Source organism: Mus musculus, chromosome 7 (assembly GCF_000001635.26).
Source record: "Mus musculus strain C57BL/6J chromosome 7, GRCm38.p6 C57BL/6J".
NCBI lineage: Eukaryota > Metazoa > Chordata > Mammalia > Rodentia > Muridae > Mus > Mus musculus.
The window spans coordinates 11,565,514-11,709,692 of NC_000073.6; the positions used below are offsets into that span (position 1 = coordinate 11,565,514).

The following is a 144,179-nucleotide window of genomic DNA, read 5'->3' on the forward strand; positions in this document are numbered from 1 at the left end:
TGAAGCTGAGGTGGCCTCCTTTTTACTGCAGGATCCAGCTGGTTGAAGAGAAGCTTGACCTTGCCTAGGAGCACCTTGCCACTGCTTTGCAGAAGCTGGAGGAAGCAGAGAAGGCTGCAGATGAGAGTGAGAAAGGTATGAAGGTGATTGAAAATAAGGGGTCTAAAAGACGAAGAAAAGATGGAACTCCAGGAATTCCAGCTAAAGGAAGCAACACACATTGTAGAAGAGGCTGATAGGAAGTATGAAGAGGTGGCTCATAAGTTGGTGATTATTGAAGGAGAATGGGAACGCACAGAGGAACGTGCTGAGCTGGCAGAGACCCGCTGGCAGAGGCCTGTTCCCGAGAGTTGGAAGAGCAGATCAGACTGATGGACCAGAACCTGAAGTGTCTGAGTGCTGCTGAAGAAAAGTACTCTCAAAAAGAAGACAAGTATGAAGAAGAAATAAAGATTCGTACTGATAAACTCAAGAAGCCAGAGACCTGTTCTGAGTTTGCTGAAAGATCGGTAACCAAACTGGAGAAGACCATTGATGACTTGGAAGATAAACTCAAGTGCCCCAAAGAGGAGCATTTCTGTACACAAAGGATGCTGGACCCTGCTGGACCTGAGCTAGAAGTAAACCTTCCCCATTCCTGCCCCGCGGCCACTCCTCCCTCTGACCTTGACTCTGCCAGAGGACAGCATCCCTGAAGCTGACTTTGAAACTGAGGGCTGATCTTTTTAACTGAAGGCTGCTTTCCCTCCTGCCACCCCCTCTACTCCTCTTGTCTTTTGCACAAACCTGCATCAGCCTCTTCCCAGATTTCCAGCGGGAGGGGCTGAACACCTTTTGGAACAATATTTAAGGGAATGTGAGCACAACACAGTGTCTTCAATGCAGTTGTGATATGCACATTGTGATTACTTTCAGTCTTAGCAACCATTTTTAACATTCTAAGCACTTCTGCTGCTTGGAGCAGCACATTTTAGCCTAATGGATACTGTCTCGCCATGGAGGAGAAACCCAGGATTGGGCCTGCCTTCCTGAGAGCCAGCAGAGCTCAGGCAGGCTCCTCTGTGGGAGAGCTCAGTGCTCTGCACCAAGTCTTAGCCAGACAACAGGGAGATTCTAGGAAGTCAGCCAAAAACAAAAAACTGTTCCGGGCTGTGAAGGTTTTCAGCTTTGGTTTCTTTGAACAACTTTACCCTTATTTTTATTTTGTACTTTTTCCATCAGATGTGACCAAATAAGACAGTGAGAAATCTGAGAAGCCCCACCTCCCATGGCCTCATGAATGTTAGGCAAACGTGCTACCATTTAGCACCAGCCCTGAGACCAAACTTGTCGCAGCTCTATCCCTTTCCTAACTGCTCAAAGATGGATCATACCGCCCCTTAGTGTTGTGCTGACCTCTTATAGTTCACCTGCCCCCACGGTAGACAGGGAAAGGAAAATTGTGTTTGTGTCACTGATTTAGCCACATGAACATCATCTCATCTCCCTTTCCTAAAGCTGAGGTCTCTAAAGTGCCATCTCATTGTGCTTTGTATCAGTCAGTGCTAGAGAAATCTTGAATAGATTATATGAAAAAAAAACTTTTAAAATTTTACATTATTTGATTTTTTTTTTTGTTTTGCTTTTTGGGGGTTGGGTTAGCTTGGCCAAGCCATTGGCAGTGAGAATTCTTTGCAGTCTGTGGGGTAGTGGTGTGCTGATCTTTAAAGTGTCCCCACCTGTAGTGGCTATTCCTGGTTGTCAACTTGACTATATTTGGAATGAACTACAATCCAGAATTGGAAGGCCCACCAGTGACCATTATCTAGAGGCTTGGAGATAGAAGTTTCTGATCTGCATCTTGGTATGGAGATCTTGAGGCATAGTGGCTATGAATTCCAGAAGATTAAATCTCTGACTTCAAGGTCATCTGGGATTAAAGGTGTGGTGGAACACGCCTTTAATCTGGGCTATACCTTCTGTTGGAGACAATATAAGGACATTGGAAGAAGGGAGTCTTGCTCTTATTCCTTAGCCTGCTTGCTGTGTGAGGCTGAGTAACTGCTAGATCCTTGGACTTTCATTCACAGCTACTACTGAATCTATCGTCATGGTATTCCACACAGTATTGCTTCTGACCAAGGAACTCATTTCACTGCCAGAGAAGTGGGACAGTGGGCCCAGGATCATGGAATTCATTGGTCTTACCATGTTACCCATCATCCTGAAGCAGCTGGTCTGATAGAAAGATGGAATGGCCTTTTGAAGATGCAGTTACAGTGCCAATTAGGTGGTAACAGCATGGAAGGCTGGGGCAGAGTTCTTCAGAAGGCAGTATATGCTTTGAATCAGTGTCTGATATATGGTACAGTTTCCCCCATAGCCAGGATCCATGGGTCCAAGAATCAAGGGGTGGAAAAGGGAATAGTTCCACTTACTATCACTCCTAGTGACCCTTTAGGAAAATTTTTGCTTCCTGTCCCCATAATTCTAGGTTCTGATGGCCTAGAAGTTTTGGCTCCAGACGGGGGAATGTTCCTACCAGGAGCTACAACAAACATTCTATTGAACTGGAAGCTCAGACTTCCCCCTGGTTATTTTGGGCTTCTAATGCCCTTAAACCAACAGGCTAAAAAAGGAATAACAGTGTTAGGAGGGGTGATAGATCCAGATTTCATGGGGAAATTGGATTACCTCTTCACAATGGAGGTAAGCAAGATTATGTCTGGAGTGTAGGAGATCCCTTAGGGTGTCTCTTAGTACTACCATGTCCTGTGATTAATGTCAACGGGAAACTACAACAGCCTAATCCAAGTAGGATGTCAAAGGACACAGACCCATCAGGAATGAAGGTATGGGTCAATCCTCCAGGAAGAGATCCAAGACCTGCTGAGGTGCTGGCTGAAGGTGAAGGAAATTCAGAATGGGTAGTAGAGGAACATCCCTCCATGGCCTCTGCATCAGCTCCTGCTTCCTGACCTGCTTGAGTTCCAGTTCTGACTTCCTTTGGTCATACAGCAGTATGGAAGTGTAAGCTGAATAAACCCTTTCCTCCCCAACTGCTTCTTGGTTATGATGTTTGTGCAGGAATAAAAACCCTGACTAAGACACCACCCAATTGCCACATTCAGCTGGTTTCTTCTCAGCCTGAGAGTTGGGCACCCTGCAGACTCCTGGCTAGTTTGTACTCTCCTCCAACCAAAGAAAGAGAACTCCGTTGTGCAACTGTTTTAATACTGAATATTGACAAGTGACAATTTGAAATAAAGAACCAGTCCCTACAAAAAAAAAAAAAAAAAAGAAAGAAAGAAAGAAAGAAAATCAAGTCTTTGATAAAAATAGAAATCAAGTCTCTTTAGCTCACTTCTGAGTCAAGGCTTTCCTGCACTCCCCTATACTGACCTCCCTGAGACACAGACACACAGACACACACACACACACACACACACACACACACACACACACACACAGTTTCCTTTCCTCTGTTCCCACTCTCTTCCTTAATTTACTAGGAAGGCCTCAAGGTTATAGACAGGTGTGAATCAGCACACTCAGTCAGTACTGATTTTCTGTAACCCACGGTAACTAAGGCTATGCTAGAACTATGCTGTTGAGTACTTTAACCCCTGGAAAGGACAGCACTTTGAAGAACTTTTTGTTCTCTCCTTGCCCATACACATGGGTCTGACCTAGAGTTAGCACTCTGGTTACTGTTAGTTTGTAAAGCTCTATAATTTTTAAAAAGATTTATTATTTTATTTTATGTATATGGCTGTCTTGTCTGAGTGTATGTCTGTGCCACTTTTGTGTGCCTGTTGCCCTCAGAGGCTACAAGAGGGCATCAGATCCCAGGGAACCAGAGCCACAGACGGATGTTGGCTTCCATCTTGGTATTAGGATTTGAACCTGGGTCTTCTGGAAGAACAGCCAATGCTTTTAACAACTAAGCCATCTCTCCAGCCTCCTAGGAAAATGGTAAGCAAGCCTGCCAGCCCTAAGCCTTCAATACCACCCTGCTGAGGAATAAGTTTCCAACACACAACCACTATCCAAATCAGAGGACCATGCATTTTCATTGGCCCAAGTGTTTGTTTAGATCCTAAGTAAAGTTTATCAGTGTCCTTGCAAGTCACAGTCTAAATGTGGATTCTATTCAGAATGTTCTCACAGCATCCCCAGGTCACCTCCTAACAATCATAGAGCATAGAGTTCGAAAACATAGAGTTCGAAAGAAGGCCTTAGCATAGACACTTAAGCTACCTAACCCTGACTGTGAATTTCTCAGCATCTAGACCCGTGAGAAGTAACTACCTATTAAAAAGAATTAGAAAAACTAGAAAACAAACTTCAGAGAGGCCAGGCTCATCGATGGCATTTGCTGCTCACAAGTTCCCCAGAGGGCCATGGAGATAGCTCAGCAAGTAGATAGACTGGCTCTACACGGTAGGCAGATAAAACAGACTCATATACACATGCCATAGCACAAATGCCACCCTCCTTGGCATAAAATATAAATATAATCATGTTTTTCCAAAAACAGTTTAAAAAAGAGAGAAAACCCCCACATAAGCCTCTTTAGAAAAACAAAAACTTGCAAAAAAAGCAGAGACCACTGACAGTAAGGACTGAATTCATTTTTACTACTACAAATATGATAAACAGAAAACAAACAAAATAAGATCTCAACTGAAAATGGCCTTCCATTCACAATCCTCCTCCCTCGGCCTCTCAAAGACTAATACAAAAGTATCACTACATCTGGCAAAAAAATAAATGTGGGGGATGGAGGAAAGTAAGGGCTTAGTAGTAAAAGCACTACTCGCTACAGGGGAGATGGCTCTGTGGTGAAGAGTATGGACTGCTCTTCCAAAGGACCTGAGTTGATCCTTAGCACCATGTCAGGAGGCTCACAACTTGCAACAATTTCAACTGTAGGGGATGTGGCACATCTGGCCTTCTCAATCACCTGTACTAACACACATACCGATGCATAGACACACTCACAGAAGTAGAAGATGGGAGATCCTCATGATCACAGGTAAGCCTTCAGGGAAACCAGGAATGTTAAACATGTAGGGTTAACTCTTCAGAGGAAGGGTTCCAGAACCTATTTTCTACTCAGAAGGCTGGGAGTGCAGCTGGTTAACAGGCAGGTGCCATTTGTATGGTCACACCTGACCCCCCCCCCAGACTCTGAGCATTTATCTCCCTCTATAGAGCCACCCTTGCCTAGACCCTTATAGTTAGCTGTTTGTGCTGAGCCTGCTTTCCCAATTAAGCTATAGAACTTATCTTTATGAAAGAGGTCACATGTACTTTATAGAGAGTTTCAGTGGAGTCATGCCTTAGGCTTTATTGTGCATACAGAATTAAGTATCACCAAAAATTTTTGTCTAAACTCTTCGGGCCATGGAGTTTGCACATAACCCTGCACACATAGACATGACTAAAAGAACAAAAATATATTGGGGGCAGGCTTGGGCAAAGGGGAAGACTAGCTAAAGAATCTGGAAATCTTACCTCTGAGTTCTACAAAACACCCTTCTTTCATGGTCGTCTTTACATTATCCTGGGAGCCTAAAGATAAATAACACAGGAAGAGACGAGTCTAGAAAGTAAATGAAGCTATGGGAAGAAAAGAAGATGAGCTCAGAGGACCTCTTAAGCATCAAGGCCTGGAGCCAGAGGGTGAAATGAGAGCAGCCAATGACCCATTCCCTGAACTGGGGAGCTAGCAAAACTATCCAGAGAGACCAGAAGCCCAAGAATTTCCAGTATCACCTCCCAGTACAGGGTCCCCTGAGATAGAGCAGGCTGCCAGGATTCCTCTTGGGTAAAAGCCACATCCTCAAAGATGAGAACCACCTGAAAAGTCATTAAATATATTAGCACTGGCCTCGTGTTTTGCCAAAAAATACAGAGATTAATGCCCAAACTACACAGCACATCCTGAAGGCTATGCTGTTTCATGGGCCACAAGGGAAGAGACAGGTTGTTTGGAGCATGTAATGGCTAGTTTTAATTGACAACTTGACACAATCCAGAATCACCTAGAAAGATAGTCCCGGTGAGGGACTACCTAGAACAGGTTGACCTGTGGGCACATCAGTGAGATTATGTTGATAATCTTGATTATGTTAAGGTGGAAGACCCAACCTAAAAGTAGTTGATACCATTCCTGGGTGTGAGTACTAGAATGTATAAAAAGGGAAAAGTGGAATCACTGAGTTGGCTCAAAGGGCAAAGGCACTTGGGACCAAGCTTTACAACTTGATCTTTACTAGGGGACCTTACCAAGGAAAAGGCAAGAACTCAACTCCCAAAGTTGTCTTTGGGACTCCAAATGCAAACCCATACTTACAGTCACTAGTTAGATGAATACATGAAACCTTAGAATGAATGAAAGTCCTGTGTGTGGCACCTAACACATTTAACCCCAGCACTTCCAGAAGCAGAGCTAGATGGGTCTCTGTGAGTTTCAGGCCTGAGAGGGCTACTTGGTGAGACCCTGCCTCAAACCAAACAAGCAAACAGAAAAAAAGGGGAGCATAAGCATGCATGCATGCAAGTATTGTTCTTGGTGGTTCTTACCCCAAACATGCTGTAACCAGCTCTCATGGCCTCCTGACACAATCACTTCCCTGCTGTGATGAATCTGGATTTGCGAGCCAAGCAAACCCCTTTTTCCCTCAATGCTTCTGTCAGGGAATCTTATCACATAGGAAACAAAGCTAAGGCAGGGCATAATATATCAGTGTGAAGGGCAGATGCCTCCTAAACAGGAGCTCTTAGAAAGTAACTAACAGCAAAGTCAAACCGTGGGCTGTGAGAGAGGGTCTGTCTCAAGTGTCACAGGCATGACAAAATAATGATGATGGGACCAAAACCAATAACCTTAAAAACATCATTTCTTGAGCTTCACTGGTCCAGTTAGTTTTCTGTCCTTGCTGAATGCTGCCAAACGCCTCAGTTCTGAATTCAAGAACCCTCCTGAAACTACCACTCAACAGCTGTGCAACATTAGGTACCTCACTTCATCTCTGAGCCTCCATTTCCAGAGAAACACAGTAATTCTCACGTCATGGGCAACAGCTATGAAGAAGGAAAACAAAACAAAACAAAACTAAACTAAACAAACAGAAAAAGGTAACCATGGGTATAAAAATACCCATGGAATAGAGATGAGCTTTCTGAAAGATAAATCATATCACATTTAACTTGTCTGGTTTCTGTTAATTAATACAGTCATTGGTAAATATGGCTGATACCTATGTACAGGTCAGTGACTTGAGGCTAGACGATGTCCGCAAGTTGCATATTTTTGAAAGGTCATAAGTAGTCCAAGCTGGTCTCAAACTTGCTATGTAGCCAGGGCTGACCTTGAACTCTGATCTTCCTGCCTCTGCCTCTCCAGTACTGGGATTACAGAAATAAATAAAAGGAGTGCTACTTGGGCAAGTGAGATCGTTCAAAGAGTAAAAGAACTTCCCTCAAGCCAGACCACCTGAGTTTCATCCCCAGAACCCATATGAAATTAGGAGAGGGGCGGTAGGTAAGACTCCTCTTCCAAAGGTCCTGAGTTCAAATCCCAGCAATCTCATGGTGACTCACAACCATCCGTAATGAGACATGATGCCCTTTTCTGGTGTGTCTAAAGACAGTTACAGTCTACTGACATATAATATAAATAAATCTTTAATAAGCAAACAAACAAAAAGTAGGACAAGACCAATTCCTGAAAGCTGTCTAACGAATTCCACACTTCAGCCATTGCTTGTGTGTGAATAGACCCACAAACACTTGAAACACATAAATTGTTAAGTTTTTAAAATTTGAAATGCTTTCATTTTATGTGCATTGGTGTGTTGTGTGCATGTGTGTCTGTGTGAGGGTGTCAGATCTCTTGAAACTGGAGTTCCAGTTGTCAGCTGCCCTATGGGTGTTGGGAATTGAAACTTGGGTCCACTGAAAGAGCACCCAGTGCTTCTGACCACTGAGCATCTCTCTAGCCCCAAACTTAAAAAAAGCTTTTTTTTTTCTTTCCATTTTTTATTAGGTATTTAGCTCATTTACATTTCCAATGCTATACCAAATGTCCCCCATACCCACCCACCCCCAACCCCCTACCCACCCCCTCCCCCTTTTTGGCCCTGGCATTCCCCTGTTCTGGGGCATATAAAGTTTGTGTGTCCAATGGGCCTCTGTTTCCGGTGATGGCCAACTAGGCCATCTTTTGATACATATGCAGTGTGAGGAGCTGCCCTCACATTTGCCATTATAAGATGGCGCTGACAGCTGTGTTCTAAGTGGTAAACATAATCTGCACACGTGCAGGGGCAGGTTTCCCGCCATGTGTTCTGCCTTTCCCGTGATGACAACTGGGCCGATGGGCTGCAGCCAATCAGGGAGTAATACGTCCTAGGTGGAGGATAATTCTCCTTAAAAGGGACGGGGTTTTGCCATGTTTTTTCTCTCTCTTGTTCTTGCTTTCTCTCTCTCTTGTTCTTGCTTTTTCTCTCTCTTGCTTTCTTGTTCTTTTTCTCTCTCTTGCTCTCTGGCTCTCTTGCTCTCTTGCTCCTGAAGATGTAAGCAATAAAGATTCCGCAGAAGATTCCGGTTTGCTGCGTCTTTCCTGGCCGGTCACGAGAGCGCGTGCAAGAGTTGGTGCCGAAACCCGGGACGGGACGAGAAAACCCGGGACGGGACGAGAAGACCTGGGACGAGAAAACCCGGGACGAGAAGACCTGGGACGAGAAGACCTGGGACGAGAAGACCTGGGACGAGAAAACCCGGGACAAGAAAACCTGGGACGGTTACCATCACCGCCGCAAGGAAGATCCCTCATTCCGGAACCAGAACTGCGGGTCATGGTAATGAAGTGTTCCCGTAAAACAGACTGTTGAGAAGGATTCAACTGCGTGAATTCAGAACTCTTCAGCTGGGGAACGGTGGTAATGAAGTGTTCCCGTAAAACAGACTGTTGAGAAGGATTCAACTGCGTGAATTCAGAACTCTTCAGCTGGGGAATGGTGGTAATGAAGTGTTCCCACAACACAGACTGTTGAGAAGGATTCAACTGCGTGAATTCAGAACTCTTCAGCTGGGGAACAGGGTACCCGTAAGTATAGCTTTACAAGGTAAGTCTGGTCTTGAACTTTCTAACGAAATTCAAGACAGTCTATCAGAAGTAAAGTGGGAAATAGCTTTACAAGGTATGTCTGGCCTTGAACTTTCTAACGAAATTCAAGACAGTCTATCAGAAGTAAAGTGGGAAATAGCTTTACAAGGTATGTTTGGCCTTGAACTTTCTCTAGTGTTAGAAGCCCTTTTGTTCCTTTTCACATGTTATCAAGTGGTTAAGGCAGGGCTGAAAATTCTGGATGAAATTCAGGGCAATCTATCAGAAGTAAAGCGGGGAGAGAGAGTAGGAGCAAAGAGGAAATATGGTACACAAAATAAGTATACAGGCCTTTCCACGGGTCTTGAACCTGAGGAAAAGTTTAGGTCAGGTAAGAATACCTGGGGAGAGATTAGAAGGAAGGAAAAGGAAAAAGAAAAGAAAAAAGATCAATTAGCAGAGGTCTCTAGGAGAAGGAGCCTATACTCATCACTAGGTGAGCTCAAGGAGCCAGTTCTTAATAGTTCTGAATCAGATGAAAAGGCTATTAGGGCCTGGAAGGCGCTCTCCAGAGCAGGTGAAGCCACTGGACAACTAACAAAGATCGTCCAGGGACCTCAGGAGTCATTCTCAGATTTTGTGGCCAGAATGACAGAGGCAGCAGAGTGTATTTTTGCAGATTCAGAGCAAGCCGCACCTCTGGTAGAATAGCTTATTTATGAGCAAGCCACGCAGGAATGCAGAGCGGCCATAGCCCCAAGAAAGAACAAAGGTTTACAAGACTGGCTTAGGGTTTGTCGGGAGCTTGGGGGACCTCTCATTATGCGTTACTTCCATTCAGTATGAGAAATTTACTAGGGCAGCTAATTTGTCAAAAAGTCTTTCTCAGTATATGTTACAGAATTGGACGGCTGAATTTGAACAGACCCTTCGGGAATTGAGAATTGCCATCATTCAGGTCAACTCCACTCGCTTGGACCTGTCCCTGATCAAAGGATTACCCAATTGGATCTCCTCTGCATTTTCCTTCTTTAAAGAATGCGTGGGATTGATATTATTTGGAGATATACTTTGCTGTGGATTAGTGTTGCTTCTCTGGTTGGTCTGTAAGCTTAAGGCCCAAACTAGGAGAGACAAGGTGGTTATTGCCCAGGCACTTGCAGTACTAGAACATGGTGCTTCCCCTGATATATCTATGCTTAAGCAATAGGTCGCTGGCCACTCAGCTCTTGCACCCCACGAGGCTAGTCTCATTGCACGGGATAGAGTGAGTGCGCTTCAGCAGCCCGAGAGAGTTGCACGGCTAAGCACTGCAGTAGAAGGGCTCTGCGGCATATATGAGCCTATTCTAGGGAGACATGTCATCTTTCATGAAGGTTCAGTGTCCTAGTTCCCTTCCCCCAGGAAAAACGACACGGGAGCAGGTCAGGGTTGCTCTGGGTAAAAGCCTGTGAGCCTAAGAGCTAATCCTGTACATGGCTCCTTTACCTGCACACTGGGGATTTGACCTCTATCTCCACTCTCATTAATATGGGTGGACTATTGCTCTTATTAAAAGAAAAGGGGGATCTGTGAGGAGCTGCCCTCACATTTGCCATTATAAGATGGCGCTGACAGCTGTGTTCTAAGTGGTAAACATAATCTGCACACGTGCAGGGGCAGGTTTCCCGCCATGTGTTCTGCCTTTCCCGTGATGACAACTGGGCCGATGGGCTGCAGCCAATCAGGGAGTAATACGTCCTAGGTGGAGGATAATTCTCCTTAAAAGGGATGGGGTTTTGCCATGTTTTTTCTCCCTCTTGTTCTTGCTTTCTCTCTCTCTTGTTCTTGCTTTTTCTCTCTCTTGCTTTCTTGTTCTTTTTCTCTCTCTTGCTCTCTGGCTCTCTGGCTGTCTGGCTCCTGAAAATGTAAGCAATAAAGTTTTGCCGCAGAAGATTCTGGTTTGCTGCATCTTTCCTGGCCGGTCACGAGAGCGCGTGCAAGAATGCAGCTAGAGTCAAGAGCTCCGGGGTACTGGTTAGTTCATAATGTTGTTCCACCTATAGGGTTGCAGATCCCTTTAGCTCCTTGGCTACTTTCTCTAGCTCCTCCATTGGGAGCCCTGTGATCCATCCATTAGCTGACTGTGAGCATCCACTTCTGTGTTTGCTAGGCCCCGGCATAGTCTCACAAGAGACAGCTACATCTGGGTCCTTTCGATAAAATCTTGCTAGTGTATGCAATGGTGTCAGCGATTGGATGCTGATTATGGGGTGGATCCCTGGATAAGGCAGTCTCTACATGGTCCATCCTTTCATCTCAGCTCCAAACTTTGTCTCTGTAACTCCTTCCAAGGGTGTTTTGTTCCCACTTCTAAGGAGGGGTATAGTGTCCACACTTCAGTCTTCATTTTTCTTGAGTTTCATGTGTTTAGGAAATTGTATCTTATACTTGGGTGTCCTAGGTTTTGGGCTAATATCCACTTATCAGTGAGTACATATTGTGTGAGTTCCTTTGTGAATGTGTTACCTCACTCAGGATGATGCCCTCCAGGTCCATCCATTTGGCTAGGAATTTCATAAATTCATACTTTTTAATAGCTGAGTAGTACTCCATTGTGTAGATGTACCACATTTTCTGTATCCATTCCTCTGTTGAGGGGCATCTGGGTTCTTTCCAGCTTCTGGCTATTATAAATAAGGCTGCTATGAACATAGTGGAGCATGTGTCCTTCTTACCAGTTGGGGCATCTTCTGGATATATGCCCAGGAGAGGTATTGCTGGATCCTCCGGTAGTACTATGTCCAATTTTCTGAGGAACCGCCAGACGGATTTCCAGAGTGGTTGTACAAGCCTGCAATCCCACCAACAATGGAGGAGTGTTCCTCTTTCTCCACATCCTCGCCAGCATCTGCTGTCACCTGAATTTTTGATCTTAGACATTCTGACTGGTGTGAGGTGGAATCTCAGGGTTGTTTTGATTTGCATTTCCCTGATGATTAAGGATGTTGAACAATTTTTCAGGTGCTTCTCTGCCATTCGGTATTCCTCAGTGTGAGAATTCTTTGTTCAGTTCTGAGCCCCATTTTTTAATGGGGTTATTTGATTTTCTGAAGTCCACCTTCTTGAGTTCTTTATATATGTTGGATATTAGTCCCCTATCTGATTTAGGATAGGTAAAGATCCTTTCCCAATCTGTTGGTGGTCTCTTTGTCTTATTGACGGTGTCTTTTGCCTTGCAGAAACTTTGGAGTTTCATTAGGTCCCATTTGTCAATTCTCGATCTTACAGCACAAGCCATTGCTGTTCTGTTCAGGAATTTTTCCCCTGTACCCATATCTTCAAGGCTTTTCCCCACTTTCTCCTCTATAAGTTTCAGTGTCTCTGGTTTTATGTGAAGTTCTTTGATCCATTTAGATTTGACCTTAGTACAAGGAGATAAGTATGGATTGATTCGCATTCTTCTACATGATAACAACCAGTTGTGCCAGCACCAATTGTTGAAAATGCTGTCTTTCTTCCACTGGATGGTTTTAGCTCCCTTGTCGAAGATCAAGTGACCATAGGTGTGTGGGTTCATTTCTGGGTCTTCAATTCTATTCTATTGGTCTACTTGTCTGTCTCTATACCAGTACCATGCAGTTTTTACCACAATTGCTCTGTAGTAAAGCTTTAGGTCAGGCATGGTGATTCCACCAGAGGTTCTTTTATCCTTGAGAAGAGTTTTTGCTATCCTAGGTTTTTTTGTTATTCCAGATGAATTTGCAAATTGCTCCTTCTAATTCGTTGAAGAATTGAGTTGGAATTTTGATGGGGATTGCATTGAATCTGTAGATTGCTTTTGGCAAGATAGCCATTTTTACAATGTTGATCCTGCCAATCCATGAGCATGGGAGATCTTTCCATCTTCTGAGATCTTCTTTAATTTCTTTCTTCAGAGACTTGAAGTTTTTATCATACAGATCTTTCACTTCCTTAGTTAGAGTCACTCCGAGATATTTTATATTATTTGTGACTATTGAGAAGGGTGTTGTTTCCCTAATTTCTTTCTCAGCCTGTTTATTCTTTGTGTAGAGAAAGGCCATTGACTTGTTTGAGTTAATTTTATATCCAGCTACTTCACCGAAGCTGTTTATCAGGTTTAGGAGTTCTCTGGTAGAATTTTTAGGGTCACTTATATATACTATCATATCATCTGCAAAAAGTGATATTTTGACTTCCTCCTTTCCAATTTGTATCCCCTTGATCTCCTTTTGTTGTCGAATTGCTCTGGCTAATACTTCAAGTACTATGTTGAAAAGGTAGGGAGAAAGTGGGCAGCCTTGTCTAGTCCCTGATTTTAGTGGGATTGCTTCCAGCTTCTCTCCATTTACTTTGATGTTGGCTCCTGGTTTGCTGTAGATTGCTTTTATCATGTTTAGGTATGGGCCATGAATTCCTGATCTTTCCAGAACTTTTATCATGAATGGGTGTTGGATCTTGTCAAATGCTTTTTCTGCATCTAACGAGATGATCATGTGGTTTTTGTCTTTGAGTTTGTTTATATAGTGGATTACATTGATGGATTTTCGTATGTTAAACCATCCCTGCATCCCTGGAATAAAACCTACTTGGTCAGGATGGATGATTGCTTTAATGTGTTCTTGGATTCGGTTAGCGAGAATTTTATTGAGGATTTTTGCATCGATATTCATAAGAGAATTTGGTCTGAAGTTCTCTATCTTTGTTGGATCTTTCTGTGGTTTAGTTATCAGAGTAATAGTGGCTTCATAAAATGAGTTGGGTAGAGTACTTTCTACTTCTATCTTGTGAAAAAGTTTGTGCAGAACTGGAATTAGATCTTCTTTGAAGGTCTGATAGAACTCTGCACTAAACCCGTCTGGTCCTGGGCTTTTTTTGGCTGGGAGACTATTTATAACTGCTTCTATTTCTTTAGGGGATATGGGACTGTTTAGAAGGTCAACTTGATCCTGATTCAACTTTGGTACCTGGTATCTTTCCAGAAATTTGTCCATTTCGTCCAGGTTTTCCAGTTTTGTTGAGTATAGCCTTTTGTAGAAGGATCTGATGGTGTTTTGGATTTCTTCAGGATCTGTTGTTATGTCTCCCTTTTCAGTTCTGATTTTGTTAATTAGGATTTTGTCTCTGTGCCCTCTAGTGAGTCTAGCTAAGGGTTTATCTATCTTGTTGATTTTCTCAAAGAACCAACTCCTCGTTTGGTTAATTCTTTGAATAGTTCTTCTTGTTTCCACTTGGTTGATTTCACCCCTGAGTTTGATTATTTCCTGCTGTCTACTCCTCTTGGGTGAATTTACTTCCTTTTTTACTAGAGCTTTTAGATGTGTTGTCAAGCTGCTAGTATGTGCTCTCTCCTGTTTCTTCATGGAGGCACTCAGAGCTATGAGTTTCCCTCTTAGAAATGCTTTCATTGTGTCCCAAAGGTTTGGGTATGTTGTGGCTTCATTTTCATTAAACTCTAAAAAGTCTTTAATTTCTTTCTTTATTCCTTCCTTGACCAAGGTATCATCGAGAAGAGTGTTGTTCAGTTTCCACGTGAATGTTGGCTTTCTGTTATTTTTTTTTTGTTATTGAAGATCAGCCTTAGTGCATGGTGATTTGATAGGATACATGGGACAATTTCAATATTTTTGAATCTGTTGAGGCCTGTTTTGTGACCTATTATGTGGTCAATTTTGGAGAAGGTACCATGAGGTGCTGAGAAGAAGGTATATCCTTTTGTTTTAGGATAAAATGTTCTGTAGATATCTGTCAGATCTATTTGTTTCATCACTTCTGTTAGTTTCAGTGTGTCCCTGTTTAGTTTCTGTTTCCATGATCTGTCCATTGGTGAAAGTGGTGTGTTGAAGTCTCCCACTATTATTGTGTGAGGTGCAATGTGTGCTTTGAGCTTTACTAAAGTTTCTTTAATGAATGTGGCTGCCCTTGTATTTGGAGCATAGATATTCAGAATTGAGAGTTCCTCTTGGAGGATTTTACCTTTGATGAGAACGAAGTGCCCCTCCTTGTCTTTTTTGACGACTTTGGGTTGGAAGTCAATCTTATCAGATATTAGGATGGCTACTCCAGCTTGTTTCTTCATACCATTTGCTTGGAAAATTGTTTTTCAGCCTTTTATTCTAAGGTAGTGTCTATCTTTTTCTCTGAGATGTGTCTCCTGTAAACAGCAAAATGTTGGGTCTTGTTTGTGTAGCCAGTTTGTTAGTCTATGTCTTTTTATTGGGGAATTGAGACCATTGATGTTAAGAGATATTAAGGAAAAGTAATTGTTGCTTCCTGTTATTTTTGTTGTTAAAGTTGGCAATCTGCTCTTGTGGCTGTCTTCTTTTAGGTTTGTTGAGGGATTACCTTCTTGTTTTTTCTAGGGCATTGTTCCCGTTCTTGTATTGGTTTTTTTCTGTTATTAACCTTTGAAGGGCTGGATTCGTGGAGAGATAATGTGTAAATTTGTTTTTGTCGTGGAATACTTTGGTTTCTCCATCTATGGTAATTGAGAGTTTGGCTGGGTATAGTAGCCTGGGCTGGAATTTGTGTTCTCTTAGTGTCTGTATAACATCTGTCCAGGCTCTTCTGGCTTTCATAGTCTCTGGTGAAAAATCTGGTGTAATTCTGATAGGCTTGCCTTTGTATGTTACTTGACCTTTTTCCCTTACTGCTTTTAATATTCTATCTTTATTTAGTGAATTTGTTGTTCTGATTATTATGTGTCAGGAGGAATTTCTTTTCTGGTCCAGTCTATTTGGAGTTCTGTAGGCTTCTTGTATGTTCATAGGTATCTCTTTCTTTATATTTGGGACGTTTTCTTCAATAATTTTGTTGAAGATGTTTGCTGGTCCTTTGAGTTGAAAATCTTCATTCTCATCCACTCCTATTATCCGTAGGTTTGGTCTTCTCATTGTGTCCTGGATTTCCTGGATATTTTGAGTTAGGATCTTTTTGCATTTTCCATTTTCTTTGATTGTTGTGCCGATGTTCTCTATGGAGTCTTCTGCACCTGAGATTCTCTCTTCCATCTCTTGTACTCTGTTGCTGATGCTCAAATCTATGGTTCCAGATTTCTTTCCTACGGTTTCTATCTCCAGTGTTGCCTCACTTTGAGTTTTCTTTATTGTTTCTACTTCCCTTTTTAGGTCTAGTATGGTTTTGTTAATTTCCATCACCTGTTTGTATGTTTTTATCTCTTTTTCTGTAAGGACTTCTACCTGTTTGATTGTGTTTTCCTGTTTTTCTTTAAGGACTTGTAACTCTTTAGCAGTGTTCTCCTGTATTTCTTTAAGTGATTTATTAAAGTCCTTCTTGATGTCCTCTACCATCATCATGAGATATGCTTTTAAATCTAGGTCTAGGTTTTCGGGTGTGTTGGGGTGCCCTGGACTGGGCGAAGTGGGAGTGCTGGGTTCTGATGATGGTGAGTGGTCTTGGTTCCTGTTAGTAGGATTCCTACGTTTACCTTTCGCCATCTGGTAATCTCTGGAGTTAGTAGTTATAGTTGACTCTGTTTAGAGATTGTTCTTCTGGTGATTCTGTTACCGTCTCTCAGCAGACCTGGGAGACAGATTCTCTCCTCTGAGTTTCAGTGCTCAGAGCACTCTCTGCTGGCAAGCTCTCTTACAGGGAAGGTGCGAAGATATCTTGTTTTTGGACCTCCTCCTGGTTGAAGAAGAAGGCCCAAAACAGGGCCTCTCTCAGAAGCTGTGTTGCTTTGGCAGTTCCCAGAAGCTGTCAGCTTCTGTGGTGCAGACTCTCATCTGTGCAGACTAAATTCCTACGTTCCAGGAAGTCCTGGAACCAAGATGGCGACCGCTGCTGCTGAGGCTGAGGCCGCCTCCCAAGCCAGGCGGACACCTGTCCTCTGGTCCGGATGGTGGCCGGCTGTCTGCGGCCCGCCAAGGGTGCTGCCTCAGCGGCTCTGTGCTTCCGCCCGTCCCAGAAGCTGTCCGGTTCTCTGGCGCACCCTCTAACCTGTTCAGACTAATTTCCTAGGTCCCGCGGAGTCCCGGAACCCAGGTGGCGACCGCTGCTGCTGAGGCTGAGGCCGCATCCCAAGCCAGGCGGACACCTGTCCTCTGGTCTGGACGGTGGCCGGCTGTCTGCGGCCCGCCAAGGGTGCTGCCTCAGCGGCTCTGTGCTTCTGCCCGTCCCAGAAGCTGTCCGGTTCTCTGGCGCACCCTCTAACCTGTTCAGACTAATTTCCTAGGTCCCACGGAGTCCCGGAACCCAGATGGCGACCCAAAAAAAGCAAAAAAAAGTGGCATTTGAGTAGAAATGTGACATAGATTGGTCTTGCAGAAATCTGAAGACTGAGGCCGAGTAAACCTCAAAGATAAAAGCTGGAAAAGCAAAGGAAATGTTGGGTCAGGTTGGTACACCCGAATAGCAGTGAGCCAGATGGGGAATCAAGATCCTAAGAAGTCAGCCAGGAAGAATTCGATACTTAACAGATCCTGTCTGATATGAATTGATGAAAGTCCTTAGCATGGATCTTCATTTCAGTCTTCAATCTCTTAAATACCTACCAGAGGCCTGACTTTCTGGCCTGAGGAAGCTGTAGGAGGGCTAACTAGCAGAACGGCAATGCTGGACAGTGAGGGCTATGTGAGACCTTTATTAGAAGCAGAAATGGCAACAAACAGGACCCAGCTATTAAACCAAATCCTAGACGATTGCTGCCCATTGTCACAGAAGTTATCTTCGGGCTTCTAGATTATTACTAGGAAAGAGTCATTTGGGTTCCTTTAGATCAACTTAGAGGACACAATTCCAAAATGTTAGTTATAGAAAAGGAGGCAGGTTGGTAAATATTAGGGAGTGGACATCTACTTTCTTAGGCATGGCCTCCAGTGCAAAAACAACCCTCTCAGGTACAAAGTGAAGGGGGAAAGTAAGAAATAAAGGGAAAGGACATGACTGCTTGTAGGTATGGTAGAAGAGAAAGTTTACCATAGATAAGTGGGAGAGCACAGCTAGAGACAGAAACACCTGGGAGAGTCCAGAGTGGACATGACCCTGAGCCATGTGAGAAGAGGAGCAGCAGAAGAGAGAGAGAGGAGGGGGAGGGGAAAGGTGCAGCAGCTAAGAGGCCCAAAAGAGCAGGGCTAACCAAACTTGTTAGATTGTAAAGGGAAGGACAGCTCGGGGCAGAGCAACCCAGCTCCAGAGCTGGGGGAGTTTAAGGTAGCGGGGGCTAAGTATGCCAGCCAAGAATTCTTGGTGACCTATATAAGGTTGCTAAAACGCCCTAGAAGTAGGTCTGCTTTGTTCTGTTTAGTAGACATTTAAGCGTTTTGTCCCAGCTTTAAAACCTAAGACTAAAACAAGGAATGAGCAGGGCATGGTGGCACATGCCTTTAATCCCAGCACTCCAGAGGCAGATGCAGGTGGATTTCTGAGTTCGAGGCCAGCCTGGTCTACAGAGTGAGTTCTAGGACAGCCAGGGCTACACAGAGAAACCCTGTCTTGAAAAACAAAACAAACAAACAAACAAACAAACAAAAAGACTCAGGATGAACTGGGCGGCCAAGGGGATCCACTTTTCCTAAGCAAACACAATTATAAAGACTAACCTAGAGGCGCTCTTGATTGACAGGCTCTCCAAAACTTAAGGAAGCATCAAAAGTCTCTGAAAACCCACAAGCCCGGTGCCCACTAGGGAGGACCCCATCCTGCTACCATGCAGGCAGCAGAGCCAGTAATCCCATGAAATTTTTAGAAACCAGTATCTCCTTGCCCAGGGCAGGTGACTTTGGCTGCTGGCTGTCATGCCCAGGTCACAGAGCACAGCTAGGTTCACTGCAGTGTTTAGGTTTTGCTTGTGCACCCTTCCTCCTCACTACAGGCTAAACAGGAGGGCAGCTAAGATTCCCACACTGGGTGTGAACTGAAGAGTAGCACAAGGATGACATCATGGCATGGAGCCAGTAGAGCTTCAGGCATTAGCATTTCACTTGCAGAGCAAGCCACAAGACTCTTGTGCTCTATACCTTCTGGGTAACATTGTTCTTTCTCTGCTTACAAATGGATCACTCCCTCCCCAAAGAGAAGAGGTTTTCTTACTCTTTATCTAAAATAAGGTCCCAGACCTAGCATCATGGCTTAGACACACCTATTACTATTTATTATTGTTGTTGTTATTTCTTTTTTCTTTTGTTTTATTGGATATTTTTTTTACATTTCAAATGTTATCCCCTTTCCTTATTTCTCCTCTGAAAACCATCTATCCTCTTCCCCCTCCCCCTGCTCACCAACCTACCCACTCCCACTTCCTGGCCTTGGTATTCCCCTACACTGGGGCATAGAGCCTTTCCAGGACCAAGGACCGCTCCTCCCACTGATGACCGACAAGGCCATCCTCTGCTACATATGCACCTGGAGCCATGAGTCCCACCATATGTATTCTTTGGTTGGTGGTTTACACCCTGGGAGCTCTGGGGTTCTGGTCGATTCATATTGTTGTTCCTCCTATGGGGCTGCAGACCTTGGAAACTTTCTCAAGCTCCTCCATTGGGGACCCTGTGCACAGTCCAATGGTTGGCTGAGAGCCTCCAGTTCTGTAGTTGTCAGGCACTGGTAGAGTCTCTCAGGAGACAGCTATAACAGGCTTCTGTCAGCAAGCACTTCTTGGCATCCACAATCGTGGCTGGGTTTATGGATCCCCAGGTTGGGCAGTCTCTGGTTGGTCATTCCTTCAGTCTCTGCTCCACACTTTGTAACTCCTCCCATGGGTATTTTCTTCCCCCTTCTAAGAAGGATGGAAGTATCCACACTTTGGCCTTCCTTCTTTTTTGAGTTTCATGTGGTTTGTGAATTGTACCTTGGGTATTCTGAGCTTCTGGGCTAATATCCACATATCAGTGAGTACATACCATGTGTGTTCTTTTCTGATTGGGTTACCTCACACAGAATACTTTCTACTTTTATCCATTTGCCTAAAATTCTCACAAGTTCATTATTTTTAATAGCTGATTAGTAGTGTGTACATGTACCATACTTTCTGTATCCATGCTTCCATTGAGGGACATCTGGGTTCTTTCCAGTTCCTGGATATTATAAATAAGGCTGCTATGAACATAGTGTAGCATGTGTCCTTATTATATGTTGGAGCATCTTCTGGGTATATGCTCAGGGGTGGTGTTGTTATTACTTGAAATTGCTTTAATTTGAGACAATCTCCCTAAATTGGCTGGGTTGGCCTTGAACTGAACTTCTCCTGTTTGAGCCTCCTGAATACTTAAGATTGTAGGCATGGGTGACCAGGCCTGGCTTCAGATCCATCGAATAACAATGCACACAGCACAGGAGGGTTCAGGACCTGGGTGAGACTGACATTCTTTCTGTATAGGATGTAGATTGCAGTGATGTATGTCTGGAACATTGGCCCAAAATCAGGGCAAATGTAAAGCTGGTAAACTGAGTGCTCTAGAGAGGACCCCCAGTTCTACACATACATCATCTCTCCTTATGTACCAACTTCCTTTCATTTAGTGGTTATTTTATGTGTGTGTAAGCATGGGTGTGCCTCTGTCCATGTGCAGAAGCACGGGGACTGAGTTTGATCCCCAGCACCCTGGGACAAGCTGGGCATACTTTAGTGCTTCTGTGATCTTGGCACTGGGGAGCTGGACATAGGAGGGTCACTGTGTTTTATTTACCAGCCAGTCAAGCCAACTTGGTGATTTCATTTTCAGATCAGAGATCTATCCTCTCAGAATATGAGATGCAGAGCACTAGAGGGAGCCACCTGATGTGGGCTTCTGGCCTCCACCTCTATCACTCATGTAAGACAAACTTTTCAATTCAATCTACACACTAACTCACTCAAGCAAGAAGATTAATGCTAAAGTAATCAGTTTTAATTAACATCAGTTCATAAAAGAGAAAACAAGCAAACCTCATGCACTAACAAAGAGAGCCCGGAGACCTTCTTGAAGAAATGCATAGGGATAGAGACAGACAGGGCTCAGGAAGCCCCCTGAACACAGGGAGGCAGCACCCGTCGAGAGTGTTCCCTGACTCAGGGGTGCTTCAGGACCTGGACCGGGCTCAGCCGCTCTGAAAGATGGTGACTAAGAAGCTTGGAGATCTAGTCCTGGGCTCCTGCAGGCACTGATGAAGGAAATTTGAAATCCACCTAATGAGCCAGGGGACGAAGAATAGAATCTAGTTATTCTCTTTGGGTAATCTTCTCCCTGTGCTATAAGTCTCCTCATGGCACCCTTTTGGCTACTAGCAGATAATCTTTTGTATAAACTCCAGTTTCCAAAGGCCCACCCAGGAGCCATCACTGTCTGGCTTCCTGGTGAATGTCATGCATGTGTGTGTGTGCGTGTGTATACACACGCATGCGCACACACCATAACTGGCAGATGCGTCTATATGTCTCACTGGAGGTGTTGCTCTCAAAGGGTGGCTTTCCCACCAGCAGCTCATAGCAGAGCACCCCAATGCACCACAGATCAACCATCTCATTGTAGGGTTTCTGCTCTATCATTCCAGGGGCAAGTAGTCCAGAGTCCCACAGATTGTCTTTCTCCTAGAACAGTACACAGAAGGTTGGGCTGTGCGTAGGCTCAGAAAAAGGGAAATCACACACACACACACACACACACACACACACACAAAAAAAAAAACAAAAAAAAACAAACAACAACAAATAATGGGCAGTGGTGGTCCACGCCTTTAATCCCAGTACTTGGGAGGCAGAGGCAGGCAGATTTCTGAGTTCAAGGCCAGCCTGGTCTACAAAGTTAGTTCCAGGACAGCCAGAGCTACACAGAGAATCCCTGTCTCAAAAAAAACAAAAACAAAAAACAGAAGAAGGGAAATCTTCCCTGTTCAGCTTCCAAGGAAATGGGAGACACAGGGACATCCTGAAAGGTTCACTCCTGTACATGCCTGAGGCAAGGAGAACTGTTCATAAACAACAAAACTTAATATGGTTCAAGATCCAGAGGGGCTATAGGAGGTGAGTCAGGGGGCAAAGCACTTGCAAGGGGAATTCCTGAGGACCTGAGTTCTATCCCCCAGAACCCACATAAAGCCGGGTCCATGACTATAGTCTGAGAACTTCTATAGTGAGATGAGAGGCAGAGAAGAATCATAGAAAGTCTTTAGACCAGCTAGGCAACTATGAAAGAGCAAACAAAAGACCTTGTCTCAAATAAAGTTAAGGGACTGTCTTGAAGGTGTCCTCTTACACACCCACCCTCCTCCCAGACACAACATGGCACATGTGTGCCTGCACGCACACATGAGAATAAACACAGGTTTTCTTTTTAACATTCAGGGAAAGCAGATGGATATAGTAATAGCTCACATCTCTTAATTCTGGCATTGGGAAGGTTGCAACAGGTAGAGCATTGTGTTTGACACTAGAATGAATTCAGAACCAGTCAGACAAGGCAGGGCTAGAGAGATGACTGATTGGTTAAGAGCACTGTCTGTTCTTTCTTCTAAAAGACTCTGGATAGATTTTGAAGCATCCATGTGGCTGCTTACAACCAACTGATGCCCTCTTCTGGCTTCCAAGAGAACAGGCATGAAAAACGGTGCAGGCGAAACATCCATATATAGAAGATAAAAATTAAAAAAAACTAAACCAACTCAGAAAAAGTAAATACTATAAGGGAAGATACTGTAATCTCATGTTTTAAAACATGGTATAGCATATTACCTGTAGCACAACATCACAGGATTGCTGTAAGTCTGAAGCCAGCCTGGTGGACTGCAGAGTCAGTGACTGAGGAAGATTTTTTTTCATATTTATTTTTTTAATTATATATTTTCTTCATTTACATTTCAAATGCTATGCCAAAAGTCCCCCATACACTCCCCCCTCTCCCCTTCCCCACTCCTACTTCTTGGCCTTGGCGGTCCCTTGTACTGAGGCATATAAATTTTGCAAGATCAAGGGGCCTCTCTTCCCAATAATGGCTGACTAAGCCATCTTCTAATACATATGCAGCTAGAGACACGAGCTCTGGAGGTACTGGTTAGTTCATATTGTTGTTCCACCTATAGGGTTGGAGACCCCTTTAGCTCCTTGGGTACTTTCTCTAGCTCCACCATTGGGGGCCCTGTGATCCATCCAACAGCTGACTGTGAGCCTCCACTTCTGTGTTTACCAGGCCCCGGAATAGCCTCACAAGAGACAGCGATATCAGGGTCCTTTCAGCAAAATCTTGCTGGCATATGCAATGGTGTCAGCATTTGGAGGCTGATTATGGGGTGGATCCGTGGGTATGGCAGTCTCTAGATGGTCTATCCTTTCGTCTGAGGAAGATTTATGATGTACATAATGATGGTGTGCGTCTCAAGAGGAACCAAGTATATGTAGCTCATTGACATGGAGAAATTTTTTTCCTGGGATGGTTGCTAATTTTACATGGAATCTTACTGGCAAAGGCAAACACTGATAAAGAGTAGGAAGCAAAGCTCTATTTGTGTTATGTGTGTGTGTGTCTGTGTGTGTACATGCCTACAGACACACACTAACAAAGAGAGAGCATGACATTCAGTGTCTTTATTAAGCTCCCCACTATATTCCTTTAAGGCAAGGTCTCTCATTGGACCTAACCCAATCATTTCTGCCAGTGTCTGGCCAGCTTTTAGGATCTGCCTGTCTCCATCACTCAAGGCAGGGGTTAAATTAATCCAGAGTCATGGCCAGGTATTTACAGGTTCTTTTCATTTAAAGTCAGGTTTCCTGATCACAAAGGAACTATTCTTATCTACTGAGTTCATCACCCCACCCACCCAATTCTTTCACTTTGCAAGTCATTTTAAAAGTGTATATTTGAAAAAGGTGCTTTTTAACCCCAAGGCCCAGTTTGTATCTGGGCCTTCCATGTGAGATGAATTCACTTGGGAAATGCCTCACTAGTGTGAGCATCCCACCCCATCCCATCCAACCTACCTGAGAGAGGGAGTATGCACAGACCACCCAAAGTCTGAGATCTTCACCTCACCTTTGAGGCCCAGCAGGAGATTCTCTGGCTTGATGTCCCTGTGAATCACCTTCTTCTCATGGCAGTAGGTCAGGGCATCTGACAACTCCTGTATTATCTGTGAGAACAAAAGCAGTCTGGTGGGGGGAAGACTTTCACAGCTTCCCTGTGAGGGAGAACAGTCATTACGAATTTTATCATTGCCATGGAATCTCATTTTTTCAACTATAATTCTATTGTCTCTTTGTGTGTGTACACACAGCAATGGGGAGCATAGAGGACAATCTTTAGAGTGGTGCATTACTATTGACCTTGTTTTTCTTGTTTTGGGGCAGGGTTTCTCTCTGTAGCTCTTACTACCTTGGAACTCTCTCTGTAGCTCAGGGAGTAAAGGCCTCAGTCACCACCACTTGCCTCTTTGTTCTTTTTAAAAGAAGGTCTTCACTGTCTGCCCAGGCCAGCCTTAAACTCATGAGATCTGCCTGTCCTTACATAGCACCATGGTTATTAACTAGCCAGGTCCCTCCCAACCCACCCCATCCCACTCCCACCACTGCCCACCCATAGACTTGGCAGAACTGGAGGTGCTGAGTGTAACCTCCCCCAGCCTTGAGTAGGCTGGCTCAGACCTTGCTGCCACTGTGAATGAGACCACCTGGAGTGGAGCCTTCCAACCCTGTAGCCCCCCTGAGGCCACACTAACTGAGTTCCTGAGTGGGAGGCCAGAGCTGTATAGGAGAGAACATGAAAGAAGTAAAGAGACCAAGACAGATTTCTGATCAAGGCCTAATGTTTACTAAGAGTCTGTGCTTATAAAGGGGGGTGGTCTATCCCCCCTGCCATGCCAGGCTTCTTGATGCTTTGTTCCTAAGTTGTAAACACTAGTCTGTCAGAGCTATTAGCATTAGGTTGCCAAGTTCACAGGTTGTAGGCTCTTTCAAGAAGACAGGTGCAGCCTTTAAGCTGTAAGTGCTTCTTGGAAAAGGGCAGTGCCAGGTGACAGAACAATACAGCCATCTAGGTGGGATGGCTCCACCCCAAGTGGTCTCATTCACAGTAGGAGCAAAGTCTGAGACAGCCTACTCAAGGCTGGGTGAGGCTACAGCTGAGCCAGTCAGAACATTCCCCCTAAAGGATCAGAGGGTAGGCTACAGGAGTCAGAGATTTTATTGTCCAGCAAAGCCAACTGATGCTGCAGGGATAGTGAGTGCTGGGGCCCTACAATTTCTAGGTACCTTTTTTTTCCCTTTTATGAGATAAGATTGCACTATGTAACCTTATGGCCTGAAACTTGATATGTAGACCAAGGTGACCTTGAACTCCTGAGCCTTCTGCCCCAGCCTTCAAAGTTTTGGAAACATAGGCCAGCAACATTATGCCTAGCTAGCTTTTCAATATATGTTTATGGTTTCATTTTCTATTTAATAGAGTTGGACTTTTTATATACTATTTTCATTGCATTTATTTGTTTTTCTGTGCCTATATATGTGAATAAGTGCATGGATAGGTACAAGGACAACCTTCTGTGTTTTATCTCTCCTTCGACTATGTGGGTCCCAGGATGCTGGTGTTCAGCCTGTAGAGCAAGCATCCTTACCCAATGAGCTGTTTCTCCATCCCCAGTTAGAATCTAATGCTTGATAAGAAAGACTCCAGGTGTGGTAGCCAGCACTAGGGAAGGAGAGGCAAGAGGATTTCTGTGAATTTGAGGCCAGCCTGTTTATATATATATATATTGTTCCAGGTCAGACAAGAAGTGAAGAACCTGTCTCAAAAAAAAAATCTTTCAATAATAATATTCTGTGGCTACACTGGCATCAACCCAAGGCCATAAACAAACTAGAGAAGAACTAGGCCATCAAGTTACATCTAAGCACACCTAAAAAGCAAAACATACATACAAACAAACAAAAAACCCTCATGTAAACAAACAGTCCAAAGCTGGGTGGCCTGTCATCCTAGGAGTTACAAGGCTGCAATTTCAAGGTTAACCTGGGCTATACACGAGTTCCAAGTCATTCTGAGCTGTTTAGAAAAGACTCTGCCTCAGGAAGGGAAATACAGCACCCTGAGCCAGGCATCATCCTGGAGATTTCAGGGAAGCCTGGGCTAGCCTGGGCTATCTAGCAAGATTTCCTGCAACTCAGAACAAAAGGAGATGACGGTTAGCAAGATGTCTCACTGGGTAAGAGAGCTTGCTGTACACTCCTGGTGACCTGAGTTTCATCCCTGGAAGCCACATAAAAGTGAAAGGAGAAAACAGACTCTTCCCCAAGTTGTCTCATGACTTCTATATGTGCCCACTATGGCCTGTATGCTCCCCCATCCCACATCCCACACTACTACATGAAAGAGTAAGTTAAAAAGAGTTGGGAAGGGGATATTGGCAGCTACAATCAGTCACTGTCATCACTGCATGCATCCTTGGTCCCAGAACTCCATCACCGTGGCTGTATGCTGCTGGGCCAACTTCTGATGTCTCTGAAGCTCCTTATAGAGCTCGCCTCCTGGAGCATACTCCAGAATTAAGTATATCCGAGTGTCATCATAGAAGTAGTTGTACAGACAAAGGATGTTCGGGTGTCTGAAGGTGGAAGGAGGGAAGAGTCAAGGCAGGCAAGATAGCACAGCAAACAGAGACATTTGTTGCCAAGTGTGCTAACCCGAGTACCACTCCCAGAATCTATATGTGGAAGAGAGGAAATAATTCCTGCAAGTTGTCCTCCACGTGTGTCCTGTGACTCACATGTAGCCCATGTGTCATTACTTCCTGTAACTTAAAATAAATAAATAAATGAATAAATAAATAAATACATAAATTGCTGAGCAGTGCAAGACTTTAATCTCAGCACTCCAAAGGTAGATGCAGGCAAATCTGGGAGTTCAAGAGCAGCCTACTAGATCTACAGAGCAAATTCCAAGACAGCCATGGCTACACAGAGAAACCCTATCTCCAAATAACCAAAACCAAAACTAAAATAAACAAATAAGTAGGTATAAGATAAAACCAATTACTTTGGGGCAGAGTTTCACTGTGTAATCTGGATGACCTGGAACTCCCTGGGAACCATCAGGCTGGCCTCACTCCCAGTGATCCACATGCCTCTGCTTCTCAGGGGCTCTGGACAAAGGAATACCCTTTTAAAAAGATGTGCATCACCTGAGGAGCAACACTGGGGGTTGACCTCTGACCTACATATGTGTGTACACTTGAAACTAGTGTGTCCCATACCAGGAGAGAATTTTCCTAACCGGAATGAGTTACAGAGAAAAGTCTTCAGGTGGAAAACAAAATGCTTATTTGGGAGTCATGAAGACTGAGTTCAGAGGTCAAGGGCAGCAAGAGGGCAGCAGGCGCTGGAGAACTCCAGCTCTGGTTCCACATAGGTCAGGCTTACTGTAGGTGTGCCTGGATCTCCACTTCCCTGCGAAGTTGGTGCTCCAATCCCTCCTTCTCATTCTCTGACTTGAAGAGGACCTTCAGGGCCACGATGAAATGATTTACCTTGAGCAGAGCCAAGTACACATGCCCAAATTTCCCCCTGCCCAGAGGACACCCAATTTCAAAGTCATTGATGGGGAAATGCTTCCTGAATAGATGGAAGAGATGGCCTCGTCTCAGAGACTAGGAAGAGTTAGGGGTCCCCAACTGCTCCCCTTCCTCATTCACTGAACTCACAACTTCAGCAGTGGTCTTCCATAGAGAAAGTAGTATTTTACATCCATGAGCCAATGCTCCTTTTGCCCTGCCTACTAGTCACCTGAGTCCCATTTTCTTTCTTCTAGAAACTTTGGCAAAGCACTCACCTGGTTGAGGTGCTGGGCTCCATCTGGCCAGTAGCTAAGGAAAGAGAGAAGAAAAATGGGCCTGATGATGCTCAATAGCAACCCTAGTCTGTGGGAGGTAGACAAGGAGGCAGGAGTTCAAAGTCACCCTCCACTCCATAGCAACTTTGAGGCCCACTTAGTACACAAGAGAATCACCCTATCAGAGACTGGGGGAGGGTGGGAGGGGTAAGGGTATAGGAGAGGGGAAGGGGCATCAAGAAAGTTGTAGGCGAGGGCATGGAAGGGAAAAGAAAAAGGGAGAAGGAGAAAAAGAAGGACTGCAGGAGAAGGAGAGATGGAGAGTATGCCCAGGAAAGGAGGGGGAGAGGAAAGAGAGGGAGGAGAGGGGGAAAGGAGAGGGAGAGAGCAAGAGGGAGTGAGGGAGAGGGAGGGTGAGGCAGAGAGAGAAGGCTGAAGCCTTCACTGCCAATGCACACACACACATCCCGCACCCCTGGCAGCTGAACCCAGTGACCTCTAACTGTCCCCATCCTGCTGCCTCGTCCTCCTGCTTGCAGGGATCTTTCACTTATGTGCCACCACTTTGGAGTCGGTCTGGGTTCTCCTACCTCTTACTTGTGTGTCAAGCCCAGCCCAAAGGAGGTGGGTGACTCTTCCCTGAACTCTAAAGGCATGGGGGCAAGTTGAAGTCCTGCTAGTTGCTTAGATCCTGGAAAAGGTTAGGCGGGTAATGCTCTGACTCCAGCCTCCCCAACTGCCTAGAATGTCTCACCCACCCAGGGACACATGGGACATACACACTGGTAATCCACTAGCACTGCCACACTCAAGAGGTTTCCAGTACCCGCTTTGGCAGAGTCTAGTAGATCCCAGCTGATAACCATTGGTTATCTTTCTGAAGTCAAAGGCATGCCCAATAGGCATGCCTGAGAAGCCAGGCTGCTTGCTCTATAGGATGGTGGGGGCAGGTCCAGAAGGTGCCTAAAATCACTAGCAAGGAAAGTACCATTTGTGGAGGTCAGCAGGAGGGGGACTAGGTGTTTGTGTAGGTACAGAGGACTGGCAATCAACCTTGAGGACCCCGTAGTAAGAAACTGTAAATATGTGTCTCCTCTGTCAAACACGATGAAATTTATGTTTATTAGAAAAGGGAATTAAAATCTTTACAAATCCTGCACTTGCCTTTAATCCCAGCACTCAGGAGGCACGGGGCATCTCTGAGTTTGAGGCCAGCCTGTTCTAAAAGAGCAAGTTCCAGGACAGCCAAAGCTACACAGAGAAATCCTGTCTTGAAAAACAAAGTACTGGGGGCTGAAAATTCAAAACAACACAAGCAAAGCAAGATACAAAACAAGATATTGATTTAGGCAGCAGAAACTGACCAGTAGGGGATAGCAATACAGACTTGGGAGCTGACTGCTTCTTGGGACGTCCATCCACAAGTAGATGACAAAAGTCTATTGTACTCAGGCTGCTACTGATCAGGCCACAGAACTTGGGAGCTGAAAAGCAACTCCAAGCCAGAATATCACAGAAAAATTTAAGCCTGAAACAATCAACATCTGTGCCAAGTTACAGTTACATATTCCCACCCATCAGGACTTGCCAGATCCAGCATGACATGCATTGTTCCTGCCTCTGGGACAGGACTAGCAGGCATGGGCCTCCACAAGTGTCAGTAATGCTTGTTTGTATAACACTGTATATATTTTTACATTCCTATTTCGAGGAATGTCCTCCTCTTAATGTTAATGACTCCATGATAATCAGAGACAGAGTGAGTCCTGGAGGGGAGGAGAAGGTGTAGCTAATGTCTCAGCAAAATGGCAAACTTGTCTGAAGGTGGGCAACTGTCTGTCCTGCAGAATGTGTCCCCACCTGCAGGTCTGTTCCCACCCTGTGGTCTGAGAAATGTTAGCCTCTCCCTTCCAAGAGGAGCAAGTGTTCCAAGACCTTCCCAAAGTTCCTGACCTTTGCAGTACCCAGGGAGGTCTTTAGGAACTTAAACTTTATTTGACCCCTATTCAAAATGGAAGCTCTATTCAAAAGGCTTCAGTTTGGTTCCTTCTTACAAAACAAAATTTTAAAAACCCCAACTAATTTGTGAGACTTTTTTGCAAGTGTCCTTGTTTGTTTGTCATCCCTTGCCCTCTGCCACCTCCCCACCCCAAGGGGTTCCTTAATTAGCAATGGGTATTTTGATAATCCTTATGTTGACCAGGCTGACCTGGAATTCAAACAGATCTGTCTGCCTCTGGCTCCAGACAGCTGGGATCAAAGGCCTGTGTTTCCACAACACAAAGCCAATCCAAGTATTATAACCCTCCTTATGCAGTAAAGTTTTTCTTTCCACAAAGGCTCACTAATTTCTTTTCTTTTTTGTTTTGTTTTGTTTTGTTTTGTTTTGTTTTGTTTTGTTTTGTTTTGTTTTGTTTGGGAATGTTTTGTTTTGTTTTGTTTTTGTTTTTCGAGACAGCATTTCTCTGTGTAGGCCTGTGTAATTCTAGAACTCATTCTGTTCAAGCCCAGTCTGGCCTTGAACTCAGAAATCTGCCTGCCTCTGCCTCCCAAGTGCTGGGATTAAAGGCGGGAGCCACCAGTGCCCAGCTGGCTCACTGCTTTTAAAGGAAATTGACTGCCTGGAGCAGTGACCCTTTCCTGTTCTTTTCAGAGTAGGCAATGTGAGTAAAATTGTAAAGACCAACTCCAGCTAAGGGGAAAAAAACAAAGCACCACCTGAAAAACAAGGAAACACACTGGTGCCCCATTGTATTCTCTTCTGGATAGTTTTGAACTCACAGAGACACACTCCTCCCCTCCCTGCACTCCCAATATGCACACACCTCTGCCACCCAGGTGCTGTCATTATATGTGTGCCCTAAAGCCAGCTAGCTAAGAGATATATTTTAAGAGTAGTCACTATGCCAAAAACAAAAATCTATAGCCTTCTAGTTTTTGGTTTTATTGCTGTTGTTATTGTATTTGTTTGTTTGTTTGTTTGTTTTTTGAGACCCTGTTTCACTGTAGCCTAGGTTGGTCTGGAATTCACTATGAAGCCCATGTCTTGTCATGTACCCAATGGACACCCTGGGCTGTGCAAAGTAGACTGGCCTCAAGCAGTACATCTTTGTGGGATAGTTTTACATAATGTGCATTCAAATGCTGATTTCTGTGCAAGGACACCTAATTGCTATTGGATGTTGGCAGTGTCATAATTGTTGAAGCATCTCCTGTCTCAAGGTTGTGTAAAAATTGTTCTCCATCACCTCTGATTGGCTAAATGCGGAGAGCTTTTGAGGTTGCTTCTAGGAAGGTCAACCTGATCAACCCCTAGACAAGGTGAGAATTGGACTTTGTTTATTGCCTGTTTGATTACTTTGATTATTGTCTAGTTTGTTCCTTATTTATGCTTTGTTTTTTCCTTAACTATTTTGTTTATGCGGTAGGACTGGCCATATGCTTTGTGTGTACCTAGAATGGTATAAAAGCAGAATGGAAAAAATAAACAGGCCTTCAGCTTCAGAACTAGCTGGGGTCAGGTTACAGTGTTGTCTAATGGTCTTTTTCTTATCAGTCCTTGCTCCCTTCCTGAAGAACCCATTGACTGACTGAGCTGGCTGGGTCAGTTAATAAAGATCTAAATAGCCAATAGCTGGGCAGGAGAGATAAAATAGGATTTTCCATCCCAGTGACGGGGTCAAAGGTGGGGGGCAGAGATAAAGAAGGGGTCATGAGGGAGTATTCATGAGATGTTGGAGCAGGAGGAGCCAGGGAAAGACTAAGATGGCATGTAATAAGACATGGGACTGGAAAATAGGGCAGGCCATCATAGTCAGGTCAGAATAGATGAATTTCTGTCCAGCTGTAATTCTTGAAGCTTCTGTATAAATATAATCTCTGTGTCATTATGTGGGAGGACACAGAAGGAAGACCACAGTCACACTTTTACATGACACAGTCCTCCTGCCTCATCCACCTGTAGGCACACCCCACTACACTTGGTGGTTTCTTTTTCTTCTTCTTTTTCTCTGGTGAAAGGATTTCACTATGTAGCCCCAGCTGAACTCATAGCCGCACCTGTTTCTGTCCCCTGAGTGTTAGTAAAGGCTTGTACCACTATGCCCAGATATACATTTGGTTTCTTTTAGTAAATATTGTGTGTACTTGCATGTGTGTGAATGTTTTGACTGCATGTTTGTATGTATACTCCCTGCCCTCCAAGAGCCCAAAGAAGTCAGTTGCAAATGGTGTTATGGATGGCTGTATGCCACCATGTAGATGCTGGCAACCAGCCCCAGTACTCTGCAAGAGCAATCACTGCTCTCAATACTGTGCTACCTCAGCTATATGGTTATATAGAAAACTCTAGTCTTGTCTCAGAAAGGAGAAAAAAAAGAAAGAATGAAAATGATTTGTAGTAGAACCATATAGCTACACCTAGCAGAGCCATTATTCTCTACTTTAATAGGCTTGGAAAATATTAATTTTTTTAAATTGTATCTCTGTGTGTCTGTGCACACTGAAAAATGCCTGTGGCAGTTTGTGGTTAGAAGAGGGTATAGGATCCCATGAAGCTAGAATTACAGGCAATTGTTAACTGCTCGGCATGGGTGCAGGTAACTGAATTCAGGTCTTCTAGAAGAAGTTATGCTCTGTACCACTGAGTTATCCAATCAGAGTTTACCACCCCCACTGACTCTGAATTCTAATCTGAGGTGCCTGCTAAAGAAGGAGTCCACCACCCAGCTCCACTATATTTGTTTTTTAACCTGAAAAAAATTTGAAACAGCTGAAAACACAAGCTTTATTATTTTCACCCTACAAAGACAGGCAAAATTTTCAGCTGTATATTGTGAAGAAAGGTGTATATTTATATGATTAAAGAGGTGGAGAAATGGCTCAGCAGTTAAGAGAGTTTACACAGAGAGAGAGAGAGAGAGAGAGAGAGAGAGAGAGAGAGAGAGAGAGAGAGAGAGAAAGAGAGAGAGAGTGAGAGAGAGTGAGAGAGAAAGACATTGAGAGACAGAGAGACAGAGAGATACAGAGAGAAAGGTACATCTTGATAAAGGAAAACAAAAAGGCTGTTGGAATTTGCAAGAATACAGATACTTAGGAAAAATGTGGATCCTTATTGCCTTACATATGAAGTATTTCATGGCTCAAGTGTCCCTCGTTCATCACAAAGATTATTGGTCTCGAGAATAATATCTTAGGACACAAAAATATGCAATACATGTTTACAAGATTGGTCTCAGCTCAATCCCCAACACCATGTGAATGCACAAGGCACAGGAAAGGGCCAAAGGCTTCGACTACTAAAACACCCACCTCACTCCAATAAGCTGAGGAGCCGATATCACAGTGCCATAGGTTTGTCTGGGAGGTCTGAAGAGATCTGTGATTTTATTTTTGTCTGCATGTGCTTTGTAAAACAATCCCTGAGATAACATGACGTTGTAAATTTAGAGGGAGATGTGGCTGAAATTTTCCTGTATGAATTTAGAACAAGATCCCATCCCTATCACAACCCACCCCAAACCCTAGAGTTCTTCCTGGGTGAATTTTCAGAGGGGAAAAAAGGCTGGGTCTGATGCTGCTGTTGCTCTTCAGATGACAGGGTATTCTGTAATAGGAAGGGGTTTGCTTGTTTGTTTGTTTGTTTGCTTGTTTGTTTGTTTTATAGTCAAGACACTGGTGCAGCTTCCCTTTGGTGTAGATGATCAGATCCTGAAGAAGACGTTCCTTGTGACAAAACATCTTTCCCCAGAAGGAGTTCACCGAGGATAACTGAGAGCTGTGTGGCTGTGAATGGTCTTCCCTTCTCTGCCACATTGGTAGGGCTTCTGTCACTGCAGTGTTTGATGCTGATTGAGGGCTGAGCTGAGACTGATGACCTTCCCACGTTTAGTGCACTTACACGGCTTCTCCCCAGTGTGGATGATGGCATGGTCTTCCCACACTCAATACTTCAAATGCGTTCCCCACTATGAACTCACTGGTGCCTCATAAGACCTGACAGGCACGGAAAGGCCTTCCCACATGCCACACACTCATAGGGCTTCTCTCCAGTGTGGATGCTGAAGTGCTGGATGAGATCTTTCTGACTGGTGAAGGCTTTCCCACACTCTTTGCACTCAAAGGGCTTCTCCCCAGTGTGAATGCTCTGGTACCTCTTGAGGTACGACCAGTGGTTGAAGGTTTTGCCACACTGGAGGCACTGAAATGGCTTCTCCCCAGTGTGGACACATAGTGGTGGATCAGGGCAGCACTCTCAAGGAAGACCTTCCCACACTCACCGCACTCATAGGGCTTCTTTCCTGTGTGTGTCTGCTGGTGCCACAGGAGATATGACCTGTGTTGGAAGATCTGTCCACACTCAAAGCACTCGTATTGGGTTCTGCCTGCTGTAGATGATGTAGAGTCAGATGAAATCTGGCCTATCTTGAAAAGCTTTCCCACATTCTTTACAAACAAAAAGTTTTTCAAGAGTGTGACTCCTGTTATGTAAAATGAACATAGAGCAGTGGGTGAAAGCTGTGCTGCACTCCTCACATTTATAAGGCTTCTCCCCACTGTGGATCCCCTGGTGCTGGGTAAGGTGGTGTTTGCAGTTGAAGGCCTGCTCACACTCCATGTACTTGTATGGCTGGATCTGGTATCTCTGGTCTCCATGCAGTTCCAGGGAAGCCTGAGCCAACTTGTGAAATTCCAGGGGAACTCAGACTGCACTTTTCCACCCCTGGGGCAGGTTCCAGTGACTTCTCCTAGCCTGATGCCCACCCAAAGCAGGAGCCCTTGAGGGGAAAGCACAGTCAAGACTACCCAGTGCTCCCAGGGACTAAACCACCAATCAAAGAGTACACATGCAGGGACCCATGGCTCCAGCTTCATATGTAGCAGAGGGTGGCCTTGTTGGTCATCAATGTGAGGAGAGGCCCTTGGTCCTGTGAAGGATTAATGCCCCACTGTAGGGGAATGCCAGGACCAGAAAGAAGGAGTGAGTGGGATGGTGAACAGGGAGAGTGGGGAGGGGATAAGGGGCTTTTGAGGGGAAACCAGGAAAGGTGATAACATTTGAAATAGAAATAAATAATCAAGAAAACCAGAACAACAACAACAACAAAACTCCAGGATCCTACCTCACTGAGTAGCCCCAGCCCTGAGAGGACTCAGGATCCTGCCATTTAACCCACATAATACTATGTATACTAATTTAAAGCCCGGCGTGGTGGGCACGCCTTTAATCCCAGCACTCCGGAGGCAGAGCCCTGTGGATTTCTGATTTTGAGGCCAGCCTGTTCTACAAAGTGAGTTCCAGGACAGCCAGGGCTATACAGAGAAAACCTGTCTCGAAAAACCAAATATATATATATATATATATATATATATATATATATATATATAATTTAAAATTTAAAATACAAGCCAAAATTTTCTTAAAGACTATGGTTTTATAGTTAATTTTACTGTATATTCACTGTAGTTCTAACAGTCAGTGAAACTCACTCTAAATATTTGCCATTGTCAATGTTATTCTTGTCTTATCAGACCTGGAGTTTGAAACCAGAGTCTCATACATGAAAAATGAGTATTCTGCCTCTGAACTACATTATTTCATTTTTTTATGAATTATATATCATTTTGACAAACTGCAGGAGAATGATATGTGTAGCCATATTACTTTGTAACATACACACTGTCCTGCTATTCTGTGCATTGAAACATGTCATGTCTGTGTCCCTGATGTTTTACTTGAAGAATATGGCATACAAGTTCCTTCTTCTTTGCTTTATAGAATAGATTTTAAATTATAATAATTTCCTCTCTAAAAGTAATGTTTTTGTTAAGACCTATTAATTTGTTATAAATTTTGTTGGGATTACAAATACTTTTCTGAGAAAAGTTCGCATGTTGTACAAACTCTATTCATATAAAATACCTTTTCATACAAAAGAAGAATTGCTGTTTTATCCCCATTCTAACTCTTAGTATAAATAAAATAATGCAGTGAGTTGTTCTGATGCTGCTTATATTATCATGCTAAATATTGGCTTCTTAATCTGTGGTCGTCCACAAAGTACAGAGCCACACATCCACCAAATGATGTTATTTGAATATTGTCCCTAAATACAACTGGTCAAAAAAAAAAAAAAAAGCAACTTGCTATTGAAAGACTCCAAGAGGAGCCCCTCGCTCAGGCCTCAGGACAATAGCGGACACCCAAGAACTCACGACAGACCGAGCTTGTTGCAAACCACATGAGGCTTTATTCGGGGAAAGCCAGAGCTCTGGGGACGACTCATATCCCACACAGGGGTAGAGGAGTCGTCCTCAAGGGGAAAGAGTTCCCAGTTTTTATAGGCCCTCAGGGGGGAAAGGAGAAGGGGGAGAGTAGGAGATTTCCAGATCTAAACAATGTCTATTCTCAAGAAATGGGTATGGGAGGGGTACAAGGAAAGAGTCTAATGAAGGTGCAGCAATGGGCACACACCTGGTCAGAACATTGGCAGACACACAGGTTCAAGGAGTGGCCAGAGCACTGTGCACCTCTATTTTTCTAAATCAGTGAAGCTAGTTCTGCTAACACTGACGACTATCTTGCCAATTTCAGGGCTTCTGTGTCCTTTTACATTCTGCCAGGATCTTTCATTCCCCACTTCTTCTAGTTACTAGTTCTAATCTTAGAACTAAACTGCAACCTCTTTTTTAAGGTTCTGCAGAGACTGGTATTGTTGTCTTAATACTAACAGCTGGACAGCACCAATCCTCTCTCTAACAAAGGTCATTAGATTATTAAGAATTAGTGGGCCACACGTCAGCAGTAAGAGCAAAATTATTAGAGGGTCTATCAGAGTAGAAATGAGAGTGGTCAACCAAGGGGGTTTATTCTTCAGGAGCTCGCTTTACGTGAAAGGCATGAATAGATGCCTTTTTCTTTGACAGCAGTGGGGGTGGTCAGTAGCAGGATGCAAGAGCCTTTTTAACAAGGTTTCAGATTCTCAGCTCGATGTCGTCAGACGAGAACTGCATCTCCCACCTGGAACTGGTGTGGTATCATCAAGTCTCCTGGTTCGTAGGCCTCTTTGAGCTGCTCTCAGGCGGTGTTTCTGACCACTTCTAGGGCTTTTATGCATGTAAACAATGAAGGACCAGGATTAAATTTTAAAGGATCTAACACTCTCTTTACTTCAGTGAGCCGGGGAGCCCCCCCCCCCCACCATACAGGATTTCATATGGAGTAAGCTTAAATTTTCCTGGTGTGTTCCTAACATGGAACAAAGCAAAGGGAAGGAGGGCTGTCCAGTCATTCCCGCCAGTCTCTAAGATTAATTTAGTCAAGTTTTTTTTTTTCTACCTAGCCTGAACTCTGGGGTCTATAAACACAATGTAATTTTTAATCAATCCCCAGTTGGATGGCCAGTCCCTGACTTACCTGGGCAACAAAGGTGGGTTCATTGTCAGACCCTATTACCTTAGGTATTCCAAACCGAGGAAAAATTTCTTCTAGGATTTTCTTAAACACAACATTGGCAGTTTCTTTTTTGTTGTGTAGGCCTCCACCCATCCTGAAAAGGTATCTACAAAAACTTCCACTAGGAAACTGCTTCCGTCGGTGTACCAGTTTGGAACACCTGGCCACGGCTGGTCACGTAGATCACTTTGCAGGCAGGGTTGAGAATAGCAGGAGGAACAAACACGACCCATTCAGTCAGCAACAGACTCTGGTAGTGAGTCATCTAGGCATTTGTCATCCATCGGTCTGAGGGCTGACGGATAATGCTTTCAAGAGAATGGGGGGCTACCACAGTTATTTGCTGTCCCAGAGTTAATTTGTCAGCATCCTTAACGAGTAGGGCTACTGTAGCAACGGCCTTTAGACGTGTGGGCCATCCACTGGCCACTGGGTCCAGCTTCTTAGACAAATATGCCACCAGCCTCTCCCCCGGCCCTAGAGCCTGAGAAAGAACTCCTCTGGCCACCCCCGCCCTCTCATCAACATAGAGGATGAAGGGCTTGGTTAGATCTGGCAGTGCCAAGGCTGGCGCAGTCAGCAGGGCCTCCTTCTAAATTCTCCACTTTCCTTGGTCAGTACAGGGGGGGCAGCCAGTGTTGTAAACCCAGGTATCCAAAGTCTGCAGAACCCAGCAGTGCCCAAGAATTCTCTCACCTGTCTTGGAGTAGCCGGAGTTGGTATTTGAGTCACAGTCCTTTTTCTAGCCTCTGCCAGCCACTGTTTTCCATCCCGGAGGGTATATTCCAAGTAGACCACTTCCATCTGACATAGCTGGGCTTTTTAAGCAGAGGCCCGGTAACCCAACTCACCCAGTTCTTCTAGCAATCTCTTGGCTCCCTGCCAGCATTCTCTCTCCGTGGTTGCAGCAAGGAGCAAGTCATCAACATATTGAAGCAGAGTTACCTGGGAGTTTTCAGCTCGGAAGGAAGCTAAATCTCGATGTAGAGCCTCATCAAAAAGGGTGGGGGAGTTTTTGAACTCCTGGGGTTACCACATCCAGGTCAATTGTCCCGTTTGTCCAGTGTCAGGATCTCTCCACTCAAAGGCGAATATGGGCTGGCTGGAGGGATGTAACTTCAGGCAAAAGAAAGCATCTTTTAAATCAAGTACTGTATACCATTTTCGCTCCGGAGGGAGTGAGCTGAGGAGGTTATAGGGATTAGGAACAGTTGGGTGAATATCTTGGACCCTCTTATTGACCTCTCTCAGGTCTTGGACTGGTCAGTAGTCACTCGTGCCAGGTTTCTTTACCGACAGTAAAGGAGTATTCCAGGGTGACTGGCAAGGTACCAAAATACCTAATTGTAATAGTCTCTGAATATGTGGCCTGATTCCATCTCTTGCTTTACGGCTCATTGGATATTGTTGCACTCCTATAGGGGTTGCATCCATCTTCAGTCCCACAACCACAGGGGGAACTCTGACAGCCATTCCCATGCCTGCAGTCTCTGCCCATGCTCTAGGGAAAGCAGTCAACCAGTCTTTTAGGTCTGGCACCTCTGTTTGCTTTATGCCTTCATGCAATCGGTATTCTTCCTCAAGCTGCAGGGCTAAGACTACGGAGGTGGGAGATTCCCAAGTTACTCTCGGCCCTTCTTAGGTAAATCTGATCTGGGCCTTTAATTTAGTCAGATCTCTTCCTAGAAGCGGTGTGGGACACTCAGGAATGACCAAGAAGGAATGACTCACTTGGCCTTTCCCCAGATCTACAGTGCATGCAGTGGTCCAGGGGTATTGTTTCTGACCAGTGGCTCCAATCACTATGGTTCTTTTATTTTTTAATTTTCTCAGTGGATGTTTCAACACAGAATGTTCTGCCCCTGTGTCAATTAAAAAATCCATTCGAGTCTCTTTCACCATCAGGGTTACCCTAAGCTCGGGGAGGGGGCCTGAGCTCCGTCTCCCCTATTTATCATCTTTCAGAGTCAGGACCTTAGGGGCCCTTCCCTTTTTCTTTGGGCATTCTCATGCCCAATGTCTTTTTTCCTTGCAATAGGCACATTGGTCTTTCTCTAAAATCTTCTGGACAGATCTTCTTCTTTTAGGTCTGGGTTCCTTGTTGCCCAAGTACCCTGTCTGTTCTCTGGCCTGTTCCTTCCTTCACGTTCCCCTACTACTGTAGCCAAAATCCTGCTAATTCTTCTCTTGTATTCTCCCTCTGTTTCTCCCTTGGGATACACCTTCTGTGCCTCCTTAACTAAATCTTGTAAAGCCATGGCATGTAATCTTTAAAAGCCATAGCAACCGCGGCTTGTTAACCCTCAGAGGTCGGGTTAAAAGAAGTATAGTATCTATAAGCTTCTATCAATCTTTCTAAAAAAACAGATGGGGGTTCTGTAAGGCCCTGCATCACTTCTCTTACCTTAGACAAATTGGTGGGGCGTCTCATCGCTCCCTTTAGACTGGAGCCCGGCCAGTAAACTGTCAACCTCTCCTTACCTTGTGCCGTGTTGTAGTTCTAATCTGGCCAGTCCAGAGGGAACCCAGCGTTCTAATTGTACAGATCAGCCGATGAAAAAGGCCAATATTGGAGGGTCTGCAGAGACTGCCTGTCTGTGGGCAGGTTGCCCACAGCTCACAAAGGAAAAGGCAGAAGTGGTGTCAAGAGCTTCATCTGCTGGGGGACTCTGGGCTTGTCGGCTCCGGGTCCCAGCTGTAGGTCCTCGGTCCTCAGACTGTGCCTTTAGCAATCTCAGAGCCGGGTGCAGGGACTGCTTCTTAGGGCAGAAAGCGAGGGCCCTGGGCTGACCCACTCGAGTGCATGGGAGCAGCCAGGGGAGGGCTCTGAGAGGCGTGGGGGAACCCATGGTTTGATTTATGGCGGTGAATTCTGAATGAGGTAAGGCTGTTGATCCAGGTGGGACCCAGGTCCACTCTGAAAAACAATGGCTTTAACTTTAAAGATAAGAGTAAACCAAAAGTCCCTTCCAGTGACCATTTTACATTAAAAGTCGGCTACTCGGAGGCGCAGAAAGTCTGCCAAGGTCCCTTCTTAATTTCTACTAAAAGATTATGGGCCCTTGATCTAACTTCAGTCCAGTGGTCTAAAGTCAAACTTAGGGGGGTCGTTACAGTCCGTCCAGTACCACGGAAAACACAAAACAAACACAGAAAACACACATACACACACTGACAAATACCTGAAAACAGACACAAAAAACAAATACACACTGACAACTGCCTGAAAACAGACACAAAAAACAAACACACACTGACAGATGCCTGTTTTCCATCAAACAGACAAAACCAACTCAGAAATGCAGATGGTCGAGGGAGTACACTCCCCGCCTCAGACGGACTCCTAGAGTCCTTCCCCTCGCTCAGGGCTTCAGAAATACAGATGGTCAAGGGAGTACACTCCCCGCCTCAGATGGACTCCTAGAGTCCTTCCCCTCGCTCAGGGCTTCAGAAATACAGATGGTCGAGGGAGTACACTCCCCGCCTCAGATGGACTCCTAGAGTCCTTCCCCTCGCTCAGGGTGTCCCCCAGAGCGAGCAGCAGCCGGTGATTCCAGCACGTCTGCTGTTCACACTCAGTGCCTCATCCTGAGGCAAAGGTCTCTGTTTCTCACGAAACATCGCGGCTGCAAATTTCAGCACAGAACCTAGCCAGCTTACAGAAATATTTTTGGACAAAAAATTTCACCTCCAAGTGGGTCTTCGGAGACGTGGGTGGTCACGCTAATCCCGGGACGAGCCCCCAAATGAAAGACTCCGAGAGGAGCCCCTCGCTCAGGCCTCAGGACAATAGCGGACACCCAAGAACTCACGACAGACCGAGCTTGTTGCAAACCACATGAGGCTTTATTCGGGGAAAGCCAGAGCTCTGGGGACGACTCATATCCCACACAGGGGTAGAGGAGTCGTCCTCAAGGGGAAAGAGTTCCCAGTTTTTATAGGCCCTCAGGGGGGAAAGGAGAAGGGGGAGATTAGGGGATTTCCAGATCTAAACAATGTCTATTCTCAAGAAATGGGTATGGGAGGGGTACAAGGAAAGAGTCTAATGAAGGTGCAGCAATGGGCACACACCTGGTCAGAACATTGGCAGACACACAGGTTCAAGGAGTGGCCAGAGCACTGTGCACCTCTATTTTTCTAAATCAGTGAAGCTAGTTCTGCTAACACTGACGTCTATCTTGCCAATTTCAGGGCTTCTGTGTCCTTTTACATTCTGCCAGGATCTTTCACTATGACTGGTCATCTGAGGGAGAAAGGTGGGATTTGAGGATTGAGTGAAGTGTTTGCTGGTAGAGGAAGAGAAAGAAGAAAGAAGACTTAAGTGGAGTAGGCTGCCATGGGAAGAGATGAAATATAAATTCTTGGAACAGAGAAACAGCAAGTATAAGGGACTTGATCGTTGGGGAATAAGTTAGAATTGCTGTAAATCTGCCTTATTTAGGCTTGAGTTTGTAAATAAAATAGCTAGATTGTGTTTTTTTTTATATGGACAAGCTAGCATTATGGATCCCTTCCAACAGCAACAACCAAAAAATGATTTAAAAGCATGGCTTCTACCTTCCTAGTAGTAGCGGTTCCAGGACAACCTTACTTCTATCATCTTTTTCTTCTTCTTTTTCTTGATGCTTTTGAGCTTTTTTTTTTTTTTTTTTTGGTGATACCTTCTGTTCATGCAAGCCTGGCTATGTTTGAGCTCTATTTGAAATCCAGACTTGCCTCAAATGGATAGAGATGCTTCTGCATCTGTTTTCTGATCTAGGATTAAGTGTGTAGCAGGGATTAAAGGCACTAACCTCCTTCAAGTAATCTAATTGCTAAATTGAATTGTGCCCTTGAAATTCACATGCAGGAAGAAAATAGTGAACAACAGTAAAATGTTTATTGTTCTCATGAAAAAACACTTTCATCTGAATGTTTCTTCTTGTTAGTATTGCATTAATTCATTAATATACTGAACATCATCAATAGCAAAAAAAAAAAACCAAATGATACATTTTTACATGGTGAGTCAATCATTGTTTTAACAAATGGCTAATTCATTTGAAGAATTTGTAGTGCTTTCTTTGTCGTGTGGCATTTTTTTTTCCATAAAGTGAAGGGCAGCTTTAGGTTTAAGCATTCAAAATTTTTGGTTTTGTGAATGTAAAAGATTTTAGAAGTTGTAAATCACTGATTTTCCAGCCTATTTGGGGTAAGGGAAATTAAGGTTCTATGTTTTGGACTGAACTTCAGCACAATCTCAGTGTTTGAAGATAAAACATCAACATGTGAATTTAGGGGTCACAATTGAACCTATCAATTAGCATGATTGGACAAATCAATTCACAAAGGCAACCGCCTTTGAATCCACCACTCTGGAATTAATGGCAAGGATGTGTCAATTTCAGGTCAACCTGATCCACACAGTAGGGCTATTATATCTAGGCATTCATGGGAAAAAATAGTCTCTAGATGAAATAAAAGAAAACAGAGACAGAAAAAAAAAAGGATGTGTGAAGTAGTGAGGTCACTCTGGGATGTCAGCACTGAGGAGTTAAAAGTTATAGGATTGTAGTGCAAGATCATTCTGAACAAGTTAGTGAGATTGTGAGCAGACTAGGATACCATATAGACACTTGTAAAAAAACAAACAAAACAAAAAACAAATGAACAAACCAAACATGAGAGAGAGATGGAAAGATAGAGAAAACAAGAGAGAACAACAAAGACCACCACATTTTGCCACAAATTTTAATCTCTCCCTAGTATACAGTCCTCATATAATGTCCATGTTTTCCCAATAGGCAATGCACATTCCTCTCTACCAAAAGACATAAGTTCCCTTCAGCCTCCATCTTTACTATATTGTGCTACAGACACCTTCTGGATTCTTCTTGCCCTATCTGATCCCACTGGCAAGGATTCTACAGAGTTCACTGAAGCACTTAGGATCCAATCTCTCTGGAAACAGCAAATTGTAACAAGTTTCCATTGACTACTATGTGAGAACACAGGATCAGAGGTCATAGAAGATAAATGCCAATCTTGGAATTCCTCTTCAGTGTGGTACTATTTCCATTCACTACAGTGACTTACAACACTTGATTAGGAGATGATCTTCTTCCAAAGAAGAGTCAGTCATTGCATTAGAGATGCAAAACTAGAGCTGAGTTAGGATTCCTTATGTGATTCAATCAGCAGGAAAAGATGTCTTTCCCTATTTTGTTTGCTTGCTTGTATTTGATGCCCCCTTTTGGCATTATCTGTTCCCCTAGGTCAGACTGACCTTGGATCTCTGGGCCTAATAGGCAGTGCTGGGGACTACTGACTCTCCTGATTCAATTTTTATTACTTTGAGTACTATGGATAAAAAGGTAATCTGCCCCACCCAGGAAAAGGAGTTTTGATAGAATCACTGTGTGAATTTAATCGTCATCAGTAACTGACTAACGGAAGCCAGGCCCTATAAAAGGGAACCAATCCTAATAGAACCTCAGATGAAGCAGAGCCAAGGCAGGGACACACAGTGCCTCCCTGGGCTTCTTGGCATCACCCTAGAAGTTCACTGGAGAAAGAGGTGAGGTGGAGGAATAGGTAAACTTTCCTTCCTAGTGGTCTTGAATGTGTAAGTATATGTTTATTTATGTGTGTGTATGTGTGTTTATTTGTGGACTTGTGAGAAGATTCATCACAATTATGGGTAGATCTCAGTAGTTCAATATTGCCTTTTGGAAGCTTTCCTGATCAAGAGGTTGATTTTTCTAAACTCTAAAGAAAACTCTGAGTTGGTAACCATTCAGGTATGTGTGTGGATATTTGTTTGCCTCTCTGTGAATTTAATATTCCTGATTATTCATTTTAAATATTTTCTTATGAACGTATTATTCTCTGGTACTTTAGAATGAGACAGAGGGTGAAACTTAAAATTTGAGGAACAGCAAAATAACTCCCATCTTTTCCAAAGGGGGAACAGACAACATTGCTGTGTTCTTAAGATCTCATGACAGATCTAAGCACCCTAGATACAGGACTTTCTGGTTATTGAGTCAATTTATTTTCTACTTTTCAGTTGTTTTGCCCATTTTCAATTCCATTCAAGCAGATTGAAAGGACTATAGTGAAACATTTACTGTCAGGAACCAATAAAACCATCTGTGACACAAATCTCATTTGGGTTTGTGTGTGTTTTGTTAACATTAATTATGTGTTTCTTCCTTTTTTAAATTCACAGCTTTTACAGTACACTATCAGCTGTTAGCATTTTCCTAAAGTCACAAAACAGATACTAAACTGCTATAGTTGAATCTTTCACACCATTGTCACCACAATGGCTTCACAGCAGGCACCAGCAAAAGACCTTCAGACCAACAATTTAGAGTTTACTCCAACTGATAGTTCTGGTGTGCAGTGGGCAGAAGACATCTCTAACTCACCAAGTGCTCAGCTAAACTTTTCCCCAAGTAACAATGGCTGCTGGGCAACTCAGGAGCTGCAAAGTCTCTGGAAGATGTTCAACTCCTGGTTGCAGCCAGAAAAGCAGACTAAGGAGCAGATGATTTCTCAACTGGTCTTGGAGCAGTTTCTCCTCACTGGGCACTGCAAGGACAAGTATGCTTTGACAGAGAAGTGGAAAGCCAGTGGTAGCGATATGAGGAGATTCATGGAGAGTCTGACTGATGAGTGCTTGAAGCCTCCTGTCATGGTGAGTTCCTCCGGGGCTTACTAGAAGGAAAGGCAGAAACATTTGGGGTTTGGGAAAAGTAGGGGGTTTTGTATTGTTTTGTTTTTTGTTTTTTCTTTGATTGCTTGTCTATGTTGTATTTTACAAAGGAGATTATATTCTGTAACAAAAATATTTATACTGAAGAAAAATGATTGCCTCAAATTATCATGAATATAGCAGAAAGGAGCCTATCAATTAGGTTTGACATGCACAACTAAGTCTAGTTTATTTACATGTTAGTAGAGAGAATGAAGAATTGTCCTGGGGAGGGCTTTAAGGATGTAGAAGAGATAACTTGTGTGTGAGACCCAGCTTGTTCCTGGAGATGCTTACTGAGTATTCATGAGGACTATGTTAGATCCTGCCATGAACACTTATACACAGGGTTCACAGTGCTAGCCTGTGATCCGTGGAAGTGTGTGGCAAAAATTTGGGATTAAATTGACTAGATGGATTCTCAAATTGGCTATTACATATCATTGAATCTCTGTCTAGAAAACTGAGGTGTCAGAATGGTAAAGTTCTGATATTGAAATATGGTTGGTGCTGTATACAAAACAGCACCATACCCATAAAAATTTCTGTGATGCATAATGGTGCTTCAGTCCAAACATTCAAATTTGGATAGACCTAATAAATATTTAATTATGTTAGATGTTTTCTCAAAGCCGTGATTTGCAAAATTCTTAGTTATTTACAGAAATTGTGAAAAGTTGAAAATATTCTACCACCCCATACATGCATTCCTACATACCAATTAAAAATGCTTCCTATTTCAGATATTTTGTTTAGATTTTTATTGGTTTAGTTGTGTGGTTCATTTCCTGGTTGCTTGCTTGCTTGTATTTGTGATTTACAACATGGTTTGTTTGTTTTTTTGCTTGTTTGTTTATTTTTGGAGACAGGGTTTCTCTGTATAGCCCTGGCTGTCTTGGAACTCACTTTGTAGACCAGGCTGTCCTAGAACTCAGAAATCTGCCTGCCTCTGCCTCCTAAGTGCTGGGATTAAAGGCGTATGCCACCACTGCCCTGCTGCAGCATGGTTTCTTTATGTAGTCTTCCTTGGCCTTGTAAGCAGAGGAATTACCCTCCCTCTGCTTCTCAAGTGTTAGGTTAAATGGTTTTTGGGTTTTAGGTTTTGTTTTAGGGATTGTTTTTGTTTTGTTTTGTTTTGTTGAGACAGGATTTCTCTGTGGAGCCCTGGCTGTCCTGGAATTCACTCTGTAGATAGACCTGGCCTCAAACTCAGAAATCCTCTTTCTTCAGCCTTCCAAATTCTGGGATTAAAGGCACGTGCCACACAGCCCAGCTAAATTAAATCTTTTGACCACACCTTACAAGTTAAGAATTATACTGCATATACTCTTTGAGTTTTATTTTAAGTTTAAAATTTCATACTAAGTACACTGCTCCCCTAATATCTAGTCATGTTCCTGAGAACAGGCCTTGTGATTCTTTGAGACACTACATTCAAAACAAAGATCAGATAAAGTTAAGACAATCTGAAAACATGGGCTAGCCAGTTTAAGGAAGGCTTATCCTCCTTCAATGTGTTGACCAGTTAAAGAAACTATGGTTGGCAGAGCTCACAGGAACACAACTTTGTGTGTCTCTAGGGACAATGACTCGACATTTGGAAACACATTATCTATAGTGACTTTAGAAGTCAGAATTTGTGAGTGCCAGGAATGATCATTAGACTTAAGGCCTAGACAAATGAGCTAGTCAATATTCCAGTGTCCCTGTGCTATCAGGTTGAGGTTAGGTGTCTGCAATCCACGTGCTTGTGCATAAGAAGAACATGTCTTCCCTTATAGGTCCATGTCTCAATGCAAGGACAAGAAGCACTCTTTTCTGAAAACATGCCATTAAAAGAAGTCATCAAGCTTTTGAAACAACAGCAATATGCAACAAGGCCAACACCAGATAATGAGCAGATGCCAGTAGACACCACACAAGATAGATTATTGGCCACAGGTTAGTTGGTAACCTAAATAAAAGAGTCATGTTTTGAGGGGGTCCATTTTGGGTACATTTTTATACATTGTCTTCTTTCCAAAGGACAAGAAAACAGTGAAAATGAATGCAACAACTCTTGTAATGCTACTGAAGCAAATGTTGGTGAAAGCTGTAGTGGAAATGAAATGGACTCCCTTCTTATCATCCAGAAAGAACAGCACCCTGAGCATGAAGAGGGGAATGTTGTTCGTCAATTCCCTCATGGTGCCAGAAGAGCAAGTCAAGGCACCCCCAGTCATCATGTAGACATCCAGAGTCCTCCGACTACTGCCGATGTCACCATGGAGGAACAACCAAAGGATTTATCCAGAGAAAACATCTCTGAGGACAAGAACAATTGCTATAACACTTCCAGGAATGCAGCTACTCAAGTATATAGTGGTGATAATATTCCCAGGAACAAGTCAGACTCCCTTTTCATTAACAAGAGAATATATCATCCTGAGCCTGAGGTGGGAGATATTCCTTATGGATTTCCTCAGGATTCTACAAGAGCAAGTCAAGGAACATCTACATGCCTGCAAGAGTCACTTGGGGAATGTTTTTCTGAAAAAGACCCTAGGGAGGTACCAGGGTTGCAGTCTAGGCAAGAGCAGCTTATCTCTGATCCTGTCCTTCTTGGTAAGAATCATGAGGCAAACTTACCATGTAAAAGTCATCAAAAGAGATTCTGTAGAGATGCCAAACTATACAAGTGTGAAGAATGTTCTAGGATGTTCAAACATGCCAGGAGCCTTTCATCCCACCAGAAAACTCACCTCAATAAGAAGAGTGAATTGCTTTGTGTCACCTGTCAGAAAATGTTCAAACGAGTCTCTGACCGCCGAACCCATGAGATCATACACATGCCAGAAAAGCCTTTCAAGTGCAGCACATGTGAAAAGTCCTTCAGCCACAAGACCAACCTGAAGTCTCATGAGATGATTCACACAGGAGAAATGCCTTATGTCTGTTCCCTATGTAGCCGTCGCTTTCGCCAATCATCCACTTACCATCGTCACCTGAGGAATTACCACAGATCTGACTGAACTATCTAACATCCTCAGCAGAGACTGGTAGGGCTTCAGCCTCAGTATGTCATCTTCAAAGAGAGAAGAATGTTGCAAGTAAATTGTACTGTCCCAATAATGATATAACATGCTTGTGGATTGCCACTTTTATGTTTTGTTTTGTTTTGTTTTTTATTTTGTGTGTGTGTGTAATTTTTTGTCTGTATTTCCATAGTTCCACAGCATAAGTTATTAGAATACTTTGCTGTTAATTCTTGAGTTGCTTCTTGCTTTTAGACAGTGTCTTTCTGGTTGGCAGCTTTATAAACCTGTCTTTCTGGCACTAGAGTTTCCAAACATTTTCTGATCTCCACTTTTATTCTCTACAGTGTTCTTGACAGAAGCCTGGCATTCCCTCTGACATTTTTCTACATGTTGGGGTTTTCATCCCAAGTCTTAGGGTTGCAAGTTAAATGCATTGCCTCTTCAGACATCTCATATCATGTCTACTGCTTACAGTTCAAGAATCTTTCTCTAAATTACTAGAACGATGTTCAAAGTGGAATAATAAATAAATAAATAATCAACAATTGCTCAGAGTAGTTTGGAGGATCCTCCCCTACCTGTTCAATTATCATTCTCCCGACATTCTGCGTAGCTCTGGTTTCAGAACACCTATGCACTTGGTTCAAGGAGCAGGATTTATGGATACTTGTCTCACATGATGAAAAATAGCTGACAAAAGCAAGTCTTTTTCCATGAATAACTTTCAAAAAACTAATGTTAAGAATGTGAAGTGGCATAAGAGTCATGTTGAGAAACAGGATTCTGTGCAGAGTTGAAGACAACAGGCACAGGCTAATTGAGTTGTTGGGTTCTGTGTGTGTGTGCATGCAATTCCCATGAGTTATGTAAGTTTCCATATCAGGTAGAAACATTGAGGATGCATTATGACTTTGCCACAATGTTCCTGGTGATACCTTTCAGCAGGCAATCACAAGGCTTCAGTTTTAAAAGTACACAATGATCAGTACCCATAATCAGCTTCCAAACGCTGACACCACTGCATACACTAGCAAGATTTTGCTGAAAGGACCCAGATATAGCTGTCTCTTGTGAGACTATGCTGGGGCCTAGCAAACAGAGAAGTGGATGCTCACAGTCAACTAGTGGATGGATCACAGGGCTCCCAAGGGAGGAGCAAGAGAAAGGACCCAAGGAGCTAAAGGGACCTGCAACCCTATAGGTGGAAGAACATTATGAACTAACCAGTACCCCGGAGCTCTTGACTCTAGCTGCATATTTATTTAAAGATGGCTTAGTCGGCCATCACTGGAAAGAGAGGCCCATTGGACATGCAAACTTTATATGCCCCAGTACAGGGGAATGCCAGGGCCAAAAAAAAAGGGAATGGGTGGGTAGGGAAGTAGGGGGGGAGGGTATGGGGGACTTTTGGGATAGCAATGGAAATGTAGTTGAGGAAAATATGTCATAATAAATAAATATATATATATATATATATATATATATATATATATATATATATATATATAGTACACAATGGCCTTAGCTGACATGAATACCAACACAAGTTATACATTTCCCCACCTAGGATTTTATTGCTGGCATTGCTTGTTCTGGACCGAGTCACCAGCATTTGGTTCTCTAACCCTTTTGATTTTGGCTTGTTCTTTGATCTTTATTTTTCTAGTGAAGTTGGATACTTTTGTTCCTCATTGTTTCAACATTAACATTTAATGGATTTGAGTTTTTGGTTTAGTTTAGCTTTCTATATTTTGAGATTATAGCCTTTGCAGGATTTCAGAGTTTTGGATTAGCTTCAGTGCCATATTCAAATAAGGTTGCATCCTAAGGTTAGGGATTAAGCCTTGTACAGGTAAGCATCATAGGTAGAATTCAGATGATAATACTGTGCTATCCAGATATGGAGAATCCCTGCAATCCTTGTACCTGGCATCTGTCAGCAGGAACACTAGAATCCAATCATTCTCTGTTAAAAGACTCACAACATATCTTTCCTAAAAACAAAATGATAAAATAAATAAGTAGCCTACCATCACCACCACCTAAGCCAGGAAAAACAAACAAACAAACAACGCAAATACCAAAAACAAAAAACCCAAACAAACAAAAAAAGCCCTCAAAACACCATCTCACACAAACCTGAGAAAATGGAGTTGCAATACTTTAATTCCAGCAGTGTATAAAGGCAGAGGCAGGTACTTAGGCCTGGGCAGGGCAGGTGCCTATGCAGAGGCATAAGCAGGGGCAGTGGCATATCTCTGATTCTGTGGCCAACTTTCAATAACAGGTTTCATAACCTATGTGAGGAAACCTCATTGTGGCTAGATGACATGCTCATAAGGGTTAATGTCAGATATTTACATTACATTTCATAAAATTTGCACGATTATAGTTACCAAGTAGCAACAAACCTGTCTTTGCGGTTGGGATCCACCCCAGCATGAGGAACTGCATTACAGGGGTGCAGAATTTAAAATGTTGAGAACCACTCTTCAAGAAGTTGAGAAAGAAGGATCCAAATGGCTGAAATGTAAATAACTAAATAAAAAAATAAAATAATTAAAAAAAAAAGAATAACAAGTTTTAACCAGGCTGTGGTGATGAATGTCTTTAATCCCAGAAGAAGAGGGTGAGGCAGGCCGGTCTCTGAGCTGAGGACAGCATTATATAGAAAATTCCAGGACATGCAGAGCTACACATGGAAATCATGTCTTTTAGGGAAGGTGAAGGTTAAGAATACCAGGTTTTAAATATGAATATTTCCTTTTCTCTTTTGAAAAGATCCATGAAAGAAATCTCTTACATCAGACTCTTTGAATTTTTTCCTTCTATTTACCATGATGTCTGAAACTTTGGTAAAGAGAATGATACAGCTATTACATTTGTGATTGAGCATAACAGAGTCATTCATTCTCTACAGTTTGCTTAGTTTTATAACCCCTTCACAGCACAAACACATTTTTCTGATGAGTTGTTAGTGTCATTCCTATCTATGGGTATAGATGGAATAGTGTAAAGAGTGCTATTCCACTACTAAGCATATACCCCCAAAAAAAGATCAAACATATAACAAGGGCACATGCTCCACTATGTTCATAGTGGCCTTATTCATAATAGCCAGAAACTGGAAACAACTCATATGTCCCTCAACAGAAGGATGGATACAGAAATTGTGGGACATTTACACACTGGAGTACTACTCAGCTATTAAAAACAATGGCTTCATGAAATTCACAGGGAAATGGATGGAACTAGAATAAATCATCCTGAATGTTGTAACCCAGACACAAAAGAACACACATGGTATGTACTTACTGAGAAATAGACTTTAGCCCGAGAACTCAGAATAACCACATTACAACCTACATACCTTATGTAGATTAAGAAGAAAACTAAAGTGTAGATTCTTCAATCCTACATAGAAAGGAGAACACAGTAATCACAGTACCGAGAGGTAAGGAGGGACCTGGGGTGGAGAGAGAAGGGAGAGGGAAAAAGGGGGACAGGAACAGGTATTGGAAGGAACAGGAGAGAAGTACAGAGGATCAGGAAAGTAAATGGAAACTTGTAGGAGAGGGGCAAGGGGAACTGCAGGTAGCCACTAGAAAGTCCTAGACTCCAGGGATAAGAGAGGCTCCAAGAAGCCAGTTGTGGAAAGCCGCAATATACGTGCGGTCACTAGATGGTGCTAAACCTCCATTGTGCCAAACCGATCTCTTTGTCTAGATCGGGCTCTTGTGCGCAGGTCCAAAGAGAAAAGCCCGCCAAAAAGTCACCACCCATTTCCAAGGCACCAGTCCATCTCCCAGGGCACTAGCCCAACCCCTGGAGGCTTTAGCCTATCCCCAGGGAACATGAGAATCGTGGGTTAATCTACCAGTCCTAGTTAGACACATCACACCTAGGGTATTTAAGCCACACACATTTCTGAGCCTTCTTTGTCTACCTCATTATGTTGTGAAATAAAGTAATCATGGAAGGATCTTTTTGTCCATGCGTGTTTTTTGCTGGCGAAAGACAATAGCACTGGACAGCCAATGGCAATTATTTACCCAAAAACCCAAAAAAGGGGAGATACAACCTGTAGAGACAACCACCAGTATATAGGCACAACCCCTACAGAGAGATGGGGCCACCCAATCATCTAAATTTTTAACCCAGAAATGTTCATGTCCATAGGAAAGACAGGTGCTTCCTCCCTCTGAGGGCTCTGACATATTAAAACACCTTGCATGGGAAAAATGCCAATACTCTCTGCTCTAATTTTTGTTATTTTAAGGGAATACCCCCCAATGGGTTGCCTTCCTGTTAGTTATAGAACTTTTTTTTTTGAACCTCAAGATAGATCAATTCCAGATACAAAGCCCTCACATCTTAGAAAGTTAATGTGGAAGCTTTCTCTCTTTCTTTTTAAAATTACATAAATAATGTATTTGCTTTATTATTCTTTTATATAATTAGTTAATTTATTTTTTGCACTCCATTATTTCTTGGTCCCCTCCACCCTCCTACTCTTCCACATCCCATACCTCCTTCTCATGCCCCTGTCTCCACATGGATGTCTCCACTCTCCGCACCCCACCTGACCTCTTAACTCCCTGGGACCACCAGTCTCTTGAGGATTAGTTGCATCATCTCTGAATGAAAATAGACCCAGCAGTCCTCTACTGTTTGTGTGTTGGGGGCCTCATATCAACTGGAGTATGCTGCCTTGTTGGTGGTCCAGGGTTTGAGAGGTCTCAGGGGTCCACGCCAATTGAGAAATGTGGTTCTCCTACAGGGTCATGCTTCTCCTCGGCCTCTTTGGCCTTCCCTAATTCAACAACTAGGATCACCTGCTTCTGCCCATCGCTCTGGGTGCAAATATCAGCATCTGACCCTTCCAGCTGCTTGTTGGATTTTTCAGAGGGCAGTAATGATAGATCGCATTTTGTGAGCACTCCACCAGCCTCAGTAATAGTGCCAGGCCTTGGGACCTCCTATTGACCTGGATCCCACTTTGGACCTGTCACTGGACTTTCTTTTCCTCAGCCCCCTCTCCATTTCCATCCCTGTACTCCTATCAAACAGAAACAATTATAAATCAGAGTTGTGACTGTAGGATGGCTCTCCTATCCCTCATTTGAAGCCCTGTCTTCCTGCTGGAGGTAGGCTCTATAAGTTCCCTTTCACTGCTGATGGCATGTCATCTAAGGTCCCTTCCTTTGAGTCCTGAGAGACTGTTACCTCCTAGGCCTCTTGTGCATTTTGGAGGGTTTCCCCTGCCCCACCTCATATCTCCTGAGGTTACCTGTTTCCATTCTTTCTGCTGGCCCTCATGGCTTCCTTCAGTCTTTTCCCCTGAATCAGTACCAGATCAGGTTCTCCTCTCTTCCCTATTTCCTATCCCCCCCCCCCATACATTTTCTCTCAGATGTCTTCCTCCCTCCTAACTTGTGATTGCTTTCTTCTCCCTCTAAAGTGGGACTGAAGTGTCCTCATTTGGGCACTTCAGGTTGTTGATCTTTGTGAGGTCTGTGGAATGTACCTTGGGTGCTCTGTTATTTTGTTTGTTTGTTTGTTTATTTGTTTGTTCTGTTTTGCTTTCTCCTGCTGACATCTACTTATTAGTAAGTACATGCCATGCATGTCCTTTTGGGTCTGAGTTACCTCACTCAGGATGATATTTACTAGTTCCATCCATTTTCCTTCGAAACTTAGGATGTCTTCATTCTTAATAGCTGCTGAGTAGTATTCCATTGTATAAATGAACCACATTTTCTTTATCAATTTTTCTGTTGTGGGACATCTAGGTTGTTTCCAGCTTCTGGCTATCACAAATAAGGCTGCTATGAACATAGTGGAACACATGCCCCTATGGCATGGTGGACCATTCTTTGGGTATATTCCCAAAGGTAATATAGCTGAGACTTCAGGTAGATCTATTTTTTTTTCTTTTTTTAAAGAGATATTTATTATTATAAATAAGTTCACTGTAGCTGACTTCAGACACACCAGAAGAGGGCATCGGATCTCATTTTGGGTGGTTGTGAGGCTTGTGGTTGTTGGGATTTGAACTTAGGACCTTCAGAGGAGCAATCAGTGCCCTTACCCACAGAGCCTTCTCACCAGCTCTAGATTTTTTATAGAGTGGTTGGACCAGTTTGTGATCCTACCATCAATGGAGGACTGTTCCTCTTTCTCCATATCCTCTCCAACACGTGTTGTCATCTGTGGTTTTGATCTTAACCATTTGGATTGGTGTAAGGTGGAATCTCAGGGTTGTTTTAATTTGCATTTCTCTGACCACTAAGGACTTTGAACATGTCCTTAGGTGCCATTCGAGATTCCTCAATGTTTAAATCTCCATTTACTTCTTTACCCCATTTTTTGATTGGGTTGTTTGGTATTTTGGTGATTAGCTTCTTGAGTTCTTTATATATTTTATATATTAGCCCGCTAGAGAACTTCTCCAGCTGATAAACAACTTCAGCAAAGTGGCCAGATATAAAATTAACTCAAATACATCAATAGCCTTTCTTTATACAATGGATAAACAGGATGAGACAGGAATTAGGGAAACAACTCTCTTCACAATTGCCATAAATAATACAAAATATCTAGGGGTAAGTCTAATCAAACAAGTGAAAGACCTGTATGACAATAACTTCAAGTCTCTCAAGAACAAAATCAATGAAGGTATTAGAAAATGGAGAGATCCCCCATGATCATGGATTGGCAGAATTAGCAGAGTAAAATTGGTCTTCTTACCAAAGGTAATCTATAGATTCTATGCAATCCCCATCAAATTCCCAAAAGAATTCTTCAAAGACATAGAAAGAACAATTCTCAAATTCATCTGAAAAGGTGAAACAAAATAACAACAACAAAATAAAAAACCAAAAAAGTAAAAATCCAAAAAAAAAAAACCACACCAAAAAACCAAAAAACACCCACCACCACCACCAATTAAAAAACCAGAATAGTGAAAACTATTCTTAACAATAAAAGAATGGTTGCAGGAAACCATCATCTCTGACCTGAAGCTTTAGTACAGAGCAATAGTGATTAAAAAAAAAAAAAAAAAAAACAACTGCATAGTATTGGTACAGAAACATATACATTGATCAGTGGAATAGAATTGAAGACTGGAAAATAAAACCACACACTTATGGATAGTTGATCTCTGACAAAGAAGCCAAAAAGATAAAATGGAAAAAAGAAAGCATCTTCAATAAATGATGCTGGTCTAACTGGCTGTCTGTATCTAGAAGAATGAAAATAGACCCATATTTGTCACCTTGTACAAAGCTCAAGTACAAGTGGATTGAGGACCTCAACATGAAACAAGATACACTGAGTATAACAGAATAGAAAGTGAGAAAGAGCCTTGAACTCATTGGCACAGGGGGGAATTTCCTAAAGAGAACTCCAATGGCTCATGCTCTAAGATCAAGAATTGGCAAATGGGACCTCATAAAACTGGAAAACTTCTGTAAGGCAAAGAACATCGTCAGTAAGATAAATTGGCAACCTACAGATTGGGAAAAATGTGGGAGCTTTCAATAATGATGTCAGGGTATTATAATTGTAATGAAAGTTTTATGAGGCCAAAAGAGACTATGCCTCCAAAGAATGTCTATAAGAATATTGGGATAACGATAAATTGTGGGTATCCTTGCTTCAAGATGAAAGTTCAAGATGGCTTAATTGTGGATCTAGTTCTTGGGATTCAGTACAAGATCCTTGGAAAAACCAATAAATAATGTATAACTATTCTATAAGCTCACCATTTTATGATTATATAAAACATTTAAGCCAGGCAGTGGTTGATGCATACGTTTAATCCCAGCACTTGGGAGGTAGAGACAGGCAGATTTCAGAGTTCCAGGACAGCCTGGCCTACAGAGTAAGTTCCAGGACAGCCAGGGCTACATAGAGAAACCCCAGTCTTGAAAAAACAACAAAACAAAACAAAACAAAACAAAACAAAACAAAACAAAACAAAACAAAACAAAACACCAAAACAAAAACAAACAAACAAAAACAACCCACAAAAATGAAAACCAAAACCATTTAATCAATCAGTTATAGCTTTTTCATTGATATAGGCCCCATATATTTACAAATGAGTCTGTAAATAGATGATTTTCTGCAGGATGGGTGGAATCTGTTTATGCCAGTGACTCTCCTTTACATAATATTACTAATATTCTTCCAGGATTATTTAGACATTTTGCTGCAACTAACATGGTCCTTTTAAAAAGCCTAAGGAAGCTAAGAGCATTCCTTTGGCAATAGATCTTACCTAAGCTTTTGGTATACTAGCTGGACAATCCTCAGATTTAAACATTACTAAGGTAGAAGGATCTTATCAGGTAAGCTGTTCCAAATGTATTTTAATTAATTGTGTTGATTCTATATCAATTAAAAATTATTCAGCTATTTTGTTATTACAAATACCTACTTATATTATACTTCTTGTAGATTTAAAAGATAATGTTTGGTTTCACAAAGTAGCTTTACAAATGCTTAAAAGAGTTAATGCATTGATTAGACCAAAGCATTTTGTTGTGGCTCTGATTTTAGGCATTAGTGCTTTAATAGCCATCCTTACTTCACTTACAGACTCAACAGTCACCTTAGTCTCAGATATGAAGTCTGCACAGTTTGTTAATGATGTAAATAAAAATGTCTCTTTAACACTTGCAAGGCAATGAGTTACAGATAAAATATTACAAGTAAAAAGTGGTGCTGTAGAGGATGTAATTTTAACCCTAGGACAAGAAGTGGAAAATATTAAAGTTAGCTTTTACCAAGTGCCATGCCAGCTTTCAGTAATGTGTGTAGCGCCGTTACCTTATAATGAAAGTCATAATTGGAATTTTACTAAAAATTTGTTGAGAATTTGGAAAGACAATGATATTACTCATGACATGGCTCAATTACAAGCCCAGATCTCTGCTGTAAGCAAAGCACATGTTGAATCTATTAGCATAGATGATTTGACTCAGTCTATTAGCTCTGGTTTATGGTCATTAAACCCTGTTAGTTGGTTACATTGAATTATTCTTGTCATAGGAATAAGTCTTATTATTTTTTCCAGTCATCTTCTGTCTACAGCTCTACAGTCAAAAGAGATAGTTATGAGTTCCACAGACTGAGAATAAAACTTCAACAGAAGGAGGCCTTCTAGAACCTGTTGTGGAACTCTTGCCCAGAACAACATACTGAGCCATAGTTCTCATGGAAATGTATCTGTTTTGTTTCCTTTTATTTCTTTTCTTATTTATGACATGTTCCTGTTAGCCTAGTCCAAGATCTTAAGGGAGAATAATAGGTAAGAAACCATCTCTTGAGATGGGGTAACTAACATGACCTTATATCCAGGAAATCTAATGCTTTTCTTTATAAATCATTTACAAATTTATATAATTGTACTATGATAGATAAATCTTTTCCAACAATAAAATTTCATATGGCTACACATTTATCATCAGAAGTGGGCTTTGGTATATGCTTAAGAAAGACTAAAATAAAAAGAAGTAAAATAATTTAACTTTATACATTGAAGTTTTATAAAAAAAAATGTCAGGCACTAGATGTTAAAAAATAATTGACCATAAAGACATATTAATCTGCTCTTGGAAATATGCCACTAGCCTTGGATGACTGAATATTGCTTTCAGAGTTGTAACTCTTGGATGATTTCTATAAACAGTGAACAGGATCAACATTGTAAAAATGGTTATCTTGCCAAAAGCAATCTACAGATTCAGTGCAATCCCCATCAAAATTCCAACTCAATTCTTCAAGGAATTGGAACGAGCAATTCCTTCCCTTGTGGCAAGAACCTACCCAACTAAATTTAGATCAAAGCATGGTGGTACACATATTTAATCCCAGCAGACAAAGCCGAGCAGATCCCTGAAGACGGCCAGGCTGAGACAGAGCATGTTCTAGGTGGGGAGTAAAAAAAAAGCTTAAATCCAGGTGTGGTGACACACACTTTAATCCCAGAAGTTAGGCATTCTGATATCTAAATTCAAGGTCAATATACAGAGCATGATACAGGACAGCCAAGCTTAGGCAGTGAAGAAGTTAGAAAAGAGGAAACTAGTGATAATGTAATAAAACAAGAGGCCCATGTTCGAGATGTTGCAAGCAGCAGAACATAGAAGCTTGGGACATGTTTCTCAAACTTTATAGTTAAGAGGAGAGGAGACTACTGCTGGTTAGCTGAAGCTAAGGAATTAGTGGTGACCAGCATCATTGAGGTGAAAACTTCTGGGACGTGTTTACTGAGAGCACAAAATCATGGTCCAGAGATAGCTGAGGTTGTTTGTCATGCTGCAGCTATACTTGGTGTGTAAGAGTCACCCAGGTTGTATTGGTTTTGAATGCATGAAGGGGTCATGAATATCAGCTGAGGCTTAGCACTGTGAGAAGCCATGGAAGGCCACTGGTGAAGTTTTAGCTGCAGTTGCAGCTGATATCCCGGGACTGATGGGGTCATGCAAAGGATTTGAAGCTTGACATCATGAAGAGAGCCTATAAGAGGTTATTGGTGAAGCCTAGTTGCAGCTAAATACCCCAGCATACTGGAGAATCCAGTCCCATGGGATGCTCACCAAGAACAAAAACAGCAGTGGAGTGGATGAACCTGAGCTTGGAGTGATACAGAGGACAGAGCTGGAGACCTGACACCTGCCCTTAGGAGGAGCCCAGAAGATGATGGATGGATCCTGGTTTCAAAGAAGCTGTAACATCCAAGTTGCCTCAGAGACCCAAGAGTTTCAAGGTGCCAGAGCCAATGGATATCTCCTCAGTAATGCTGGTATCACAGAATGGAATCAGCTCAGGAAAAGGAGTTTGTTGCCATCAACAAAGATGCAAAAGGTGTTGCAGAACTGACAATTGCTTTGACATCAGACATGGAGATACAAAGTTTAGAGTTTGCACAGCTGGTTCCTGTCTTGATTTGGAGACTAAAGATAAGTTATTGGCTGGATCTCAGTAGAGACCTTGAACCTTGGAATTTTAAAATTGATACTGCTGTATACTATGTGGACATTAAAAGTTGGACTAAATGTACTTTTTCGTTTTATATGACTAGCTATGGCCTCCATAGACTCGTAGTTGAATAAGCCAACTGGAGTCACGTAGTGGAATGTCATGGTTTGAGTATGCTTGGTCCATGGAATAGCACTATTTGGAGGCTTACCCATGTTGGAATAGGTGTGTTGTTGTTGCCATGGGCTTCAAGAACCTCATTCTAACTGCCTGGAAGTCAGTCTTTCACTAGCATCCTTCAGATGAAGATGAAGAACTCCCTGTTCTGCCTGCACCATGCCTACCTAGAAGCTATCATGCTGCTACCTTGATGATAATGGACTCGCCCTCTAAACCTGTAAGCCAACCCCAATTAAACATTGTTTTTTTTATAAGACTTGCCATTGTCAGGGTGTTGGTTCACAGCAGTAAAACACAAAATAAGACAGTTACTCCCCTGAGACTGGATCCTATAGCCAGGCTAAAAATCAATATAGCCAACAAAGTAGCAGCTATGGGCAGCAGAGTTCATTTCAAAAGAACCACTCCAGTGGCATGGGTATTTATGGGCAGAAATATGGAGACTTTTCCTGACAAGGGGATAACCAGAGCTTAAGTGACCCTGATAATTTTGCCAGGAGAAGAGGGAGATTTGATTCTAGAAGCATTAGCAAAGGTGGGCAGGGAGGAGTGGAATGGGTAGTGCTGGAAATCAAGGTGTCTTCAATAAGCCTGCTGGACCCATGGATGAAGGACCAGATCTTGATCAAGGCTTTCCTATAGATCCCGATGAAGAATGACAACAGTGAAATTTATGTTCAAGGATTAAGTGACAATGTGACTTTAGATGATCTGAAAGGATTCTTTAATCAGTGTGGGACTGTCAAGGTGAACAAAAGAACTGGTCAAGCCATGATCAATATCTGCATGGATAAGGAAACAGGAAAGCCTAAATGTGATGCCACAATGTCCTACAAAGCTCCACCATGTACCAACAGTGCCATGGAATGGAGATGGAAAAGATTTTCAATGAAGCAAACATAAAGATTCTCTAGCCCGAAAGAAGCCTCTAATGAACAGGGTGCAGGGTGGCATGCAATCACGTGAGGGCAGAGGGATACCACCACTGTTTTGTGGAAGTTCTGGTTGCCCAGGATGTCCTGGAGGAACCTTGGTTTATATGCCAGGCCATGGAGGAGGTACCAGAAGCTTCTCCACAAGAGGGCCTCTGAGGCTCAAGAGGGAATCCCTTTGGAAGGCGAAATGTCCAGCAGCAAGCAGTGTCTGGCAGTGTGTCAATCTGGGCTGTGGAAACCAAATGTCACCTGGAGAACAGAATGCAACCAGTGTAAGGCCCCTAATGCTGAGGGTTCCTCCCTCCAACATTTCCACCTCAGGGTGGTAATCATAGCTGAGGCAGCCCTGGTGTCATGTGAGGAGGAATAGTTGGACTGATGGGCTGACTGCGATTATCGTGGCTGAATGTTCAGAGGTGGTAGAGGTGGAGACAGATAAGACTTCTGAGGAGGCCTCAGCATGGACCAGGTTGCTTTGGTACAGGAAGGCAAGGTAGTCCTAGTGGCCCTCCTGGACCTTTATTGGATCAGATTGAAGGAACAGGCAGACTTGGAGGTCCTGGGAAATTGGATAAAGGTGAGCACCATCAGGAACACAGAGACTGGCCCTATTAGAGACATGCAGAGCTGCATTGATGACCAGATTTATGTTTTAAAATAGAAAATGTTTTAATTGTATAATTCCATGTTTATAATGTTGGTGAGAATATTATGTTTATTCTTTGCCTGTACATTTTATTTTTATCATTTGTGAAGAAACATTAAAACAAGCTGAATAGTGAAAAAAAATCCACAGCCATATGTATTGTTAATTGTTACAGTGGTAGTTTTGCTACTGAGTAGAGTCTAAGTCTTTGATCCCAGCAGAAATCTATGCATTCCATTACTCATAAACCATCGATTAAGAATCATCACTATAGAGCAAGTCACAAATCCAACCAGAAAAATACTGTGTACCCCAATAAGAGTTATGCTAACAATGTGGCAATGGTAGTGTTACTAAAATGGACAGTGGTGAAGTTCACAGTGTAAAAAGCTCGGTAACTTTATTCCTCCAACATCTTGAATGCACTCAGGAGCTATAAAAAGTAACCCAACAGTTCTGAATTGTCTGGGTCAATATGAACCTGATTTCTCATGTCCCATCTCCAAAGTTTGTGATACATTCAGCAAGAAGGACTTGCTATTACATTCTGGTTGGTAGTCAGTTCAATGACAATTGTGTGAATTATTTTTGGTGTCCCCACATACTCAAAACAAATACATAAGAGAAGGTATTCCATCTACAACTCCTTTGTCAGTGACTTATGTTTTCTGAGACGAATGTAATAATGTTAAGGATAAGCTGAAAGAAAGACTCACACAGACAAGCATACAAATACTGTCACTTTTCACTTTTGATCATCCTAAGTGTTGTTCCCTTCTTTCCACCCTCATCTATTTTCCCAGTTTGTATAATGGAAAGTAGTTTTCTGAAATGATTAAAATATACCATGAGCATAAATATTTGAAAGATTGCATATACATATATGTATATATCCATATATGTAGATATGCACCTGTGTGTGTCTGAATGTACTTATGAGTATTATATATATATCATTATGTATTATGTGTTTGGAATTTTATATTAATATTGGTATATAAGAATTTATCTCCACATAACTTATTCATTTTGCATTAGAAACCTGAGCCATTTTGAACTTAAAATATATACTTTCACTGAAAAATTTATTTTTAAATCTTTTTTTTATTACTTTTATATTTTTACAGTCCAGTCAGTGCCCTCTCATTCCCTTACCCCATTCCTCCTCCATTGTCTACAAGAGGATATCTCCATCACCTCCTGCAAAGCCTTCTAAATCCCTGGGGCCTCAAATCTCTCAAGGGGTAGGCTCCTCTTCTCCCATTGGGACCAGACCAGTCAGTCCTCTGATGTATATGTGTCCAGAGCCTCAGAACAGCTCATGTATAAGCTGCCTGTTTGGTGGCTCAGTGTATGAGAGATTACATGGGTTAGTTGAGACTGCTGGTCTTTCTATGGGGTTGCCCTTGTTCTCAGCTTCTTCCAATCTTTCCCTAATTCAACAACAAGAATCCCTGATTTAAGCCCAGTGATTGAATGTAAATACCTGCATCTGTCTCAGTTAGCTGCTTGTTGGGCCCTTCAGAGGACAACAATGCTAGGCTCCTGTCTGTAAGCACACCATAGCATCAGAAATATTGTCAGGCTGTGGAGCCGCCCCTTGAGATGGATCCCACATTGGGCAGGTCACTGGACCATCTTCCCTCAGGCTTTTCTCCATTTTTGTTCCTGTGGCACTTTTAGACTGGAACAATCCTAGGTCAGAGTTTTTTCTGTGGATGGCAACCTCATCCCTCCACTCAATGCCCTGTCTTTCTAATGGAGGTAGACTCTACAAGTTCCCTCTCCCCACTGTTGGACATTTGATCTAAAGTCCCTCCCTTTGAGTCCTGAGAGTATCTCACTTTCCAGCTATCTGGTACATTCTAGAGGGTCCACCACATTTATCACCCCTAAGTTTGCATAGTTCTATTCGTTTTTTCAGGGCTTCTATCCTGTATCCCCCTGCCCCATACCTGATCATCTGCCTTTTTCCCCCTCCCTTCTCTCTCCCACAAGGTTCCTCCTTTCCTCTGTGTCCAGTGATTTCATTCTTCTCCCTCTCAAGTCCAACTAAAACATCCTCCCTTGCACCCTTCTGCTTGTTTACCTTCATGAGTTCTGTGGATTATATCCTATGTATTCTGTAATTCTTTGGCTAATATCCACTTCTTAGGAAGGACATACCATGCATTTCCTTTTGGATTTGAGTTAGCTCACTCAGGAGGATATTTTCTAGTTCCATCCATTTGCCTGCAAAACTCATGATGTCCTTATTCTTAATATCAGAGTAGTATTCCACTCTGTAAATGAAACACATTTTCGGTATCTATTGGTTGAGAGACATATGAGTTATTTCCATCTTCTTGCTATTATAAATACAGCCTTTATGAATATAGTTGAGCAAGTATCCTTGTGGTAGGATGGAATATTTTTCAGTATATGCCCATGGGTGGTATAAATGAGTCTTGAAGTACAGCTCTTTCTAATTTTCTGCATTATTTCATGAATTTCGCTTAAATAATGCTTTCATCACAACATTTGTAATTATGTAGCTCTCTTACTGAAAGAAAATTGTTTAAATGTGTTTTCCCTATAAATAAATTGTCATCTATCATTTCAATGGAATGGGGGAAATCGATATGTTTACTGAAGATTAATACTTTCTTTAGATGTGGTAGTAGGCATTTTTAATTTTAGTAATCAAAAGACAGAGACACATATATCTATGCATTCACTTTTACTCTGGTGTATGGAGGCAGTTTCATGAATTTGAGGCCTATACACAGACAAGCAACTATAAAAATCCAAAAAACAAGCTGGACATGGTGGCACATGCCTTTAATCCCAACACTTGGGAGGCAGAGGCAGACAGATTTCTGAGTTCAAGTTCAGACTGGTCTACAGAGTGAGTTCCAGGAAAGCCAAGGCTACACAGAAAATCCCTGACTCAATAAACCAGCCAACCAAACAAACAAACAAAAAAATCCAAAAACAAAAAATTGGATTTATATTTTTTTAATAAATTTAATGAATTGCATTCAATTTTCAAATACAGAATGATTAAAAGGTATCATTATCTGTAAAATACCATAAAACTTTTCAAACTAAATCAAGAGAAATGAAAGAAATGTTTGAAAGTCATAGTTCCAAGAGTGAAGAAAATCTAATTTATTTTAAGATTTATCCTATTTTTAATTAAGCATATGTTTTAGAGTTTACATATGAGCACTATTGCCAGAGGCCAGAGGCTTTTCATCTAGAGCTAGATTTGTAGACAGCGTTGAACAACGAGTGGGAGCTGGGAACTAACACAGATATAAAGTAATAGGAGTATTAATTCTTTTTTTATTAGATATTTTCTTCATTTACATTTCAAATGTTATCTCTTTTCCTAGTTTTCTCTCTGAAAGTCCCCTATACCCACCCTCTGCCTTGCTCCCAAACCCACCCACTCCGGCTTCTTGGCCCTGGCATTCCCCTGTACTGGGGCATATAATATTCACAAGACCAAGTGCCTCTCCTCCCACTGATGGCCTACTAGATCATCCTCTGCTACATATACAACTAGAAACACAAGCTCTGGGGGGATACTGGTTAATTCATATTGTTGGTCCTCCTATAGGGTTCCAGAGCCCTTTAGCTTCGTGGGTTATTTCTCTATCTGCAGAGTTCTATCAGACCTTCAAGGAAGACCTAATTCCAATTCTCCTCAAACAATTCCACAGAATAGAAACAGAAGTTATTCTACCCCGTTCATTCTATGAAGCACAATTACTCTGATACTTAAACCAAACAAAGACTCAAAAAAAAGAACTTTCAGACCAATTTCCCTTATGAATATCAATGCGAAAATACTCAATAAAATCCTTGCAAACCAAATCAAAGAAAACATCAAAATGATCATCCATCATGATAAAGTAGGCTTCATCCCAGGGATGCAGAGATGGTTTACTATATGGAAAAAAATCAACGTAATCCACTATATAAACAAACTGAAAGACAAAAACCACGTAATCATCTCATTAGATGCTGAGAAAGCATTTGACAAAATCCAACACCCATTCATGATAAAAGTCTTGAAAAGATCAAGAATTCAAGATCCATACCAAAACATAATAAAAGCAATATACAGCAAATCAGTAGCCAAAATCAAAGTAAATGGAGAGAAACTTGAAGCAATCCCACTAAAATGAGGGCCCACATTCTGCCTACCTATTCAAAATGGTACTTGAAGTCATAGCCAGAGAAATTAGACAACAAAAGGAAATCAGAGGTACACAAATTGGAAAGGAAGAAGTCAAAATATCACTATTTGCAGATGATATGATACTGTATATAAATGACCCTAAAAATTTCACCAGAGGACTCCTAAACCTGTTAAACAGCTTCAGTGCAGTAGCTGTATATAAAATTAACTCAAACAAATCAGTGGCCTTTCTCTACACAAAGGATAAACAGGATGAGAAAGAAATTAGGGAGACAACACCCTTCACAATAGTCACAAATAATATAAAATACCTTGGTGTGACTCTAACTAAGGAAGTAAAAGATCTGTATGAAAGAACTTTAAGTCTCTGAAGAGATAAATCGAAGAATATCTCAGAAGATGGAAAGATCTCCGATGTTCATGGATTGGCAGGATCAATATAGTCAAAATGGCTATCTCGCCAAAAGCAATCTACAGAATCAATGCAATCTCCATCAAAATTTCAACTTAGTTCTTCACAGAGTTAGAAAGGGCAATTTGCAAATTCATCTGGAATAACAAAAAACCTAGAATAGCAAAAACTATTCGCAACAATAAACGAACATTGGTGGAATCACCATGCCTGATCTCAAGCTGTACTACAGAGCAATGGTGATAAAAACTGCATGGTACTGGTACAGTGACAGAAAGGTAAATCAATGGACTAGAATTGAAGACACAGAAATGAACCCACACACCTATGGTCACTTGATTTTTGACAAGGGTGCTAATTACATCCAGTGGAAAAAAATACAGCATTTCAACAAATGGTGCTGGCCGAAAGGGTGGTTATCATGTAGAAGAATGTGAATTGATCCATTCTTATCTCCTTATACAAAGCTCAACTAAGTGGATCAAGGAACTCCATATAAAACCAGAGACACTGAAACTTATAAAAGAGAAAGAGGGAAAAGCCTCGAAGATATGGGCACAGGGAAAAAATTCCTGAACAGAACAGCAATGGCTTGTGCTGTAAGATCGAGAATCAACAAATGGGACTTCATAAAATTGCAAAGCTTCTGTAAGGCAAAAGACACTGTCAATAAGACAAAAAGGCCACCAACAGATTTGGAAACACTCTTTATCAATCCTAAATCAGATAGGAAACTAATATCCAATAAATACAAAGAATACAAAAAGGTGAACTTCAGAAAATCAAATAAAACTTTTAAAATATTGCCTACAGAGCTAAATAAAAAATTCTCAACTAAGGAATACCGAATGGCTGAGGACCACCTGAAAAAAATGTTCAGCATCCTTAATCATCAGGGGAATGCAAATCAAAACAACCGTGAGATTCCACCTCACACCAGTCAAAATGGCTAAAATCAAAACTTCAGGTGAAAGCAGATGCTGGTGAGGGTGTGGAGAAAGAGGACCACTCCTCCATTGCTGGTGCAATTGCAAGCTGGTACAACAACTCTGAACATCAGGCTGGCAGTTCATCAGAAAATTAAACATAGTTTGCTGAAAGATCCAGCAATTCCTCTCCTGAGCATATACCAAGAAGATGTCCCAATTTGTAATAGGACTCATGCTCCACTATGTTCCTAGCAGCCTTATTCATAATAGCCAGAAGCTGGAAAGAACCCAGATGTTCCTCAACAGAAGAATGGATATGGAAAAGGTGATACATTTACACAATGGAGTACTACTCAGCATTAAAAACAAGTAATTTATGAAATTCTTAGGCAAATGGATAGATCTGGCAGATATCATCTTCAGTGAGGAAACCCAATCACAAAAGAACTCATATGATATGCACTCACTGATAAGTGGATATTAGCCCAGAAACTTAGAATACCAAAGATACAATTTGCAAAACACATGAAACTAAAGAAGAAGGGAGACTAAAGTGTGGATACATTGTTCCTTCTTAGAATGGGAACAAAATACCCATGGAAGGAGTTAGAGATTCAAAGTTTGGAGCAGAGCCTGAAGGAAAGACTATCCAGAGACTGCCCCACTGGGGATCCACCCCTTAAACAACCAGCAAACCTGGACACTTGGCAAACGCCAAGAAGAACCTGCTGACAGGAACCTGATATGGCTGTCTCCTGCAAGGCTCTGCCAGTGACTGGCAAATACAGAACTGGATGCTCTGAGTATCCATTGAACAGATCACAAGATCCCCAATGGATGAGCCAGAGAAATATCCAGGGAGCTTATGGGGACTGAAACCCCATAGAAGGAACATCAATATGAACTAACCAGTACCCACAGAGCTCCTTGGACATATACCACCAATCAATGAAAACACATGGTGGAACTTGTGGCTCTAGCTATATATGTAGGAGAGGATGGCCTAGTTGGTCATAAATGGGAGCAGAGGCCCTTGGTCCTGTGAAGGCCTTATGCACCAGTATAGGGGAATGCCAGGAGCAAGAATGTGAGGGTGGTTTGGGGAACAGGGGGATGGGGGAGGGGATAGGGAATTTTTGGAGGAGAAACTATGAAAGTGGATAACATTTGAAATGTATATAAAGAAAATATCTAATAAAAAAAGAAAAAAGAAAAATATTTTCATATGTATGCTCCTAAATTATACTGAAACTGATATATTCTTTATGATCTTTGCCCATGAGATAAATATTTTCTTTAAAATAGCTACCTTAGGGGTAAATTTACCTCAGAATTCCTTAGCAGGTATTGCTTTCACAGAGGACAATGTTGAGTTTACAGGACTGACTCAGTAAATAATAGCTGTTCCAGATGACCCTACTTCATCTTCTGAACTCTAAGAGCACCAGGGGTGCAAGTGGCATCCAAATATGCGTTAAGGTAAAATATTCGCATTAATAAAAATAATTTTTTTCTTTTTTCTTTTATTGGATATTTTCTTTATTTACATTTCAAATGTTATCCCTTTTCTGTTTTCCATCCCTCCGGGAAAAACCCCATCATATCTTCCCTCTCCCTGCTTCTATGAGTGTATTCCTCCACCCACCTACTTTCACCTCCCTGCTTTCGACTCCCCTACACTGGGGCATCTATTGAGCCTTTATAGGACCAAAGACCTTTCCTTCCTTTGATGCATGACAAGGCTATCCTCTGCTACATATGCAGCTGGAGCCATGTGTACTCCTTTTTTGATGGCTTAGTCCCTGGGAGTCCTGGGGGGTCTGGTTGGTTGATATTGTTGTTCTTCTTATGAGGTTGCAAAACCCTTCAACTCCTTCAGTCCCTTCTCTAACTCCTCTATTAGGAACCCTGCACTCAGTCCAATGGTTGGTTGCTAACATCTACTTCTGTATTTGTAAAGCTCTGTCAGGGCCTCTCAGGAGACAGCCATACCAGGCTCCTTTCAGCATGCACTTCTTGGAATCCACAAGAGTCTCTGGGTTTCTTAACTGTATAAGGGATGAATCCCCAGGTGGAGAGTCTCAGGGTGACCTTTCTTTCAGTCTCTGCTCTACACTTTATCTCCATATTTGCTCCTGTGAGTATTTTGTTTTCCTTCTAAGAAAGAACAGAAGCCCCCACACTTTGGTCTTCCTTATTATTGAACTTCAAGTGGTCTGTGAATTGTATCCTAGTTATTTGGGGCTTTTGGACTAGTATCCACTTCTCAGTGAATGCATACCATGTGTGTTCTTTTGTGATTGGGTTACCTCACACAGGATTATATTTTCTAGTTCTATGATTTTGCCTAAGAATTTCATAAATTCATCATTTTTAATAGCTGAGTAGTACTCCATTGTGTAAATGCACCACATTTTCTGTATCCATTCCTCTGTTGAAGGACAGCTGGGTTCTTTCCAGCTCCTGGCTATTATAAATAAGGCTGCTATGAACATAGTGAAGCATATGTCCTTTTCACATGTTTGAGCATCTTCTGGGTATATGCCGAGGAGTGGTATAACTGGGTCCTCAGGTAATACTGTGCCCAATTTTCTGAGGAAATAACAAACTGATTTCCAGAGTTCTTGTACCAGCTTGCAATCCCACCAGCAATGTAGGAGTGTTCCTCTTTTTCTACATCCTTGCCATCATCTGCTGTCACCTGAGTTTTTTTAAACGTTCTGACTGGGGTGAGGTAGAATCTCAGAATTGTTTTGATTTGCATTTCCCTGGTGATTAAGGATGTTGAAATGTCTCTAGGTGCTTCTTGGCCATTCAATATTCCTCATTTGAAAATTCTTTGTTTAGGTCTGTACCCCATTTTTTAATGGGATTATTTGGTTCTCTGGAGTGTATCTTCTTGAGTTCTCTGTATATTTGAATATTAGCCCTCTATCAGATATAGGATTGGTAAAGATCTTTTCGAAATCTCTTGGCTGGTTTTTTTTTATTTGTTTTTTTTTTTGTTGTTGTTTTTTCCAATTGACAGACAGTGTCCTTTGCCATACAGAAGCTTCGAAATTTTATGAGGTCCCATTTGTTGATTAAAAAAAAAATTATTAGATATTTTCTTCACTTGCTTTTCAAATGCATTCCCAAATGTCCCCTATACCATTCCCCTGCCCTGCTCTGCAACCCACCCACTCCTGCTTCTTGGCCCTGGAATTCCCCTGTACTGGGGCTTATAATCTTCTCAAAACCAAGGGCCTCTCCTCTCATTGATGGCTGATTAGGCCATCCTCTGCTACATATTCAACTAGAGGCACAAGCTCAGGGGGGTACTGGTTAGTTCATATTGTTGTTCCACAAGCCATTGGTGCTCTGTTCAGGAAAATTTCCCCTGTGCCCATATGTTCGAGTCTCTTCCCCACTCTTTCTTCTGTAAGTTTCAGTGTATATGGTTTTCCGTGACAGTCTTTGATCCATTTGGACTTGGGATTTGTACAAGGAGATAAGAATGAGTTGATTTGTATTCTTCTCTAAGCTGACCAACAGTTAAACCTGCACCATTTGTTTAAAATATGGTCTTATTTCCACGGGATGGCTTCGAATCCATTGTCAAAGATCATGTGACCATATGTGTGCAGGTTCATTTCTGGGTCTTCAATTCTATTCTATTTTTCTTCCTGCCTGTCTTTCTACCAATACCATGCAGTTGTTTGTTTATTTGGTTGGTTTGTTGGTTGTTTTTGTTTTTGTTTTGTTTTGTTTTGTTTTTTTTTAATCACAATTGCTCTTTAATACAGCTTGATGTCAGGGATGGTGATTCCCCCAGAAGTTCTTCGATTGCTAAGAATAGATTTTGCTATCCTGGGTTTTTTGTTATTTGAAATGAATTTTCAAATTGCTCTTTCTAACTCTATGAAGAATTGATTTGGAATTTTGATGAGTGTATTAGTCAGGGTTCTCTAGAGTCACCAAACTTATTGGTAGACTTTATATAGGAAAGGAATTTGTTGACTTATATTCTGCAGTCCAACTCCGAACAATGGTCTGCAGCAGCTGTGAATGGAGGTCCAATGATGTAGCAGTTGCTCAGTCCCACAAGGCAAGCAGGCAAAGAAGAGAAAGTGTGTCAATCTTCCTACTTCCAATGTCCTCATGTAGGCCTCCAGCAGAAGATGTAGCCCAGATTAAAGGTGTGTGCCACCACACCTTTAATCCCAGATGACCTTGAACTCAGAGTTCTCCCTGTCTTAATTTTCTGGAATTCATAGCCACTATACCTCAAGATCTCCATGCCAAGATCCAGGTCAGAAACTTCTATTTCCCAGCCTCCAGATTCTGATCGCTTGTGAACCTTCCAATTCTGAATTGTGGTTCATTCCAGATATAGTCAAGTTGACAACCGAGAATAGCCACTACAATGCGTATTGCATTGAATCTGTAGATTGCTTTCGGAAAGATGGCCATTTTTACTATGTTAATCTTGCCAATCCATGAGCATGGGAGATCTTTCCATCTTCTGAGGTCTTCTTCAATTTCTTTAATCAGAGACTGGAAGTTTTTATCATATAGATCTTTCACTTTCTTAGTTAGAGTCAGACCAAGGTATGTAATATTACTTATGGCTATTGGAATGGTGTCTTTTCCCTAATTTCTTTGTTTTTTTTCTTTCTTTTTTCTTTTTACCTTTTTTTTTTTTTTGAGGGGGGGAGGGGTGCTCGAGACAGGGTTTCTCTGTGTAGTCTTGGCTGTCCTGGAACTCACTCTGTAGACCAGGCTGACCTCGAACTCAGAAATCCACCTGCCTCCCAAGTGCTGGGATTAAAGGCATGCACCACCACCGCCTGTCTTCTCTAATTTCTTTCTCAGCCTGTTTATCCTTTAAGTAGAGGAAGGCTACCAATTTGGTTGCGTTAATTTTATATCCAGTGAATTTACTTAAGTTGTTCTTTCTCCTTTACCTATGTTAGTATTGTTATTGCTTTAGCTTAAATTTCATGTTCTATATTGAGTAGATATGAAGAGAATGAATAGCCATATCTTGTTCCTCATTATTTTAAAATTTTTATTGTTTATTTTATTTATGTACATTTCAAATGTTATCCCCCATCTCAGTTTTCCCTCCACAAGCCCTCTATCCCACACCTCTCCTCCTGCTTCTATGAAGGTGCTCCCCACTTACCTACCCATTCTCCTCTCTGCTCTAGAATTCCCCTATGCTGGGGTAAATATCCTTCACAGGACCAAGGGCTTCCACTCTCATTGATGCCAAATAAGGCCATCCTCTGCTACATATGCAGCTGGAGCCATGAGTCCCTTCATGTGTACTCTTTGGTTGGTGGTTTAATCCCTGGGAGCACGGAGGATCTGCTTGGTTGATACTTTTGTTCATCCTATGATGTTATAAACCCCTTCAGCTCCTCCAGTTTTCCCCTAGCACCTCCACTGGTGTCCCTGTGCTCAGCCCAGCAGTTGGCTGCAAGATTTTGCATCTCTATTGGTAAGGATCTGGCAGAGCCTCTCAGCAAGGACTACTTGGCATCAGTGACTGGGTTTGGTGGCTGCATATGGGATGAATTTCCAGTCTCTAGATGGCCTTTCCTTCAGTCTCTGCTGCACTCTTTGTCCCTATATTTCTTTTAACTAGGAGCAATTCTGGGTTAAAATTTTTGAGAATGATTGGTGGCCCCATCTCTCAACTTGGGGGAGTGACTATCCCTTTCATATGGTTTCTACAGGTTCTCTTTCCCCTTTGTTGGGTATTTCAGCTAATGTCATCCCTGTTTGGTCCTGGCAACCTCTTGCATATCTGGCTTCTGGGACTTTCTGTTGGCTAACCGCATTTCCCATCCATCATTGCTACACATCTCTGTTCAATTTATTTACCTTCTCTATATCTCCCCAATATTCCACAATTAATCTTGCCCCCTCTTTTTCAATTCCCCCTATTCTTTTCCTTCCTCCTACCCTCTACCTCCTGTGATTATTTTGTTCCCCCTTCTAAGTAGGACTGAAGCATTGCCACTTTAGTCTTCCTTCTTCTTGAGCATCATGTTGTCTGTAAGTTGTATCATGAGTATTCTGAGCTTTTTTTCTAATATCCACTTATCAGTGACTATTTTAATGGTATCTCTTATATATGTCTCACCATTTAATTGGATGTTGGCTATTTCCTTGTTTTATATCACCTTAATTATATTTAGATTTGTCTGACATATCCCTGCTCTCTCCAAGAGTTTTATCATAAAGGGGTGTTGGGTTTTGTCAAAGGCTTTTTTAGATGATCCTGTATTTGTTTGTTTGTTTGTATTTTTCAGTTTGTATGCTGGAATGAATGCACAGATTTTTCTTCATTGATCTATTCCTGCATGTCTGAGATGAACCCTACTTAATAATGGTGTTTGGGACTTTTTATCTGTTCTTGGATTTGTTTAAGAATTTTTGCATCAGTGTTCATGAGGGAAAGTTGTCAGTAATTACCTTTCCTTGTTGAAACATTGTGTGGTTTGGATATCAGGTAAATGTAAGTAATAACATAAATTGGGCAATGTTCCTTATGTTTCTCAGCTTGGATTACTTTGAGAAGAATTGGTATTAATTCTTCTTTGAAAGACTTGTAGAATTCTCAGCTAAAACTCTTGACTCTGGCCTTTTTGTGGTTGGGAGATTTTAGTGATAATTTTATTTCTAAAAAGGTGACAAGTATATTTAAATTATTTATCCTATCTTCATCTAATTTTGCTAAGTAGTATCTTACAAGAAAATTGTCCATTTTCTTTAGAATGTCCAATTTTCTGAAGTACATGTTTTTGAAGTAAGACTTAATGATTCTTTTCTTTTCCTCCGTGTCTCTTATTATGGCTGTCTTTCTATTTCTGTTTTTGTTATTTTAATATTCTTTTTGTCATTTACCTAGTTTGGATAAAGTTTTGTCTACCTTTTTGTTTTCTAAAAGGACCAACTACTTGTTTCCTTGAGTCTTTATATTGTTCTCTTTCCATTTTTATTAGTTTCATCACAACTTATTATTTCTTGCCTTCTACTACTCTCGGGTATGTTTGATTCTTTTTGTTATCTAGCTTTATGTGCATTGTTAAATCCATAGTATGAGATCCTTCTAATTTCCTTACAAAAGCTCTTAGTGGCTATGATCCTTCCTCCTTATATCACTTCCTTTGTGTCCCTTAAGTTTGGGGTTGCTTTGCAGTAATTATTGTTATATTATAGAAAGTTTTTTAATTTCTTTCTTTATCACTTCCTTGATCCATTGTTCCTTTAGCAGAGAATTTTTCAGTTTCTATACGTTTTTAGGCTTTCTGTTGTTTCTGGTCTAATAACAAACAAGAGGTTAGTCCGTTTTCTTTTATCTCTTGATATCTGCTTTGTGACAGAGTAAATGATCAGTTTTAGAAACAGAACTATGAGGTACTGCGAAGAAGGTATATTTCTGTACCTTTGAATATATTGTTTCTTCTTTCTTTTTTCTTTTATTTTATTAGACATTTTCTTTATATACATTTCAAACGCTATCCTGTAGGTTCCCTATAGCCTACCCATGCCCTGCTCCCCTACTTACCCACTCCCACTTCTTGGCCCTGGCATTCCCCTCTACTGGGGCATATAAAGTTTGCAAGACCAAGGGGCCTCTCTTCCCAAAGATGGCTGACTAGGCCATTTTCTGCTACATATGCAGCTAGAGACACAAACTCTGGGGGTATTGGTTAGTTCATATTGTTGTTCCACCTATAGAGTTGGAGATCCCTTCAGCTCCTTGTGTTCCATCCAATAGATAACTGTGAGCATCTACTTCTGTATTTGCCAGGCACTGGCATAGCCTCAAAGGAGACTATTATCAGGGTCTTTTCAGCAAAATCTTGCTGGCATATGCAATAGTGTTTGCGTCTGGTGGCTGATTATGGGATAGACCCCCGGGTTGGGCAGTCTCTGAATGGTCCATCCTTTCATCTTAGCTACAAACTTTGTCTCTGTAACTCCTTTCATGGGTATTTTGCTCCCTATTCTAAGGAAGAATGAAGTATCCATACATTGGTCTTCCTTCTTCTTGATTTTCTTGTGTTTTGCAAATTGTTTCTTGGGTATTCTAAGTTTCTGGGCTAATATCCACTTATCAGTGAGTGCATATCTAGTGACTTCTTTTGTGATTGGGTTTCCTCACTCAGGATGATATCATGGGTACAGAAAATGTGGTACATTTACACAATGGACTACTACTCAACTATTAAAAACAGTGAATTTATGAAATTCTTGGGCAAATGGATGAATATATTGCTCTAGATATCTGTTATGTCGATTTGAGTGATAGCACATCTCAGGACCATTATTTCTCAGTTTAGTTTCTGTCTGGATGACTTGTCCACTGGTAACAGTGAGGCATTGTTGTTGCCCACTGACAATGTGTGGAGATCAATGTGCAAATTAAGATTGACTAATGATTCTTTTACAAGTGTGAGAGCTCTGGCATTTGGGTCATACCTCTTCAGACTTGAGAGGTCATGTTGGTGGAGTTTTCCTTTGATGTGAATCAAATATCTTCCCTGTCTTTTTTTTATAAATTGTGCCATTTTTGGTAGATCATAGAATTGCTTCATACCTTGTACTCTGCTCCATTTGCTTGGAATACCTTCTCCTAATTCTTTACTCTGAAGTAACGTCTCTTTTTGATGTTGAAGTGTGTTTCTTGTATGCTGCAGAAGGATGAACTCTGTTTTTCATCAATCTTTTAGCCTGTCCTTTTTAAAGGGGAATCAAATATATTGATTTTAAGAGATTTTTAATGACCAATGATTGTTAGTTCCTATTATTTTGATGATTGTGGTAGTGGTGGGAGTAATCTGTATGTCTGTTAGTGTGTGTGTGTGTGTGTCTACCTGCTTGCAATTTTCTTGTTTTGGGTTTTATAGTGAGGAATTATTAATTTTCTATGTTTTCTCAGATGCATTTATCCTCCTTATGTTCAAATTTTTAATCCAACTATCTTCACTTGGGTTGAATTTGGGTCAAAATACTGCTTAGGTTTGGTTTATCATGTAAAAATCTTATTTTATCTATGATGGATCAAAAATCTTGTGGCCTGTACTATTCTTGGCTGGCCATTGGAGTCTCTTAGACTCTTCATGACATCTGTCAAGGCCTTTCTTTCATTTAGAGACTTTGTTGAGAAATTGGGAATAATTCTAAGCAGTATAAATTTACATGTTACTTACACATTTCCCCTTGCAGCTATTAATTTTCTTTCTTCATTCTGTGAATTTATTGATTTGATTATTATTCATTGAGGTGAGAATGTGCTTTTTTTCTGACCAATATATTTGCTTTTCTGAAAGATTCATGTGTACATTCCTAAGCATCTATTACTTAGGGAAACTTTCTTCTATCATTTTGTAACAAATATTTATTGGGTATTTGATCCAAAAATTTTCCCCTTCTTCTTTCCCTATGATTATTAGACTGGGCTTTACATGGTGTAGCAGATTCCCCTGCTGTTTTGCATTAAGTACTTTTTTGATTTAACATTTTTGACTTACTTATCAATTTTTTGAATATATTTTTAACACCAGAGATTCTGTCTTCCATCACTTGCATTCTTGTGGTTGTGTGCTTGTATACTGTCCTTGTGTCTGTTGTTCCAGTTCACATACCTAGATTTTCCAGCTCCAGGATTTGCTCAGGTTGTGCTTTCCTCATTGCTTCCATTTCAATGTTTATGTTTTGAACAGTTTTTATTTATCTTCCTCATATTTTTCTTCTACTATTCCTGGATTTTAAAAAGAGATGTACTCATTACAACTTGAAGGATCATAATCATTCTTATAGGATTGGAATTATTACAATTTTCTTGTGCTTCCACTATGTTGGAATATCTAGGAATAGCTAGTGTAGGACAGCTGTTCTCTGCTGGTACCATATTCCCCTCACTCGTGTTGATTGTGTTCCTATGCTGGCCCTATGTGTTGTCTGGGTTTAGGGTCATTTTACGTATAGGTGCTGATTGCTGGGTCTATCTTAGGTGGATGCTTTCTGGGTGTTCCATGCTTGATTTTGGTTTTCTCTCAAGTCTTTTAACCTGAGTGGCCTGGAGTTTTGCTGACCAGCAAGTCTTCAGGTTCAGAAGGATGTCTTTGCTGGGGTTTTTGCAGCCTGTGTGATCTCTGGGGTTTTGGGTGCTAACACTGACTCTGAGTTTCCTGTTATGGCATGTCCTCCAGTAAAGCAGAAATCTTCTGCAAAGTGGTGGGCTAGATTTTGGATCCTATGGGAGGTGATACAATTATGGGCTATTGGGAGAGTCTGGGTGCCTGCAATGGCTCTGGTCTCCAGAAAAGAACCTGGGGGAGAGGAGGCTGGAATATCTATTGAAATGTTTTTAAAATGGAGTATTTTCATTAATTCTTTGAAAGTGTCAAATATATGCATAAAATGGCATTTGATCATGCTGATTCTTTTACTTGTCCTCTGAAGTTTTCTACATGTGCCTTCACATTAACAAATTCTCATAACTTCCTAAACACTCATTTTTATAACCCATACATGTCAATTTCTTCTGTTCATATACTCCTAGGTATGTGAATTATCTACTGGTGTTGGTCAATGTGATAACCACATTCACAGTACTCAAAAATATCTCTGATGAGTTCTGAGTGTAGCAATAATCTATGGCTATATATATATTAATTTAGAGGGTAGTGTGATACTCTGTCCATTTTGTAATTGTATCCAAGAGGCCTATGAAATCTCCTACCATGGGTTCCATCCCAACTTGAAGTGCTAGACTTTCTATAGAGCAGTGAATTTCAATATATACATCACGATTCTTGAAAAACACAGATTTTCTCTATACTTTAAAACACACAACCATGAGCATATTTTTGTTGCTGTTTTCTGACTGAAATTTTTCTAATGAATAGTCTTTCAGTTCCTAAGATCATGAGAAATATGAGTTTTCAAATAATGAGGGTCCACAGGTTGAAGACAGCTACTATGAAACAAGATCCAAATGCAACTAGAAAGTAATTTATTATACCAATAATAGTTGTGCTATCAATGAAGCAGTACTAGTATCTTACTAGGCCAGTCATTGTTGTAGTTTAAAGTACTCACAGCTGTGTAAGATATGAAGGACTTCCTTCATGCAACAAACTCTGTGCATCTCAGGTGCCATGGAAGGTAAGGTATCCAGCAGGGAAGTAACATATTGTTAAATATGAACATGATTTCATATGTACAGTCTCAAAGGTATATGGTGCCTTCACCATGGGAATCTACCTATAAGTTTCTGGTGTTTAACCAAGAGAAATGGCAATAGTTTTTGTTGTTTTGGGGCTTTCCAGACATTCAGACTAAAAACTCAAGTAGATACATCTCACAATTGGCCTTTTAGTGGGCACCCCATGGATTATTAGATTAACATAATACTATGTACAAGATAACCCTGAAGAAACACTTCCACAGACACACGTATATAGATTTTCCATTTGACTTTTTTCAAGCATCCATAATATTAGTTATTCACTCTGCCCCTCTACCCTCATCCATTTCCTCAGTAATATAGTTAAGAGCAGTTAGCTGAAATGATTAAATTATATCATGTTTGATGATTTATTTATATACATTTTTATTTATATGTATGTATATTATTTGTGTGTGTGTGTGTGTGTGTGTGTGTGTGTGTTACAGGTAACTTTTAGCCAATTCCACATTTTGAAAATGCTTTGACTAAACTTGTAGCAGTATTTCAGTATTTCAATGAAACAAAAAGTGGGATGTTTTAGCATTTCTGCTCATAGTTGGAGTTTTGAAAATCTTATGATGTGAAATCTTATTATGTGAAATAATTTCATGTTCATAGAAAATATGAAAAAGTTAAAAAAATAGCTTTCCCATCTACCTTTACTCACATTCCTTTGTTATTTATTACTGTATTCTGGGTGAGGAAAATCCAGTAGCAGAATGCTTGCCTAAAAGGTGCATTGCCCCTGAATCTGTATATTGACCCTGTTTACAGCATATGTCACACAGAACTTACTATATATTCTTGACCAGAAATATTTCAGCACATAACATCATTGGGATTGAAAACCCAGAGTATTTATACTGTGTAGAGACATTATTGCGTCCACTCGCACCCTTCACATTTACTAATAATCACAATGGTAAATTTGTGTCACAAAAAAACAAAGAGGCCTGTGAAAAATGTAAGCCAGGATGAAATGTAGCCTTTAACAAACTTTCTTCTCTGTAGCATGTAAATGGAAATGAGATCCTATAGTAATTCTAGAAAAAATACTGACCATAAGAAGGAAGAACCTGGCCAGACGTCATGGTACATGCCTTTAATCCCATTACTTGGGAGGCAGAGGCAGGCAAATTTCTGAGTTTGAGGCCAGCCTGGTCTACAGAGTGAGTTCCAGGACAGCCAGGGATACACAGAGAAACTATGACTTGAAAACACTAAAAATAAATAAATAAATAAATAAATAAGAGAGAAAGAAGAAAATGAGATAAAATATCTTTTCTTATGTTGGAGCTGGAGAACTAAATGATAATTCTGTATCATGCAAATAAAGCTCACAGATAATACATTATTAAAAAGGCTAAACATGCCTTCCGCTCGACTCGAGACTCGAGCCCCGGGCTACCTTGCCAGCAGAGTCTTGCCCAACACCCGCAAGGGTCCACACGGGACTCCCCACGGGACCCTAAGACCTCTGGTGAGTGGATCACAGTGCCTGCCCCAATCCAATCGCGCGGAACTTGAGACTGCGGTACATAGGGAAGCAGGCTACCCGGGCCTGATCTGGGGCACAAGTCCCTTCCGCTCGACTCGAGACTCGAGCCCCGGGCTACCTTGCCAGCAGAGTCTTGCCCAACACCCGCAAGGGTCCACACGGGACTCCCCACGGGACCCTAAGACCTCTGGTGAGTGGATCACAGCGCCTGCCCCAATCCAATCGCGCGGAACTTGAGACTGCGGTACATAGGGAAGCAGGCTACCCGGGCCTGATCTGGGGCACAAGTCCCTTCCGCTCAACTCGTGACTCGAGCCCCGGGCTACCCTGCCAGCAGAGTCTTGCCCAACACCCGCAAGGGTCCACACACGACTCCCCACGGGACCCTAAGACCTCTGGTGAGTGGATCACAGTGCCTGCCCCAATCCAATCGCGCGGAACTTGAGACTGCGGTACATAGGGAAGCAGGCTACCCGGGCCTGATCTGGGGCACAAGTCCCTTCCGCTCGACTCGAGACTCGAGCCCCGGGCTACCTTGCCAGCAGAGTCTTGCCCAACACCCGCAAGGGCCCACACGGGACTCCCCACGGGACCCTAAGACCTCTGGTGAGTGGAACACAGCGCCTACCCCAATCCAATCGCGTGGAACTTGAGACTGCGGTACATAGGGAAGCAGGCTACCCGGGCTTGATCTGGGGCACAAACCCCTTCCACTCCACTCGAGCCCCGGCTACCTTGCCAGCTGAGTCGCCTGACACCCGCAAGGGCCCACACAGGATTCCACACGTGATCCTAAGACCTCTAGTGAGTGGAACACAACTTCTGCCAGGAGTCTGGTTCGAACACCAGATATCTGGGTACCTGCCTTGCAAGAAGAGAGCTTGCCTGCAGAGAATACTCTGCCCACTGAAACTAAGGAGAGTGCTACCCTCCAGGTCTGCTCATAGAGGCTAACAGAGTCACCTGAAGAACAAGCTCTTAACAGTGACAACTAAAACAGCTAGCTTCAGAGATTACCAGATGGCGAAAGGCAAACGTAAGAATCCTACTAACAGAAATCAAGACCACTCACCATCATCAGAACGCAGCACTCCCACCCCACCTAGTACTGGGCACCCCAACACAACCGAAAATCTAGACCCAGATTTAAAAACATTTCTCATGATGATGATAGAGGACATCAAGAAGGACTTTCATAAGTCACTTAAAGATTTACAGGAGAGCACTGCTAAAGAGTTACAGGCTCTTAAAGAAAAGCAGGAAAACACAGCCAAACAGGTGATGGAAATGAACAAAACCATACTAGAACTAAAAGGGGAAGTAGACACAATAAAGAAAACCCAAAGCGAGGCAACGCTGGAGATAGAAACCCTAGGAAAGAGATCTGGAACCATAGATGCGAGCATCAGCAACAGAATACAAGAAATGGAAGAGAGAATCTCAGGTGCAGAAGATTCCATAGAGAACATCGACACAACAGTCAAAGAAAATACAAAATGCAAAAGGATCCTAACTCAAAACATCCAGGTAATCCAGGACACAATGAGAAGACCAAACCTACGGATAATAGGAATTGATGAGAATGAAGATTTTCAACTTAAAGGGCCAGCTAATATCTTCAACAAAATAATAGAAGAAAACTTCCCAAACATAAAAAAAGAGATGCCCATGATCATACAAGAAGCATACAGAACTCCAAATAGACTGGACCAGAAAAGAAATTCCTCCCGACACATAATAATCAGAACAACAAATGCACTAAATAAAGATAGAATATTAAAAGCAGTAAGGGAGAAAGGTCAAGTAACATATAAAGGAAGGCCTATCAGAATTACACCAGACTTTTCACCAGAGACTATGAAAGCCAGAAGAGCCTGGACAGATGTTATACAGACACTAAGAGAACACAAATGCCAGCCCAGGCTACTATACCCGGCCAAACTCTCAATTACCATAGATGGAGAAACCAAAGTATTCCACGACAAAACCAAGATCACACAATATCTTTCCACGAATCCAGCCCTTCAAAGGATAATAACAGAAAAGAAGCAATACAAGGACGGAAATCACGCCCTAGAACAACCAAGAAAGTAATCATTCAACAAACCAAAAAGAAGACAGCCACAAGAACAGAATGCCAACTCTAACAACAAAAATAAAAGGGAGCAACAATTACTTTTCCTTAATATCTCTTAATATCAATGGACTCAATTCCCCAATAAAAAGACATAGACTAACAGACTGGCTACACAAACAGGACCCAACATTCTGCTGCTTACAGGAAACCCATCTCAGGGAAAAAGACAGACACTACCTCAGAGTGAAAGGCTGGAAAACAATTTTCCAAGCAAATGGACTGAAGAAACAAGCTGGAGTAGCCATTTTAATATCGGATAAAATCGACTTCCAACCCAAAGTTATCAAAAAAGACAAGGAGGGACACTTCATACTCATCAAAGGTAAAATCCTCCAAGAGGAACTCTCAATTCTGAATATCTACGCTCCAAATGCAAGGGCAGCCACATTCATTAGAGACACTTTAGTAAAGCTCAAAGCATACATTGCACCTCACACAATAATAGTGGGAGACTTCAACACACCACTTTATTCAAAGGACAGATCGTGGAAACAGAAACTAAACAGGGACACAGTGAAACTAACAGAAGTTATGAAACAAATGGACCTGACAGATATCTACAGAACATTTTATCCTAAAACAAAAGGATATACCTTCTTCTCAGCACCTCACGGGACCTTCTCCAAAATTGACCATATAATTGGTCACAAAACAGGCCTCAATAGATACAAAAATATTGAAATTGTCCCATGTATCCTATCAGACCACCATGGCCTAAGACTGATCTTCAATAACAACATAAATAATGGAAAGCCAACATTCACATGGAAACTGAATAACACTCTTCTCAATGATACCTTGGTCAAGGAAGGAATAAAGAAAGAAATTAAAGACTTTTTAGAGTTTAATGAAAATGAAGCCACAACGTACCCAAACCTATGGGACACAATGAAAGCATTTCTAAGAGGGAAACTCATAGCGCTGAGTGCCTCCAAGAAGAAACGGGAGACAGCACATACTAGCAGCTTGACAACACATCTAAAAGCCCTAGAAAAAAAGGAAGCAAATTCACCCAAGAGGAGTAGACGGCAGGAAATAATCAAACTCAGGGGTGAAATCAACCAAGTGGAAACAAGAAGAACTATTCAAAGAATTAACCAAACGAGGAGTTGGTTCTTTGAGAAAATCAACAAGATAGATAAACCCTTAGCTAGACTCACTAAAGGGCACAGGGACAAAATCCTAATTAACAAAATCAGAAATGAAAAGGGAGACATAACAACAGATCCTGAAGAAATCCAAAACACCATCAGATCCTTCTACAAAAGGCTATACTCAACAAAACTGGAAAACCTGGACGAAATGGACAAATTTCTGGACAGATACCAGGTACCAAAGTTGAATCAGGATCAAGTTGACCATCTAAACAGTCCCATATCACCTAAAGAAATAGAAGCAGTTATTAATAGTCTCCCAACCAAAAAAACCCCAGGACCAGATGGGTTTAGTGCAGAGTTCTATTAGACCTTCAAAGAAGATCTAATTCCAATTCTGCACAAACTATTTCACAAAATAGAAGTAGAAGGTACTCTACCCAACTCATTTTATGAAGCCACTATTACTCTGATACCTAAACCACAGAAAGATCCAACAAAGATAGAGAACTTCAGACCAATTTCTCTTATGAATATCGATGCAAAAATCCTCAATAAAATTCTCGCTAACCGAATCCAAGAACACATTAAAGCAATCATCCATCCTGACCAAGTAGGTTTTATTCCAGGGATGCAGGGATGGTTTAATATACGAAAATCCATCAATGTAATCCATTATATAAACAAACTCAAAGACAAAAACCACATGATCATCTCGTTAGATGCAGAAAAAGCATTTGACAAGATCCAACACCCATTCATGATAAAAGTTTTGGAAAGATCAGGAATTCAAGGCCCATACCTAAACATGATAAAAGCAATCTACAGCAAACCAGTAGCCAACATCAAAGTAAATGGAGAGAAGCTGGAAGCAATCCCACTAAAATCAGGGACTAGACAAGGCTGCCCACTTTCTCCCTACCTTTTCAACATAGTACTTGAAGTATTAGCCAGAGCAATTCGACAACAAAAGGAGATCAAGGGGATACAAATTGGAAAAGAGGAAGTCAAAATATCACTTTTTGCAGATGATATGATAGTATATATAAGTGACCCTAAAAATTCTACCAGAGAACTCCTAAACCTGATAAGCAGCTTCGGTGAAGTAGCTGGATATAAAATAAACTCAAACAAGTCAATGGCCTTTCTCTATACAAAGAATAAACAGGCTGAGAAAGAAATTAGGGAAACAACACCCTTCTCAATAGTCACAAATAATATAAAATATCTTGGCGTGACTCTAACTAAGGAGGTGAAAGATCTGTATGATAAAAACTTCAAATCTCTGAAGAAAGAAATTAAAGAAGATCTCAGAAGATGGAAAGATCTCCCATGCTCATGGATTGGCAGGATCAACATTGTAAAAATGGCTATCTTGCCAAAAGCAATCTACAGATTCAATGCAATCCCCATCAAAATTCCAACTCAATTCTTCAACGAATTGGAAGGAGCAATTTGCAAATTTGTCTGGAATAACAAAAAACCTAGGATAGCAAAAAGTCTTCTCAAGGATAAAAGAACTTCTGGCGGAATCACCATGCCAGACCTAAAGCTTTACTACAGAGCAATTGTGATAAAAACTGCATGGTACTGGTATAGAGACAGACAAGTAGACCAATGGAATAGAATTGAAGATCCAGAAATGAACCCACACACCTATGGTCACTTGATCTTTGACAAGGGAGCTAAAACCATCCAGTGGAAGAAAGACAGCATTTTCAACAATTGGTGCTGGCACAACTGGTTGTTATCGTGTAGAAGAATGCGAATCGATCCATACTTATCTCCTTGTACTAAGGTCAAATCTAAGTGGATCAAGGAACTTCACGTAAAACCAGAGACACTGAAACTTATAGAGGAGAAAGTGGGGAAAAGCCTTGAAGATATGGGCACAGGGGAAAAATTCCTGAACAGAACAGCAATGGCTTGTGCTGTAAGATCGAGAATCGACAAATGGGACCTAATGAAACTCCAAAGTTTCTGCAAGGCAAAAGACACCGTCAATAAGACAAAAAGACCACCAACAGATTGGGAAAGGATCTTTACCTATCCTAAATCAGATAGGGGACTAATATCCAACATATATAAAGAACTCAAGAAGGTGGACTTCAGAAAATCAAATAACCCCATTAAAAAATGGGGCTCAGAACTGAACAAAGAATTCTCACCTGAGGAATACCGAATGGCAGAGAAGCACTTGAAAAATTGTTCAACATCCTTAATCATCAGGGAAATGCAAATCAAAAAAACCCTGAGATTCCACCTCACACCAGTCAGAATGGCTAAGATCAAAAATTCAGGTGACAGCAGATGCTGGCGAGGATGTGGAGAAAGAGGAACACTCCTCCATTGTTGGTGGGAGTGCAGGCTTGTACAACCACTCTGGAAATCAGTCTGGCGGTTCCTCAGAAAACTGGACATAGTACTACCGGAGGATCCAGCAATACCTCTCCTGGGCATATATCCAGAAGATGCCCCAACAGGTAAGAAGGACACATGCTCCACTATGTTCATAGCAGCCTTATTTATAATAGCCAGAAGCTGGAAAGAACCTAGATGCCCCTCAACAGAGGAATGGATACAGAAAATGTGGTACATCTACACAATGGAGTACTACTCAGCTATTAAAAAGAATGAATTTATGAAATTCCTAGCCAAATGGATGGACCTGGAGGGCATCATCCTGAGTGAGGTAACACATTCACAAAGAAACTCACACAATATGTATTCACTGATAAGTGGATATTAGCCCCAAACCTAGGATACCCAAGATATAAGATATAATTTGCTAAACACATGAAACTCAAGGAGAATGAAGACTGAAGTGTGGACACTATGCCCCTCCTTAGATTTGGGAACAAAACACCCATGGAAGGAGTTACAGAGACGGAGTTTGGAGCTGAGATGAAAGGATGGACCGTGTAGAGACTGCCATAGCCAGGGATCCACCCCATAATCAGCATCCAAACGCTGACACCATTGCATACACTAGCAAGATTTTATTGAAAGGACGCAGATGTAGCTGTCTCTTGTGAGACTATGCCGGGGCCCAGCAAACACAGAAGTGGATGCTCACAGTCAGCTAATGGATGGATCATAGGGCTCCCAATGGAGGAGCTAGAGAAAGTAGCCAAGGAGCTAAAGGGATCTGCAACCCTATAGGTGGAACAACATTATGAGCTAACCAGTACCCCGGAGCTCTTGACTCTAGCTGCATATATATCAAAAGATGGCCTAGTCGGCCATCACTGGAAAGAGAGGCCCATTGGACTTGCAAACTTTATATGCCCCAGTACAGGGGAATACCAGGGCCAAAAAGGGGGAGTGGGTGGGCAGGGGAGTGGGGGTGGGTGGATATGGGGGACTTTTGGTATAGCATTGGAAATGTAAATGAGTTAAATACCTAATAAAAAATGGAAAAAAAAAGGCTAAACATTGAATCAGAGATGATTTAAAAATGTTCAGTTTTATACAAATATTAAAATAGAAAATTGTTCTCTTTTGTGAAATTGGCAAATAAAAATAAAATTAAATATGAGATATTTGAATGAAACAAAGTTAAAAGTATAGATACAGGTCTTCTAAAGCGATTTTATGATGGTACTCATGGTTTGGTGGTGTACTGCATACTTAGAAAAGAATATATCTATGCCTCTTTGAAAGGATGCTAAAATCTGACTTTGAAGACCAATGTGCTAAACTATTAGCATGTTTCATCCAACGATGGAAAAGATAGAACATTTAACTACTGGAATGGAAAGCACATAGGTTATTGGGATGGGTATACTGCAGGTGTTCACACACTAGAGCAGTTATTTCTTTGCAGAAAATAAGAAAATTTCTCTTTGTAAAAGTTAGTATAAGTAAAGTATATTAGCAATGTAACTCTTTAGACATAAAAAGAATTTCAGAGGTATATTTTCTTGAGAAAACAAATCTGTGTAAAGTGCATAATTGTATATAATTCAGATATTTTGATGAAGCTTCAAGAAAGTTAATGTTAAACATATGTCGTTCAGGAGAAAAGATATAATTATAGAGATAGTCATAGGAGCAAAATGAACAAAATGGGCCACATTACTCTGTTGAGAGGTTTTAATTTCTTTGTATTATAAAGCATATGCTAATTATCCAGAGTACGGGATTGTGTTGAAATCCATGCATGTGCACTCTGAGCTTGTGTCATAGCATTACTTCATATCTCATGGCTATCTTGCTTCCTGCTCTCTGGACCTTTTCAAATTGTCTTTAATTTACGTTTGAATCTGGCTCCTCACTGTCTCTTTACATGAAAGAAAAATTAATATTTGCCTTTGTGAAGATGAATATTTTTCCTTAACCTTCCCTCTGTTTCCATCCACATTTCTACAATATTTTTAAAGCAATGACACTTTTAGAACTTTAATGTCTATGTATGTCAAACAACAAATAAAATATTGGAACTTGGTAGGTGGCTTAGTGTTTAATAGCTTATAATGATCTTGCAAAGGAACTGAGTTTTGTTCCAAGAAACCGTATTGACTGACATGTAAATACCTGACACTACAGTCCCAGAAAATAAAGCACATTTCTCTTGGCTCTGCAGACAGTAGGACTGCATGGTGTGGACATACATACACTTAAGCACACAAACATACTCAAAATCAAATATATAAATATTTTAAAAATATTTCAGTTCTGAAAACATGACTTGGTTCTTAACAACAGTGACTGCTCTTCCAGAGTTCTAGTGTTTTATTCCCATTACTCAATGGTAACTCAAAACTATCAATAACCTTAATATGAAGGCATACAAAACTTCTAAGTTGCAAAACTGGTTTGTATATGAGTCACACAGACATACATGGAGTAAAAATAACCATTCCTATAAAATAAAAATAATATTTTATATATACATTCTAGATATATTTTCCTGAGCCATCAGAATTCTTAGTCTCACACATGCACTTTTTCATGTTTGCTATATTTTGGCTAATTTCACATAATAATTAGTGGAATATGATAATTATATACTTTTTAATTGTGCTCATTATTGGATAGTAAATTATGTAAATATGTAATAACTTATAACTGACTACTGATGGCTCCATATAATGAAGGAAGCAGTTTTAGGGAGTTTGGTATTTTCTTTTTTTTTTTCCATTTTTTATTAGGTATTTAGCTCATTTACATTTCCAATGCTAAACCAAAAGTCCCCCATACCCACCCCTCACTCCCCTATTTTCAAACTGCAGTCTTAGCAATGTACAACAGATAAAAGAATGTGCCAAAGTATAACAAAAGACAGATGACAAGGGCTCATGGTATACTTGGAGGAAGCTATCTCTTAATAAAACAGGGTAAAAGACTTGACTTCATATTTCTAATGAGATCAAAGGGGCAAAATATAGCAAAGCATATTTCCAGAAATGTAATACACTTACATCCCATAGCATTGGATATTTGGAGTAGGTTGCAAAGATGATTAAAAAGAAGGAGAATGAGTAAGATGTGACAAACATGCATACCAGGATGAGGATAGTTTGGGTAGCTTTGTTTTCAGGTGAGACATTTAGAAAGTGCTGAGAACTATGGATATGCTTGACTTTCCTTTTATGTCTGTAGAGGAGACTCACCATGTAAGTACTTGATGAGGCCATTAGACTCAGAAACAGTCGATCTGAGAAGATCAATAAAAACGTATACAGTGCAGTTCCCACATTTCCAGAAGCAAACCATGAGCAGTATTCATAACTGATCCTCGTACTAACATTTTTGTTGTACCTCAGGCCTGACACTCTTACTGGAGTCAAGACATTTAGAAAGAGATGCACACACCACCCTACTGTGCAGGAAGGACCAATGTACTTGCTGGCTTTGTGTTTAATTATCATCTGCCGGAATTGCTGGGGTTGATTTTGATAGCTTGGAAAGAACTCAGTAGGCACATTGCATACAGGGACATTCCCCGTGTTATTCGGTAAATGTAGTTTATTAATTTACATCCAATATCATCTAGGAAATCTTTATATCCACGAGTTGACAGTGTCTTTGGAATACCTCTTGAGATGATAGACAAGAACTTGGCAAAAATCAATTGCTCTATAATCAAGTCTTTGGGCATTAAATGTTTTCTAGTGAATTTCAAAATTATATAATAAAGCAGTATGGAAGAGTTGCCAATCATTCCCAATGTAATATGGGAGAAGAGAAAAGTTCCCATTGTAAAGTCTTCAGAAACCATTTTCTTTCTTACTAAAAACTTAAATAAGGCAGAGGCAGGTGGATCTCTGAGTTCGAGGCCAGCCTGGTCTACAAAGTGAGTTCCAGGACAGCCAGGGCTATACAGAGAAACCCTGTCTCAAAAAACCAAGAAAAAAAAAAACCTTAAATACATTTATTATGGTTATGAGCCCCTAGAAATACATTATCAGCATACATTACTTCATTATTCTACCTAAAATATCATATTTATCACTTTATTGAATTTTTATAGCTCTCTCACTGAAGTAGAACATCCAAAGATCAATGAATTTTGAAGTAAATTTTCTGTATTATTTAAGTGGAAAGTTTTGTATATGTCTCCTTAAGAACAATGTTTTCACTAGACAAGGTGCCTTCCTTAATTGATATTAAGAGATACAGGCAGACAGATATATAAATTTTAGGCTAACATGGTCTGCATTGTTATGTGCACAGCAGCCAATGCTATACAATGCAAAATCCTATGTTAACAAGCTCGCCAAAATGATTAATATTTTTTATTCCTTTTGACTAAACACAATGATTTGGGATAAATTTTTAAAGAAAGAATGTTTTTAAAGATTTATTTATTCATTATATGTAAATTCACTGTACCTGTCTTCAGACACTCCAGAAGAGTCAGTCAGTTCTTCCTAAGGATGGTTGTGAACCACGATGTGGTTGCAGGGATTTGAACTTAGGAACTTCAGAAGAGCACAGTCAGAGCTCTTACTCACTGAGCCATCACTCCAGCCAAGAAAGAGTTTTTAAGATATGATGTTAGTTCTGAAATCCACAAGAAGAATAATTCAAAATTTATTGACAAAAACAGACAATATTTGAAAATCTTATTCGCAAAGAGTGGTTAAATACTCAAAATAAAAAAAGCATATTTAATTTTAACATTTTTTTGTCTTTAATTTTGTACTTTTTATGATGAAGGAAGTTGCATGTGAGTACAGGTGCCAATACAGGCCAGAGTGCTGGGACCCATCACTTTTGGTCTTGAATATGGTTGTGAGCTAGAAATTGAACTCCCATCCAAAGAAATAGCAATTTGTACTACTCTATACTGGCTTATCCCTCTATACCATAAAAATGTAAGAAACTACATTTGAAAAAAAAAACAAAATATAAAACAAATGAGCAATGGATTCATGACATGGATAAATTTCATATTAAAAATCAGATGTCAGATGGCTCAGTGGTTAAGAGCACTGACTGCTCTTCCAAAGGTCCTGAGTTCAAATCCCAGCAACCACATGGTGGCTCACAACCATCTTAATGAGATTTGACACCCTTTTCTGGTGCATCTGAAGACAGTTACAGTGTACTTAGATATAATAATAAATACATCTTTAAAAAATCAGATGTCCAAAATATGTGCACAATGAGGCCCAATATCATCAATCATTGAGGAAATACAATAAGATGCATATAAAACTTGCAATGAGCCATACTGTACAAACACATCTGTGTAAACCGATATTAAACAAAACAAATTATCATACACACAAACTGGGGTTAATTCTGATGAGAATAAGTTCAAAGAGTATACCTGTGCAGATTCTATTGGAAAGTAAAATGTTTTAACAACTATACAAACAAGTGTTGTTTTTCTTTAATAATCTGATAAATCATTACTATGTTCTAGTTGAAGTATTACAAGAATCTAGGGCCCTGAAATGATCCAAATGCCCACAAGGAATGACCTGTTTTCTGTCAATGAATTCCTTTGTATAAAATGAATACCAACCTTCACAAAAACTGGATTATGATTGTATCTTCTTATCATGCATGAACATTGTTTCCTTACTGAAAAACTAAAATGCTAAAAAACTCTCAGAGGAAATTTCTAGTTTATCAGATGTAGGTAGTGACAACAAGACTCAACAGTACAAACAATGCATGAATGCAATTATAACTGCTTGAAATTAAAAGTACTGTGAACATTAAAAGAAAGTAACAGCCTAGTGAGGTAAAACCTACAGAATAATAGGCAAATATTGACTTTTGAATTACAAAGAGTAGCTCAATACACAGAGTATATAAAGGAAAATAAAGATTAAACTATATATTCACAAAATTCCCAGTCAAAAAATAGGGTAAGGAAATGCATAGAAATTTCTTTAAAGGAGAAACAGAAGTATTCAGTAAATGCTTTTATACATGTGGGCATCATATTTACTTTCCTGGTGAACTGAAAATTATAAATATTTTGAGACTAATTTGCACACTCTAGAATCAAGCATCAAGAGAATAGACAATAACAAGTGTTGAAGATGTTGTGGGAATAGGGGATAAGCAATCACCATTCTATACTGGTGGGAGAGCAAAGTAATGCATTAATTATAGAAATAAATACAAAGATACCTCAAGAAATTAAAAATAAATTTACCACATAACACAGCTTTATAATTTTTGGACATATACCTATGTCTTATACACAGAAGTTTTTACATTCATGTAAATTGCTGCTTTATATACAATAGCAAAGACATGAGGTGTGACCTAAATATTCATCAACAGACAACAGAAATCATGGTATCTCTACTCAATGGAATATTTTGTTCAACTCTAAAGAAGAATAAAATCATGAAGTATACAGGAATGAGAGGGATTGGCAAACTACTCAGCAAGATGACAGACACAGGAAAAAAATCACGTGTTGTAGGTATATGTCCACATGGAGAGAAAATACTTATGGGATATAAAATCAAAAAGGAGATGAAAAGATGTAGACAAAAGAGTTATTGAGGAACCAAGTATAAGGTAGTAAATACAGCATATATAGGAAAAGTGAACAGGATTCTAAAAGATATAGAAAAGTGCAAGATGTTGGAGGAATTTGAGAAGAAATCTAGAAGAGCACCAACTTATTTTTTGAAAATGTCATAATGAAAGACAATCACCTGTGTAGAATTTCAAGAGGTGCATATGCCTAAGTGTTTACACTTAAAGAATGCTGTGTCTACATGTCCTTTTTTAATAACAAGTAAAGTGGGATGATATACCCACAAATCTAAGGATTTATTTTGTGGAAAGATAGAAACACAATCAGAGAAATATCTGACATATTTCAGGATACCTGAAGTGCCAAGAAATTAAACACATTCCTAGTATGCATTCATTATTTTCTTGTAAATCTTGAATTTTTCATTCTAATTTTTAATCTTTTGGAAAATTCTTTTTTGTTATAGAAATTACCCTATAATTCTATCATTGATGATACACTTTTTAAAACTATTTTTATTAGGTATTTTCCTCATTTACATTTCCAATGCTATCCCAAAAGTCCCCCATACCCTCCACCCCACTCCCCTACCCACCCACTCCCACTTTTTGGCCCTGGCATTCCCCTGTACTGGGGCATATAAAGTTTGCAAGTCCAATGGTCCTCTCTTTCCAGTGATGGCCTACTAGGCCATCTTTTGATACAAATGCAGCTAGAGTCAAGATCTCCGGGGTACTGGTTAGTTCATATTGTTGTTCCACCTATAGGGTTGCAGATCCCTTTAGCTCCTTGGGTACTTTCTCTAGATCCTCCATTGGGGGCCCTTTGATCCATCCAATAGCTGACTGTGAGCATCCACTTATGTGTTTGCTAGTCCCCGGCATAGTCTCACAAGAGACAGCTCTATCTGGGTCCTTTCAGCAAAATCTTGCTAGTGTATGCAATGGTGTCAGTGTTTGGAAGCTGATTATGGGATGGATCCCAGGATATGGCAGTCTCTAGATGGTCCATCCTTTTGTCACAGCTCCAAACTTTGTCTCTGTAACTCCTTCCATGTGTGTTTTGTTCCCAATTCTAAGAAGGGGCAAAGTGTCCACACTTTGGTCTTCGTTCTTCTTCAGTTTCGTGCATTTAGCAAATTGTATCTTATATCTTGGACATCCTAAGTTTCCGGGCTAATATCCACTTATCAGTGAGTACATATTGTGTGAGTTCCTTTGTGATTGGGTTACCTCACTCAGGATGATGCCCTCCAGGTCCATCCATTTGCCTAGGAATTTCATAAATTCATTCTTTTTAATAACTGAGTAGTAAGTACTCCATTGTGTAAATGTACCACATTTTCTGTATCCATTCCTCTGTTGAGGGGCATCTGGGTTCTTTCCAGCTTCTGACTATTATAAATAAGGCTGCTATGAACATAGTGGAGCATGTGTCCTTCTTACCGGTTGGGAAATCTTCTGGATATATGCCTAGGAGAGGTATTGCTGGATCCTCCAGTAGTACTATGTCCAATTTCCTGAGGAACCACCAGACTGATTTCCAGAGAGGTTGTAGAAGATTGCAATCCCATCAACAATGGAGGAGTGTTCCTCTTTCTCCACATCCTCACAAGCATCTGTTGTCACCTGAATTTTTGATCATAGCCATTCTAACTGGTGTGAGGTAGAATCTCAGGGTTGTTTTGATTTGCATTTCCCTGATGATTAAGGATGTTAAACATTTTTTCAGGTGCTTCTCTGCCATTTTGTATTCCTCAGGTGAGAATTCTTTGTTCAGCTCTGAGCCCCATTTTTTAAATGGGGTTATTTGATTTTCTGGAGTCTACCTTCCTGAGTTCATATATATATTGGATATTAGTCCCGTATCTGATTTAGGATAGGTGAAGATCCTTTCCGAATCTGTTGGTGGTCTTTTTTTCTTATTGAAGGTGTCTTTTGCCTTGCAGAAGCTTTGCAACTTTATGTGGTCCCATTTATCGATTCTCGATCTTACAGCACAAGCCATTGCTCTTTTGTTCAGGAAATTTTCCCCTGTACCCATATCTTCAAGGCTTTTCCCTACTTTCTCCTCTGTAAGTTTCAGTGTCTCTGGTTTTATGTGGAGTTCCTTAATCCACTTAGATTTGACCTAAGTAAAAGGAGATAGGAATGGATCAATTCGCATTCTTCTACATGATAACCGCCATTTGTGCCAGCACCATTTGTTGAAAATGCTGTCTTGTTTCCACTGGATGGTTTTAGGTCCCTTGTCAAAGATCAAGTGACCATAGGTGTTGGGTTCATCTCTGGGTCTTCAATTCTGTTCCATTGGTCTACTTGTCTGTCACTATACCAATACCATGCAGTTTTTATCACAATTGCTCTGTAGTACAGCTTTAGGTCAGGCATGGTGATTCCACCAGAGGTTCTTTTATCCTTGAGAAGGGTTTTTGCTATCCTAGGTTTTTTGTTATAACAGATGAATCTGCCGATTGTCCTTTCAAATTCGTTGAAGAACTGAGTTGGATTTTTGATGGGGATTGCATTGAATCTGTAGATTGCTTTTGGCAAGATAGCCATTTTTACAATGTTGATCCTGCCAATCCATGAGCATGGGAGATCTTTCCATCTTCTGAGATCTTCTTTAATTTCTTTCTTCAGAGACTTGAAGTTCTTGTGATACAGATCTTTCACTTCCTTAGTTAGAGTCATGCCAAGGTATTTTATATTGTTTGTGACTATTGAGAAGGGTGTTGTTTCCCTAATTTCTTTCTCAGTCTGTTTATCCTTTGTTTACAGAAAGGCCATTGACTTGCTTGAGTCAAGTTTATATCTATCTACTTCATTGAAGCTGTTTATCAGGCTTAGGAGTTCTCTGGTGGAATTTTTAGGGTCACTTATATATACTATCATATCATCTGCAAAAAGTGATATTTTGACTTCTTCCTTTCCAATTTGTATCACCTTGATCTCCTTTTGTTTTCGAATTGCTCAGGCTAGGACTTCAAGTGCAATGTTGAATAGGTAAGGAGAGAGTAGACAGCCTTGTCTAGTCCCTGATTTTAGTGGGATTGCTTCCAGCTTCTCACCGTTTACTTTGATGTTGGCTACTGGTTTGCTGTAGATTTCTTTCATCATGGTTAGGCATGGGCCTTGAATTCCTGATCTTTCCAAGATTTTTATCATGAATGGGTGTTGGAATTTGTCAAATGCTTTCTCAGCATCTATCGAGATGATCATGTGGTTTTTGTCTTTGAGTTTGTTTATATAGTGGATTACGTTGATGGATTTCCATATATTGAACCATCCCTGCATCCCTGGGATGAAACCTACTTGGTCAGGATGGATGATTGTTTTGATGTGTTCTTGGATTCGGTTAGAGAAAACTTTATTGAGGATTTTTGCATCAATATTTATAAGGGAAATTGGTCTGAAATTCTCTATCTTTGTTGGGTCTTTTTGTGGTTTAGGTATCAGAATAATTGTGGCTTCATAGAATGAGTTGCTTAGAGTACCTTCTGTTTCTATTTTGTGGAATAGTTTTGGAAGAACTGGGATTAGATCTTCTTTGAAGGTCTGATAGAACTCTGCACTAAACCCATCTGATCATGGGCTTTTTTTCTGGTTGGGAGACTATTAATGACTGCTTCTATTTCTTTCGGGGATATAGGACTGTTTAGATCATTAACATGATCTTGATTTAACTTTGGTACCTGGTATCTGTCTAGAAACTTGTTCTTTTCATCCAGGTTCTCTAGTTTTGTTCAGTATAGCCTTTTGTAGAATGATCTGATGGTGTTTTGGATTTCTTCAGGATCTGTTGTTATGTCTCCCTTTTCATTTCTGATTTTGTTAATTAGGATGCTTTCCCTGAGCCCTCTAGTGAGTTTGGCTAAGGGTTTATCTATCTTGTTGATTTTCTTAAAGAACCAGCTCCTCGATTGGTTGATTCTTTGAATAGTTCTTCTTGTTTCCACTTGGTTGATTATCCCCTGAGTTTGATTATTTCCTGCTGTCTACTCCTCTTGGAAATGTAAATGAGGAAAATACCTAATAAAAATATTTTTAAAAAGAAGTCTCCAATAAACAGCATGCAGTGTGGCATGTCACCATGTGAGGGTAGAGAGAGGCCACCACCACTTCAGGGAGGTCCTCGTGGTACAGGAGGTCCTCAAGGAACCATGGTTTGCATGGGAGGCCATGGAGGAGACAGGAGGCTTTCACCCAAGTGGGCACCAAGGCTCCAGAGAAAACCCCTTTGGAGGATGACATGTCCAGCACCAAGCTGGAGTCTGGCAGTGTCCCAGTCCAGACTGTTAAAATGGGAACTTTGCCTGGAGAAGAGAAGTCAAACAATGTAAAACCTCTAGTTCTAAGCTCTTCCTCCTTCCTCCACTTCCACCTTGAGGTGCTGATTGTATCAGAGGCAGCCCTGATGGCATGCAAGGAGAGAGAGGTAGACTCATGGATCTTGTTTGTTCTGAAGAAATATTCAGAGCTAGCAGAAATGGAGTTAGAGTAGGCTTCCAATGTGGCCTCAGCATGGACCAAGTTGGCTTTGTTTGAGGAAGACAAGGGAGTCCTTCGGATCTTCATGGACCTAGAATGGAACAGATGGGAGGAAGAAGAGGCATACTAGGCAGTCCTGGGAAAATATATAAAGGCTAGCACCTTCAGTTATGCAGAGACCAGCCCTTCTAGAGACCTGCAGAGCTTCATTGGTGACAAGCTTTATTTTTTAAATCGGAATATATTTAAAATTTTTAATTCAATATTTATAATGCTGGGGACAATATTATGATTATTCTTTGTCCATACCTTAGTGTTCTCACTACTTTTAAAACAATATTAAAATAATTTGAATAGTTACGAAAAGAAAAATATCTACAACCATAAACATTTTTACTGTTACAATGGTAGTTTTCCTAATGAATAGTGCCTTTGTTCATAAGACTATCAGAAACCTATGCATTCCATTACTCATGAACCATGGATTGAGAATCATCACTATAGAGCAATCCACGAATCCACCCAGACAAATGCTTTGTACCACAACATTATATATGCTACCAATGTGGCAATAATGGTAGTATGTTACAAAAATGGATATTGGTGAAGTTCACAGTGTAAAAAGCTGGGTAAATTTATTCTTTGAATAACTTGAATGCACTCAGGTGCTATAAAAGGTACCCAACTGTGCTGAATTGTCTTGGCCAATACTAACTTGATTTCTCATGTCCAATCTCCAAAGTTTGTGGTATCTTCAGCAAGAAGGACTTGCTATAACATTCAGGTTGATAATCAGGACTAATGACAGAAGTTTGTATTATTTTGGGTGTCTCTAGAAACTCAGAACAAATATTCAAGGGGAGCCATCCCACATAAGACTTTTAAGTCAGCAACCTATGTTTTCTGAGATAAAGGTAATGCTCTGTTAAGAATAAGCCCAAAGAAGCAGACAAGCATACAGAAAAACTCCATTTGGACTCTCAGTCATCCATAGTGTTATTACCTCCTGTACACCCTCATCTATTTCCCTCATTTATATAATGTCAAATAGTTTCCTGAAATGATTGAGCACCCTCAATGATAGAGGCAGATGAGAGGGAAGAGGAGATGGGGTCTTGAGGCGGGGAAACTTGGAAGGGGAATAGCATTTGAAATGTAAATAAATAAAATAACCAATAAAAAGAAAATAATTATCATATTTTATAATAAATATATATGTGCTTAAATGTTTGAGAGTTTGCATATACATACATGTATATATCCATATATGTATGTATGCACCTATATATGTATGAATGTATTTATGTGTATTTGTATACTCATGTCTCATAGTTGATTATGTGTTGGGAATTTTACATTAATGTTGGTATATATGAATTTTTCTCCTCATAATAACTTATTTATTTAATATAATAAACCTGAATTATTTTATCCTTAAAATACAGACTTTCATTTAAAAGTTGATTTTTAAATTTTTTATTTCTTTTAACTTTTTCAGTCCAGCCACTTCCTTTCTCATGATTTGCCCTCTCACAGTTCCTCTTCCCATTCCTCTTCAGCCCTCTCTCTTGGAGGATTTCTTCCCCAACCCCTACCAGGCCTCTCCACTACCTCTCTCATGGGTTAGATTCCTTTTCTCCTACTAAGGTCAGACCAGGCAGTCCACTGCTGCATATGTGTCCAGCACTTCAGATCAGCTAGTGTATGCTGTCTGGTTCTTGGCTCAGTGGCTGAGATATCTGAAGAGTCCAGGTTAGTTGAGACCATAGGTCTTCCTATGGGGTATCTCTCCTTCTCAGCCCTCTTCTAGCCTTTCCCTAATTCAACCACAGTGGTACTCAACTATAGTTGAATGATTGAGTTTAAGTATCTGCATCTGTTTCAGTCAGCTGTTTGTTTTGTTTTGTTTTGTTTTGTTTTGTTTTTGGGGTCTCTCAGAGGAATACCATACTTGGCTGTTGTGTGTGAGTACATCATAGCAGCAGTAATAATGTCATGCCTTGTAGCCTCCCTTGAAATAGAACCCAAGTTGGGCAGGTTACTGGACTGCTTTCAACCAGTCTCTTCTCCATTTTGTCCCTGTAGTTCTTTTAGACAGGTATAATTCTGGATCATAGTTTTTGACTAAGGGATAGCAACCAAAACTTTCCACTTATTACCCTGTCTTTCCACTGGAAGTGGAATCTACAGAGTTCCCTCTTCCCACTGTTGGGCATTTCATCTAACTTCTTTCCCTTTGAGTCTTGAATGTCTGTCTTTCACCTCCCAGGGCTCTGGTACTAGAGGGTTCCCCCAAATTCCACCTTCCGAGGTTGCATATTTCCATTCATTCTGCTGGCTATCAGGACTTCTTGTCAACCCTCCCACCACCCTATAGCTGATCATGTTCCTCCTTTTTCCTCTTCCTCCTCCTTTCTCCCAATCAATTCCCTCCTTCACCCTGCCTCCTATGATAGTGTTCTTCTCCCTCCCAAGTGGGATTGAAACATCCTCACTTGGACTGTTCTACTTGCTAACGTTATTCAGTTCTGTGGTTTACATCCTAGATATTCTCTATTTCTTTAGCTAATATTCACTTATTTGTGAGTACACATCATGCACGTCTTTTTGGGTCTCAGTTACCTCACTTAGGATGATACTTTCTAGTTCCATTCATTTGCCTACAAAAATCATGATGTTCTAGTTCTTAATAGCTCAATTGTATTCCATTGTGGAAATGAACCATATTCTGTATACATTCTTTGGTTGAGGGACATCTGGGTGTTTTCCAGATGCTGGCTATTATGAATACAGTTTTTATGAACACATTTAAGCAAGTATCTTTGTTGTATGATGGGAAATTTTGAGTAAATATCCAGGGAATGTATAACTGAGTCTTGCAGTAGAACTCTTTCCAATTTTCTGCATTATTTCATTAATTTAGCATAAATAATGCATTCATCACTATAATTGTATTTAAATGAGTTTTTTATAAATAAATTTGGTGTCTACTATTTGAATGAAATTGGAAAAATTAGATATGTTTACTCCAGTTTAATATTTTATTAAGACATAGTAGTAGGGATTTTCAATTAAGGAGTCAAAAGACAAAGATACATATATCTATGAATTTGTTATTAGTGTGGTCCAGTACTGAGACAGTTCCAAGAATGTTAGGCCTATACAAAGACAAACCCACTATAAAAATTCAAAAGCAAAATTTTAGATTAACGCGTATTTTTTATTTTGAATAAATTTAATGAATTTCATTTTATTTACAAAGACAAAATGACTAATACATGTCATTACCTGTAAAATACCATGAAATATTACAAACTAAATTAAGAAAAATGGTAGAAGTATTTGAAAGGCATAGTTCTGATGATTAAAGACGAAAAGAAAACACTGTTTTAGTAATGATCCTGTGTTTTAATTAAGGCTATGTTTGGGAGGTTACATTTCAGTGTGATTGCCAGTGGCCAGAGGCTTGTCATCTCCTATTGTTTAATTTTAGACACTTGTAAACCACCAGTAGGACCTCAGAAGTAACACTGATACAAAGTAACAGGAGAATGGACTCCTAATCATTCACTCATCTCTTTACATTAAAGATATTTACAACTAAATTTAGAAAAATCTAAAATATAGATTAAGTTGAAATGTGTCCTGAATGTGGAAAAGCTTCCTATGAACTGTCATAAATGTCCAGTAGGAGGGCAGAGAAGGGTTCAAAATCACCAACAATTAACATACAAAAATGAGGGGATAGAAATGAAGTTGATCTTCGTTCTTCTTGAGTTTCACTTTGCCCCTTCTTAGAATTGGGAACAAAACACACATGGAAGGAGTTACAGAGACAAAGTTTGGAGCTGAGACAAAAGGATGGACCATCTAGAGACTTCCATACCCGGGGATCTATCCCATAATCAGCCTCCAAATGCTGACACCATTGCATACACTAGCAAGATTTTGCTGAAGGGACCCTGATATAGCTGTCTCTTGTGAGACTATACCAAGACCTGGCAAACATCCTGACCATCATGACCAAGTAGGTTTCATCCCAGGGATGCAGGATGGTTCAATATATGGAAATCCATCAACGTAATCCACTATATAAACAAACTCAAAGACAAAAACCACATGATAATCTCATTAGATGCGGAGAAAGCATTTGACAAAATCCAACACCCATTCATGATAGAAGTCTTGGAAAGATTAGGAATTCAAGGCCCATACCTAAACATGATAAAAGTAATCTACAGCAAACCAGTAGCCAACATCAAAGTAAATGGTGAGAAGCTGGAAGCAATCCCACTAAAATCAGGGACTAGACAAGGCTGCCCACTTTTTCCCTATCTATTCAACATTGTACTTGAAGCCCTACCCAGAGCAATTCGACAACAAAAGGAGATCAAGGGGATACAAATTGGAAAGGAAGAAGTCATAATATCACTTTTTGCAGATGATATGATATTATATATAAGTGACCCTAAAAATTCCACCAGAGAACCCCTATCCCTGATAAACAGCTTCAAAGAAGTAGCTGGATATAAAATTAACTCAAACAAGTCAATGGCCTTTCTCTACACAAAGAATAAACAGGCTAAGAAAGAAATTAGTGAAAAAACACCCTTCAAAATAGTCATAAATAATATAAAATACCTTGGTGTGACTCTAACTAAGGAATTGAAAGATATGTATGATAAGAACTTCAAGTCTCTGAAGAAAGAAATTAAAGAAGATCGTAGAAGATGGAAAGATCTCCCATGCTCATGGATTGGCAGGACCAATATAGTGAAAATGGCTATCTTGCAGAAAGCAATCTACAGATTCAATGTAATCCCCATAAAAATTCCAACTCAATTCTTCAATGAATAGAAATGGCAGTTTTCAAATTCATCCGGAATAACAAAAAACTTAGGATAGCAAAAACTCTTCTCAAGGATAAAAGAACCTCTGGTGGAATCACCACACCTGACCTAAAGCTGTACTACACAGCAATTGTGATAAATAACGGCATGGTACTTGTATAGTGACAGACAAGTAGACCAATGGAATAGAATTGAAGATCCAGAAATGAACCCAAACACCTATGGTCAATTGATCTTTGAAAAGGGAGCTAAAAACATCCAGTGGAAAAAAGACAGTATTTTCAACAAATGGTGCTGGCATAACTGGTAGTTATCATGGAAAAGTATGCGAATTGATCTATTCCTATCTCCTTTTACTTAGGTCAAATCTAAGTGGATCAAGGAACTCCACATAAAACCAGAGACAGAGAATCTTACAGAGGAGAAAGTGGGGAAAAGCCTCGAAGATATGGGCACAGGGGAAAAATTCCTGAATAGAACAGCAATGGCTTGTGCTATAAGAATCGACAAATGGGACCTCATAAAATTGCAAAGCTTCTGTAAGGCAAAAAAACACTGTCAATAACACAAAAAGGCCACCAACAGATTCGGAAAGGATCTTTACCAATCCTAAATCAGATAGGGGACTAATATCCAATATATATAAAGAACTCCAGAAGATGGACTCCAGAAAATCAAATCACCCCATTAAAAATGGGGAACAGAGCTAAACAAAGAATTCTCATCTGTGGCATACTGAATAGCTAAGAAGCAACTTAAACAATGTTAAAAAATATATAAATAACTTAAGAAGGTAGACTCCAGAAAATCAAATAACCCCATTAAATAATGGGACTCAGAGCTAAACAAAGAATTCTCATCTGAGGAATACCAAATGACTGAGAAGCACCTGAAAAAATGTTCAGCATCCTTAATCATCAGGGAAATGTAAATCAACGCAAACCTGAGATTGAACCTCACACCAGTCAGAATGGCTAAGATCAAAAACTCAGGTGAAAGCAGATGCTGGTGAGGATGTGGAGAAAGAGGAACACTTCTCCATTTTTGGTGGGATTGCAAGCTTGTACAACCACTCTGGAAATCAGTCTGGCGGTTCCTCAGAAAATTGGACATAGTACTACTGGAGGACCCAGCAATACCACTCTTTGGCATATATCCAGAAGTTGTTCCAACTGGTAAGAAGGACACATGCTCCACCATGTTCGTAGCAGCCTTATTTATAATAGCCAGAAGCTGGAAAGAACCCAGATGTTCCTCAACAGAGGAATTTATACAGAAAAGGTGGTACATTTCACAATGGAGTACTACTCACCTATTAAAAAGAATGAATTTATGAAATTCCTAGGCAAATGGATGGACTTCGAGGGCATCATCCTGAGTGAGGCAACCCAATCACAAAAGAACTCACATGATATGTACTCACTAATAAGTAGATATTAGACCAGAAACTTAGAATACCCAAGATACAAGATACAATCGGCAAAACACATGAAACTCAAGAAGAATGAAGTCCAAAATGTTGACACTTTGCCCCTTCTAAGAATTGGGAACAAAACACCCATGGAAGGAGTTACAGAGACAAAGTTTGGAACTGAGACGAAAGGATGGACCATCTAGTGACTGTCATACCCGGGGATCCATCCTTTCAACCTCCAAACACTGACACCATTGCATACACCAGCAAGATTTTTCTGAAAGATCCCTGATATAGTCTCTTTGAGGCTATGCCGTGTCCTAGCAAACACAGAAGTCGAGGCTCACAGTCAGCTATTGGATGGAACACAGGTCCCCCAATGGAGGAGCTAGAGAAAGTACCCAAGGAGCTAAAGGGGTCTGCAACCCTATAGGTGGAACAACAATATGAACTACCCAGTACCCCTGGAGCTCATATCTCTAGCTGCATATATAGCAGAAGATGGCCTAGTTGGCCATCATTGGGAAGAGAGCCTCCTTGGTCCTGCAAACTTTATATGCCTCAGGAAGGGGGAAAGCCAGGGCCAAGAATTGGGAGTGGGAGTGGGAGGGTAGAGGAATGGAGGGAGGTTTGGGGGACTTTTGGGATAGCATGTGAAATGTAAATGAAGAAAATACCTAATAAAAAAATCTAAAAAAAAAAAAAAAAAAAGAAAAGAAAAAAAATGCACCTTGCAGGGATAAATCATCATGGTCAATATGAACTTAATATGCCATGTCCTATGTCTAAATCAGGTAGTCATTTCAGCAAGAGGGTCTTGCTTTAAATTTATGGTTGGAAAATAAGATGGCATTATCTCTATTGTGTGTGAGAATTATAATCACTCAGACCTGAAAAACGGGGAAGCATGTCACACTGAGCTTTTAAGATACCAACTTATGGCTTCTGAGATGAGCATAATACTCTGTATAGGATAACCCCAGTAAACACTCAAACATACAGCCATATACAGATCTATCATACTGCTTTTTCAACATGCTTGCTTCTTGTACTTCTGCCAACACCATCCCTGGTCAAGCTTGTTCACCTCCCCATATACTACAAAGACATGTAGTTTTCTGAAATGAATAAAATATATTATGAGCATAAATATTTGGTGATTTACATGCACATATATGTATCTGAGCATGTATCCATATATATATATATATATACATATATATATATATATATATATACATATATATATTTGTGTATTTATGTATGAATGTACGTCTGTATTCATATGTGTGTATACAAATGTATACTTATTAAGTCGGAGTTCAGACTTTTACAGCAATTGTGGTATATATTAACTTATCTGCTCATGATTAATTATGTAGCTTAAAGTTGGGAATCATGTGCCATTTTGTCCTTAAAAGTATAACTTTAATTTAAAGATCAATTTTTATAGTTTTTAAATCATGTTTATGGGTGTCATGTTGACAGTATGTTCTAGTGATGGCTATTCTTCAATGTCAATATTACTGTGTATGTGTCTCAGAGAAATTCAACTGATTGCAGAAGACCCACTTTGAATCTACATGATATCAAAGTGTAGACTGACACTGGTGTAGAGTCTTAATGATTATTACCCCATCTTAAAAAATGGAAAACAATAAACAACAGATGAGAATTCTAGTTCCAGTGGATCCAACATACTTGCCTTGTGTCTGTGGGCAGCAAACATGCATTTTGTTTCCCTATATGCATCTAGGTACACATACACACAAAAAATTAAAATATACTCAAAATATTCAGGCTTGGTGCTTGAAGGGCCTGATTGCTCTTCCACACGTCCCAGGATTTATTTTTATCATGCAGGAGTGGCTCAAAGCTAACAGTAACTCCAGCCATAAGGAGTACAATGCCCTCTTAAAGACTGACCAGATATTGTGCATATGTTGTACACAGACATAACACAGAAAACAGAAAAATGAAGATACATACAGAAATACACATAGATGCAGCACACACACATCCGCTCTGTGTGTATGTGTTTATGTTTCATTGAGATCTCATGACAAACTTGGAGGAAGCTATCTCTTAACAAAGTAGGGTAAAAACAGCCTGGAAATGGGCTTCATATTGCTGAGAAGAACAAAGGGACAAAATATGGGAAAACATATTTCCACGAATGTAAATACACTTACTCCCCATAGCATTGGATATTTGGAGTAGGTTGTAAAGATGACCACAATAGAAGAGAATGAGTAAGAGATGATAAATGTGAACACCAGGATGAGGATTGTTTGGGTAGCTCTGTTTTCTGGTGATTGTTTTAGAAAGTACTGAGCCTTATAAATATGTCTCACTTGTCTCTTGTGTCTGTAGAGGATAATGATCATGGACACACTTGAGCAGGCCATGAGACCCAAGCACAGTCCATCAGAGAAGCATAGTAAGAACATATAGAGTGCAGTTGCAAAATTGCCTGATGAAAACCATGAGCAGTAGGCATAGCTCATCATGTTAGTCATATTTTTCTTGTAACTGGGGCCTAACACTCTTGCTGGAGTCAAGATGTTTAGAAAAATATGCACAAGCCAACTGACTGAACAGGAAGGACCAATGTACTTGATGACTCTTTGTTTAAGCATCAGCCCTTTGGAGTTATTAGGGCTGATTGTGATTGCTTGAAAGCAACTCAGTAGGCACATTGCATAAAGGGACACCCCTCTTGTTATTCTGTAAATATACATTATCAATTTACATCCAGTGACATCCAGGAAATCTTTAAATCCATAATCTGCCAGTGTCTGCGGAATACCTCTTGAGATGATAGACAAGCAGTTGGCAAAGGTCAAGTGCTCTATAATCAGGTCTTTGGGCATTAAATTCTTTCCGGTGGACATCAAAATCACATAATAAAATAGTATTGAAGAATTGCCAAGCATTCCCACTGTCATCTGGGAGAATAGAAAAATTCCCATTGCAACATTTTCAGAAGCCATTTTCATCCCTATGAAAAAAGTTAATACATTTGTTATGGCCACAAGACCCTAGAAATACATTGTCATGGTGCATTTCTAGTGATGTTAGCTAAAATAATATAAACATCACATTATTGCATTTATCTAGATCTTCTTTTAAAGAACATCCAAAGCTTTGCTATTTACTAAAGTTAAAAAATCATTCATATGATTTATCATTTAAATGGAAGGTATTGGATATGTTCACTGAAGGATAGTGTTTTACTGGACAATGTGTTGCATGACCTTCAAGATAGCAATCAGGAGATAGAGGCAGATAGACATATGAACTTATGGCTAACCTGGTCTACTGAGTCATTTTCAGAGCTACAAAAAGTTAACACTGTATCTTCAAAACCCAAATAAATGATTAGTGCTCTCACTGCTTTTGACTAAACAGAATGATTTGAGTTCAGTTTTCTTTTTTTTTTAAATTAAGATCTGCCATTATTTCTGAAATTTCTTAATGTGTGCTTAGTTTCTATGTATTGCAATGGTAAATACTGACCCCCAAGGTCTGGTTGTCCTCAGGGACAAGGGAATCCTCATGTACACCAAAAAATTCTATATGACCTTGCTTCTTAATTTAAAACTGTTGGTTGATTCAAGATGCTGACAACCTCCACACATTGCGGTGACTTCTTGAGCTTCATGAGATCTGTGAATTATATCTTTGGTATTTCAAACTTTTAAGCTAATACCCACTTATCACTGAGTGCATACCATGTATGTTCTTTTGTGATTGGGTCACATCACTCAGGATGATATTTTCTAGTTCCACCATTTGTATAAAAATTTCATGAAGTTATTGTTTTTAATAGCAGAGTACTACTCTATTGTGTAAATGTATCACATTTTCTATATCCATTCCTCTGTTGAAGGACATCTGGGTTCTTTCCAGCTTCTGGCTATTATAAATAAGGCTGCTATGAACATAGAGGAGCATGTGTCCTTGTTATATGTTAGAGAATCTTTTGGGTATATGCCCAGGAGAGGTATAGCTGGGTCCTCAGGTAGTACTATGTCCAATTTTCTGAGGAATCCTGAGACTTATTTCCAGAGTGGCTGTACCAGGTTGCAATCGCCCTAAAAATGGAGGAATGTTCCTCTATCTCTACATCCTTGCCAATATCTACTGTCATTTGAATTTTTTATCTTAGCCATTCTGACTGGTGTGAGGTGGAATCTCAGTGTTGTTTTGATTTCCATTTCCCTGATGCCTAAGGATGTTGAACATTTATTTAGGTGCTTCTTGGGCATTTGATATTCTTTAGTTGAGAATTCTTTGTTTAGTTCTGTACCCCATTTTTTAATTGGGTTATTTGATTCTCTGGAGTCTAATGTCTTGAGTTCTTTGTATATATTAGATCCTCTGTGGGATGTATGATTGATAAAGATCTTTTCCCAATCTGTTGGTGGCCATTTTGTCCTATTAACAGTGTCCTTTGCCTTACAGAAGCTTTGCAATTTTATGAGGTCCGGTTTGTCTATTTTTGACCTTAGAGCATTAGCCATTGGTGTTCTGTTTGGGAATTTTTTCCTGTGCCCAAGTGTTCGAGGTTCTTTCCCATGGGAGGAAATACATAGAGAAAGTGTGGAGGAAATACTGAAGGAAAGGGCATCCAAAGACTGTCCCACCTGGGCATCCATCCCATATACAGTCACCAAACCTAGCCACTATTGAGGATACAAACAAGTGCTTGCTGAAAGGAGCCTGATATAGCTAACTTCTGAGAGGCTTTGTCGGAGCCCACCACTGGACGGAGCACAGGGTCCCCAACGGAGGAGTTAGAGCAAAGCCTGAAGGAGGTTTGTAAGCCCATAAGAAGAACCATAATATCAACCAACCAGACACCCCAGAGCTCTCAGGGACTAAACTACCAACCAAAGAGTACACATGGAGTGACCCATGGCTCCAGCCACATATATAGCAAAGGATGGCCTAATAGGAAGAGGAGAGGCCATTGGTCCTGGGAAGGCTGGATACCCCATGTAAGGGAATGCCAGGGCAGGGAGGTGGGCATGGGTGGGTGTGTAGTGGAGAACCCTCTTAGAAGTTGGGGGAGTGGCGTTGGGATAGGGGATTTTTAGAGGGGAAACTGGGAAAGGAAATAACATTTGAAATGTAAATAAAGAAAATATCCAATAAAAGAAAATAAAAATATATAAAAATGAAAGCTTTAATAAAGACTGCAATTCACCAGGAAAAAAAAAAAAAGATGCTTACAGCCAACAGCTGGGCAAAATACAGGTAGGTGAGGTTTGAGTTTCAATGCCTAGGGTCTGAGTAGGCCCATGTGGAAAGAGAAAGAAGATGGACAGAAGAGAAGATGCCATGGGGGTAAAAACTGTGCAAATTGTCTATGCATGTTAGTCAGAATGAATAAAAATTGCTCAGATGAAATATGGCAACTCATATCTCAGGGTTGTTGGCAGCTAAGTAGACATATTAGCATAGAAAGTAGATATCTGCCCAGCTCTAGTGTTCATTAAGGCATATTATAATTATAAAAGTTTTGTGTCTTTTATCTGAGAACTGAATGGTCAAAGGTTTGGTAGAAACTCCCAACTGAGATTAATTATTTTATTGAACAGAAGTTCACAAAAAGCAGAAATCAAAATTCATCAATAAAAACAACAGACACTACTTGAAAATCTAATTTAAAGTGGCTAAATATTCAGACTATATAAAGTATATTTTGTTTTAATATTTATTTGGTTTTTAATTATGTATGTGCTAGAGTTAGTTGCACGTGTGTGGTGTGTGTGAGTGCCAATAGGGGCCAGATTGTTGGGATTTGCTACATGAGCCACAGACAGGACCAAGGAACTGAACTCACATCCAATGTAGTAGCAGCACAAACTCTGAAAAACTGGCTTCTCTTTCAATTATAAATTCATTGAAAAAACTGAAAGGAAAAAATAGAAGAGCTGCTAAACTTTCATATTCTAGTGAGTTTGTATCTTGTTAAAAACGTTTATGAGTTTATTGATGCAGTCCTCAGGATCTTTAGAATATAAGATCATATCAGTTACAAACCTGTATAGTGTGACTTCTTTATTATTTGTATGTCTTTTGTTGCTTTCTCTTATTTTATGACTCTAGCTTATACTCTAAGTATTTTATTGAATATCAATGGTGAGGAGAGACACTCTGCTGCTATTTCTATTTTTAGAAGAAATGTTCATTTTTAAAATGAAGTATAATGTATGTTAAGTTCTATCCTATACACAGCTTTGATCATATTGAGATAAGACCATTGTACCTAATATATTTGTCTTATTTTATTTTATTTTATTTTATTTTATTTTATTTTATTTTATTTTATGGGTATGGATGTTCTACCTGCATGTATGTCTGTGCACTGCATGTGTGTGTAGGGCCTGTAGAGGACAGAAGAAGGGATTAGATCCCTTGGTACTGGAGTTACAGATGGTTGTGAGCCACCCTGTAGGTTCTGGGTCTTGAAGCTAGGTCCTCTGGAAGAACAGCAGAACTCTTATACACTAAGCTACCTTTTCAGGCTCCCCATATGTATTTATTAATTTATCCTATTAATGGCAGAAATAGAGGAAACTTCTCCCCAGTGGGAAAGAACATTCCCTAGTTTTTATCCTGAGGTGATATACATTTGTGAATTTTTGTGTTGTTTTAATTTTGATTGAGAATTTATTACAGAATACTGTAAGGGAAGGAACTTATGTGTTAGACTGGATAATCTATACTTTAGCAAATTTTCAGTGATATAATAAAATAGCATGACAAATGAAACTCTTAAAAGAAAAAATACTGGCTTATCTGTCTATTCTAGTATTTGAAATTACAGTGAAAAAACTAAGTTAAGAGATTTCCCATGAATAATTCAGGTATCCAAAATGTGTGCAAAATAATAGCAATATCACAAATAATTAAGGGAATACAATGAGGATATGCAAAGCAAAGCTGCAAAGAGAAATCATCACATACTGTATAAACAGGTAATATTAAAAAAATTGGCATAAATAAGAGTAGGATTTAAAGCTGCTGAGCTTAGGGTGAAAAAAAGATCTCCTGTACAGACTCTATTGAAAAGTAAAATGTGGTAGTAACTATACAAACTAGTATTGTTTTTCTTCAATAAACTGATCAATCATTACCAAGTTCCAATTGTAGTGTTGCTAGGATCTGTAGACCTGAAGGTATCAAAAGCTACCCAGGGAATGGCTAATTTTGAGTAAAAATGATAAAGGAGGGTTCTGAGTTTCCTTGTGACTGCCCTACTGAGTCTCAGAAGTTTTTGGGAAGAACATAAAAAGACAGGATAATTTCTGTTTTGAATGTTTGGTGGTCAGAACTTCTGACTTTAAAGACTTTGTGTAAAATGAATATTCACTTGCATAAAATATGGAATATGTTTCTATCCTCTCCAGTTGCATAAAATTAATGTTAATTTACTCAAAAGCTGAAATGCTAAATCTGTCAGAGGAAAATGCTAGTAGTACACGATTTATGTAGAGGCAACAGGATTCAATAGCACAGACAATGAACCACAAATTAAGGAGTGAAACTGCATGAAACTAAAAGCCTTCTGTACATTAAAAGAAAGTAGTAACTGAGAGAGGATAAATGCTTCAAAATCAGAGAAAAATGTCTCTACTTCTAGCAGGAGCTGAATGCCTAGAATGCATAAAGGAAAAGAAAGAAAGAAAGAAAGAAAGAAAGAAAGAAAGAAAGAAAGAAAGAAAGAAAGAAAGAAAGAAAGAAAGAAAGAAAGAAAGAAAGGAAGGAAGAAAGAAAGAAAGAAACCAATAAACCGTATCCCCACAAACTTTCCAGTTAACAAACAGGTTAAGGAAATAGGCAGAGATTTTTTTAAAACAAGAAACATACATATGTAGTAAATGCCTTTTGAAAGTGTTCAACATATTTAGCTTTTCTGAAAATGAAAATTCAACTACTTTCAGACTCCATTACACACCTTAAAATAATTATCATTAAGAGACCATAACAAGCAGTGATGCTGGTGTGCCAAAATGTAATCATCATTTTTTGCTGGTGGGAGGACAAAGTTCTAGTTGTATTTTCGAAATAAATACAAAGATTTATCACGAAATTAAAAATAAAATTACCGTGTAACACAGCTATATGGGCTGTGTTCAATGGAATAAAGAGTGCATAGCTCCTATTTATTCTGGGCCTATATGAACAGGACTCTTATGTTCTACCACTGTGATGCTAACACATCCACGTAAGCTGCTGCTTCATTCACAACAGCAAAGAGATGATGCCCATTCTAGCTGTTCATAGTCAGATAATGGATGTATGGTAACTTTCCACAGTGGAGCTATGTTCTACTGTAAAAAACTAAAACCTGGAATATTCAGGAACTAGATGGGATTGCAATCAATTCAGCCAGGTGGCAGACTTAGTAAAGAAAGTATCACCTGTTGTTTGTCAAAGAGGGACATGTCCATATGAACAAAAGTGGAGAGAAAATGTTTATGGGCTATAAAAACTGGAAGGAGATCAAAAATCACAGACAAAAGACATGTTAAGGAATCAAGAGGAGGTAATAAATAAAGCATATGTGGCAAAAAAGTGAATAAGATTTAGAAGTGCAAGCAGTTATTGGGGTGATTTGAGAGAAAATCTAGACGAAGAGAACCAAAAATAAAATGTTTAGAAACATCATAATGAAATACAAAATTGAAAGACCACTCCCCCCCCCAAAAAAATATTATTGTACTGTGGTAATTTTTTGACATGGAACATGATAAAGTGCTATGACCAGTTTTGTTGCTCTTTGATTCTGTCAAGCTGTTTTAACTAACGTGATCAACTACCAAAACCTGAAAACTGAAATAATGAGGACCAGCTGGCCTCTTCAGCAGGCGAAAGTACTCTCTGAAAAGCCCAATGGCCAGAGTTCAAAATGGGCACCACAAAGTAAAAGGAGAGGATCAGCTCTCAAGTTATATTTTCTAACCTCCACACATGTATGCTGTCTTAGGTGCATATGTCTTTCCTCAAAATAAATGAATCATGCAATGTAAATTTGAAGAGCATTAGAATAATGATTGACAGGAAGCAGGGAGAAGGTGTTGTATGTTTATTTCATAAGCAGAGTGTTGGGTTTATATTGAAATATTCTGTAGATAAGCTGCAGAACAATAGGATCCTGTTTCACATGAGTGAACTATGCACTAAAAATGGTTAAAAGGATAAATGTTTGTAGTTTGGCTTTGTTTTTAACTATGAATAAGGACTTTGTTGTTAATAGATAAGAAGTTCTTGCCCTGTTGTATGGTATGGGGCTAGAATGATGACAGTCAACTAAACAATGCACTGACTTAAACTCACAGGTTTGTGACATAAAATTAGGGTCACAGTGAGTTTTCATTTTTGTGTGTAAGTCAGATTTAGAAACATATCAAATAAAGGTATATACTATGGCAGAGTTTTGTGCTGTTGTTTTGGGTTCCACTTATTAAGAACAATCCCTGACAGCAGGCAGATATATATGATACCTTCTAAAATTCTCAATAGTGACATTGACATTGAAATAGAGAAAGCCAAAATACTTGTGTGTATTTTCAAGAGGGGGGCATGCCTAACTCTTTACACAATAAGAAGAGTGCATCTACATGTTCTTTCTAATAAGAAGTAAGATGGGATTCTATACCAACAAATCTAAGGCTTTCTTAAAGAAAACTTAGGAAGTGAATCAGAACTATTAAATCGGTCATATTTCAGAATAGGGTAAGTACCAAAAATTTAAACATACACCTAAGATTCATTCAATAATTTCTTGTAATTCACTGAACTTTTAATTTTTACTCTCAACCTTTCATAAAATTAATTTTTCCTCATAGAAAAATCACCCTATAATTTTATCATTGATAATACAATTTAAATTACTAGTGACAATATTCTGAGCAACCCATTCCTATATTCTAATACTTGAAATACAAAAAAATAGAATGTAGCATTTTCCAGAAGCATATAAATATGTAAATAGAAGGATCTGAAGAGTAAAACACTTCAAGTTATTTATCATAAGATGGGGATGTAGATCATGGCTTGTCTAGCATTCAAAGTCCCCTGAGTCTGAACGTCAAGACCATAATTAAACAAAAATGAAGAATCCAAAGAAACCTCTCTTTTAAAAACTAAAATGAGGGGGCCATGCCTAACCCCTGGATACGGTCACATGTTCTCTCTCCCCTCCATTGAGTATTTCAACTAACGCCATCCCAGTTGGATCCTGGGAGCCTGTTGTTTCACTACCATGTGGGACTTTCTAGTGACTACCCCCAGTTCCACAACCCCCACTGCTGTACAACTCCATTTAATTTCCTGACCCTCTGTTACCAGAGGTTAGGCATTGCCCCCAGGTGAGGGATGGGACCGCCCACCCATCTTAAAAATATTAACCCAGAATTGTTCCTTCTAAAGAAAGTGGAGGGACAAAGAGTGGAGCAGAGACTGAAGGAAAAGCCATCCAGAGATTGCCACACCTAGGGATCCATCCCATCTGCCAACACCAAACCCAGACACGATTACTGATGCCAAAAAGCACTTGCTAAATTGAGTCTGGTATAGCTGTCCTTTGAGAGGCTTTGCCAGAACCTGACCAATATAGATGTGGATGCTTGCGCAGCCAACCATCAGACTGAACATGGGGACCCCAATGGAGGAGTTAAGGGAAGGACTGAAGAAGCTGAAGGGCTTTAGAACCCCGTAGGAAGATCCACATAATCGAGGAACCAGACCTACTCCCACCCCAGAGCTCACAGGGACTAAACCACCAACAAAGAATGGAATGACCCATGGCTTCAGCTGCTTATGTAGCAGAGGATTGCCTTATTATCTGGAATCAATGGAAGGGAAGACCCTTGGCCCTGTGGAGACTCAATACCCCAATGTAGTGGAATTCTAAGTCAGTGAGGTGGGAGTGGGTAGTTGGGTGGGTGAGTGCCCGCATAGAAGCAGAGGGGAGGGGGGAGGGATATGGGGTTTACAGAGAGGAAAACAGGAAGGGGGATAACATTTGAAATGTAAATAAAGAAAATAACCAATAAAAATAAAACACACAAAAAAACAAAAAAAAAGATACAGAGAGGATGTAAAAGATAATGAAAAGTACATAAACAGAGAAGAGAGACAGAGTCAGAGGATAAGTGAAGAATAGAAAGAAGAAAATGAGCTAATATCAGTGCTAAGAAAGATTTAGCAGCAGATTATGTGAAGAAGAAGGTCATAAAGCTTCGAGAAGTTTAGAGACAGACTACTCTGACCTGAGGTGGAAATAGAAGGAATTTTACCCAAAAGGGCATTTAAGTTCGCACTTCATAAACAATTCCTGAATGCCTTTTACTTAACCTACCTGTGTTGAGTTTTCCTTCTTTTCTTCCTTGTATGCTTCCTTCCTTCCTTCTTTCCTTCTTTCTGTGTTTCCTTCCTTCTTTTCTTTCTTCCATTCTTTCTCTATCTTCTTTCTTTGTCTTTCTTCCTTACTATGCTTTCCCCCTTTTATTCTTTCCTTCCTTCCTTCTTTCCTTTGCTCCATCATCCTTCTTTTCAGCAGCGATTTTAAAACAAATTTTTACTACGGATTTTAAACACAATTAAGATTAAGAGAAGCACTCAGGAAGAAAATATGAAGCACTTGACAACACACAAGTGGCTTCTCTGAACATAGCTTTTTAAAATCTTTAGTTTTTACTAGTCCTGTGCTCTGATCACTCACCTCAGTCCTTGAAGACACCATGGTTATACCTGTCACGATGAGAAGTGAGTCTCTGCTGAAAGTCTGATGAAACACTTGTGCTGACTTAAAGATTCCTGATCTCCTATTATTGTATCCCAGAAGATTGGTCATTTTCAACTCAACTCTGGAACCATGATGACAGCCTCTCAACAAGGATCTGCAGTAACTTTTAAATACCTTCCTGTCAGAAAACAATACAAAAGCAAACAAAACAAGATGTGCAAATTACACGCACTACTCCAAGGAAGCAATTAGGAATTTGAATTGGAACACTTTTGTCAGAATTTGGAGCACCAAGGGTATGTCAAAAAGGCAAGGAGAAGGATAAGCAAGTTGCGTGGCCTTGTTCCTGGAGGGTCATTCCCTATCACCTACATCTCAAAATTTTATCCTCCCAAAGACACTCAGGACAAATGGCTAATTTAGGTGCCTATTAATATATGAAAGCGATGCTAGCTGCCAGACTCTCAGAGCATTGCAAGTAGCTCCTACAGAGTCCTGGCTACTATCAGCATTCTCACCTCAGGCCCCTACCCTAAACCTCTATTGAGCCTGAAATTCATTTCCTTTTGCCCAGCTTCTCTTTTTTATAAACCTTGACATTTTCACCATGTGCTTCTGTGTCGGTGGATTATTTCTTTGTCGGTGGACCTTCTCTTGATTATTCTCTATTTTTTCCATTAATTAATTAATTTACATATTCACGTTAAATTCCAAGCAAAGCCAGCCCTTACATCCAATTCCTTCCCTACCCCTGTACATGGCCCCTACACCTATCCCCACTCTCATTTATGTATGAGAAGTGGGGTGTCCTCTATGGATATCAACCCACCCTGGCAACACATTTCACTGCAGAGCTAGGTCTATACTCTTCCACTGAGGTCAAACAACTTCTCTCCTAGCTCAGTTAGGAGAACAGGATCCACAGGAAGGTAGCAGAGTGAGAGTATGTCTCTGCTCAAGTTTTTGTGGAACCCACATGAAGAACAAACTACACCTCTGCTACATTTGTGCAGGGCATAAGTCCAGCCTTGTATGCTCTTTGGTTGGTGATTCAGTCTCTGAAAGCCTCCAAGGGCCCAATATAGTTGATTCTGTTGGTCTTCTTGGGGAGTTTGTATCATCTCTTCTGGTTCTTTAATCCCTCCCTCATCTCTTCCACAAGATTTACTGAGCTCCATCTGCTTTGCTGTGAGTTTCTACATTAGTTTTGGCCAGCTGCTGGGTGAAGGCTCTCAGGGGAAAGTAATTAACTGTGGCAGGGATTATTATTTACTCATGGGATATGTCTCAAGTTGGGCCAGTTATTGGTTGGCCAGCCTTTGCTCCATCTTTAACCCTGCAATTCTTATAGTCTGGACATATTTTGGGGTGAATGTTTTACGTGAGGGTTGGTGTCCTCATCCCTGGGAATCTTGTCTATCTACCAGAGGTGGCCACTTCAGGTTCCATATACCCCACTGCTTGGAATCACAGCTAGAGTCACCCTCATAGACTGCTGGAGCCTCCCCCATCCAATGTCTTTGACACATCCCAGAAATGCTCCCCTACCATATTACACATCACTTGTTACCTTCCCCAACCCCTGTCTCACCCAATTCCCCACATCCATTCACTTCTGGTATCTATTTTGTTTTCCTGACTTAGTGGGATTCAAGAGTACTCCCATGAGCCCATGGATTAAAGCATATGGATTGTTTACTTTATGGCTAATATCTACTTATAAATAGGTACATACAATGCATGTCTTTGGGTCTGGGTTAACCGACTAAAATGATATTTTCTAGTTTCATTCCTTGGCCTGCAAATTTCAAGGTTGCTTTATTTATAATAGCTGACTAGTATCCCGTTGTGTAAATGAACCACGTTTCTTTATCTATTCTTTGGTTTAGGGGATCTGAGTTGTTTCCAATTTCTGGCTATTACAAATAAAAATACTATAAATATACTCGAGCCAGTGTTACAGCACTTTTTGGGTATATGGCTAGGAGTGATATAGCCGCATCTTGAGATTTCCCCAGTTTTCTGAGAAACCACAAAATGGATTTCCAGAGTATTTGCATAAGATTGTACTCCTACCACCAATGGAGAGTGTTGACCTGGCTCAACATTCTTGCAACCTTATGCTGTCCTGAGTTTTCTGTGTTTGTTTTATTGTTGTTGTTGTTCTTATTCTTATTCTGTTGTTGTTGCTTTTTGTTTATTTTGGTAGACTAAAACTAGAGTAAGTTATTCTTATTTTTTAAATTTTTTTAATTGACTTTACATTTCATTCACAGCCCGACTTCCTCTTCTATTCCCAGTCTCAACCTTACAAATCCTTTTTCCATTACTACCCCCTCTTCTACTCAGAGAAGGGGATCCCCACTTGGGTACCATCCCACCCTGGGACATGTAGTTCTAGCAGTATGCTGAACAGCTGTGGCCAAATGGCAGGTAACAGAGATGGAGATAGACCCCAGGCCATTTTTTAGGGGCCCCACATAAAGTCCATGCTGCATATTTGCTACTAATGTATAGGGGGTCTAGGTCTAGCTCCTGCATGCTCCATGGTTGATGGCCCAATCTCTCTGAGCCCATATGTTTCCAGGTTAGTTGAGTTTGTGGGTCTTTTGATCTTAGCCATTGTGTTCGCTATACAATAGAATCTTAGATTCATTTTGATTTGCATCTCCCTGATGACTAAGGACTTTGAACCTTTCTTTGTTTATAGGTGATTAGAGATTCCTCCACCTAGAATGCCCTGTTTAGCTCTGTACCCCCTTTATATTTGTGTTATTTGGTTTATTGATGTCTAACTTCCTGAGTTCTTTATATGTTTTGTATGTGGTATAAATCTCTTGGATGTAGGGTTGGTAAACTCTTTTCTCCATCTGTAGGATGTTGTTTTGTTCTATTCATAGTGTGTTTACCTTACTGAAGACTCTCACTTTTATGAGGTACCATTTAGCAATTTTTCATCTTAGTGCCTGAGCCATTGGTATAAGGTTTAAGAAGTTGCAGCCAATGTGTTTGGTAAGATGGCTTTTTTATTGTATAAAATCTACCAATACGTGAGCAAGGGGCATCTTTGGATACCTTCTTCAATTTCTTTCTTCAGAGACTTGAAATTCTTTTTTTTTATATTTTTATTACTTATTTTCCTCATTTACAATTCCAATGCTATCCCAAAAGTCCCCCATACCCTCCCCCCACTCCCCTACCCACCCACTCCCACTTTTTGGCCCTGGCATTCCCCTGTACTGGGGCATATAAAGTTTGCAAGTCCAATGGGCCTCTCTTTCCAGTGATGGCCGACTAGGCCATCTTTTGATACATATGCAGCTAGAGTCAAGAGCTCCGGGGTACTGGTTAGTTTATAATGTTGTTCCACCTATAGGGTTGCAGATCCCTTTAGCTCCTTGGGTACTTTCTCTAGATCCTCCATTGGGGGCCCTTTGATCCATCCAATAGCTGACTGTGAGCATCCACTTTTGTGTTTGCTAGGCCCTGGCATAGTCTCACAAGAGACAGCTCTATCTGGGTCCTTTCAGCAAAATCTTGCTAGTGTGTACAATGGTGACAGCGTTTGGAAGCTGATTATGGGATGGATCCCCGGATATGGCAGTCTCTAGATGGCCCATCCTTTCATCACAGCTCCAAACTTTGTCTCTGTAACTCCTTCCATGGGTGTTTTGTTCCCAATTCTAAGAAGGGGCAAAGTGTCCACACTTTGGTCTTCGTTCTTCTTGAGTTTCATTTTTGACCTACAAGTCTTTCACTTGCTTAGTTAGAGTACCATCAAGGTATTGTATATTACTTGTGGCTATTGTGAAGGCTGTTTTCTTGATTTCTTTCCAGGCTATTTATTATTTTTATAAAGGGAGTATACTCATTTTTGGTTTTAGTTATTATTATTTTTTTTATCCAGCAACATTAATGAAGGTATTTATCTGTGGTAGAAGTTCTCTAATAGAACTTTTAGGTTCACAAATGTACACTACCATATTATCTGCAAAGAGCTATATTTTGATTAGTTCTTTTCAAATGTGTATGCCCTTCATATGCTTTAGCTGTCTTATTGTTCTGACTAGAACTTAAAATTCTATCACTGCAAAGAGAGTCCCATTGGACTTGCAAACTTTATATGCCCCAGTACAGGGGAATGCCAGGGCCAAAACGGGGAGTGGATGGGTAGAGGATTGGGGGGGTGGGTATGGGGGACCTTTGGGATAGCATTGAAAATGTAAACGAGGAAAATCTTAATTAAAAAAAAAAAAGAAAAGATATGAAGAGAGTGAACAGCCTTGTTTTGTCCTTTATTTTAATACAATTGGTTTACGTTTCTCTCCATTTAATTTGATATTGGCCATTGGCTTGCTGTATATTGCCTTTATTATGTGTAGCGATGAGCCTGTTATCCCGGTTCTTTCCGAGACTTTTAACATGAAGGGGTATTGGATTCTGTCAAAAGACTTTTCAACATCTAATGAGATGATCATTTGTTTCTTTTTTCTTCCAGTTTGCTTATCTTGTGGATTACTTTAATAGATTTTCATATCGTGAACCTCCCCTGCATACATGGGATAAGGCCTACTGATCGTGGCAGATCTTGTGGCCTTGAATTCAGTTTTCATGTATTTTTGCATGAAAATTAGTTCAAGGAATTGGCCAGAAATTCACTTTCTTTGCTGAGTCTTTGTTTGATTTGATTATCAGCCTAACTTTGGATTCATTACTCATCATAAGTAAATTTGGTAATTTTCCTTCTGTCTCTATTTTGTAGCATAGTTTGAAAAGTATTAGTATTAGCTCTTCTTTGAAAGACTGATAGATTCTTATACAAAATCCATGTGGCCCTGGGCTTTTATTGGTTGAGAGACTTTTTCTTACTGCTTGAATTTTCATGGGGTCTTTAGGAATGTTTGCATTGTTTACCTTATCTTGATTTAAGTTTCTTAAGTGGTATCTATCTAGAAAATCATGTTTCATTTAGATTTTCCAAATTTGTGGAATACAGGCTGCTGAAATTAGACATAAAAATTCTTTGGATTTCCTTGGTCTGTTATTATATAACCCTGTTCATTTATTATTTTCTTAATTTTAATATTCTCTCTGTGTCTTTTAGTTAGTGTGCATAGGAAATTTCTCTCTTGTTGAATTTTTGAAAATATCATCTCGTGGTTTTGTTGAGTTCTTGAATTGTTCTCTTTGTCCCTAGTTTATTGATTTCAACCCAGAGTTGGATGATTTCCTATCTACTTCTCTTTTAGTGTTTGCTTTTTTTTGTTTTAAAGGCAGTCCTCTGCTACATATGTGCCAGGGGCCTTGAACCATCCAGGTATACTTTTTGCTTGGTGGCTTAGTCTCTTGGACCTGCCAGGGGTACAGGTTACTTGAGACTGTTGGTCTTCCTTATGGAGTTGCCATCAGTTTCAGTTTCTTCAATCCTTACTGTAACTTTTCAGAGGGTTCCCCGACCTCATTCCAATTCTTGGCTGTGAGTATTTCCATCTGTCTCAGTCAGCTGTTGGTTGAGCCTCTCAGAGGATAGCCATGTGAAGATCCTATCTTCAAGCACCACGTAGGATCAATAAATAGTGTCAGGGTATCTTGCTTACCAATGGGATGGATCCCAAGGAACACTGGTCACTGGTTGGCCATTTGTTCAGTCCTTGCTCTATTTTTGTCCCTGCATTTCTTTTTGGCAGGAACAATTTTGGGTAGAAAATTTTAAAGGTGAGTTGGTGTCCCTATCCCTCCACAGTGGACCCTGTCTAGGAAGTAGTCTCTTCATGTTCCATATCTTCACTGTTGGGCATTTTGTCTAAGGTCACCCACACTGAGTCCTGGAGCTTCCCCCATCCCAGGTCTCTGGGAATTTCTAGAGGTTGTCATCACTCTTACTGCCAGCAGCTCCATATTTTCATTCATTCTCCTGGCCCTCTGGACTTCTCTCCTTTCTCTCCCCATACTTGAACCTGCTCCCCTTTTCCACTGCCCCTCTTCTCTCTCATGCAAGTACCTAACTAACGAAAGGAAGTTTTCAACACAATCTTTTTTTTTCACGTTAAATCTCATGTCGCTTTCCAAGAATAACTAGGACACATACTTGCTATTTATTCTCCATTTGTCAAACATCAGTTTTCCATTTCACTGTGAGGAAGCATTTATATATATATATATATATATATATATATATATATATATATATACACATATATATATATACACACATATATATATAGGATTATTAAAGACATTTTAGAATTGGGCATGTAATATATGTTTTCATATTATTCTTCAAGTATTATAATATATTTATTCTTTAACAATTTTATATATTATATTATAATAGATTCTTTCACATTGATCAACTCCTCTCAGATACTCCTTTGCTCTATACATACTAAATTTTATATTCATTTTCCTTCTTAAGAGAAGGCAACATCAAAGACAAGAAAAAGGGAAAAATAACACTGAAAATCAGTCTAAAATGTATTGGCTAATGATTCCTGAGTATGAGGCCTGACCTCAATGTTTCAGTTCCTGGTGTCATTTTAGTGAAAAAAAACTGATTTACCCTCTCCTAATCACTCTCAGTTTCAAGTTGCTCCTTCGTTAAGGCTAGAAATTGAAAAAAAAAGTGTTAAATATTGAATGAAAATGCAAGGAGGTGGGAAGGAAGGAGTACATGGACAGAATTAAGAAATGAAAAGAAGAATCTCACTTAAAGGAGGAAAGTATCAAGTGTATCCTTTGGGATCCGCTGGAAGTTATTACATTTTCACATGATGAGTTGGACACAAACTTTTCTACACCTAGCAGTAAATATCTTCCAATTTCTGTTAAAATGTTTTCTGGTCTCAATCACAGCATCATGGCCAATTCCTCGATGCCCAGGTGATTTCCAATTTTAAACATCTCTTGGCAGGAAAGTAGTTCTCCCTTGGATATTGTGCATTGCCCCAAGAACAAGTGCTGAGCTAAAGCGGCGCATCTGTTCTGTGTGGAGATGAGACTCTGAACCCTGATATGTAAGTTTATTATTCCCAAGTCCCATTTACTATTACAGTAATGACTTTCAACTCAAACCAAGATCCAAAACACCATCTATACAAGCACCAAGAAAACTTTTAATGACTTTCCAGCAATTACATGTCAATTCAAAGATATCCTTCTCATAGGAGCAAATGCAATGAAGCAATGAGGAACAATTAGGAAGAAAACTGCTTTGTGATCCCACAGCATTACAAGGCAGGATGCAGAAGGCTGAAAGAACCAATGGTAGGAATATGAAGTTTATGAATACAGGACAAGTTGAGACCTATTTTCAATGCCCAGACATGCTCTGATCCACATTTAAACTCTGAAAAATCAAGGGAATTAATAGGCCTGAAGGAATGAGTTATAGTGAATGACCTTTGTCTCACTTTCTTCAAGCCATACTTCCTAAATGATTAATTCATTTCACTCTGCAATTATCATTCATTCTTTTTGAATTACAGTTTACTCCATTCCATGCATAAAGTAATTTATATAAGTAGTTAATATGTGAACACTTATTAAAATTATTTTACTGTGAACTTTTATTTTAATTTATTGTAGTGCACACATAAAATGTCTTCATGTGTAGACTGAAGACAGCCTTATGATTATTGGTGGAGTTTTGAAATATATTTATTAGGTATCTGAGAATGTCAAATATGTGTAAATGGACTTTGATAATTTTCTAACCCTTACTTGGCCTAGTAATTCTGGATCCAAACCACATTTCCAACATCTTGCAACTTTATGTCTTCCATTTTTCCTATCCTACAACATCCAATTTCTGCTGTCATATACACAGGTATATGAGGCCATCTAGATATCTATGTAGCAACATTATTTCACCTCTTAGCACCTATCTAATTTTTTTTTCTAATAATCACAATGGAAATCATTTTGTGGCAAAAGAAGCAAAGCATCTCATGAAATATCGAAGCCAGTAATAAATATTGCATTTACCTAGGCTTTTTCTTTGGGGAATGTCTGTCCACTGCCATCAACCACTCATATAGGGATGGGAGCTGCAGAGAATAGGACCAGAGAGTGTTTGGAATATCTAAGGTCAGAGAAAGTGTTGCACAAAGCCACCAATAACACTTACTCTGTCTCAAGCAAGGCAAAACTGAAGAACAGCTAAGAACTCTATTGTGCACTCATGCTGTAGAATTAATGCAAAAAAAAAAAACACAGACAAATGCAAAACACACACACACAAATATGGACCACACAAAATATACAACAGAGGCACACACATGTGCTGTTTGTTTATTTAATATATATCAGGAACAAAGTACAAGCTCCTTTTTTAGGAATTAGGCACTTTTCAGAAAAAATTGTCAAATGACTCATCTTCTTTAACCTCACAGGACAGTAGAATGGGACAACAGATAAAAGGAATAATCTGGAAGTTACATATCACATCTTCACTGACTCTGTGGTAGTTAAAAGCTACAATTTTCTTCATGTAGAGATGAGACACTGAGGAGACCCTCCTTGCATCTGGTGAGGAAGTTAAAGAGTTTATTCAGAATTGTGGACAGTCCTCAGGTGATGGTGGTATGTTGAAGATTGGTGGAAGCAACTGTTGGAAGGGAACAGGTGTAGGGCTTCTTTCTCATAAACCACCTCACAAACCCACAGTCCATTCTTGGCAGTGAAGGACCATTTGCATATATTACATGTAAAAAGCTTCTTTTGCTTGTGTAAGACCTCATGTAATCAGACTTCTAAAATGTTATAGATGCTTTTAGGACACTTGATAGAGAAAAAGGACCACTCCTTCCTGTGTTTTCTCTGGTGGGTTAAAACAATAGTGGGATACTTGAAAGTTTAGGGACAGTCATCAATTTTAAATGTCCTGAGGTCTCTCTAGAATCTCTCTTGGTGACCTTCACATGTGTACTTTGCCTCATTATTCTGGCAAACACAGTGTTAGGTAGTCTGGCCTGGAAGGGAGTCCTAGTATCTCCACTGCAACATATTCATAAGAATTTGTCTTCAGGGACTCTTCTACCCACCTGGAGATGCCTTAAGTTATTATAGAGTAGTCAATGATTCTATATGAAAGACCTCTAGGCTCAGGATACTCCTCTGTCTGGATAAGGAGAAGAAAGTCTATCTCATTTGCAAGGCTGCTAACACCACGATTTACTTCACAAGCATTCTAGTAAGTGTTTAAGGCCATCTTCCTTGTCTTCAGTCTGGTATGTCTTGTAAAGCAATCCAGGTTGTACCTCCAAAATGACAGCTTCAGAGGAATATGCCCTCAGGGACTCTACCAGGTTCCTCAAGGTGCTTTGACTTGCTCTTCTGTCACCCTGGGTGACACACACAAAGCTCCACCTCCTTCAGGCTCAGCATATTGATATCTTTGGATGATGATAAAGGGATCTATCTCATTTACTGGATTATGAACATCACTACTTACTTCACTGGAACTCCAGGATCAGTTGTGTCCATCTTTACAGCCTTCATGTCCTCTGCAGATAAACCATTCTATGAAACTCTGGCCCAGAAGTGATCCCCATCGCTTCTTGGCCTTTTGGCTAAGATCAAGTGCAGAAGTATCCGCACACAACATCTGTCTTCTGTGCAGGTTTCCAGACGCACCTGCTGCCAAGAACATGTCTTGGAGTATCTGCAAGTGTCCTTTCATTCTCTAGTGTTACTGATTGCTATTGTTTTTAAAACTTGATGACTTCTTTTAAGGGTATGTTCTCAGAAAAGAAGGCTATCTGTCCTTACAAAGAGAAATAGACCTGTAAAACAAGCAATGTGACCGTTGTCAATGAATCTGTGGAAGACAGAAAATCTACCCTCAACCTGCTTGCTCAGGATCATTGGACTATATGTTAGCTCTTCTGTTTAACCCTCATATCTGATGATATTGTCCTAGCATTCAGAAATTCTGTTCATAAAGTCACCATTCACACTGTATTTGAAGTGTTCAGTCACTCTCCAGAGGAAAACACAAAGTTAGTTTCCTGCAAGCTTTGGCTAAAATGATTTCTTCAACAGGCCAATACGTTGAAGGATGATCAGATGAAATTGGGCCAATCAGAAAAGTGAGGATTTTCCACTTCAAAAATGCTACTCCGTTGTTCTAGGACGTCTCTCTCATCTCACAAGAGATATTGGAACTATTACAAAAATGGCCACCCTAGGGAAAGGAGACCAAGGCTGGGCAAGACTAAGCAAAAAGAGGAGGCCCCGAAGAGCCCATATATTGTCTGACACAGAATCCCCTGTGGTCTCCCATCTCTGGAGCACCTCTAATCCATTTAAGTAAACTTTCCTAATATAGTTTTTTCTTTTTATTAAAATAACAAAAAAAAAATCATCACTACACTGACAACTTTCAATTTTCATCATTTTGTAGTTTCTTTCCTTCCACTCACCCTTGGATATTTTCTTCGTTTACATTTTGAATGTTTCCCCCTTTCCAGGTCTCCCCTTCAGGAACCCCTTATCCCACTCCTTCCCCCTCCCTCAATGAGGGTGCTCCCCCATTTACCCACTCTCATCCTCCCACCCTGGCATTCCCTTACACTGAGGCATTGAACACCCTCAGGCCCAGGAGTCTCTTCTCTCACTGATGTCCAACAAGTCCATCTTCTGCCATTTACATAGCCAATGCCATGGGTCGCTCCATGTGTAGTCTTTAGTTGGTAGCCCAGTCCCTGGGAGCTCAGGGGGTAGGGGTTGGGGGAGGGAGGTTCTGGCCCACTTTGCAGTTTCTTATTATCAGCTGCCCCAGGACCTACAGCTGTTAGTGCTATTTTTTTATTAATAATTTTATTCATTTATATTGTAAATGATATCCCCATTTCAAGTTTCCCTTCCATAAACACCACATGCCATCCCTCCTTTATCCTCTTCCCCTTTGCCTCTATAAGGGTGCTCCTCCACCTACCACTCACTCATACTTCACCACTCTAGAATTCTCCTGTCCTGGGGCATGAAGCCTCCAGTGGACTAAAGGTCTCTCCTCCCACTAATGCCAGACAAGGCCATTCTCTGCTACATATGTATCTGGAGCTATGGACCCCTCCATGTATACTCTCTGGTTGGTGGTTTAGTCTCTGGGAGTTCTGGATGGTATAATTCATTGATATTGTTCTTACTATGGGGTTGCAATGTTCTTCAGTTCCTTCAGTCCTTCCCCATTCTCTTCAGTTCGGATTCCAGTACTCAGTCCGATGGTTGGCTATGAGCATCTGCATCTGTATTGGTCAGGCTCTGAAAGAACCTCTCAAAAGACAGCCATACTAGGATCCTATCAGCAAGCATGTGTCATCAGTGTATGATGTCTGTAGTTGGGATGGATCCCTAGGTGTGGAGTTCTTGGATGGCCTTTCCTTCAGTCTGTTATATTTCTGTCACTGTCTTTCCTTTGGACAGGAACAATAATGGGTTAACACTTTTGAGATGAGTGGGTGGCACCATCCCTCAATTGAGGCCCATGCCTGTCTACTGGGCATGGTACATAAATATATCAAGAGGATCTCTCTCCAGTTTGTTGGGTATTTTGACTAATGTAATCCCCATTCGTAGATGATAGAGTCTTGGTTTAACCACCTTCATATCCACCTGGTTAGGGCCCCTAATTGTTTTTCTGCTATTGTCACTGTCACTGATAGTGATAAGATCCTAGTACCAACCAGTTAACAGACGATTTAGGCCTATAAAGAGTCCAAGATTGGCTTCTAGAGTCACCAAAAGAAGTGGGGAATGTTGTAACCCCCGAATTACTGATACTGAAGAGACTTCAGTGTTGGGTACAGACAGTTTGCCTCTGTGTTCCCTGCTGACCACCAGACGCTCCCATACCCCCACCAGCCCAAGGCAATTGTGATACACAGACAGCTGGTTTCTGTGCTGCATCCTCCTGCAGCAAGCAGGAGGCATCCTCCCCCTTCCCTGGCTCCTCCCCAAGCATTAGAATGGCACTACCCATAAAACACCCCCTTAATGAGAACATTCTGAGGAGACATCCTTCCCGAATTTATGCCTCCAACACTCCTCCTGATAAGCAGCAGAACTCTCCAGGTGCCTGTCCTTGAGACCTTAGAGAAATAACAAGCTCAAGAGAGATCAGAGGCCAGGTCACAGACAGTTATGACTGGCCATAAAATTAGTCCCTGAACAGACACCCATTAAACCCCTCTCCCTTCAGTACCATTCCACCAAATGATTACAGCACTCTACTCCCCTTTTCTGTGAACATTCACTATACTTTATATAAGCCCAGTGTTTTCTGGACTCAGGCTCACTTGTCAGCAATCACACAGTGAGTGCAAGGCAGGTTATCCAAGTTTGAACTTGAAACAATAAAAGACTCTTTTCAAGTAGCATCAGACTTCTCAAAACTTAGGCTCATTTGGGTTTCTGTTGGGAGCAATTAAGGCAATGCTATTGTCCTGATCTCTGAATTGGGCCTCTCCCCCCGTGAAGAAAAGGGGGTCACAAGCAGGCCACCGGACGCAACCCTCTGAGAAAGTCAGCGCCGGATGTCCTGACCTCAAGATGTACCCTGATACCACCAAGTTCCTGCTTCCCCGTGTAGTTGCCAAAGGAAAAAATTCTGCTGCCCCATCCCGCCTGCTGAGAAGTACTTCCTCTCTTTCTGCTGCCCCATCCCTCCTGCTGAGGTGCATTTCCTCTGCCCCATTCCTCCTGCTGAAAGGCACTTCCCCTTTTGCTTGTGCATTTAAACCTCGGGCCTGACTAATACATTTGGGGCTCTGATGCATTCCAGAACATCTCTGTGTCGTTATTCGCACAAGGCCCTCGTCTCTCTCTAACCCCCACTTGGTTCTTAGGAGGAGGTCCCCTCGAGACCCTCGAATAACTGGACCTGCTGGACAGGTCAATTGGCGCCCGAACAGGTACGACCACCCTCTGGACAACGGATTAAGGATTAAAGAGGTACCTCGCAGACAGTGAGACAATTCCCCGCCACTTTGCTCGAGTGTCATGGACTTTGGGAGGTAAGCCTAGGCATTCAGTTGTTGTCCCATTAACCATGGGGAATTTAGTCAAGAGATGAAGGGTTCTCTTAAGGAGAGAGGGATAGAGTTTAAAAAAAGGAATTTAATAAAATATTTTTGTTTTGTGCACGAGAGATGTCCATGGCTGGTATTAAATGGTTCTGAAACTTAGAATAAAGTAGGCAAAGATATTAATGCTTTGACAAAACGAGGAGATGTCCCTGAGTCCTTTTTAGCAATTGGGGAATCATCAGAGATCTCCTTAAACAGGCAGAAGAGGGCAGAGAAGGTGCTTGCCTCCTAGTCCTTACTGAAGATGTTTTAGAAAACTCCTGATCACCATCTCGCAAAAGCAAAGCTAAGCTGCAGGCGAATCGGTGGTCATCGATTATCTATGCCCGTTCACAGTATCTCTATTAGAAGGTTTAGCAGAAGGCTACGTGATACCCAATGAATGGAATAAAGTTGTTCAGTCTGTCCTCACTTGAGGCCAATATTTAACTTGAAAGTCAGTGTTTGTGGAAGACAGCCTCCTGGACTGCTGATAAAATCTGTGGTTAAGGCAATTTCGCTGCAGACATAAAACAATTAGGGCTCTCCCCTGTTGTCCTCGCCCAGACGGCACAAGCGGCTCTGAGAGCTTGGCGCGCTGTCCCTGCTGCAGGGGCGCTAACTACGCCCCTAACCAAGATTATACAAGGGCCCCAAGAGTCCTATGCACAGTTCCTTGCCAGATTGCAGGAAGCAGCTGAGAGAATTTTGGGACCTGAGGAAAGTGAGGGTCTGTTAGTCTGACAACTTGCTCTTGAAAACGCCAATTCAGCATGTAGGGCTGCCCTGATAGGTAAAACCAAGAGTTTAAATATAAATGGTATGATCAAGCTTTGTAATGAGGTAGATGTGTTTTCTCAACAAGTTTCTAAGTCTATTAACCTGGCCATTGGGGCTGCTCTAACTCCAAGATTGGTGCCGAGCCCCATTGGCCCGAGTTAGAAGTAGACATCTGTTTCCTCACATTGGGTGCAGATGCCGCCTGGGGCACCCCTGATTATTATATGCCTCAATTAACAGCAGTTAACACAGGTGAATTTGGGCCCTCTCCCCAAAAGACGTCTTTTCTCATCATTGCTGAGTGTCCAGACTTTTACAAGGCCTAACGGTGACTCCTACAGTAGTTAACACTGACTACCATGGGGAGATAAAAATCTTAGTCACCGACACTCAGGGACCACTTACCCTTAGAGCTGAAGAGCACATAGCCCAAGCCCTACGACTCCCACTATTCGGCCATTTCCCTTATTTGAAAGAGGAGCAAGGACCATCTTCCCTGGGATCCTCAGAAGTCTACTGGGCACAAAAAAATAACCGATTCATGGCCCATGCTGACTTTGTTTCTAGAAAGCAAACAGTTTCAAGGGCTCCTAGATACCAGGGCAGATGCGACAGTAATTTCCTCAAACACATTGGCCTGCAGCCTGGCCCTTACAGCCCACTAAAGGATGGTGTAATCCACTGATCATAAAATTTACTGCTAAGGGAAGGAACTTAGAGGCTTGAGAAAGTTCTTGCCCTCTCACCTGGGGCCTAACATTGTATCAAGATAACTATGACAATAGCCTGACCTTTAAGGCTCAGCTTCTTAAAACCATCCCTAACAATCATAAAGCATCCATAGGACTTCCAGGTACCCACTCCCCTGTGCCTGCCCCAGGGTGTGCTACGACCCTGTTTCAGCCCACTCTCCCTGTGGGGAGGCCCCCCTCTTCCACTGATTCACTGTGGTCTATATTGAATGCTTCTGCTTTAACCTTGTTAGATAAGACACAAAGAGATAATGCGTCAAAATTTGAAGATTGTTGGATGTGCTTTTCTGCTTCCCCGCCCTTTTATGAGGGCATAGCCTTATTTAAAAATTTTACCCTGCTTTCAGATGCTAGGCAGCTTTCCTTCAAGTCAGTTCAGCTTACCTTGACAGAACTCTCTGGGGTAAGAAGTTGTGTGTTGGGCCCAGGCATGCTTCTAGGCCCTTGCTAGAGATTTGCAATAACACCTTTAGAGTAAATAAAAATGGGTTTTAAAGAGACTTCGTAAAGGTCGAAAATTTATAAATTAGGTTTTATTAAAAGTTAAGAAATCATTTCCTAAAACATATATAATTCATTTTGTCGATGGTGTTTTTGTTGGTTACAGAAAATAGGGAGCGTTTTTGCAGATGGCTATAAAATATTTAACTAAGTGTGGACTGATAATGGCTTCAAAAAAGATTTAGCATGGTAAACTTTTAGACTATTTGAGACATTTAGTGTGTAGAGATTTTGTGTTTTCCCAAAAATTTGCCCTCAGATTAAATAAATTAGAAGTTTTAGATGCTTGCCAGAAACTGTTAGAAAATTTTGGATTTTAATCTTGGTTTGACAAGCTACCTCTTACAAGCAGGAAAGGAAAGAAAGGAATAAAAGAAAATGGATTTTAGAACTCTCCCAGGGACAGGGAGAAATCGGGGGACACCCTGTTTTATTCTCTCTGGCCCCTACAGGAGAAGCTCTCTACCCTCTTTCTATTGTCTATGTTTGGTGCACCAATCACTTCAATTCATGTATTTTTTCTGTCTCGTTGTCTGAATGATTGTTTCATTGTCTGAATGACTGACTGTCTTAGTTAGGGTTTTACTGCTGTGAACAGACACCATGACCAAGGCAAGTCTTATAAAAAACAACATTTAATTGGGGCTGGCTTACAGGTTCAGAGGTTCAGTCCATTATCATCAAGGTGAGAGCATGGCAGTATCCAGGCAGGCATGGCACAGGAGGAGCTGAGAGTTCTATGTCTTTATCCAAAGGCTGCTAGTGGAAGACTGACTTCCAGGCAACTAGGGTGAGGATCTTATACCCACACCCACAGTGACACACCCATTCCAACCAGGTCACACCTATTCCAACAAGGCCACACCTTCAGATGGTGCCACTTCCTGGTCCAAGGATATACAAACCATCACACTGTTTTATGTTTCATGTTAAAAAGAAAAAAAATGATTAAAAACTTTACCTGCTAAATCACTCTCAGTTTGCACAACTGAGGCTGAGAGGCCCCTCCCTTTAGCCAAAAAACAAGCACAGCAAGAGAGGTCCTTCTAAAAAACTCTTTTTAAAGAAAAGGAATCTGCAACCTCTTAGTTCTAAGGCAAATAAGCTGATAGTTGTTTTTTTCCTAAAAAAAATCTCTACAATTTTGTGATTATTTTGTTTAGCAAATGACAAAGTGTGTTTTTATCTTATAAGTATAACTATAAAAAGTAAAATTCTTTGATCTAAATTTATAAGATTCATATAGCCACTTCATTTGGTTTTTGATTGGTCTTAAAGGTATAAATATGATCTGCATATCTTGGTCATAGAGAATTAGCTTATAAGTTATTTGGGTATAATTTAAAAGGTATAACACTGATTACAAAGTTAGCTTAAATAGTAACTCAGGGCTAGAGTCATTTTCAAACAAAAGCACCTGGCATAAACCAGCCCAGAAAACTAGTCCTCTAAAGATACTCCTAAATTGAGATAAAATTTTATATAATTCTTATCCTAAAAAGTAGACTTATAGAGATAAGATTTTAAAACAATGTCTCCTTAATGGAACATTAAAATTTACACTGTCATGCATTCATGAATTGCCAGCCAAACTTTGTAACGTGATAGTGATGTTTCTAGTATTAATTTTAAAGAGAATAAATTGTTTAAAATTGGGTCTTGCTTTCCAAAAGTTATAGATATATTCTAATATTGCAACGGAAACTTAAAAATTATGGTTAAAATTGCCAGTGTTCCATTGACTGCAGCTTGCAATTTGATCAAAAGCTTAAGATTTTTAACTCACGCATATATTGTAATTAAGATAATTATAAGAGTAATCATCTTTAAGAAAGAGTATCAAAAATTATAGACATAGACAGTTAAATTGTTTCTCTAAAATCGGTCCTTATTACAGGAGGGCCAAAATGCCCAAATTAAAAAATATTTTACGTTTGAGTTAATGCAGGGCTCAAGGCAGCCCTAGAGAAGCTTGTAACCTTCTTTTATTTTGCAAACAGTGCCTAAGAAAGTTTCCCCTGTGTTCAAAAAAAATTTCTTTTTAGCTTTGTTACAGATCTATTCAGATGTTTAAAAAAATGCTTAAATTCAAAGAGTTTTGCTTTTAATGAACTGGTGATCACTAGATAATTTTGCCTGTAGATATGGCTAACATAGCTTTACAATATGTAAGAAAATTTTATTGTCTGCTTCAATACAAGAAACAAAGAGTTTAAACCTTTCAGTATATATTGTTTCCTAAGTGAAAAGTATTCTATTAGCCAATGCCTCTAAAGGGAAGTTTAAAGTTCTAGAGAATAATTGTTGGTCCATAATATTCAGAGGCAATATTTTTAATATTTAGGGTTTTTAGTTATACTAAAAAATTGTGGTAGAAATTTGCTTCAACATTTTATTTTCAAAAGCTTTCAGGAGATGTTAATTGGCTAAAGACCTCACCTTAAACTCACCACAGGAGAACCTAAGCCTTTGTTAGGTGCTATCAAGTGAGATTCAAATTACCTGGTGAGAACCAAAAAGGCTTTATCAGAAAGTAGAGGAAACTTCTATAATCTATTGGTATAGATTATAATTGGTGGTAATCAAATATTAGTTACATATTCTATTTATTGTTATTAAATGTGTCCACAGCTATTCTTTGGCAAGAAAAAAAACATTAATGTAAAATCATTCTTCTTCACCTTAAAGTTTTAACATACTATTATAAAGCTGCTGTGGTGCTAATTAAGAATTCCTTGTTCCAAACAGCAATTGGTTATTGCAAAATATTGATATTTGACCTAATACGTACCATCATTTTAAATAAAATTGATACTCATCCTAAAAGTAAATTAAAATTGCTTATATGCATGCTTTTGTATCTCCTATAAATTCATACATGCATGCATCCCATTTACTGTAATTAAAAACAATCCTTCTTTGGAAAAAAAAAAGTATATGTGAATTGGATCAGATGTTTATCACAAGGCCCTCGTCTCTCTCTACCCCCAACTTGGTTCTTAGGAGGAGGTCCCCTCGAGACCCTCGAATAACTGGACCTGCTGGACGGGTCAGGTTTCCCATGGATTCAGGGTACAACAGAACAAAAAGAAGCAAATACACTCAAGAGGAGTAGACAGCAGGAAATAATCAAACTCAGGGCTGAAATCAACCAAGTAGAAATAAACAAAAAGAACTATACAAAGAATAGACTAAACCCGGAGCTGGTTCTTTGAGAAAATCAACAAGATAGATAAACCCTTAGGCAGACTAACCAGAGGACACAGAGACAGTATCCAAATTAACAAAATCATGAATGAAAAGAGACATAAAACAACAGAAACTGGGGAAATTAAAAAAAAAAAATCGTCAGATCCTATTACAAAAGCCTATAGTCAACAAAACTGGATAATATGGATGAAATGGAAAATTTTCTAGATAGATATCAGGTACCAAAGGTAAATCAGGATCAGCTAAACCATCTAAAAAGTACCATAACCCCTAAAGAAATAGTAGCACTCATTAAATGTCTCCCGAACAGAAAAAAAGCACAGTATCAGCTAGGCTTAGTGCAGAATTCTATTAGACCTTCAATGAAGACCTAATACCAATACTCTTCAAACTATTCCACAAAATAGAAATGGAAGGAATACTTCCCACACTTACACTTATACCAAACCACAAGGAGATCCGACAAAAAAAGAGAATTTCAGAGCAATTTTCCTTATGAATATTATGTTAAAACACTCAATAAAATTCTTGAAAGCTGAATCCAAGAACACATCAAAACAGTCATTCACCACAATCAAGAATACTTCATCCCAGGGTTGGTTCAATATATTCAAATCCATCAGTGTAATCCACTACATCAACAAACTCAAGGGGAAAAAAAATAAACATGTGATCATTTCATTAGATAATAAAAAAGCATGTGACAAAATTCATCATCCCTTCATGTTAAAAGTCTTGGAAAGATCAGGAATTCAAGGCCCATACCTAAGCATAGTTAAAACAATATACAGCAAACCAGTAGCCAACATTAAATTAAATGGAGAGAAACTTGAAGTAATCCCACTAAAATCAGGTCAGACACTAGACAAGACTGCCTACTCTTTTCCTACCTATTCCATATAGTACTCAAAGTCCTAGCAAAAGCAAATAGAGAACATAAGGAGGTCAAAGGGATACAAATTGGCAAGGAAGAATTGAAAATATCACTATTTGCAGATGATATGACAGTATACTTAAGTGACCCAAAAAATTCAACCAGAGAATTCCTACAGCTGTTAAACAACTTCAGCAAAGTGGCCAGATATAAAATTAACTCAAATAAATCAATGGCCTTCCTCCACTTAAATGATAAACAGGTTGAAAAAGAAATTAGGAAAATGACACCCTTCACAATATTCTAAAACAATATAAAATATCTTTATGTGACTCTAACCAAACAAGGGAAAGATCTGTATGACAATAACTTCAAGACTCTGAAGAAAGAAATCAAAGACCTCAGAAGATGGAACTGTCTCCCATGCTCCTGGATTGGCAGGATTAATACAGTTAAAATGGCCACCTTGCCAAACACTATCTACTGCCTCAATGCAATCCCCATCAAAAATCCAATTCAGTTCTTTTTTTTTTTATTAGATATTTTCGTTATTTACATTTCAAATGTTATCCCCTTTCCTGGTTTCCCCTCCAAAAACTCCCTCTCCCCTCCCCCCACCCTTTCCCCCTGATCATCAACCCACCTACTCCCAATTCCTGGCCCTGGCATTCCCCTACACTGGGGCATAGAGCCTTCACAGGACCAAGGGCCTCTCTAACCACTGATGACCAACAAGGTCATCCTCTGTTATATATGCAGCTGGAGCCATGAGTTCCTCCCTGTGTACTCTTTGGTTGGTGGTTTAGTCCTTGGGAACTCTGGGGTTACTGATTGGTTCATATTCTTGTTCCTCCTATAGGGCTGCAAATCCCTTCAGCTCGTTGGGTCTTTTCTCTAGCTCCTCCATTGGGGACCCTGTGCTCAGTCCAATGGTTGACTGAGAGCAACCATCTCTCTATTTGTCAGGCACTGATAGAAAATCTCAGGGGACAGCTATATCAGGCCTCTGTCAGCAAGCACTTGTTGGCATCCACAATAGTGTCTGGGCTTGGTGACTGTATATGGGATGGATACCCAGATGTGGCAGTCTCTGGGTGGCCCTTCATTCAGTCTCTGCTCTACACTTTGTTTCTGTAACTCCTTCCATGGATGTTTTGTTCCCTATTCTAAGGAGGGACAAAGTATCCACATTTGGTCTTCCTTCTTCTTGAGTTTCATGTGTTTTCCAAATTGTATCTTGGGTATTCTAAGTTTCTTGTCTAAAATCCACTTATCAGTGAATGCATATCATGTGAGTTCTTTTGCGATTGTGATCAGGATGATACTTTCCAGATCCATCCATTTGCCTAGGAATTTCATAAATTCATTGTTGTTAATAGCAGAGTAGTACTCCATTTTGTAAATGTACCACCTTTTCTGTATCCATTCCTCTGTTGAGGGACATCAGGGTTCTTTCCAGCTTCTAGCTATTACAAATAAGGCTGCTGTGAACATGCTGGAGCATGTGTCCTTATTACATGTTGGAGCATCTTCTGGGTATATGTATATGCCGAGGAGTCATATAGCTGACTCCTCAGGTAGTACTATGTCTGATTTTCTGAGGAACTGCCAAACTGATTTCCAGAGTGGTTGTACCAGCTTGCAATCCCACCAGTAATAGTGGAGTTTTCCTCTCTCTCTCCACATCCTTACCAGCATCTGCTGTCACCTGAGTTTTCTATTGTAGCCATTCTGACATGTTGGAGAAGGGACTGGTCAAGCTGAGGAGGTTTGCAGCCTCATGGAGGGAGTTACAATGTCAACTGTCCAGATTGCCCAGAGCTCCCGGGGACTGGACCACAAACTAAAGAGTACACGTGGAGGGACCCACAGCTCTGGGCACATATGCGGCAGATGATGGCCTGTTGGCATCTGTGTGAGGAGAGGCCCTTGGGCTTGAGGATGTTCGATGCCCAGTGTAAGAGAATGCCAGGGTGGGAAGATGGGAGTGGGTAGGAGGGTTTGAAAGCACCCTCATAGACACAGGGGGGATGAAATAGTGGCTTTCAAAAGGGGAGACCTAGTAAGGGGAAAATATTTAAAATGTAAATAAATAAAATGTCCAATAAAAAGAAATACATTTATTCATCGACAATTCCTTATAGTACACATTTTGATGAATTATTTTACATTGATAAACTCCTCTCAGACCCTCCCTTACTCCATACACACTGAGCTTTATATTCATTCTCCTTCTTAAAGAAAGGACAAAATAAAAAAAGAAGAAGAAAAAAGAGAATGGAAAATAATCATTATAAATCATAGAGTATGAATAAGTGTTGGTTGATAATTCCTGAGTATAAGGTCTGACCTCAATTGTGGCTGACACTACTGTTCTCATTGCAGTGAAGAAAACTTATTTTCCTTCTCCTAGGAAAAATTATTATTGGTGGATTTTTGAAATACTGAAAAAGGACTAGTCCATCCTGTATTCTATCTGGTGAAATAAACAATAATGGGATACTTAAAAGTTTAGGGACAGTCCTCAAATTTAAATGTCCTGGGGTCTCTCTAAAGTCTCTCTTGGTGACCTTCACATGTATACTTTGCCTCACTATTCTGGCATACAGATACAAGTACAGGGTTAGGCAGATCCATCCTGGAAGGGAGCCCTGGTACCTCCACTGCAACATTTTCAAAAGAAGGTGACTTCAGGGCCCCTTGTAGACCTGGAGGTGCCTGGAGTTGCTCTTCTAGAGTAGTCAATGATTCTATATGAAACATGTGTCTCATCAGGCTCAGGATACTCCACTATCTGGATGAGGAGAAGTAAGCCCATCTTATTTGCAAGACTGCTAACACCATGATTTGCTTCACTGGCATTCCAGTAAGTGTTGTGGTCCATCTTCCTTGTCTTCAGTCTGGTCTGGTCTGTAAAGAAATCCAGGTGTCTGTCATTGTCTTTGTTTTGTTTTGTTTTGTTTTCTGAGACACTGCATGCATGTGTAACCCTATTTATAAATGAACTAATATGTGGACCAAGTTGACCTTAATCTCATACACTTTTGTGTCTAACACATGACTACTATAAATAAAGATGCTTTCCATTATGAATGACTTTCTCCAAGCAGTGAGTGGTCTTTGTTTCCCTTTCTTCAAGCCATATTTTCTAACAGATAGATTCTGACTATTGAATTGTCATTTATTCTTTAAGAACTATATGTACTTTACTCCAACTTCTCATATCCACCCCTCCATTCAGACCCCTTTCCCTATCTTTTGGATATATTCATTCTTTTTCACATTCAGAGTTATTTGACCCACCCTTGAGTTTTTTTCTTAGGTAGATTCTTTTGGTCTGTGAATTGAGGAATTGTTGTCCTTTATTTTGAGGCTATCCATGTATAAGTGAATAAATATCATGTTTGTGTTTCTGGGACCAGCTTAACTCATATAAGGTGATCTTTTCTAGTCCCATTGATTTGACTGCAAATTTCATGATGTCAATGTTTTTATCAGCTGTGTAATATTTTATTCTGTAAATAGTCCACATTTTCTTTTTCCATTCTTCAGTTCAGGGACATATAGTTATTTTCCAGTGTCTGGCTATTATAAATAAAGCTGTGAAGAATGTATTAAATGAAACAAGAGTTCTTGTGTTACAGTGAAGCATTCTTTGGATATATACCCTGGACTAGTATAGCTGTGTCTTCACATAGATTGAGTTTTAATTTCCTGTGGAACCACCATATTGGTTTCCATTATGGCTGTACAGGTTTGTACTCTCACTGGCATTGGAGGAGTATCCCCTTGCTCCATATCCTCAGCAGCAGGAACTGGCACTCATCACATTGATTTCAATCATTCTGCCAGCTGTAAGATAGAATTTCAGAATCATTTTGATTTGCTTTTTCCTGGTGGCTAAGAAAGTTGTACATTCCTTTAAGTCCTTATCATCCATTTGAAATTCTTATGTTGAAAATTTTGTTTAAGATATGTACTATATTTTAAATTAGATTATTTGGTTTGTTGGTTATCTAGTTTCTTGAGTTCTTTATACAGTTTAGATATCAGCCTTCTGTCAGATGTAGAGTTAGTGAAGATCTTTTCCCATGCTGTAGGCTGCTTTTTGTCCTTTTGTTGCCATTCTTTGTCTTACTGAAGTTTTCATTTCATACAAAAAAAAAATGCAGACAGTCCTCATTCTTTAATGGTAATTTGTAATGTACTTCATTCATAATACAAATAAGTACAGAGCTTTCTCACGAAAATAGAAGTAGTATTACAATATATAATTTCTGGACATATACCCTAAGAACAAAACTACCATACAGAAACTGCACATGCACATTAAGTTATGCATAATTTAAAACAGCAGAGAAATGATGTTCATTTCATCAGATAATAAAAGTATGGTAACAATGCACAGCAGAGTTTTGTAAATCTGTGAAGGAAGATAAAATAATCAAATTTTCACAAACCAGATGGACATAAAATAATTTGTGCATGTGTGTGTATAAGATTTTCTTTTTTTCTAGTTTAATTTTATTTTTTTATATATTCACTTTACATACCCTCTTCCTCAATCCTCCTATCCCCTGACTCCTTCCCCTCTGAGCAGGAAACCCCTCAGGTATCCCCCACCCTGGCTATTCACATCTCTGCAAGACTAGGTGCTTCCTGTCCTACTGACAAGGAAGCCAGACAAGGCACCCCAGTAAGAAGAACCTATCTCAAATGTAGGCAATGATTTTTTAGGATAGCCACTGTTACAGTTGTTTGAGACTCACATGAAGAACAAGCTGCACATTTGTTACATGTGTAGAGGGAGACCTAGGTCTAACCCTTGTATGTTCTTTGGTTGGAGGATCAGACTCTGAGAGCCTGAACACAGTCTTGAAGAACATTCTGTCTCAAACAAGGATGTGAATTGCAATGATCATATGTATTTAATTGTCAAGAAAATGTGGGTATAGCCTATGAAACCAAAGGCCAAAAGAGGTGGAAAAAAGAGTTGTTGAAGAATCCATGGGAGCCAACTATGACAAATGTGCCACTAAAGAGAAAGAATAATGAAGCATCTAGACACTTGTGAGAGTGTGTCAGGGGAATGGAGAAAAATGTAAGACAAGAGGAAAAAATAAATGTTTGAAAATATCATACTGAACCCTAATACTATGTATATTAATTTAAAATATAAAATACAAACTAATTTTTAAAAGACTATGGTTTCATAGTGAATTTTATTACATATTAACTGCAGTTCTTATAGTCAGTTAAACTCATACTAAATACTCAACATTGCCAAGGTTATTCTTGTGTTATTTGACCTAGAGTCTGAACCCATAATCTCATGCATAAAAGATGAGCACTCTGTCACTGAACTACATTACTTCACTCTTTTTATGAACTATATATCATATTGACAAACTTCAAGAGAACAATATTTGTAATCCAAATTTCTTTGTAAAATACTTGCTGTGCTGTAACTCTGTGCATTAAAACATGTCATGTTTGTGTCCCCGATGTTTTATTTGAAGAACATGGCATACATGTTCATTTTTCTTTGCTTTATAGAATATATTCTAAATTGTAATAATTTCTCTTCTAAAAGTAATAGATTTGTTAAGACCTATTATTTTATGCTTTATTAATTTTGTTGCCAATACAAATACTTTTCTGAGGGAAGTTCTCATGTTGTACAACTCTATTGATATAAAATACCTTTTCATAAGAAAGAAGAATTGCTATTTTTTCTACCAATTCTACTTCTTAATATAAGTAAAAAATACACTGGGTTTTTTCTGATGGTATTCTTTTTTAAATTTAATTGTATTTGCAATTCATTTCTTTTCACTCAATATTCCATTCCTCACTCCTCACTCCCATCCTCCAACTGCTCCAAATTCCAAACCTCCTCCCTACCACACCCGTCTACACATGGATGCCCTCACCCTCCAACCCATCTGAACTCTAAACTCCCTGGGGCCTCTGGTCTCTTGAGGGTTAGGTACATCATCTCTGAATTAACATAGTCCTGAAAGTCTTCTACTGTAGGTGTGTTGGGGGCCTTATATCAGCTGGAGTATGCTATCTGTTTGGTGGTCCAGTGTTTGAAAGATCTCAGGGTTCAGATTAATTAAGACTGCTGGTCTTTCTACAAAATCACCCTTCTCCTCAGCTTCTTTCAGCCTTCCCTAATTCAACAACAGGGGCCAGCTGCTTCTGTCCATTGGTTGGGTGCAAATATCTGCATCTGAGGTGTGACTGTGGAATGGTAACCCATTCCTCACTTGATGTCCAGTCTTCCTGCTGGCAGTGGGCTCTATAAGTTCCCTGTTCCTACTGTCCAGCATTGCATCAAAGATGCAGGTAGAGACCTTTGAGTCCTGGGAGTGTCTTACCTCCCAAGTCTCTGGTGTACTCTGGCCGCCCCCCCACACACACACACCTCCTATTTCCTGAGGTTGCCTGTTTACATTCTTTCTGCAGGTCCTCTGGGCTTTAGAACTTTTCCCTCATCCAATACATTATACATTAAGAATCATCATTATAGAGCAATTCCCAAATCCAACCAGGAGAATACTCTGTACCCCAATAATAGATATGTTACCAATGTGGTAATGGTAGTATGTTACTAAAATGGATGTTGATGATTTTCATAGTGTAAAATGCTGGGAAATTTTATTTCTCCAACATCTTGAATGCACTCAAGGTGCTATAAAATGTACTCAACAGTGCTGAATAGTCTGGGACAATATGTATTTGATTTATGATATCCCATCTCCAAAGTTTGTGGTATCTTCAGCAAGAAGGACTTGCTATATCATTCTGGTTGGTAATCAGGATCAATAACATTTGAGTGTATTATTTTGGATGTCTCTACACGCTTAGAACAAATACTCAAGGGGAGGCATCTCACATATGATTTCTTAGTCAGCATCTTATTGTTTCTGAGATGAATGTTATACTCATTTAAGGATAAGACAAAATAAACACTCACATAGACAAGCATATAAAGAGCTTCCATTTGCACTTTCAGTCATCCTTAGTGTTGTTCCCTCCTGTCCACCTCATCTGTTTCCCTGGTTTATATAATGGCAAGTAGTTTTCTGAAATGATAAAATATACCATGATCATAAATATTTGAGAGTTTGCATATACATATATGTATATATCCATATATGTATGTATGAATGTATGTATCTATGTATATATGAATGGACTTATGTATATTTGTATACATATGCATCACTGTTGATTATGTGTTGGGAAATTTACATTAATTTTGGTATATATGAATTTATCTTGTCATAATAAATTATTCATTTTCAATTAGAAACATGAGCCATTTTGGCCATAAAATATATACTTTCATTTCAAAGCTGATTTTTATATTTTTTATTACTTTTATATTTTTACAATCCTGTCAGTGCCCTCCTCCCAGTCTGGACTCCTAGAGTTCCTCATTCCATTACTCCTCCCCTGTCTACAAGATGATGTCCCCATCACCTTCTGCAATGCCTTCAAACACCATGGGGCCTCAAGTCTCTCAAGGGTTAGACTCCTCTTCTCCCACTGAGACCAGACCAGACAGTCCTCTGCTGTATATAGGTCCAGGGTTTCAGACAAGCTTGTGTATGCTGCCTGGTTGGTGGCTCAGTGTCTGAGAGATTTCAGGGGCCCTAGTTAGTTAATACTTCTGGTCTTCCTATAGGGTCATCCTCCTCCTGAGCTTCCACCAGGTTTCCCTAATTCAACTACAGGTGTCCCTGTCTTTAGATCTGAGTTAGCTCACTTAGAATGATATTTTCTAGTTCCATCCATTTGCCTGAAAAACTAATGAAGGCCTCGATTTCCAGAGTGGTTGTACAAGCTTGCAATCACACAACAATGGAGGAGTATTCCTCTTTCTCCACATCCTCAACAGCATCTGCTGTCACCTGAATTTTTGATCTTATCTATTCTAACTGGTGTGAGGTGGCATATCAGGGTTGTTTTGATTTGCATTTCTCTGATGATTAAGGATGTTGAACATTTTTTCAGGTGCTTCTCAGCCATTCGGTATTCCTCAGGTGAGAATTCTTTGTTTAGCTCTGAGCCCCATTTTTTAATCGGGTTATTTGCTTTTCTGGAGTCCACCTTCTTGAGTTCTTTAAATATATTAGATATTAGTCCCCTATCTGATTTAGGATAGGTAAAGATCCTTTCCCAATCTTTTGGTGGACTTTTTGTCTTATTGACTATGTCTTTTGCCTTGCAGAAGCTTTGCAATTTTATGAGGTCCCATTTGTCGATTCTCGATCTTACAGCACAAGCCATTGCTGTTCTATTCAGGAATTTTTTTCCCCTGTGCCCATATCTTTGAAGCTTTTCCCCACTTTCTCCTCTGTAAGATTCACTGTCTCTGGTTTTATGTGGAGTTCCTTAATCCACTTAGATTTGACCTTAATACAAGGAGATAGGAATGGATCAATTCGCATTCTTCTACATGATAACCGCCAGTTGTGACAGCACCATTTGTTGAAAATGCTGTCTTTTTTTTCCACTGGATGGTTTTAGATCCCTTGTCAAAGATCAAGTGACCATAGGTGTGTGGGTTCATTTCTGGGTCTTAGATTCTATTCCATTTGTCTATTTGTCTGTCACTATACCAGTACCATGCAGTTTTTTATCACAATTGCTCAGTAGTAAAGCTTTAGGTCAGGCATGGTGATTCCACCAGAGGTTTTTTTTTTTTATCCTTGAGCAGAATTTTTGCTATCCTAGGTTTTTGTTATTTCAGATGAATTTGCACATTGCCCTTTCTAATTCATTGAAGAATTGAGATGGAATTTTGATGAGGATTGCATTGAATCTGTAGATTGCTTTTGGCAAGATAGCCATTTTTACTATATTGATCCTGCCAATCCATGAGCATGGGAAATCTTTCCATCTTCTGAGATCTTTAATTTCTTTCTTCAGAGACTTGAAGTTCTTATAATAAAGATCTTTCACTTCCATAGTTACAGTCATGCCAAGGTATTTTATATTATTTGTGACTATTGAGAAGGGTGTTGTTTCCCCATTTTCTTTCTCAGCCTGTTTATCCGTTGTGTACAGAAAGGCCATTGACTTGTTTGAGTTTATTTTTATATCCAGCTACATCATTGAAGCTGTTTTTCAGGTTTAGAAGTTCTCTGGTGGAATTTTTAAAGTCACTTATATATATATAATATCATATCATCTGCAAAAAGTGATATTTTTGACTTCTTCCTTTCCAATTTGTATCCCCTTGATCTCCTTTTGTTGTCGAATTGCTCTGGCTAGGACTTCAAGTACAATGTTGAATAGGTAGGGAGAAAGTGTTCAGCCTTGTCTACTTCCTGATTTTAGTAGGATTGCTTCCAGCTGCTCACCATTTACTTTGGTGTTGGCTACTGGCTTGCTGTAGATTGCTTTTATCATGGTTAGGTATGGGCCTTGAATTCCTGATCTTTCCAAGTCTTTTATCATGAATGGGTGTTGGATTTTGTCAAATGCTCTCTGCATCTAACGGGATGATCATGTGGTTTTTGCCTTTGAGTTTGTTTATATACTGGATTGTGTTGTTGGATTTCTGTATATTGAACCATCCCTGCATCCCTGGAATGAAACCTACTTGGTCAGGATGGATGATTGTTTTGATGTGTTCTTGGATTCGGTTAGCAAGAACTTTATTGAGGATCTTTGCATCGATATTCATAAGAGAAATTGGTCTGAAGTTCTCTATCTTTGTTGGGTCTTTTGTGGTTTAGGTATTAGAGTAATTGTGGCTTCGTGGAATGAGTTGGGTAGAGTACATTGTGCTTTTATTTTGTGGAATACTTTGTGAAGAACTGGAATTAGATCTTCTTTAAAGGTCTGATAGAACTCTGAACTAAACCCATCGCGTCCTGGGCTTTTTTGGTTGGGAGACTATTAATGACTGCTTCTATTTCTATAGGACTTTTAGATTATTAACCTGATCCTGATTTAACTTTGGTACCTGGTATCTGCCTAGAAACTTGTCCATTTCATTGAGGTTCTCCAGTTTTGTTGAGTATAGCCTTTTGTAGAAGGATCTGATGGTGATTTTGATTTGTTCAGGATCTCTTGTTATGTCTCCCTTTTCATTTCTGATTTTGTTAATTAGGATGCTGTCCCTGTGACCTCTAGTGAGTCTGGCTAAAGGTTTTTCTATCTTGTTAATTTTCTCAAAGTACCAGCTCCTCCTTTGGTTGATTCTTTGAATAGTTCTTCTTGTTTCCACTTGGTTGATTTTACCCCCAAGTTTGATTATTTCCTGCTGTCTACTCCTCTTGGGTGAATTTGCTTCTCTTTGTTCTAGAGCTTTTAAGTGTGTTGTCAAGCTGCTAATGTGTGCTCTCTATAGTTTCTTTTTGGAGGCACTCAGAGCCATGAGTTTTACTCTTAGAAATGCTTTTACTGTGTCACATAGGTTTGGGTATGTTGTGGCTTCATTTTCATTAACTCTACAAAGTCCTTAATTTCTTTCTTTATTACTTCCTTGACCAAGTTATCATTGAGAAGATTGTTGTTCAGCTTCCACATGAATGTTGGCTTTCTATTATTTATGCTGTTATTGAAGATCAGCCTTAATCCATGGTGATCTGATAGGATGCTTGGGACAATTTCAATATTGTTGTATCTGTTGAAGCTTGTTTTGTTATATGGTCAATTTTGGAGAAGGTACTATGAGGTGCTAAGAAAAAGTTACATCCTTTTGTTTTAGGATAAAATGTTCTGTAGATATCTGTTAGATCCATTTGTTTTGTAACTTCTGTTAGCTTCACTATGTCCCTGTTTAGTTTCTGTTTCCACGATCTGTGCATTGATGAAAGTGGTGTGTTGAAGTCTCCCACTATTATTGTGTGAGGTGCAATGTATGCTTTGAGCTTTACTAAAGTTTCTTTAATAAATGTGGCTGCCCTTGTATTTGGAGCTTAGACATTCAGAATTGAGAGTTCCTCTTGGAAGATTTTACCTTTGATGTGTATGAAGTGCCTCCCCTTGCCTTTTTGATGACTTTAGGGTGGAAGTCGATTTTATTCGATATTAGAATGGCTACTCCAGCTTGTTTCTTCAGACCATTTGCTTGGAAATTTTTTTCCAGCCTTTCACTCTGAGGTAGTGTCTGTCTTTTTCCCTGAGATGGGTTTCCTGTAAGCAGCAAAATGTTGGGTCCTGTTTGTGTAGCCAGTTTGTTAGTCTATGTCTTTTTATTGGG

General features: G+C 40.3%; 1 protein-coding gene and 6 pseudogenes across 1 annotated transcript; 3 read left to right on the top strand and 4 right to left on the bottom strand.

Annotated features, from left to right (window-relative positions):
* Gm7848 overlaps positions 1-695 on the top strand; it is an 829-nt pseudogene extending 134 nt beyond the window's left edge.
* Gm7210 (predicted gene 7210) lies at positions 20,925-27,651 on the bottom strand (annotated as a pseudogene).
* Positions 43,795-48,599, top strand: Zscan4-ps3 (zinc finger and SCAN domain containing 4, pseudogene 3; annotated as a pseudogene).
* Gm18641 (predicted gene, 18641) lies at positions 59,531-60,595 on the top strand (annotated as a pseudogene).
* Positions 87,616-88,519, bottom strand: Vmn1r-ps53 (vomeronasal 1 receptor, pseudogene 53; annotated as a pseudogene).
* Vmn1r72 (vomeronasal 1 receptor 72) lies at positions 104,086-105,006 on the bottom strand. Its single transcript, NM_145843.1, has one exon. It carries the CDS (start codon positions 105,004-105,006, stop codon positions 104,086-104,088), a length of 921 nt encoding a protein of 306 aa, NP_665842.1.
* Positions 122,319-123,553, bottom strand: Gm18850 (predicted gene, 18850; annotated as a pseudogene).

Excerpts from the sequence above, each read along its gene's own strand:
- Vmn1r72 (NM_145843.1), bottom strand. The coding sequence starts at position 105,006 with ATGAAAATGGCTTCTGAAAATGTTGCAATGGGAATTTTTCTATTCTCC.